Genomic DNA, 140,356 nt, shown 5'->3' on the forward strand with positions numbered 1-140,356 from the left:
CTCAAAAGTCCCCACCACTGTGAATTTGTCACTGGAGGTGTGTGCTCCCCAGGTCCAAATTTCCTACCATTCTGCTCCACCTTCCCCTCCCTGACTTCTCTCCTCGCCTATCCTCTTTACTCCCTTCCTCTAAGGCTGTGTCGAGGGAAATAATCCATAATCTATAAATCAAAATTGGGGTGAGTTTATTATGAGCCAGATTTAAGGACTATAGCCTGGGACTTTCCTCCCCCAAGGAAGGAAGGGCACCAAAGAAGTGGGGCATAGAGTGGTTATATACCGTCTTGGAACAAAGAGCATACATCACATATGACAGGAATGTCCCTTTTATAATTGTCACGAGATTGCTTTGCTGGCACAGCAGGTGAGCGGTCACAAGGTGAGCACAGAAGATTGGTAATTAATCCTTAGTTTTTAGGAAGAGATGCTTATCCTTAAAGAAATGCCAGGGGCCGGCACCATGGCTGAGTGGTTAAGTTCGCATGCTCCGCTGCGGCGGCCCAGGGTTCAGATCCTGGGCATGGACATGGCACCGCTCGTCAGGCCACGTTGAGGTGACATCCCACATCCCACAACTAGAAGGACCTGCAACTAAGTTATACAACTATGTACCGGGGTTGGGGGGGCGCGTTGGGAAATAAAGCAGAAAAAAAAATGCCAACATGGGGGAAGATACATCCTCACCTTTAAAGGCATCATTCTTTGGAGCATTGTAACATCATTCTTTGGAGCATTGTAAAAGCAGATGTACAATGCATGCTCAACAGGCCATGTCAGCCCTTTTGGAAAAACAAGGTCAGGCCAAATTAGTTTTAAACCAAATGGCTTCCTCAGATACCCCAGTATATCCTATTGTTTGTCATTTATTCAGCAGCTGTTACACGAAATTTATCTCACTTTCTTACCAAGAACCATTTGCTCAACTCTTCTCACAGACCATATCTTTATGCCCATATGAGCCGTGATTAGTTCAACTAGCACCACTACTCATGATAATAATGACCATTGATTGAGCGTCGACGTGCTGGACACTGTTCCTCCAATGTTTTCCCTGGATCGGTTTATTTATTTCTCTTCACAACCTTTGAGGAAGGTTCCGTTACTATCCCCATTTTGCAGATGAGGCTACTGAGGAACACAGGGGCGGAGCAACTTGCCCAGAGTGTAGGGCTAAACAAAGAGCCATCTTCCCCCTTAGGGGAATTTTCTCCCTCATTTTAAAAAATTGCATCCAATACACAGCCCAGAGTTTGAATGCAGATCAGCTGGCATCAGCTTTTGCCACCTCCGATCCCACCCTGGTACAGGTATTTTGGGGAGGAACAATTAATAGCATCCTGAGGGCTCTTTAACGAGCTAAAAGCTCATTAAAGAATTAGAAGCTCAGCCTTACTAAATTAAAGGGTAATTGACAGAGGTACAAGGGGGGAATTCTGGGCCCTGTGCGCTCAGCTCTGTGTATTTACTCAGCATCATTGCCAGCACCCAGGCGGCTGCTAGGAAAGCCCCCAGCTGATTTGCATATTCAACAGCCATAATTAATCACACTGCTTGTGCTTCCTGAGCAATTACACCCACTGTTCTGAGCTGGGCGAAGGGCGGGAGGCCAGTGTGGGGGCTGCCTGTGGCTTTATACGTGGTTGTAGGGGGTGAGTAGAACAGAAGATTGTACACATACTCACAACACCATTGGAGATACACACAATGACGTACACGGACTAAGGGCCCAGGAAATCAGACCCTCATCTTGTCACCTCCTTCCTCCCCGCCACAGCTGCGCATCCCCTCCCAGACCCACAGGCAGACTCAGAGAGGCGGACACACATTATACACGTGCCTACACCCTCAGCCAGATCCGGACACCCAGTTGTGCCTGCACACACACTCAGAGCCCCTCACACGCACACACAATGGTGTTCATTAACCTACACTCAGAGACGCAGTCACACCTGGAGAGAGGCCCCCATTGCCACACACAGGTCTACCGCAGGGTGGGAACCTGACACCTGCTAGGCACGTGGAGGGACACATGGCCCCACACAGAGAGCCACCAACACATAAGCTCCATACCCAGGCCCAGGTAAACTGCATCATGGATGTTTCAGAGATCCCTCCCTCTACACCACATGTTCGTTCCTTTGTTCATTCAAGCAGCAAATATTAAATGCCTATTGTGTGCCAGTCACTGTTCTAGTTCTGGGGATCCAGTAGTGAAGACCTCTGCGCTCGTGGAGTGGGGCTGACAGGCAGTAAGCAGATACATCTATGACACGGCAGGTGGTGCTATGGAGAAAAAGGCAGGAAGGAGGACAAGAAGGGTGTTCTTTGAGACATGGCGGTTAGAGAAGGCTTCCTGGAGGAGGCATCCTGGAAGCAGAGGCTCATAAAGAGAGAAGAGGGAACCATGTGACATCCCACACAACCAGGCCCAGAGGCACTGACGAAGAGGTACAGATTCACAAGCAGGCACGTGCCATGCAGACCCACACTGCCCCACACCTGGCCACACAAAGAGGCCCCATCCCCACAGGGATAGGTGTGTGGCCTCATGTCCCGAGTGCCCCAGACACCAGAGCTTCCTTTTGAGAGGGTGGCCCTGGACTCTGAAGGTGACAGTGGAGGTACTGGGCAGACAGGGGAAGCTGAGCAGAGGGAAGACCAGTGGGAGACAGAGGCTGTCCTGTCCTTCCTTGATGCTGATCTTATCTTTTTTTTTGGTGAGGAAGACTGTCACTGAGCTAACATCTGTTGCTGAGCTAACATCTGTTGCCAATCTTCCTCCTTCAATTTTTGCTTGAGGAAGACTGGCCCTGAGCTAACATCTGTGCCAATCTTCCTCTATTTTGTATGTGAGACACCTCCACAGCATGGCTTGATGAGCGGTGCGTAGGTCTGTGCCTGGGATCCCAACCCTTGAACCCTGGGCCACTGAAGCAGAGTGCGCAAACTTAACCACTATGCCACCGGGCCGGCCCCTGCTGATCTCATCTTTATACATGCTCCGCCCCTTGACATATTTCTTATTTTATTTTATTCCTTCATTTTGGGGGTAAAAAAAACACAACATAAAACACCATCTTAACCGTTTTTTAGTGTACAGGTCAGCAGTGTTAAGTGTATTCACATTGTTGTGCAACCGATCTCTAGAACTTTTTCATCTCGTAAAACTGAAACTCTGTCCTCATTAGACAACTCCCCATGCCCCTCCGCCAGCCCCCGGCCCCCTCCATTCTCCTTTCTGTCTCTATGGATTTGACTTCTCCAAGACCTTCACATCAACAGAATCGTCAGCATTTGTCATTTAGTGACTGGCTTCTGTCACTCAGCATAACGTCCTCCAGATTCATCCATGCTGTAGCCTGTGTCAGAATTCCCTTCCTTTTCAAGGCTGAATAATATTCCATTGTGAGGACGGACCACTTCTTGTTTATCCAATCGTCCATCAATGGACGCTTGAGTTGCTTCCGACTCTTGACCATTGTGGATAATGCCGCTGTGAACACGGGCGAGCAGACAGCTCTTCGAGACCCTGCTTTCAATTCTTTTGGATCTATACCCAGAAGGGGGTGGCTGGATTGGTATATTTCTTTTAAAAAATTCATTTTCATCGAGGCATACATTATATACAATAAAATGCACTGATCTTTTTTTTTTTTTTTTTGAGGAAGATTAGCCCTGAGTTAATATCTGCTGCCAATCCTCCTCATTTTGTTGCTGAGGAAGACTGGCGCTGAGCTGACATCCGTGCCCATCTTCCTCTACTTTATATGTGGGATGCCTGCCACAGCATGGCTTGCCAAGCGGTGCCATGTCCACACCTGGGATCCAAACCAGCAAACCCTGGGCCACCGAAGCTGAACGAAAATGGACTGATCTTAAGTGCTCCGTTTGATGAGTTTTGACAATTGTCTACACACCCCAAACAAGATGTTGACTGTTTCCAGGACCCTAGGAAGTTCCTCATGCCCCTCCCGTACCTCCTCCAAGACACGCCCTCTCCTTGGATGCAATCCTAGTGTTACAAGACCGAAGAATGAAATACAGAAGGTGGACGGAGACAGTGAACTGCCGGATCCGGGTTTCAGCTCCTCTGCTCTGACAGGTGGGGATTTCACCCATCTGAGCCTCAGTGTCCACAGCGGTAAAGTGGGGTGAACAATAGCGCCTGTATTGGGTGCAATTCTTTTTTGAGGAAGATTAGCCCTGAGCTAACATCTGCTGCCAATCCTCCTCTTTTTGCTGACGAAGACTGGCCCTGAGCTAACATCTGTGCCCATCTTCCTCTACTTTATATGTGGGAGCGGAATGTGCGCACTTAACCACTGCGCCACCGGGCCGGCCCCACCTAGCCATTTCTAAGAGTCCAGAACGGTGGCATTAAGTACATCCACACTGGGGTGCGGCCATCCCCACCATCCATCGCCAGAACTTCCTCATCTTCCCCAACGGAAATCCGTACCCATTAAACACCAACTATTTCTTCCCTTCCCTCGAATGAGGGCATTTTTGTCCTCAGCATCCTTCTCCGTGTTTATGGCCTTGGGGCCGTCTCCAGGGACGAGCCACGGCACGACTTGGAAATGACTAACCTCTGCCTGACTGGTACACTCTCGAACATGTTCTTTTGCAACTTGCTTTTTGGCTCCGCCAGAGGCTTCTGCAGCTTCTCCATGTGGACACGAGTCTTTCCAGGCCAGTCGTTTTCATCACTTTTCAAACACTGGCCTCAGCACAGTTCTGTTCTCTTACTCACGAACTTTTAGGTGTTTGCCATTTTGCTCTGTTTCAAACATCCCGGCATGTGTGTCCATGGAGAAGTGTCTCTAGGGCGTACTGGTATGTAAGAGTGGAAATTCTGGCTTATAGGGAACAGGCATCTTCAGCTGTCCTGCATATGATCTTTGACCAAACCTCACTATGTCCCTTTCCTCTCACCATTCTCCTGAGGAACCCTGGTGGCCCTGAGATAAAGTCCCCTACCTGGCAGCTGTGGTTTCACTTGTCTCTAGACTGCACCAGGAGACCTAATCTCTGGCACCTTGTGGCCCCAGGGCCTTTGCGTCTGCTCCGCGCACCACGCCTCGTCAGCTCTTTCTCATCCCTCAGGTGTCAGCTCCAGCGTCACTCCCTGGCCCTGACTGTCCCCCAGGCTAGATCAGAGCTCCCCAAACAGGCTCAGAAAACCCTGCCCATCTGCGCAGACACCACCCTCTTAATTCTCAATTACTTGAGGACGGAGGCTGAGTTGTTCATAACCACACCTCCAGTGCAGGCTGGGCCTGGAGCGAGCACCTGGTCTCTACCTGTGAATGAATGGAGGAGTGCCTGCATCTGGGGCTGGGGTGGGGGCTGCACAGAGACCTGGGCTCCCACACCAGCTCTGCCACTTCCTAGCTGTGTGACTTCAGGCAAGCGGCTTCACCTCTCTGAGCCCCTCACTCGCCTCTCCTGTGAAACCCTCCCCAGGGCTGTTGCAGGGGTTGAAATGAGCTCCAGCCGGGCCTGGCTCAGGCTGGATCACTCTTGGTAGGAGCTGCTGTGGTTCTGAGCCAAGTTCTGGCCCTGTAACCTTGGATTATGGTCTTGCTCCTTCCTGGCTTGGCAGGGCTGGGAAGCAGTGCTGGGTCTCCTTGTCCCGCCAGCTCTTCCCTCAATTCCCAGGCCGGTAATGGGAACCACATGCGCTGGCCGGCTGCCCGCCCGCCCCGCTTCCCTCCTCCTCTGCGAGAGAGGCTCCCTGAGTCACCCTGTCCACCTCCCCGCTTCTCACAGCTTCATTCCCACGCTGCCCTGCCTGGGGTTCGCATGTCAGAGGGCGTCTGTGTCGTGTCCTGGGTCCCTGCGGCTCTCTGCGTGTGTGAGAACTGTGCGCCTATGCTGTGTGTCTGTGTGCGTGACCGTGTCTGAACTGTGCGTCTGCGGATGTGTTTTGTACAAACGGTGTGCCTCTGTTGTGCGTCTGCGTATGAGCTGCCTGACTGTTTTGTGGGTCTGTCTTGTGGGTCCGTGCATGTGTTAAGCTGTTAAGGACGCGTCTGTTTTATGAATCTCTGTGTACAGGAATTGCACGCTTGTGTTGTGTGTCTTTGTGTGACTATATTGTGGTTTTATGGGTGTGTTGATGTATGAACTCCATGTCTATATGGGGGATCTGCCTGTATAGTGAGTGAATGGTGGGGTTTGTGTATTGTTGTGTTGCGGGTCTGCATGTGTGTTGGGTTGACTGTATTCCCAAGGGCCGGGTCGTGGGTACCTGTGGCTGGTTCTCCTCCGATGTTCCCACATCTGATGGTGGGTGCGTGTTTCTGTGGCCCTTGTACCTGGGTTGTGCATCTGGTTGTGTATTGCGTGTGGTTGTGGGTGCTGGTTCTGGGTGACACTGTTCTGTCTGGCGTGACGTCGTACTTGGACCACGTATCCGGGGATGGCGTCCTTGGATGATTGTGTGTTCATGTTGTGCATTTGTGTGTCCCTTCGCTCAAAGCCAGGGCTGGGCAGCTCAGAGACACACTCGGCGTGTGTGTATGTGTGATGCCTGGAGGGGAAGGAGTCCCTGTGGTGGCAGCAGTTCCACAGTTAGAAATACTCAAGAGAAGGAAAGAACGGGGCTGAAGGGTGGGGACAGTCTGTGGGGAGCCCCAAAGGCCGAGGGCTAGACTCAGGAGCCTCTTGCGGGACCTGGAAGGGGCTGTGCTCCACTCTGTGTGAGCACCGGGAGGGGCGGCACTGGGACCCTGGGTCTGAGGGGCACTGGGATGCTCAGCGTGGAGATGCGGGGCTGCAGAGGGTGATGCTTGGCCCACCTGGGTGGGGCCCGGCCTTCTCGATGCCATGGGAACACCAGAGGACCTGGCCCAGGTGTCCCCTGCACCCACAGCACCAAGAACCTCGTGTCTGCTCTACACCCTCTCTGTGGCCTTGGTCAAGTGTCTTGAGCTCTCTGAGCTTCAACGCCTCCATGTAAAAAAGGGGACGAAGGTGATGATGTTGGAGCAGCTCTCCCCCCGTGACATATAGGACCTGGAGCATGAACACCCACCTCCCTCACCCTCAGGTGGGAAAACTGGGAGGGGCAGCTTCTAGGCTCTCTCCCAGGGGTCCCCAGCAGGACTGACACTTAGTTGCCTACATGAATTTGATGGGAAAGGAAAGACGAACAACAAATAAGCCAATATAATGCTCCAGAGGTCGACAGGTTGGCTTTGAATCAGATAGAACCGGGTTTGAATCCCGGGTCTTACGTTTATAGCTAGGTGGCCTTGGTCAAGTTACTTAACCTCTCTGAGCCTCAGACTTTTTGTTCTTAAATTGAGGATGATATTTCCTACATCACAAGGTTGTTGTATAAGGGGTATAAGGGCTTCGTGAACAGATGAGGCTCTCTCCAGATGGGCAAAGGGAATGAATATGCCAAGCACACGGCAATCAGGGTTTAGCTATTGGGAATAAGGACCCAAACCAGGAAGCTTGGCACTTACAAAACTGTTAGGAGGCAGGAGGATGGCACTCTAGGCAATGCCTACAGGATGGCTTTCTATAGAACCTCACTTCTGAATTGGCCCACCCAGAAGCTTCTGCTTCTATTATTCACAGGAAGGTGGGGAATAACCCACTGGGAACCATTGACTTCAAGAACACATCACCATAATGGATATGCAAAATGTGGTCCATCCATACAATGGAATATTATTCAGCCATAAAAAGGAATGAAGTTCTGATACATGCTACACCATGAGTGAACCTCAAAAACTAAGTGAATTGGGGGCCAGCCCCATGGCCAAGTGGTTAAGTTTGTGTGCTCTGCTTCAGCAGCCCGGGGTTTCACCAGTTCAGATCCTGGGCGCGGACCTACTACCGCTCAGCAAGCCATGCTGAGGTGGCGTCCTACATAGAAGAACTAGAATGACCTACAACTAGAATATACAACTATGTGCTGGGGCTTTGGGGAGGAAAAAAAAAAGAGGAAGATTGGCAACAGATGTTAGCTCAGGGCCAATCTTCCTCACCAAAAAGCACTAAAAACCAAACCAAAACAAAACAGAACTAAGTGAAAGAAGCCAGATACAAAAGGACAAATGTTGTAACATTCCACGCATGTAAACTCTCTAGAATAGGCAAATTTACAGAGACAGAAAGCAGATTAGAGGTTCCAGGGGCTGGGGGTGGGCAGAATGGGGAATTATTGCTTAACAGTTACAGAGTTTCTGTTTGGGGAGATGAAAAAGCTCTGGGAACAGACCGTGTTGAAGGTTGCACAACACTGCAGAAGTAATCAATGCCACTGAATTGTACACTTGAAAACGGTTAAAACTGCAAATATTATGTTATATATATTTTACTACAACTTAAAAAGTTAATAATGTAATATACCAAAAACCATTGAATTGTACACTTTAAAGGGTGAATTGTATGGTATGTGAATTATACCTCAATAAAACCTTTTTCTTTTTTTTTTTTTAAGATTTTATTTTTTCCTTTTTCTCCCCAAAGCCCCCCCAGTACATAGTTGTATATTTCTCGTTGTGGGTTCTTCTAGTTGTGGTATGTGGGACGCTGCCTCAGCGTGGTCTGACGAGCAGTGCCATGTCCGCGCCCAGGACTCGAACCAACGAAACACTGGGCCGCCTGCAGCGGAGCGCACGAACTTAACCACTCGGCCACGGGGCTAGCCCCTCAATAAAACCTTTTTCTTCTTTAAAGAATATGTCACCATCATTGCAACTTAGAGATTTGGAAGACACCCTCATTGTCACTTGCAACTACATCTCAAAAAAGCCTGATGACACTGGTGACATTGCTGACTGAGATGGTAACATCACTGGAGGAAAGCCCAACGCCTCCACAACTGTGTTTGCCGGAAAGATGACTTCCTCCTACTTCTCCCACCCACGTCTCTTGCTTCCAATTGATAGAGCCTAACTGGATACACAAGTCTAGCTGCAAGGGAGTCTGGAAACCATAGTTTTTGGCTTTGCCGCCTCTGCACTGTAGGAATGCACAGGAGGAGGCTGGGAGGGTGCTGAGACTCAACCCACCATCTTTTGGTTTTGCTTGCACAGCATTCTTTCCCTCTTTAAATGGTGAGATTTCCATATCTGCCGCCTCTGCTTTGTTTTTTATCCAATGTAGGTTAGATGGGGCTAACTCCACTCTGACTCCAGGGGAGTGATCTATGAGTGAGTTCCAGCCATGCCACATAATCACTTCCTCTGAACCCATGGTTGGCTCAGGGATGGGCACATGACTTGGGATGGACCAATGAGAGTCATTATTTTTCAAGCTCTTTCTGCTGAAGTTGCTGAGCTTGGAAGGCAGAGCTTCAGGGAACTATTTTTGTCACCTCTTGGCTAAATGGGAATCCTTTGCAGAGAATAGTGAAGATGAGAAATGGAGAGAGACAGAATCCTCATGATGTAACAAAATCCCCTGGATCCAACCATGCCTGAATTCCATTACGCCTGGATTTTTTTTCTGTTATGTGAACTAATAGATATATTATTTTTTGCTTAAAACACTTCAAGTTGCCTTTCTGCCACCTGCTACCAAAGGAGCCCTGAATAATATAGAGAGGAATCAGCAAGAGCAAAGGCATGTGTAGACATGCATGGTGTAGATTTGTTCACTCATTACATTCTTCTTGATCATCTTTTTGGTGTTGGGCCCTGTGGAGAGTATGAGTATGGGAAAACAAAGGCCTGGACTGTTTCTTCCTCTCACTGGACACAAGCAGGGGTCACAAAAGAGTAAAGCCAATGGCTGCCCAAGCACCAGTTAGGAAAAGCCAATGGGAGTTGGGAGTGGGTGGGGATCCAGTGCCCCTCCTCCCTGCCTCTGCACATTGTGGAGAGCAGACTTCACTCAGTGGTAGACCCTGAGCCACCCGGCCCATCAGTTTGGCTGCACAAGGTCCTTGAGAAGCTAACTCTCTTCAATGATGGTCCACAATTCTGACCAGTACACTAGCCACAGAGGACAGCAGACGCTGTGCTCATCACTGACCATGCAGCTGTCAACAATATAACTAGGACACTGAGAATGACCCTACCTATGGTATGACCAGCTCATAATTTTGACCATAGTGTGGCCAGGTCACTGTCCAAAGCAAGGGCAGAACAATGGCCACAGCATGACCAGGACAGCAATTGTGACTCTGACCACCACACAACCAGGAATGACCAGTGGAGACCACAATACTGACCACAATGCTGACCCCAGTTCAACCAGGATGCTGATGACAGCACAGATCACAGTTCAGGAGGACACTGACCACAGCACGATCAGGACTGAGATTGCCACTGACCGCGGCTGTGGTCATGACCACAGCAGTGAATGCATTGGCCAGGGTCCAGCACAATAGGTTGCCAGAATTTAATATGGGGATTTAGTCACTGTTAAGCTTTAAGAGTAAATGGGGGGCCAGCCCAGTGGCATAGTGGTAAAGTTTGCACACTCTGCTTCAGTGGCCCCGGGTTCTCTGGTTTGGATCCTGGGTGCAGACCTACACACCGCTCATCAAGCCACGCTGTGGCAGCATCCCACAAGGACTTACAACTAGGATATACAACTAAGTACTGGGTTTTGGGGAGAAAAAAAAAAAGAGTAAGATTGGCAACAGATGTTAGCTCAGGGCCAATCTTCCTCACCAAAAAAAAAAAAAAAAAAAAAAAAAAGAGTAAATGGGAGAAGGCGAATTCACTCTAAAGTGGCAAGCCACCATCTCCCCAAAGGCTGAAGCAGCAAAAGAAGGAGGTGGTCACCAGAGTCCAAGGGCCGCAGCCACCTGGCTGGAGCTGAACCATGGCGGAGATTCCCAGTGGGTCTGAGACCACAGAGGAGACACAACAGCCACCCCCAGAGACACCCAAACTGGAGAGAGAGGGAGAAGTACTCTGGCTTCTTCTTTTCTGTCGCCTTCCAATCTCTCTCTAGGCCTCCCATTGGCCAAGCCTAGCCAGATGCAAGGGAGGCTGGGAAATGTAGTTTGTAGAGGGTCAAGGGAGGCTGGGAAATGTAGTTTTCAGGGGCCATCTCCCCTGACACAGAGCAGAGAAGGGGAGGGTGGGGAATGGACCTAAGAGCATGTTGGCCAATGCCAAGCACACATCACAGGCCATAGCTTGACCATGACAATGACCATCACACTGGACAGAGTGCAACGAGAACATTGTTCATGGTCCTGAACACTAGCACTAACAAGGGCACCACTCTGTAGGAAAGAGACAAGCAGTGGCCCCCCGCCCCCACTCCAGTGTTGGCCACTCTTGATCAAGAGCTTGCAGGTTCCACCAGCCCACATCCCTCTCATCCCCCGTGCCTGCTGCAGGCTTGGCCTGAGGAGTCTACAAAGGACTGTCTCCTATGTGGGACGAGGAGACAGAGGGATAGATGAGAGGGGCTTTCTCTGGCTCAGACTGTTTTGGGTCCCAAGTCCCATGGCCAGTGTCCTTGACCCCACGCTTCCTGGTGGTAACGCCCTCTGGGGACTGAGCGCTGGCTGGGTGCTCTATTTACTGGAGAGTCACAGAAGTCTCCCAACAGTTCTGTGAGGAAACAGGTCTCCTAAGAGAAGGAAAGTTCTTTGCCCAAAGTCACATGGCCTAGAAGTGACAGAACCAGGGTTGACCCCAGGTGTATTGGACACCAAGCTCTTCTTCATTGCTTTGACAAAAGCATCATGGGGTGTTCTCTGCCTGGCACACAGTAGGGTCAGAAAAATGCCAGGTCTCCCCACCTCCATATCTTATGGCCAATTCCTTTGTAATCTAACTTGCTTGCTGGGGGGGCGGGGGAGGGCGGGTAGACCACTGAGGTGGGGATATGGGGAGAGGACGAGGAGAGACAGAGAAAGGCTGGAGGCCAGACAAGGACGCCCTTCACATGCAAATGCATGCACGTGGAGGTGGCGTTAATATTTTGATTCTCTGGGATCTGGTCTCACCTTGGGCCCTTGCTAGCCTGTTCCAGGTGTGGCCGGGAGGGGAGACTTTGAGCCGGAGGGCCCCTGGGGAACTGGGTGGGGGGTGGGGGGGGTGGGGGGGACGTGAAAACAGGATGCTCCTTTGGGGGCCAGGCCCACCAAGTTGGCCATCCCCATCGGCCTCCTGTCTATGGGTCCCCTGCCCCCTGTTTTGGTCTCTCATCCCCCCCTCTCAATCTCTGCCCCATCCTCCTTGTCCCGGCAATGACCCCCTTCCCCCAACATCCAATTTCATAGGCTCTGCCTCAGTTTCCCTGTTGATTCTTGAGTTCTTTAAGGAGGGGGCCTCTCAATTTCTCTTCTTTGCTTCCAGGCCTTCCTCTTTCCTGCTCCCCACGCCCCTTGAGCTTCCTCCTGCTCCCATCTTCAACGAGGGTGCGATTCACAAACACGAGACGGAACCCCCTCCCCCATCTCGGTGACCCGCCCCCATCGCCGCCGTGGGGGGGTGGGGCTGCCAAGTCTTGTCCTCAGCTGCCCTCCTCCCCGGTGCCAGCTCCCCCATCCCCGCCCCCAGACCCCCGCTCCGGCGGCGCCCGAAGACCAGCTGGGGGCGGGGCGGGGGCGGAGCCCGCGACAAAGGCTGGGAGCGAGCGCGGGGGGCGGGGTGGGCGGAATCCCGGCCCCGGCGCGGCTGGGAGGCGGCGGCCGAGGGTCGCCCGGGCCGGGCGGGCGGGGTGGCGCATGGTGGCGGGCCCCGCGCCGAGGCGCCGCTAGGGCGGGCGGGGGGACGGGACGCCGGGCCGGGGGCGCGTCATGTGGCCGCTCACGGTCCCGCCGCCGCCGCCGCTGCTGCTGCTGCTGCTGTGCTCAGGCCTCGCCGGACAGGTAGGGGCCTGGCGGGCAGGTGCGGGCGCACAGGGCTCCCGGAGACACGGGGCTTGGGGCTCCACGAGCCATCCCCCCCGGGTTGCAAGGGGAGGGGGTCGCAGCGGGGGAGGGGCTGGGACGTCCACCCGGGCTTGTGGGAGAAGAGGAGGGGGCTTCAAATCCAGCCTCAAGCTGGGATGGTTTGGGGGCCCACCTGACCCCACCTTCGGGGTTCCCAGCCCCTCGATGACCCGGAGCCCACACCCGCCATCTCGCTGGAGCTGAGTGGGGTTGCGGGGGGGGCGGGGCTCGACTTCACGGGGCCTTGGGGTGTCGCTTACCTTTCACTCCCCCATTGTGGCAGGAGGTGCCCGGTTTCTGCATCCCCCCACTCCTCGCCTGCACCCCCAGTGTGGCGAAGGGGGCGGGACTCACGTGTGAGTGACTGATGGGGACGTGTACGGGGTGCTGGGTAAACGTGTGTGTCTTTGTGTCATGGCTGGGTGTGACTGAGAGTTTGTGAGTGTGTGTGTGGCTGTGCGGGTGTGTCCAACTGTGCATGAGTTGGGGTGTGATCGGCAGAGGGTGTCTCTATGTGAGGGAGAATCTGTGTGACAGTGGGAGGCTGTGCCTGAGGGTTGGTGTGACAGTGTGAGGCTTGTGAGCCCGTGGCCGAGAGTCGTGTGTCTGTGTGTGACTAGCGATGTGACAGCGAGTGAGGACTGTGTTAATCCTGGCAGTCTTTGGGCAGCCCTAGCTGTGTGTAAAGAACTGTGGGTGACAGTGTCCCTAGGACTCTGTCCATCTGCCTGGATGTTGTACAAAATGTGTGTGACCAGGTGTGTGGCTGTGTGAGCGCTTTGGGGCGACCATGTGCCATTGTGTGCCTTTGAGTAAATCACTCTCAAAAGGGGGTGTGAAGGGCGAGGGCTGGGTGCGCAAACGTGTACACCCATGCATCTGTGTGTGTGTGTGTTGGTGCCACACACACTCCATTCATGCTTTCACAGAAGGAGATCTCTTTCTCCGTGGTACCCTATCTCTTGGGCAGGCTTCGGGGGGCCTTGCAAAATGTGGGGGTCCAAGCTTTCTTCAGCGATTGGCAAACCTCTTTCCTCCTCCATCTTGGGGATGGGAGCGCCCACAAGTTCTCCGACCGCTACAAGCTCAGAGGGAAGCTGGAAGGGGCAAAAATAAAATATGAATGATAATAACAGCTAACGGTTAAGTGCTTCTTCTGCACTGAGCCCTGTTTCAAGCACACAGAATGAATGAAGCATTAGCATTTAGCCCTCGCGGCACCCTTCTAGTGGGTTCCATCGCTACTCTCATTCTACAGATGGAGAAACTGAGGCACAGAAAACTCACGTCACTCGCTCAAGCTCTGACAGCTCGGGGGTGGCAGAGCTAGGACTGAATCGAGGCAGTCCAGCTCCTGAGCCCACACGTTTACCCGCCTGTTAAATAATCCACTCCATGGGTGTGGACAGTGCCTGTGTAGACACTGGGAGGGGTTTTCAGGTAGAAGCTCAGAGGAAAAACAGTTCTGGCACCTTTTCTTTCCTGGTCAAGAGACGAAAGAATCAGACCCTTGTACCCAGCCGAGGGGGGCGTTGGGAGAGACGGAGGTCGGCTCTAGATGGAAGTATTTCCAGGTCACAAGGAGAGAGTGGGGGGTCCCTTCCTTTGCTCATGCGTCTCCCCATCCCAGAACCTCCGTCCTGGCTGGTTCATCAGGCTAGCATCAGGCTGCACAGAGCAGGTGCTCCATGGATCTGTGAGCCTGAGAGAAGTAGAGAGACACTGAGAGAGACAGAGACCAAAAGAGGCACACACTTGAGAGAGCGGAGTTGAATTTGGCTCCGAGAAGGATCCTTGGAACCCCGACCTGGGGATTTTCCCCGACCCCTGCCAGTCCCTGGGAACTCTAGATTTCCTGTCCTGTCGCCAAGACTGGCTGAGGGCGTGGGAGGGGGATGTGACAGGTGCTGCTGAGGCGCGGGTCCTACAGACTCCAGCGCGGGGAGGGAGTGGCCTGGGGGCGGGGCTAACAGGAGGTCTCAGGGGGCGGGGCTAAACAGCGGGGGCGGAGCTAAGTCTTTTGGGGCGGGGCTGGTGGGGTCCTGCCTCGGGCTGCAGCGCCTCCAGGCGGCCACCACGGGCACGACAGCGTCGTAAACCGGTCTCAGCCCCCGGGGTCTTGGGAAGGGAGAGGTCTGGAGAATGGATGCTCTGCCCCTTCTCCGCCCCCGCCATTGCCTCCCAGAGCTGCTTCCTCCGTCCCTGCTGAGTCCGGGGCTCCATCCGGGGTCCTTTCTAGAAATCATTCATTCGTGCAGTCAATCAACAGATACGGTTAAGCACTAGGGATCCAGCCAGGAACCGTTATCAAATCCCTCCTCTCCTGAAGCTGACGTTCTGGGAAGAGAAGCAGGCAAGGACCGAATAAATATTTAGTACAGTATCAACAACGAAATAAATGTATACTATAGTGCAAGTGGCATGAAGAATAATAAATAGGATAAAGGGGATTAAAGAGTGATGGTGGTGGGGTGGGGCCTCTTTTAGCAAGGGTGGTCAGGGATGGTGTCTCTGGGAGGTGGTGTTTGAGGTGACACGTGAAGGAGGTGAGAGACGGAGCCTTCTGGGTATCCAGGGGAAGAGCATTCAAATCGGGAATAGCAAGTGCAAAGGCCCTGAGGTAGGAGCGAGCTGGGTGTGTTTGAGGAGCAGCAGGGAGACTGGTGTGCTGGAGAGGAGTGAGCCAAGGGGAGGTTGGGGGGAGATGAGACCAGGGAAGCTAGGAGGGGCCAGACCACGTGGGAAATTGTGGGCTGTGGGTAGGAGTTTAGATGTGACCCTGAGAACAGGGGGGAGTAGCACCGGTCAGAGGAGTCATCCATCCATCCAGGGTCTGTCCCAGATGTTCCGAGTCTGGCCCCTGAATCTCCTGGAGCTACCGGAGAGCTTGCCTGGTCCAAGCCCCAGCATCTTCCCTGTGGGAAAGATGCCCCCTTCCTGACTACTGGGAAGTTCTTTCTAAGATCTAGTTATGTCTTTGGCACTATCTGAGTTTGAAGTCACCTCTTTCTTGGGGTCCGCTCAGGATGGGAGGGGACATGTAGTCCAGTGTGTATTGCCTGCCTCAGGGCCTTTGCACTTGCCATTCCCTCTGCCTGGGACACTGTTCCCCCAGGTCAATACTTGACTCCATCTCTTTCCTTCTTCTTAAATGTCACCTCCTCCATGAGGCCCACCCTAACCAGCCAAGTAAAATAACCTCCCCACTGCCACTCTCTGAGCTCTTATTTTTCTTCATAACCTGTTAACCCATAACAGCTAACCCTAACCCTAACCCTTTTTTTAGCTGTTATTTTTCTTCATAACCATCATCAGTGCATTTCCACGGTTTGTTTATTCATTTGTTGCTGTTCAGTAAATCTCTGTTGAATGAATGAACGAATCCCCCTCCTCTTCCCACAGAGTCTTTCTTTCTCAAACTGTGGGACTCTTACGCCAAAGGAGGCTCGAGGGGACAACCTCCCCTTGGACCATCCCACACCCTCTTCCAGTCAACCATGGCTCCCGGGTCTGAGACATCAGCAAAACCGTTCTTCTTCGTCTGTGGCTAAAATTCCACCATTATGGGGCACCGATGTTTGGGGTTAAGACGCTGTTCTCCCGGGCTCCTCTAGAAAATGTAAATGTCCCAGGAGGAGGGAAATAAGAGGAAATCTTGAGGCCTCCCAGATAATAGCGAATTGGACATTTTCTTCCCGAGAAGAGCGGGGCTGGGCCGGGCCCGAGAGGGAGGAGCTGGAGCGACACCTAGTGGTGGGATGGGGTTTGTGCAGAGACTGTGTGCGCGTCAGGGCCCCGCCCCGGGAGAGGCCACGAGGCGCTTGCTTGGGGTGCAAAACTGCAGGGCACGCCAGAAAACCTCAGCAACCAAGATCAATACTATTTTAATGCAACATTTTAAGAAAATCAAAATTAATGCGAAAAATGGATGATGAACAAAATATCAACATTTTAAATAAAGACTGGATCCAAATTTGCTCTTTTGCAACTCACATCCATGACGTCGCATCCCTCACATTAGGGACCGTGTACCTGGCCTTGGCCAAGCTGGGCACAGGGACATGTGTGTGCCATAGGCACATCTGTGCGTGTGTCCGCACAGTGTCTCTGCCCCTATGGGTCCCGCATGTGGGCATGAGCGGGTCTCCTGCGAGCCCAGCAGCTGGTGTGGGCAATGGCTTTGTGTCTCCAGAATTCAGTGTCGGTGCCTGGGAGGCAGTAACCCGCTGTTTTCTGTTACTCACGCGTTCGTGTACAGTCACGCGCCGCATAACAGCGTTTTAGTCAACGACGGACCGCATATATGATGGTGGTCCCAGGAGATTCGCACCATATAACCTCGGTGTGTAGTAGGCTGTACCATCTAAATTCGTGTCAGTACGCACTATGATGTTAGCACAATGATGATGTCGCCTAACGACGCATTTCTCAGATCGTGTCTCCGTCGTTAAGCGATGCGCAACTGTGTTGATTTAGAGAGCAGTCATTGTGGATCTTCGGTGCTTCGAGCCTTATACAAACACCGAAAGCTGGGGGACAGTTTGAGCTCTCCCGGGGTGGGATGGACGATTGAACTTCTCTCAAGTTGAGTCTCGCTGTGCCGGGGAGAAGGCGTTGGGACAACAACGGGAGACTTTGTTCCCATTTTTGGGGGACTCTTGTCCGAGAACATTGACGCGTCCTCACGCCCAGTGGAAGCCTGGTCTGTCCACAGCCGCATCCATCTAGAGTTCAGCTACAAACCAAGAGAAACCGCAAAGAGCGGAGCGGAGGCAGAATAGATCCCAGGAGGTCTGCCTGCAGAAGCCTATTTGTGTTGCTTCTGGACGCCTCAGCAGGCTCCTAGTGCCTGTTCCTTCTTAGGTTACACACAGTTCCAACAATCTGGGCAGCTGGCATCGCAGCCCCACCTGGCAGGTGAGAAGCCAGGGAGTCACAGCGTGACAAGAAAGAAACCCAAAGCACGGTCAGCTGAAGCCATGGAAAGAAGTGGCAAATAGCTCCTCACCTTTTAGGTCCTGAGGGAGTCTTGGTTCTTCCCAAGAAAAACACCTGGAGAGGTGAGACCCAGCCGTCAGGGAGACAGACATAGCAGGCACATAGCGGAATGTCAAGAGTCAGGCGGGCTTCCTGGAGGAGGGGGCATTTGAGTTGGGCCTTGAAGGAGGAGTGAGTGAAGATTAGAGGGTGGGCATTCCATGCAGAGGAAGGTCATTGGCCAAGCTGGCAAGACCTGACAGCACATGGTGGGTCCTGGAAACAAGAATCAGGTGGAATGGGGATGGTGCACACCGGGAGGTAAGAAAGGAGGTGAGGGGCCAGCCTGGTGGTGTAGTGGTTAAGGACGTGTGCTCCACTTTGGCGGCCCAGGGTTCTCAGGTTTGGATCCTGGGTGTAGACCTAGCACCACTCATCAAACCATGCCGTGGCAGCGTTCCATATAAAACAGAGGAAGATTGGGAGCCGGCCTGGTGGCGCAGCGGTTAAGTTCACGCACTCCGCTTCGGTGGCCCAGGGTTCGTGGCTCTGATCCTGGGCGCAGACCTATGCACTGCTTATCAAGCCATGCTGTGGCAGGCGTCCCACGTATAAGTAGAGAAAGATGGGCAACAGATGTTAGCTTGGGGTCAGTCTTCCTCACAAAAAGGAAAGAAAGAAAGAAAGCAGGTGAGCTTGGGGAGGTAGGTTGTGATCTGACTGTGAGGACCTTGAAAGGTGGGTTGAGGACATTATAATTTATTGAACTGGCAATAGGGAGCCACAGAAGGGTGTGTGTGTGTGTAAATGTGTTTGTGTTTAAATAGAAGGGTTTTAAAAATGTTTTATTTTTAATTGTGGCAAAATACACATAACAAAATTTACCATCTTAACTATTTTTAAGTGTCCCGTTCAGCAGCATTAATACATTCACATGGTTGTGCATCCCCACCATCCATCTCCAGAACTTTCTCATCTTCCCAAACTGAAGCTCTGTCCCCATTAAACACCAACTCCCCCCCACCTCCCCCAGCCCCTGGCCCCATCTTCTTCCTGTCTCTGTGGATGTGGCTCCACTGGGGACCTCACATAAGTGGAATCAGACAGCATTTGTCCCTTTGTATCTGGCTTCTTTCACTGAGCATAATGTCCTTAAGGTCCATCCATGTTGTAACATGTGTCAGAATTTCATTCCTTTTTAGGGCTGAATAGTATTCCATTTATAGATATACTATGTTTTGTTTAATCATTCCTCCATCAATAGACACTTGAGTTGCTTCCACCCTTTGACTATTGTGAATATGCTGCTGTGAACATAGGTATGCAAATATCTCTTCGAGACCCTGTTTTCAACTCTTTTGAATATACACCCAGAAGTGGTACTGCTGGATCATATGATAATAATGCGTTTAATTTTTTGAGGACCCGCCATACTGTTTTACCATTTTACATTCCTACCAGCAGGGCTCAAGGGTTCTAATTTCACCACATCCTTGCCAACACTTGTTATTATCTGACTTTTTGATTCCAGCCCATCCTAATGGGTGGGAGGTGATCTCTCTTTGTGGCTTTGATTTGCGTTTCGTTAAGGCTTAGTGATGTTGAGCATCTTTTCACGTGTTTATTGGCCATTTGTATATCTTCTTTGGAGAAATGTCTAGTCAGGTGGTTTGTCCATTTTTAAATTGGGTTGTTTGTTTTGTTGTTGTTTAAACAAGGTTTTCGAGGCAGGAAGGAGACATGGTTGGATGTGTGTGAGGGACAGATCCTCTGGCTGTGACATGGAAGATAGACTGGAGGGGAGAGGATAAAGGTGTGAAGACAGAATTATCTCAGAAGCTGACAAGGTCTGAGGCAACTTGGTGGCAGCCAGAGGCACAGCTGGACAAACATTTGGGGGCAGAGGGAGCGTCCCTCTCATTGCCCGCTGTCCAAGGTCCTCAACCAGACCTACCGTCTCCTTCCCAGCCTCCTCCTGGAATCCTGAATCAGGTGGGAAAGCAGAGATGATGGGAGAGAGGGCGCCGAGAGACTGCTAGGGAGAAAAGAGGGAGATATGTTTTAACACCGTTTCCAAAAACTTGCTGGAACCAAGCAAAAAACGAAAGGCAGGCCCAGGCTGGAAGGCTAGCACCATCTCTTCTGAGGGATGCAAAGCTGCGTATGGGTATGTATGGACACGAATTCGTGCCTTTCTCACGTGTGAATGAAATACCATGGGGGCTGAGGTGGCCCAACTGACAGAGGACGCCTAGGTTATTGCAAAAGACTCTTCGGGGCCGGCCCAGTGGTGTAGTAGTTAAGGGCGTGTGCTCTGCTTCAGCGGCCCAGGCTTTGCTGATTCAGATCCCGGGCATGGACCCACACACCGCTCATCAAGCCATGCTGTGGTGGCGTCCCACATAGAAGAACTAGAAGGACTTACAACTAGGATATCCAGCTATGTACTGGGGCTTTGGGGAGAAAAAAAAAGACTCTGTTTTGCTTGGTTTGTGTTTTCTAGCTTTTCTCTTGGAAAGTTTTATCATTTTTACTGGCTGCGCATCAGAGATGGACTTATGTTTTATCATGGATACCTTAATTTGTATTTTTAAGTAAACTTTCTTCTTGGTGTAAAACATGTCTGCAGAGAAGTGCACCAATCATAAAGGTCCAGCTTGGTAAACTGTCTGAAAGTGACGTGGTGTTACCAGCACCAGGTTGAGAAACAGGACTTTGCAAGAATCCAGAGGTCCCCTCCTGCTCCTTCCAGGTGCCACTCACCCCCAAGAGTAACTGCTAAGCTGATGTCTCTCATTAAGTAGGTTTTGCCTGCCTTTTTTTTTTCTTTTTGGTGAGGATGATTGACCCTGAGCTAACATCTGTGCCAAGGTTCCTCTATTTTGTATGTCGGATGCTGCCACAGCATGGCTTGATGAGCGGTATGTAAGTCTGCACCCAGGATCCGAACCCATGAAACCCAGGCCACTGAGTGGAGCATGCAAACTTAACCACTATGCCACCGGGCCGGTCCCAACCAATCTTCCTCTTTTTGCTTGAGGAAGATGGCCCCTGAGCTAACATCCGTGCTGATCTTTCTCTACTTTGTATATGGGATGCTGCCACAGCATGGCTTGATGAGCGGGGTATAGGTCTGTGCCTGGGATCTGGACCCGTGAACCCTGGGCTGCCGAAGCGGAGCACGTGAACTTAACCACTACGCCACCAGGCTGGCCCCTTGGCCTGCTTTCTAACTTAATGAAGTCATTAAGTGCGTAGATTTTGGTACCCGGCTTCTTTTGCTCGATGTAATGTTTGTAAGATTCCTTCATGTTATTGTTTTGTGGTGGCTTGCCTGTTTCCATTGCTTTATGGCATTCCATTGTGTGAATCTGCCATGATACACTCATTCTGCTGTTTCTGGGCATTTGAGTCGGTGAAGTTTGTGGCTGACGCCAACAGTGCTGATATAAACACTTAGACACGTGTCTTTCGTGAATGCTTGTTCATATTTCTGTTGGGTATATATGTACAGTTAGATTCTCTTTATTCGCGGTAGTTACGTTCTGTAAAGACCCTGCGAACAATGAATTAGCGAATACAGAATCGCTGCATTGAATTATTGCAGGGTCAAATTCCTGCAAACCTCTAGTCACAACATTTTTGTCAACTGAACAACATGCACCCTTGTTTTATGTGTGTTTCTCTTTAAAGAGACCTTATATATAGTCAATTCGTTAGTGTCAAACTCACAGCCAAAGGCGCTGTGACTCTCGCCTGAGTGAAGCTTATCGAGGAGCCGTATTTTCTCTGGAAGACACATCACAGCCTTCTTGCTCTTAGAAACGCTAGACAGCACTTCAGCACTATGCGTGGGGGCCACTTAAAGTCGTGAAATCACCAATAAAAAGCACAAAAATGTGAAAAATTTGGTACTAAAGAGACCGTTTAAGAGACACTTGTTTTAGCTACGAGAGCTGAAACAAGAAGGCAGAGCGTGGCCGTGTTGGACCTCACTGGGAACATGCACGTGGGTGGCTCAATTTTTGGCCACTCTGCGCTTGTCCGCCAATGACCACAAAAGCCCCCGAGGGTTGATTTGGGGGTTACAAATAAATTGTACCAAGGAGGCGAGTTTGCCAATATGGAACCTGCGAATGATGAGACTCAACTGTAAATTAATACCTAGGAGCAGAATGGCTGGGTCGTAGGGGAGAAATATATTGAGCTTTACTGCTGAACAGCCTTCCAAATGTTCCAAAGGTTCTTCAAAGGGCTTCTCGATTTACCCTCCCCCTGTAGTGTCTGAGCGTTCCAGTTGCTCCACGTCACCACCAGCACTGGGTGTTCTCTTTCTTTTTCATTTTAGACATTCTGATGGGTGTGCAGTGGTATCAGCTTATGGGTTTAATTTACATTCCCTGATGACTAATAATGTTAAATACCTTTTCACGTGTTTATCGACCACTCGGATATTCGCATTTGTGAAATGGCTGTTCCAGTCTTTTGCCCGTTTCTCTGTTAGGCTGTCTGCCTTTTTCTTATGGATTTGTAGAAATATGTGTGTATATACAGATTTTATATTTATCTGTTCATATGTGATACAAATATAAAATCAAGGTATGAGTTTTTTGTTGGATATAAGGATTGCAAATGTCTTCTCCTACTCTCTGGCTTGTCTTTTCATTCTCTTAATGGTATCTTTTCATCAATAGAGTTTCTTAATCTTTTTTTGTGTGTGTGAGGAAGATTGGCCCTGAGCTAACATCTGTGCCCATCTTCCTCTATTTTATATGTGGGACACTGCCACAGCATGGCTTGATGAGTGATGTATAGGTCTGTGTCCGGGATCTAAACCTTCGAAAGCTTGGCTGCCCAAGCAAAGCGTGTGAACCCAACCACTATGCCACTGGGCCTGCCCCAGAATTTCTTAATCTTAATGTAGTCCAAATAACAATTTTTTTCTTCAAGATTAGGGCTTATTAGTGTCCTGTTTTAGGAATCTTTGCTTACTCTAGAGTAGTGAAAATATCCTTCTATATTTTCTTCTAAAAGCTTTAGGTGTACAATCCATCTGGAATTGATTTTTGTGTGTGATGTGAGGTAGGGATCGACATTCATTCTTTCCCCTATGAACGGGTCCAATGGACGCAGCACCATGTAGACTCTGGTGCCCAAGTGTCCAGGATAGAATCTTGAGGGCCTTTGGGAAGGTTTCTTTGCATGTCTGTGCCTCTGATTCTTCACTTTTTTTTTTTTTTTTGGTGAGAAAGATTGGTCCTGAGCTAACATCTGTGGCAATATTCTTCTATTTTGTATGTGGGACGCTGCCACAGCATGGCTGATGAGTGGTGCTAGGTCCGCGCCTGGGATCCGAATCTGTGAACAGCAGGCCACTGAAGGGGAGCATGTGAACTTAACTACTATGCCACAGGGCAGGCCCCTGTTTCCTTATTTTTTAAATGGCAATTGTAATCCTATCTTCTTCACAATGGTATTCTGAGGGTTAAATGAGTTACGAAGTGTACATCACAGCAAATGGTGCCTAGCATGTGATACATACTCAATAAACCTTAGCAATTATTGTTATTGTTTCTGAAAGTTATGAATTTTTTTCCCAGGAATTTTCAGGGGAAAATACATTTCTCTCAGTGGCTCCCTGTCAGTGTATTCAGGTTGCTTTTACAGAATACCATAGCCCAGGTGGCTTATAAACAACAGAAATTTATTCCCCACAGTTCTGGAAGCTGAGAGGTCCAAGATCAAGAGGCCAGCAGATTTGGTGTCTGGTGAGGACCCACTTCCTGGTTCATAGATGGCTTCTTCTTGCTGTGTCCTCACATGGCGGAAGAGGCAAGGGAGCTCCCTGGGGTCTCTTATGAGGGCACTAATCCCACCCCCATGACCTCATCACCTCCGAAAGGCCTCGCCTCCTCGTACCATCACCCTAGGGGTTAGGTTTCAACACATGATTTTGGAAGGACATGAGCACTCAATCCACAACACTCCTCAACATGATGCTTAGTGTGGTGATGGTGGCGGAGAGGAGGCGACACTTTCTGGAAATATTTCTGCATCAGGATCAGCCGGCATTGGTGCTGGTTTGGATGGAAGAGTAGGGAAGAAGGAAGTAAGTAAAGGGGCACAATCTCTAGGTTCTAACTATGGGTACATCTGGCCAGGAGCAGGCCAAGGGAAGCAAGGGACCCAGGGTGCAAAATTGAAGGAAGAACTCATTTGCATGTCAGGGCAAGCATAGAGCACCTTAGGGGAGGGGCCTTGCAGGAAAGTTTAAGAATGCTCCCCCCAGGGGCTGGCCCAGTGGCACAGCAGTTAAGTTCACACCTTCTGCTTCGGTGGCCTGGGGTTCGCCGGTTCGAATCCTGGGTATGGACATGGCGCCGCTTGGCAAGCCATGCTGCGGTAGGCGTCCCACATATAAAGTAGAGGAAGATGGGCATGGATGTTAGCTCAGGGCCAGGCTTCCTTAGCAGTAAGAGGAGGATTGGCAGCAGAGGTTAGCTCAGAGCTGGTCTTCCTCAAAAAAAAAAGAAAGAATGCTGCCCCCTTTTTAACAGTTTTATTGAGGTATAATTTACATACTGTAATATCCACTGTTTAAATGTGCAATTCAACGGCTTTTAGTAAATTTACAGAGTTGTGCAAACATCACCCCAATCCGGTTTTACAATATTTCCATCAACCGGAAAGGTCCCTTGTGCCCATTTGCAATCCATCCCCGCTGCCACAGTCACTCCAGGAAATCACTAATCTACTTTCACTTTGCCTTTTCTGGACATTTTGTGTAAATGGAATCATACAAAATGTGGCCTTTTGTGTCTGGCTTCTTTCACTTAGCAAAACATTTTTGAGGTTCACCCATGTTGTAGTGTATACCAACAATTCATCCCTTTTCATGGCTGCATGACATTCTGTTGTATGGATGTACCACAATTTGCTTATCCATTCACCAGTTTATGGGCATTTGGATGGTGTCATTGATTATGAAAAATGCTGCTATAAATGTTCATATATAAGTCTTTCATGGGCATAAGCTTTCGTTTCTCTTGGGTAGAGGAAATTGTTGAGTCTTATGGTAAGTTTCTGTTTAACTTTTTAAGAAACTGCTCAATTATTTCTCCAAGTGGTTGGAACATTTTATAGTCTCAGTAGCCGTGGGTTCTGATTCCTCCACATCATCACCAATACTCGGCACTGCCTGTGTTCTGATTAAATTTGTGCTGGTGGCTGTCACGTGCTATTAGTCCCGTGAAACACACAGGTGGAGATGTCCAAGATGCAGATGGGCATGGGGGTCTGAGCTCCAGGTGGAATCTGGGCCGTAGAAATACCTCTGGAAGTCTCAGCTGTAGATTGATTTAGTCAGTCGATTAACAACAATTTCTTGAGCACCTACTGTGTGCCAAGCACTGTTGCAAGCCATGGGGATGCAGCTGTGAAAACACAGATATGTAGGTGCCCTCGTGAAGTTGGAAGTCTAGTGGAGGGGACAGACCATAAACAAATAAAAGTACAATACAATGTCACACCGTGACAAATACTGTTCAAAAAAGTAGAGCAGAGCAAGGGGCAGAGAGTGGTGGGGGCTGCCATCGTAGATGAGGTGGCCAGGGAGGGTCTTTCTGATATGATGGGGAACAAACCACTCCAGGTGTTTCAAAGAGAGGGAATCTAATGCAGGGAGCTGAGGAAGGGGCTCTTGTGTGGGAGCTGGGGCCATGGGGGGGATGTGGTCACTTTCAGAACACACCTCCACCCCAAGCGAAAATAGGAGAAATACCCTGGCCTCTCCCTTACTCTTCATCCTCCAATCTCCCTCCAGTGCCTCCCATTGGATGAGCCTAACAGGAAGCCCAGGTGCAAGGGAACCTGGGAAATGTAGTTTACTGGAGAAGGGCGGGGCATGGCTCTGACCCGCACAATGCTAGTGCAGAGATATAAATGAAGTAAAGGACCAAACTGTATGCATATCTGTGGTGATAGTGTTCTTGGTAGAGGGGACAGCAAGTGCAAAGGTCCTGAGGAGGTAGTGTGCCAGATGGAACCAAAACCCTGGGAGTAGGTGTGAGGGACCAGGCACAGTGTACAGAATGAGAGGAGTTGGGACTTAGGACAAAGCCCTGGGAGGTACAAGCATTTAGGGAGAAGGCAGGAGACAGTGATGGTGCAGAGAGGTGGGGGCAGAACTAGGAAATGATGAAAGGTCTCTGAAATCAAGGGACAAATGACTAACCTGTGAGAGTGAGTAAATAAGGGCTGGTGTGAGGCTGTGGGACTGGCCAATGGAAGACCACTGGCTCCTTGGGCAAGGGGAGTTTTGGAGCGAGGCGGGAGGTGAGGAAGTAGAGAGAGCAAGTGCAGGTGGAGGTGTAGACCACATCAGGGAGAAGCCTGGCCGGAAGCAGCTGGCGCAGTTTCTTACAGCATCAACCGTGAGGCAGCGAGAACGTATCACTGGGTTCCAAATTTTCTAAGCCAGGAAGCCTTGGAGCCCAGTGGTTTTGGGGTCCAAAGCCAGAGAGATCTAGGTTCGAATCCTGAGCCCCGTTTATGGGCTGGGTCACCTTGAGCTGGTCCCCTCTCCTCTCAGAGCCCAGTTTCTCCATTTGTAAATCGGGAAGTCGCCTACTTCTTATGGGAGGTTGCAGGCGGTACGCAGCAAGTTCATTTGTAAAGTGTTCAGCACTCATAAACACAAGCTGTAGTACAAGGAGGCAAGGACACATCTCATTTTTTAAAGCTCGTTATCAGTTGCAAATAATAACAGTGGCAGCTACTATTTATGAAACACCATGTCCCAGACACCCTGCAAAGTGCTTTACAGGCACCATCGCCCCTGACCCTCCCCCAGCTCACTCTGCTCCAACCGCATTAGCCTCCTTCCTGTTCCTTGAATGCTTCTGCTCCTGCCCCAGGACCTTTGCACTTGCTGTCCTGTTGCCTGGAACGCTTCCGTCAGTTATCCAAATGGCTCCTTCCCTCACCTTCTTCAGGACTCTGTTCAAATGTCATTTCCCCCAACCACCCCGTTTAAAGTTTACTCCACCCCTTAGTCTGCAGCCCCCTTCCTCCCAGTAATGTATTTTCCTTCCCCCCCCCCCCCCATTTCTTGTCTGTCTCCCCCCATTGAAGCTGCACAAAGGCAGGGGTTTTTGTCTGTTGTTCACAAGGCTTGGGATACCGTAGATGCTCAATAAATCTTTCCCTCGATTCTCAGGACACCCACGCCCTCTACACGTATTAGGTTCACGCACCCTCACAACCACCCTCTTTGCAGATGAGGAAACTGAGGCAGAGGGAAGTCATGGGGGGAGGTCACACAGGGGCAGAACCTGCCTCTGGGTGGCGTCGAGCTCAGGAAAAAGGACCGTCCAAGCCCCCCGAGGCGGCGAGCCCCCGGGCGAGCGGCCACGGCCGGGAAAGGCCTGAGTCATCGCCGCCTCCAGAAGGCAGCGGCCGCGGGCTCAGGGCGCCGGCGGCGGCGCGAGGTGACGCGGGGACGCCAGGAGGGGGCGTGAGTGCAGGGAAAACAAGGGAAATTAAAACCCGCCGGGCGCTCCTCGCCGCGCGCGCCGCCGGCTGGTGCGTGGGTGGGAGGTGGGAGGTGGGGGCGTTGCACTCCCCCCTCCCGGGAGGGGCTGCCCGCGAGCCCGGGGCCTGGAGGCAGGTGCGAAGCGTCCGCTCCCCGCCCCCACCCCGAGTTCGAGTTGCGAGCGCAGACCCGCCTGGGACTTGCCGGCCAGAGGCCGTGCCCTCCGTCTCCGCCGGTCATGCTGCCCCGCCCGGTGTCCTGGGGACCGCCCCCCACGCTGGAGCGACCCCCCGTTACCGCGCCTCCCTCCAACCGATCGCGTCTCCTCTGGGCTTCCCTCATCCCGACGCGAGCGAGGGGTCCCCAGAGTGGCCCTGCTACCTGGGAAGCCCCTTCCCCCAGGAAAAGGAGACCCCTGGCTACCCGACTCAGGGGAGCGCGCCAGACTCTCGCCCCCACGTCCCCACCCTGCGCCCCCGGGTTTAGAGCGCCGGGGCCGGTGTCCTAACCCGAGGTGGGTGGGGACTTGCCACTCCGGACCCCCGCGCGCTTTGGGTGGTCGGGGGGGGGGGGGCGGTTGCCCATTGTCCGCGCGGGGCCGGGCGCCCAGGGTGTTCACGGGGGCTATGCGCGGAGGGGGGCCCGGGAACACCCCGGGGCGGGGGTGGGAACCCCGCTGGGGGGCGGGGCTGGGGATGCCGCGGCGGTGGGGGTAGGGTGGGGGGGTCCCGCCTGCGGGGGCCCCCGGGGGCCGGTCCCGGGCACCGGGCAGTGAGGCTGGGGTGGGTTGGGGGGCAGCCGGGCGCCCCCCGCCCCCCGCGGGCTCCGGGCCGGAGCCGTGACGTCACGGCGGCTGGAAGTGCCCGGCGCGGAGGCGCGGGGGGGCGGGGGGGCCGAGCCGGCGCCTTATAAGCGGAGCCCGCCCGGCGCGCGAGCCGCAGCCCGCGTCCCCGACCCCCGGCCGGCCCCGGCCCCGGCCCCCAGCTCGCGCTCGCGCCCCGGGGCGGCGGGGCGGCGAGGGACGGCTCGCAGGCGGCCGGCCGAGCAGGGAGGCGCGGCGGGCGGCCGCGGGGCATGAGGCGGGGGCGCGATGTCGGTGCCGCTGCTCAAGATCGGGGCCGTGCTGAGCACCATGGCCATGGTCACCAACTGGATGTCGCAGACGCTGCCCTCGCTCGTGGGGCTCAACGGCACCGTGTCCCGCGCCGGCGCCTCCGAGAAAATCGTGAGTGGCCGCCGCGCGGGGGGCGCTCCCGGGAGGCGTGGTGCCCGCCGCCGCCGCAGCCCCCGGGGGCCCGGGCCTCGGCTTCCCCTCGCGCCCGGCCGGGGGCGCCCTCCCCGGGCTGGGGCTGGACGCGGAGGCGAGGAGCCCCGGGACCCCCAGGCCCCTGCGCGCCGTTCCTTCTGTTCCTGCTATTCTGCTGCTTTCTCACTATGAGCGAGCAGGGTCCGAGCGGCAACAATGTACTCGGCTCTGCGTCCCGGGCGGAGGCGGCAGGGGCTGCGGAATTGAGCCGGTCCGGGCAGAGTGGGGCGGAGGGGAGGGCAGATTCGGGGGCTGGGAGGGACCCCGCCTCTGCACGGGAGAGTCTCGAGGTCTCTGAGCGTCTCCACCTTCAGCATCTCTGCCTGTTTGCGTCTCGGTGTCTCTCCTTCTCTCTCTGTCTCGCTGTCTCTCTCTCTCTCTCTCTCTCTCTCTCTCGGGTCTTTTTTCTCTGGGTTGCTTCTCTCTTTCTGTCTCTCCCTGTTTCTGTCTGTATGTCTGTTGCACTGTCTCTGACTTTGTATCTCTTTTTGTCTCTCTTTTTCTCTCTCATGCACACACCTCCTCCCCCCCCCCCATCTCCCTCCTCAGTACCTGCCTCTCATGTGCTGCATATTTATTGCCCTAACTCGCCCCTCCGAGGAGGCAGGCGGGTCTCAGACAGGGGCAGGAGCTGACGCTGCCCCCAGAAGCTCCAGGATTACCGCCGGCCATCCTATCCTCCTCTATCACCTTCCTCTTTCAGTTTCCCTCACCACAGAGCTGAGGGCGGGGGCGGTGCCCGGGGACTCAATCGGGGTTAATAAAGGTAGTCCTGGTGTCCTGGGGAGAGGGGAGGAAACTTCACTCAGCCTCCTCCAGATATGCATTCCCCACCCCTTCTCTTCTTCAGTCTGTTGGCGGAACTCCTCCCAATATTTGGAACTGGGATGCGTGGGGCTCCCTCTCCTGCTCGATATTTCCCCAACTTCGCCAGCGCCCCTGTTTAGCCCCCAGTGGCCATCACAGCGCCTCTTCCCTCCCCTCACTGAAAGGAAAGAGGTCTTTGCTCCCAAGGGTTGCAGGCGAGGGGAGAGGCGGGTGCCATGCACTGTGCCCGGACTTCGTGCAGCCCCCCGGGAAGATGGCCTTGCACTTGGCACCGGTGAGGGCTGTCAGTCCAAATTCTCAGACTGGAAGCCAACATGCGAAGCAGTGTCTTTCTGTGTGTCTCTCACATCGAGTGATATTATTTGCCTGTGTCCTGGTGTGTCTGTCCCTGCGTGAGTTTTTGTGTGTGTATGGGGGGGCGGAGTGTGTGTGTGGGGGGAGTTTTTGTGCGTTGCCAGCATGAGAGTCCAAGTGTGTCTTCCTGTGTGTAAGGGTGGGTCCCAGAATGAGCGTGGGCGTGTCCCTGAGTGCATGTGTCTGGGCTGTGTCTAAGTGTGTATCTGCAGTTGTATGTCCCTGACTGTGGGTCTGTGTGTGTTATATGGTTGTGTGTGTGCATATGAGTTTGTATACAGGAATCTGAGGCAGCCTCGTAGCTGTTGCCTTCTGAGGGGGGAGAGAGATGATGGCTCAGTGGAATCGAAGCCAGATTCCTCTCTGCCACCATGTAAAGAGTGTGAATCTGTGTAAATGTGTGCGTGTATTATGTGCAGCATAGGGTGTGTAAATGTGAGCATATGGTGTGTCTGGGGAATGTGTACCTAAGTGTGTAAGCATGTCTCTGGGTTATGATTTTGTGTGTGCATGTGTCTGTGCAAATAAATACATATGTGTACAAGTGTGCTGTGTGTGTTTGTGTGAACATATATAAGTGTGTGTGTATATGTGCAAGTGGGTATCTATGAATGTGTGTATGTATGCATGTGGGTAGATTCCTGTGTGTACCATGTGTTTTCTGTGTGTGTTTGTGTAGGTGTGTGTTGCACCCAAACAGACCTGGTCTCCACTCTAGCCCATCTGTATAGCTAACAGCACCTTGACCCAATGCTTCCATGAAATCACTTGCTAAAAGCTAATGGTTCTCCCATCCCCCTGATCCCCACCCCATCCCTCAGTTTCACAAAGCCTTACCAGGAAGGGCTCTGTGGAGTGAGATGCCAGGGGACTCAGGGTAGGACCTGAGAGGGGACTGTGACATGAGGGTGCTCTAGAAAGTGTCTTGGGAGTCTGATAGACCTGGATCAGAATCCAGACTTTCCCCCAACTTCTCTATGACTCGCTCTTGACTCTGGACCAGTGACTTCATCACACTGACTTCACCTCATCTATAAAATGGGAATAATTCCTACCTTACAGAACTATTGTGGGTAAGAGAGCTCCCCATCCATCCATCCTTCCCTTTATCCCTCCATCTATCCATATCCATCTTTTCCCCCATCCTTTCATCCATCCATCCATCCACTCACCCATTTATCCACCCATCTCTTTATCCTTCCATTTGTCTCTCCATCCATCTCTCCATCCATCTATCTTTCCATCCATCCATTATCCATCATTTGTCTCTCCATCTCTTTCCATGCATCCTTCCTTCCATCTGTCCATCTCTCTATCCATGCATCCACCCATCCCTCCATGTGTCCATTATCCATCATCCAACTATCTCTTCATCTATCTTCTATATATCCATCCTTCTATCTATCCATCTCTCTATCCTTCCATCCTTCCCTCCATTTTGTTTGTTCAACTAAACTATTGGGTGCCTCCTCTATGTCAAGCATGTATATGTTTGAAGGCTTCAGCTCAGTACCTGACATGGTAGATGCTCAGTTAGTGACAGGACTCTGAGTTAATCATATCTGGGTTTGAATTCTGATCCTGCAACTTACTAGTGGCATGACCCTGGGAAAATTATTTCCTCTCTCTAAGCTCCAATATCCTCATTAGTCCAGGAGAGTTCAGAGTCCCCATGAGACCATAGGATCCATGAGGATGTCAGTGTTTTGCTCACTACTGAACCCTAAGGCCTGATGCATAGTAAGCCTTCAATAAATATTTGTCAAGTGTCTGAATCAGTATCTTCATAAGAATTCACGAATTTCACCTTCAAATGGAAACAAATGGCTGAGTGCATAGTAAGTGTTCAGTAAGGAGTTCCTTGTTCCCCATTGTAGCCAAGTACATAGTAGGCATGGAATAAATATTTGTCAAGTGTCTACATCATTAATCCACCTTCCCATGGATTGGGGAGAACAAATGGAAGTGACTGGGCACAGAGTAGGTGCTTAGTAAGGAGGAGTTGTAAGAAGGTATAGAGACCCAACATGGGTAAGCTGAGGGGTTCAGGAACCCAGGTAGGGAGAATTCCCAGTGATGAGGCAGAAGGTTGGATGCTGGTGTTTGACTTAATAAAAGACCTTAGTGGTGAGGAGGGGGTGGGCCCAGACCCTCTGGCTGTTCTTGTCTCTGGCTTCCCCTCCCCAAACAGATCAGAAGAAGCAGCTTAGCATTCTAGGGGATTCTAAGAGATGGTGTTACAGACCATCTCTGGAAAGGAGTGGGGAGGAAGCTGCCTCTGCTACTACCTTTGGCCAACTCCCAGTCATAAACCATCCTGTGGGTTGGGAGCCTTCCGCGGAACGGTTCCTCACCTGGGGGTCATAAATCAGAACCAGACTAAGAGCTGTCAGCCCCACTGCCAGCGACTGCCGTCATTATAGAGCCTGAAGTGAGTTACCTGCATCTTATATGCTATGCTCTTGCCTGTCCCCTCCTTCTTAAGGACTGGAGGGAAGGAAGGGGAGATGGCGGAGGGGTATTCTGTTTGGGGAGGACCCTTTTCCTCGAGGGAGGAGTGGGGAGGGTCTGAGCAGCACCAACAAAAGGCTCTTTGAAGACTTCCCTGTGAAGAACCAAAGCTCAGAATCCATGCCTCTTCTTGACAGTTTTCTGGGGGAAAAGGCCCCAGATACTCTGTATCAGTCGAGAGAGGCTGAGTTACGCTGTGGGAACAAGCAGCCTCACATCTCCACAGTTTGACATAGCGCGGGATTATTTCTGCCTTGTGTTGTGTATCCATTGGTGACTGGAGAGCTCTGTCCATGGTAGCCACCCAGGGACCTGGGATGATGGAGGCTCTCTGGTGACATGATCGTTGAGGCGGGAAAAGGAGCTCACAGCAAACCCCCCACTGTGTGTGTGGGGGGGGTCACATGTGACATTTCATTGGTCAATGCAAGTCATGTGACATGCCTAACCTCAAATAGCACCTACCGTCACCTGGACAGAGAGGAGTGGCCAAATATTTGTGCCTCACTCTGCTGATCCCTCCTCCTCTTATCCTAAGTGACAAGATTCTCTTAGAGAGTGTCTCCATTCATTCATTCACTCTTCTCTTCAACACATATTTATTGAGCACCTACTATGTGCCAGACACTATTCTAGGTGCCATGGATAAAAGAGTGAACAAAACAGGCAGATATCCTTGTCCTCATGGAACTGGCATTCTAGGCAGGGGTGGGGAGAAATAAATAAGTATAAAGATAAGTCTGTAATATTCCAGGTGGTGGTACAGGTGCCGTAAAGAAACATAGAGCAGAATAAGGGGGGTGGAGAGTGATGGGGGGACTAGTTTAGATTGAGTGGCCTCTCTGAAGAGGTGACATTTGAGTAGAGATCTGAAGGAAGTGAGAGAAGGCTCATATCAAAAGGAAGAGAGTTACAGGTAGAGGGAACAGCAAGTGCAAAGGCCCTGAGGTGGGAACATGCCTGAAATGTTGGAGAAACAGTGAGGAAACCATTGTGGCTGAAGGAGAGTGAGTGAGGAGGGAAAGAGAGGTGACAAGGGCAGGGAGGTGATAGGAGGTACATCATGCTGGGGGAGAGAGCATTGTAGGAATTTCAGATTTAACTCGTGACTCCTCGTGTGCTCCCTATCCTCCTTTCATACTTTTCTTTTCTTTTTGCATTTTTAACCTTGTAATATACTCTGTGTGACTTATTTATCTTGTTGCCTGATTCCCTCACTATCATGTCAGCTCCACAAGGGTGGGATTTTTTAAAAATCAATTTTTGTCAACTCTTGTAGCTTCAGGGCCCAGCGCAGGGCCTAGCACACAGTGGGTGTTCAGTAAATACTTGTTAAGTGAATAAATGGGATGCTGGGGAGGGTTCTGAGCAGAGGAGGGGTGGACTCTACTTAACTCTACTTAACTCGGGTGTTCACAGTTTCCTTTCGGCCCCTGTGGGGAGGGCAGACTGTGGGAGGTGAGGGTGGGAGCTGGGAGACCAGGGAGGAGGCCACTGCCCTGGTCCAGGTGAGTGACGATGGGGACTGGACCAGGGTAGGGGCCAAGGAGGTGGAGAAAAGAAGGCCCATTGTGGATTTGACCCGCATCTGCTGTATTCACCTGCTCCCAATTGTGGACTCCAGTTTTTGCTCAAAATGCAAGGAAATATTTAATGAGCATCTACTTTGTACTGGGAATGGTCCTGGGCTATGGACTATAAAGATGAATAACGCCCCCGACTTCCATCAGATCGCAGGCTCATCGACAGTACTTGTGTCACGACATGGTATATGTGGTGATGGGGATGTTTCGGGAGTGTTATGGGGGCACAGAGGAGGGATGCTGAAACCAGCAAAGATGCGATGGAGTTTTCCTGGAGGTGGTGATGCCCAGGGTGGTGTGTCCTAAAGTCAAGAAGAAATTGGCCAGGTGAAGACAGAGCAGGGGCATTCCAGACAGAAGGAACAGCCTCAACGAAGGCTCAGAGTAAGGAGCATGCTGGTAACCACAGAGAGTCTGAAAGCATCTCAGAGTCGCTGGAGACTTATGTGCCAGGTTTGGAGGAGTGTGGAAGTGGCCTGAGTGGTCAGGAGGGTCCATTATCACAAAGGGATTTGGCCTGAGGTGCCAGTACATCATTCTGAGTGTCAAAGGATGAGAAACTTGGAGGCATTTGGAGCAGGAAGGACATGTGAGGCTGCTGTTATAATTTTCAAGTGGCCTAATTGTTAGAAAATCCTTCTAGATTGTGCGTGTGAAATTTGCCTCCTTTTAACTTTTGCCCACCTCACTTGCACCAAATCTTAACTCCTTACCCTGGCCCAACTCATTGGGCCTCAGTTTCTTCATCTAAAATGGGGATCATAGTAGAATGTACCTTGATAGCATTGTGCTTAGCAGTGTGCCCGACACATGGAAGGTGCTTTAAAGGTTAACTATTGTATTATTACAAGACTCTACCTGCCTGAGTGTCGGATCTTGGACCAGTCTTCCGTCCCTGTCCACTCTTCTTTCTCCCGCCTCTGGAATTTTGCACTTGCTGTTCCATCCTCTGGGAACACCCTTTTTCTAGCCCTTCCCCTAGTCAGCTCCTTCTTACTGCTCTGGTCCCAGCTCAAATGTCACCTCCTCCAAGAGACCTCTCCTGACTACCCCAGCGAAAATGTCCCCATGCTATTATTTGAACCTGTTCTATTTTCTGCCTAGTACTCATGATTATATGAAATTATCTGGGTAATTGTTTGTTTACCGCCACTAGAATGGAAGTGCCATGCGAGCAAAAACGTTGTCCCTCTTGCTTATTACTGGGAGCTTCTCATTTGTGGCAGTAGATATTTCCTGAATGGTCTCAGTTCTGTCCCTTCTTTCCCCTAATGACACCTGTGAGCCTTGACAAGTATTTCTGTGACCCCCCAAATCTTCTCCCATGGCTTGGAAGCATCTGTTTCCTAAAGCTTTTTTTCTTGTGTCCTTGTTTCTCAACCCTTCTGTCTTTGAGTGGATGTCCAACAAACGTGCACATTGCTAATTTCACATCCGGTTATGGAGTGGTCTTGCCCCCAGAGAGCAGAGCAGAGTCATCCCCAACTAGCAATCATTGAGCCTGTCTATGTGCCAGTCCTGTGCTGGGGGCTGGGGATACAGCGTGAACAAGTGGGACTCTGTCCTTCCCTCACAAAGCTTCGTAGGGAGACATAGTGAACATAAAATTATGCAAATCGCTATATAATTACAGTTTGGTAAGGGCCACGAAGGAGAAGATGTGGAACCATAAAGCTGTGCAATGGGAGGGGGTGGCCAGGGAAGGCTTCCCTTGAGGAGGTGACATTTGCCCAGAGACATGAAGGTTGAGTGAGAGTTGAGCAAAGACAGAACTGGGAAGGTGGAGGGAGAGAAGCTGAGAAAAGGGGATGTGTGAAGGTGTTGGGGTGGGATGGCAGGTGGCATTTGAGGATCTGGTGATGTGGGCAGGGGCCTAAACCCATCACAGGTTGCTGACCACCGCCCTCGGCCAGCCCAGCCCAAGTTTGACACCAACATATAGAAATGGTGCGAGGTGCTGCCTGCGCCCATCCCGTCAGCACCATGGACAGCCACCAAGGGAGGGTGGTCTGGGCCTTGGGGCCGCTGGAGGGAAGCACTGATTTTTGCCTCTTCGTGTCTTTCGTACCCCCCAGCATCCTTCTCACCTCCGGCCCTGGGCAGCTGGTGCCTCTTTGTGAAGCTCCAGCGGGGAGCAGCCGCGAAGCTGGGCAAGGAAGAAAAGCAACTGTCTGGGGGAGGTCCAGGCTCTCTGAAAGAGTTTGATGTGGGGTTGGGTGTGTTTGTGTGTGGGAGTGAAGAGGCTGCCACTGGGAGACCTAGGGGGCCGGGCTGGTTCCCAGTCCTTGTCTCTCTCTGTCTCAGCCTTCATGCTTCTCTATTTTTAAACTCTTGTCTTTTGCGTCTCACTCTCTGTCTTTCTCTTTCCCTTTCTCCCTCTGGTATCTTTATTTCATGAACTATCTTTATTCTTCTCTCTCTGTCTTAACTGTGTCCACAACACATAGTGGACATTCAGTAAATGTTTGTTGAGTGAATACTGATGGTTATCTGTGTCTGCCTGTGTCTCCATGTCTGCCTTTCTCTCTGTCATACTCTCTGTCTTCTCTCTATCTGTGTCTCTGAGTCTGTTTCATCCTGTCTGTCTGTCTGTCTGTGTGTCTCCTTCTGGAATTCTGTTTCCATATCACCATAGTTGCTGTGTCACAGTCCAAGACCCTGACAAGGCGTAGGGGAAAGACTAGAATTCTCAGATCTGAGAGGCCTCTTGAGACAGGATGGAACAAGAACCTGTGTTGGGTATTGGTCAGGAATCTGTGAGTGGGACAGGATGAGCCAGACTAGCACAAACCCCCGGAGGCCCTGAAGGGGACCCGGGGTGTGTGGACCCCTGGGGATTCTGGGGGTGGGGGCTAAGCTTTGATTGGAGCCTGGGGGGGGGGGGCTGGTGCTCAAGCTCCCAGTGACCCCCTGTCCTCCACTCCCCATCCCCACTCCCCCTGCTGCCCAGGATGGCATCTCTCTAGGACCCAGCCACCAGCCCCAGTGCTGGCTCCAAGATGGAACAGCTGTCTGGGCTGCAGCTGCAGAAGCTCATTTTGAACAAGGGAGATGATTGCAGGAGTGACTGGGGGAGGGCGGGGGGAGGGGAGGGTAGCTAAGGGCCAAAGGAATCAGGCTCCATTGTTGCTGCTGCCGCAGCGGGTGCTTTGCCCAGGAGATGGGGAGACCGGGCGAGGCAGGAAAAGGCAGAGGGAAGTCTCTCGGCCCAGCCGCGGGTCCATCTGTCCCCACTTCTGGTCCTCCCTGCCGTGAAGTGTCTCCGCCTGTCTCTGGCTGTCTCTCCCTCTTCCTGTGTGTCAGCGCCTGCCTCTCCGACTGCCTGTGTCGCTCGGTCTCCTTCTAGGCTGTTGGCCCGTCTCCTGCCCTGAATTTCACTTTCCCCATCTCTCTCTGCGTGTATCTCTCTGTCTCTCTGCCTTTCCTCTGCCTGGGTCTCTGCATATCTCTGAGCCTCCCCGCCTGTCCCTCGGTGCTGCCGTCATTATCAGAAGCACAGCGCTTTGCGATGCCCTTTCCTTTCTTGTCATTTCTGTGATACTCAGGGACTGGAGACAAATAGAGACAGCAAATTCCCAGGAAGCGATGGGATCGTGTCCTTCAATAAAGGGATATTTACAAAGATATCTCAATTAGGACTAATTAATTAGGCGAACTGCTTCCCCTGCCCTCTCCCCCCGCTGTGGTCCCACAGCCTCCTGGGAGAGAACCAGCCAATGAGGGAATGGCAGAGTCTGGTGCTCAGACGGCGTCTCAATGTTTAATTTATAGCAGCCTTCTCCCCACTGCCTCATCAATCCATCCAGAAAGCCAAGGTGGCCACAGGCGTGTAGACTCGGGTGGAGGACAGAGACCTGCCGGGCCCCCAGAGTGTGCTGGGGTGTGTGCATGTGTGTTGGAGCCTGCCCTGCATGTCAGGGCGTGTTGTAGCCTGTGAACATGTCAGGCACGTCTTCATGGCAGGCCTGCCCGTTGTGTAAGGAGAATCTGGTGGCCAGAGGGCGTGTCTGAGCTCAGGGGACATGTTGGAGCAGGTCAGAGCATGTCTCTCATGTGGGGAATGAGTGTCAGGGAGCATCTCTCCTCAGGGGCGTGATGAGGTATGTCTTGCAAGCCCCTTGGCAGAGATAATGGACGCATGACAATATCTACGGCTTCCAGGAGGAACTGGTCAGGCCCCGCCGCAGCTTCACACTCTGAGTGTCCCCAGCCCTTTCAGCACTGCTGGCTCAGGAGGGTTGAATTCCAACTCCTGATGCACTATTTTCTCCTCTGTCCTCTGTAGCTTCCCTCCCCTAGTGCATAGCTGCAGGGCCCCCAGTTTCTCCATCGCTATGGGTCCCTTAGGATTACTTCTCAACCTCACCTCTGCCTGCGCCTTCCCGCCCCACACAGTCTGGTGATGCAGCCTTCAGTGTAGTGCCCGTCAGAGCGATGCAGCCTTCAGTATAGTGACAGGTCTGGTGATGCAGCCTTCAGTGTAGTGACTCTCAGAGTGATGCAGCCTTCAGTTTAATGACAAGTCTGGTGATGCAGCCCTCAGTGTAGCACCCATCAGAGTAATGCACCCTTCAGTGTAATGACAAATCTGGCAACACAGCCCTCCGTGTGATGCCAGGGTAGTGTTTGGGCCATAAACATACCTCAAAATGTGACTTTGGTTCTGCAGACAGGCGCTGGCTGGGACATTCGGTGCAGAGAGAAGGAACGGGAATTTGCTCATTCCAGTGAGTGCATTCTCTGGCTATTCCAGGAGGCCAGGATTCCCCAACCCTGCTGGCCGAGGCTGGCTCCATTAGCCCTTGTAAGTGCCATATGACCTCAGCAAGACACTAGGATTATTAGCAAAGCATAAATTCTGCAGGAATATTTCAGGACTGACTGAAAGGCTAATGAGTCAGTCGGGGAGACCTAAGAGGGCAGCTGACAGAATAGACACAGATGTCAGTTCCTACGGAGGAGTGTAGGGATGTTCGCAGATATAGGCAGGTGGCCACAAATGGACATGGAGAATTATGCATGGAAGGGCATGGAAATTCTTGAATGGACTCAGATATGTAACATGTTTGTGGCTTCTGGGTAGACGTATGTGTGTATGTGGCTGTCCAGAATAGCACACAGAGGGCCATGGGTATTTATAGGGAGGCATCCACCTGTGTGATGGGCACCCTGGAGCAGAGCTGTTTGTGGGTCTAGGCAATGTGCATTTTACACATGTGGCTATAGAGCAGCGTGTGGAGATGGATGCTCATGGAGAGAGGCAAATAGACACGAATATATCTGGTGTACACATACAGTCGTTCCTCAGATTGACTTGTGGGCTCATGCATTGTGCACAGAGCGTATGGGAATAGAATATTTGTGGATGGGTCTGAACGAGGAAAATGATCGTGGCTGTGGGCAACAGTGCAAGATGTACATAGTCTTGCACTTGCCCACTGATGCACGCCAGCATTCGCCTAGATTTACACGAATGTGCACCCGTGTACCTAGCTAGTCGCAGATATGTCCAGATGTTCCATGTGTGTCCGGAACATAGATGCTCACAGGTGCCTATGGATAAACATGGATGTCCACAGACAGTCGCAGGACTCCTGTGACACAAATACCCATATGCCACTATTTTGGGACGTGAATGACCAAATCCCCCCAAACTCCTTGGACTCTTGGTGAGGTGAGATCTCAAAGCCAACAAGAGTGGCCTCAGAACTGCCCCCGTGCCCTTTTTGGAGGACTAAGGAGGTCCAGAGTCACATGGGTGCCTGGGTGACTGGGCAATACCATCCAAGAATACAGAGCCCTGAGCTCTGCCTCGACCCCAGGCTGTCTTAGCTGAGATTCTCCCGTTTGACACCCCCCCCCCCCCCATCAGAGCTAATTATGGCAAGCAATGCTCAGGAATGGCTCAGAGCGGTGCCCTGCTCAAGAGCCAGTGCATGTTGGGAACAACCATTATCGCTGAGTGGATTGTTACTACCATTACGAATATTCTCCTTGAGATGCAGAGAGATCCTGGTTCTTGGTGTCTAGTTTTCCAGCCTTTTCCCTCATCCCCCTACCTGTCCTGGCATCTGCCCTAGCATCCCGCCAGCTTCCCAGCTTCCTCTGTTTCTCTCCCGCTCTCGCTCGAGTCATTCCTTTAAAGTGCTGGTTTGCTCTCTCACTGTTGGTCGCTTCCCTGACATCTCTCTTCATCCTCATTTGCCTCCAAGCATCACAGTCCTGGTCTGTCTCCCTGGGGGTGGGTGGGAATCAGAGAGTCTGTTTGGAATAGACTAACAGCCCCCTAAAATGAAAGAGGAGCTTTGGATAAAGAATGCGGGGAATCTCCCAAAACCAATAGCTGGAGTTCCAGGGACTCGAAAGGCCACCATTCATTCACTCAGTTATCAATTCAGTTAGCAAATATTTATTACACACCTACTGTGTGCCAGGTAGACAAGATAGACAAGGTGCTTGCTCTCGTGGAGCCAACATTTTAGTGGGAAGAGATCAGTAACAAACCAACCAACCAGAAATTATCATCTATTAAAAGCGTCAAGTTAAACCAGGGTGAGGGATGCTGGTGGAGGCGGGGCTACCTTGGATTCAGGAGCAAATCTCCACTTTCTTGTCCCCTCCTCCACTCTGGGGGCCCTTCGCTACTGCTCCCCCCACTCCAATCTGCCCATGGCTCTGGGTCTCTGTAGCCCTCGATTTCCCAAGCATCTTCAGCTCCACAGCCCCACACCTTTTAATTGCTTCAGCCTCCATGTCCCAATTCCATCTCCCTGGATGGAGAATTTACCTCTTTCAATTGTATCAGGAATATACTTGTCCAATTCTCCGAGACTGGACACCTTGGGCATGTGGGGACACATGGTTATGGAGGTCTCCCACTCAGTAAGGATTTGTGGGTAGGGGCATGCTCTTGGAAGGGGCACTGGGAGGGGAGGCAATGATAGACATCGTCACTCATTGATTGATTGATTCATTCATTCGACAAACAGTGATTGAGTGCCTGGAGTCTCAAGCACTGTTGTAGGTGCTGAGACAAAGGTGTGACTTCGATGGGTCTACCTCAGTCTCGTGGTGTGTTTATTACATTGGAGTGACAATAAACATGTAAGCAAATAAATAAACAAGTTAACTTTGGATAGATGAGTGCTGTAAAGAAACTAACAAGGAGATGTGAAAGAAAGTCACTGGGGAGCCCCATGTTGTTGGCATGTCAGGGTAGGCTGTCTGGGGAGGTGACTTTTTTTCCAGCTTTATTGAGATGTCATTGACATATCACATTGTGTAAGTTTAAGGTGAAATAATTTGACACATGTATATATTGTGAAATGGTGACCAGATTAGGGTTAGTTAACACCTCCATCACTCACATAGTTACCTTTTTGTGTATGTGTGGTGAGCACATTTAACATCTACTCTCTAAGCAACTTGCAAGGATTGTTGACTACAGTCGCCCTGCTGTACATCAGATCCTCAGAACTTATTCATCCTACAATTGAAAGTTTCAGGAGGTGGTATTTGAGCAGAGACCTGACAGATGAGAAGGCGTGGGCCATGGAAAGAACAGGAGAAGAACATTCTGGAAGAGGGAACTACAAGTGCCAATCCCCCTGACATGGGAATGAGCTTGTGGTGCCTTCTGGAAAGAGAGGGCTGGGGTGGCTTGAGAGGAGGAGGGGATGAGGTTGTACAGGTCAGCAGGAGACACTGCATGCATGACCTCACAGCCCGAAGTTAATTGCTGGTTTTTATTCTAAATGCAACAAGAAGCCGCTGGACAAGTTGCAGTGGGGAGGGGCCCCATGATCAGCTTTCCCTTGTTTAAAGATCCCTCTAACCTCTGTGTTGGGGATTCCAGGGAGAGAGGGTGGAAGCCGGGAGGCCGGGGAAGAGCTGACTGCAATAGTCCAAGCAAAAGCCAATGGTGACTGGGCCAGAATAGAAGCATCCAGAATGATGAGCAGTGGACAGATTTGACATGTGTCTTAGAATTAGAGCCCTCAGGACTTGCTGATAGATCAGATGTGAGAGATGAGTGAAAGAAAGGAACAGAGAAACAGGGTGATAGTTGGAGAGAGGCATGAGGCTGAGGGAGAATTTCTAAAAGATGGAGGGACCAGAGCAGATCAGATGGTAGCTGGGTCACCTGGCAGGAAGAGACAACGGCCTGAACCCCCTTCTACACTCTATGGAAGGCCAGTGTCTCCCCAAGATTTCTTCCTCCCTGGGGGGCTTATATTCTCTTGGCCATTCCTGCTTCCCACTTCCTGCTTCTGCTGAATTATTATTCTCCACTTGGCATCTTGTGCCCTTTCGTCTCTGCTCTGACCTTTCCCTGGACTGAGAGCTCAGTCCTCGAGGTGGTGGAGCAGCTCAAATGCCAGGGCAAGTCACTTGATCCTGATCCTGAAAGCAGTGGGGCCATTTGCCCATCCATGTATTTATTCAGCAAGTACTTCTGAGGACCTACTATGTGCCCGTCATGGAAGATAAGATGGTGAGCCAAGCAGACCTGGGTGCATAGAGCTTCCGTCAAAACTGAGAAGACAGGTAGTGATCAAATGTTCACAAATAAATATAAATGGCACCTGTGGTAACAGCTTTGAAGATAAGGTCCTTGGTGTTACTGGAACTTGTAATAAGGGGATTTGATCCAATTTGGAAGGTCAGAGAAAGCAAGAGCTGAGATCTGAAGCAGAGAGTAAAGGGTGCTCTGGGTAGAGGGGGCTGCTTATGCAAAGGCCCTGGGGTGAGAGAAAGTGTGGATAATATGACAGACTAAAGAAGGCCTTGGAGGGGAAGGAGAGTGTGGGATGAAAGCAGAGAGGTAAGGAAAGGATAGACCCACAGGGCCTTGTGGCAGGGTTAAGGAGCTTTATTTGTATCCTAAGAATTAAAGGAATCTACCAGTAGGGTTTGGCTGGGAGGATGATATGATCAGATGTGCATTCTGAAGGTTCCCTGAGGCTCTCATGTGTAAAGTGGGCTGGTAAGAGAAAGGGTAGATTGAGGTAGACCAGATAGACTTTCTGAATTGTGAGGGTGGCTTGGACCATTGAGTGGTGACAGACATGGAGAACCACGAATGACTTCTGGAAACATCTAGGAATTAAAGTCAACCAGTCTTGGTGAGGGAGTGGAAATGAGGGTGAGGATAATGCCTGGGTATCTGAAAGACTGACCTGGGAGGGTGGAGATGGTGACGTAGAAAGTATTGGATGAGAACTGGGTTTTGGAGAGAAGATCTTGCATTCCGTTTTCAGCGTGTTGAGATTGAGATGCTTTGTAGACATCCAAGGGTGGGGGGTCAAGGAGTCAGATGCATATATGGATTCGGAGTTCTGAGGACATGTATGCACGCAGGTGGTCATGGGAGATTTGGGAAGAATAAGAAGACTTAGAGAAAGATCAAGGTAAAGAGAGAGACTAAGGCTGAGTCTAGAGCAGTGGTTCTCAACTGGGGGGTGATTTTGCAGCCAGGGGACATTTTGCAATGTCTGGAGACTGTTGTCACAACTGGGAGGGGGTGTTAATGACGTCTAGTGGGTAGAAGCCAGGAATGCTGCTGAACCTCCTACAGCGCACAGAATTGTTATCCAGCCAAAATATCAATAGCGCTGAGGTTGAGGAACCCTGGCCTAGAGGAACATTTAATGGCCAGGTGGAGGAAGATGAATCTGAAAAGGAGATGCACTGAGGCTGGAGGGAACCACGCAGGCATGTGTCATGGCAGCCAAGGGAAGGAAATGTATCAAGAAAGAGAGGAGTCAACGGAGTTGAATCCTGCTGAGAGGTCAAGGAAGATGGTGGACTGAAAAGCGTCCATTGGATTTTGAAACATGGAGGCCATCGGTGGACTTTGCAGGAGCTGTGTCGGTGATACGATGGGGTCAGAAACTAGATAGGCATGGTGGAGGAGCGAGTTCAGGAAGTGAGGAAATGGAGGCGGTTAGTGTAGGCAGCTAAGAAGAGGAGGAGAGAAGCAGCAGACATATGGAGGGAGGAGTCAAGTAAGTTGTCTTATTTTTTAATAGGAGAGACTTGAGTTTATTTAAAAACCAATGAGAAAGCTCTGCTTGAGAGAGAGAGGTTGCGTATGCAAGATAAAAACAGAGCACTGATTGCATAAGATTCCCAAGAAGGCAGAAGAGGACCAAAGCAAGAATAGCCACATGAACCTTAAGATGAAGAGAAGCTCCTCCACTGCAAAAGGAGGGAGGGGTCTGGATGGGGCGTAAGTTCGTAAATTATGACGGGGAGAAGAGAGATTCTATTTTATGGTTCTTATCTTTTCTGGAGCATCAGGGAAGGTTACAAGAGAATGGAGAATGTTTCAAGTCTTCCTGTTTAGCTCAAATTGGCCAGTGACAATGTGCTGGCCTTCCCCGTGGTGCACGCTCATGAAGAAAGCCTTCTTCAAGGCCCCTTCCTGAACTCCTGGCCTGAGGTTTGGCATCTGAGGCTAGAGAGCACTTGGCTGAGGGGATGTCCAACTCCAGTATTTATGAGGTAAGACCCATGATGGGTTCTCATTAAATCTCCAGCTCTTGGAGATTAATGCCGTTTGTAATAGCCCATCAAGAAAGCCTTATAATAATCCTAGGAAAAAAACCATAAAACCTACTTTAATGAATTTTAGATGATGACTTTGGAAAAATAAAATCCCCCCTACCCTTATTAATCCTGGGACACACCAATCATTTGCAGTGGACATTCCTCCAGAGGCCTGAGCACCTGTGGGGAAGTGCTCCAAGCATGGGGAGATGCTCATGCATGAAGAGGAAACTTCAGCTATGGATTTCTCACCTGACTGTGAAAGTTGGGCAAGGGCAAGGTGGACTCAGATACTGAGATAGACCTGGGCAAAACTGGGTTCTGAGATACACCAGGCTCAGCTCAGGCCCCGAGACTGGGGATTATTCAAGTTCTGGGACAGAATAGGAATAAACTCCTGAGGTCTCAAGATGCTTAAGATGGTTGACTCTGGGACAGACGAAGGTCAAGCTCAAGCCCTGGATAGACAAAGGGTGAGCCTGGGTTTAGGGATAGACTGAAGATAAACCTGGTTCTAGGAGACCAGGAATGAAAACAAGTCCTGGGTGAATGAGGGCTACAATATGAGCTTGAGATAGACAAGGCCAAACCCAGGTTCTGAGATAGACCAGAGGTGAACCTGAGTCCTGAGATGGACCAGTGCTGAACCCACATCCTGAGATAGACCAGAGGAGAGCTCAGGAAGATAGAAACAAAAATGGGCTTATCTTGGAGAAGTTGGGGGAGAGCGATTTGCCCTGTGGGGATCTCCCTACTTGTTGAGCCACTTTGCTCAAACTGTTGAGTACCTCTGTGATTAATGTCTATTGCAAATGAGGTGGCATGTCATAGGACTAATGATGGGAAGTGAATTTTGTTTTCCAATGCCAGGTCACCCTAGAACCCAGCTTCGAGCCAGCTCAAGCCCATGGGCCTGGAAACATCTCAGCAGAGCTGACAGCTTGAGAATGCTCAGGGTCCCTCCATGTTGACCACAACCACTCTGATGCAGGCTAGAATGTTGCCCACACTCCACACAGGCTCATCACACACAGGGGCTCACACATTCATACTGCAGCAGATACACACACAGAGCACCCAAATTTGTGCCTCAAACACACAGCAACATGCTTTGCATAGACATGCACGCTGACACACAGCCACACACAAATCCTCAGACACACATGCATAGACCACATCATGGTCTCACAGGTACACTGCCAGCCAGCCAAGGCAGTGCATTCAGACTCCTACACTGTGACGCTTTTGTATTTACAACGGTGGCACAACCCTAGTGGACATGGTGTTCTCTGAGAACAGTGCCCCCTGCAGTTGTGCAGAGCAATGCCTCACTTTTCACATTCACATGTACAGTCTTGTACATGCTTACTCAGTCCCTATTTTATACACTCATATGTGTGGTTTCATGTACTTGCTGATGCTTGCCCACTTGGGCCTATAAATGGCTACACACCTGTGTGTTCTTGGCCACATGGACACAGGCGTGCCACACATCCATCTCATACACTCACAGGCTCTGTGCTGGTCAGCGTGGGTGAGGCTGAGCTGCGTAACACAGTCCCCACGTCTCAGTGGGTTAGTACAACCGAATGAGGTATTGCTCGTGCTACAAGAGGGTTGGCAGAGGTCTCCGCCTAGTGTGGCCACTTGGGGACCCCAGTTGATGGAGGTCTGCACTTCTACACGCACTTCTGCAATTGCTAGGGCAAGAACATGGCGAATCACACACTGACTCTTAAAGCCCTCGCCCGGAAGTCACTTCCGCTCACATGGCATTGGCTAAAGGAAGCTGCAGGGCCCCGCTGGGGAAGTGCAGTCCTATCACGGGCCCAAGAGAGAAGAGCTGGAAGATTTGTGAACAGTTCTCTTGACTGCCACAGTCTCTTACGCATTCAAAGAGTTACACACTTACATATGCAGGTCCACACACGCGCACTTTATGTCCTCCCGTATGGGCCAGTCTTTGTGACATGTGCCTCTTCGTGAGATGAAGCAGGAGGCCATACATGCCCTCCCCATGGCTTGCCTCCTGAGCTCTTTTGCCTTGTGGCACATCTGCGGGGTGTGCTCCTCCCTCCTGTGCTGGGGGTCCCAGAGTAATGGGTTTCCAAGCCAGAGCTGGAGTCGGAGCTGAGAAAACCATGCAAACGCCTTCTCTGCCCCTGGAGTGGGCAGTATTTTTCCATGGACACTGGGGAAGAATAATGATAGGCATTGGGAGATCTCCGTATTGGCCAAGAACCTTCCCCATCTTGCCAGCTGCAGCTTGGGAGGGGAGCCTGGAGGGGAGCCTGGAGGGGAGCCTGGAGGGGAAATGGCAAATCCAGAGAGACCCCAAACCTCCCCATGCCCACGACCTCCCACTGCCACTGGGGACCCTCTCCTTCCTCTCACACGGCCCACCCCACTCCTCCTTCCGACTACTTAAATATTCCAAGGCAGGAAACTCATGAATATTTATAGGGCCTGGCAGTGAGGGAGATAAAAAAAAAAAAAAACAACATTTGGAATTTATGAACCAGGATCCGTCTATAAATAACAGGCCTGTGGCTGATGGGGCTCTTCCCTCACCCACCACATTCCAACTTCAGCTCCAGCCCCAGAGCTACTCTTCCACACACACACGCACATACACATGCATCCACACAGCTTGGCTGTGGACACACAAATCCTCATCTTTCGGTGCCCTGTCACACATGCACACATCTGAACACAGCTGGGCCCACAGACAGGTGTTTGCACCTGCCTGGGGTCTGACCCACTGCCTCCCTTCCACACACTGACACTGACATGCAAAATCTGCCTGCACATGTCCAGGTGGCCTCCTGTGTCCACATTCAGGCAGATACAGACCCTCAGGCTCAGACCAGCACACACAACACACAGTTGCACACAATCACACACACATGGTCCCAGCTCACGACACCCCCCTCCCTGCCCCACGACCCCTCCTTGGGACCTCGGTTTCCTCATCTGCATAAGGGCGATGCTGAGAGCTGTTACCTCATAGCGTTGTGCGGATTTTTAAAAATAACAAATGGATACCAAACGCCTGTTGTGTGCAAGGTATTATTCTAGGTGCTGGCGACACAGCAGTAAACAAAAACAGGTAAAAAAAAAAAAAAATCCCTGCCTGACATTCTGCAGGAGAAGAAAGATAACACGCAAAATTAATGCATCAGTGATGTAGTGTAGGAAGCTGATAAAGTGGGGGAGAGGTGGGTAGAGCCAGTTGTAGTTCTGACTCTTGCGGGCAGGGGAGTGGTCCGGGAAGCCCTCTTGCAACAATGACATTTAAATAAAGGTTTGAAGGAGGTGGAAGGACTTCCAGGCAGAGAGAAGAGCCAGTACAGACACTCGATAGAGAAGAAGCATGCTGGGGTGTGGCAGGGACGGCAAGGAGGCCTGTGTGGCTGGAGCAGAGTGAGCGAGGAGGAGCGTGGAGGAGGGGAGGGCAGGGAGGACAGGGAGGGCAGGGGCAGATCCTGAGGCACCTTGTGGTCCAGGAGGACGACTTTGGTTATTACGCCTGCCCGAGTGAGGTGGGAGCCATGGAGGGTTCTGAGCAGGGGAGGGATGGGACCTGACTCAGGTGCTCACAGGTGCTGCTGTGGGGGGAACAGACTGCAGGCGGGTGAGGATGGGAGCCAGGCACCAGGGCGGAGGCGACTGCACTGGGGAGATGGCTATGGAGAGGGAGAGAAGTGAGTAGATGCTGATTGCAAAGCTGTGAGAGAAAGAGACAATTAAGTTTCTCTAAATGAATGCGTTTCAAGGATTCACTCTTTAATTCCAGAAATCTTTACTGAGCACCTACTGGGTGCCAGACGCTGTTCTGGTTTGAGGACACAGCCATAAACAAAGCAGGAAACATCCCTGCCCTTGGGCAGCTGACAGCCTCATGGAGGAGACAGACAAGAAACCAGATAAATTTTAATGTGGGGTCAAGGGGTAGTGCGTTTTACGCAGAGAAATACAGCAGAGTGAACGTTTGACAGTGATGGGGGATGCATGCGGAGATGGGAGGACTGGGCAGAATTGGGGATGCATTTTGAAACAAGAGCTTCTCTCGGGATTGGCTGACAGATTGCCATAGGTATGTGGAAATGGCAGAACTGGGTGGCTGGGTGTGAATATGAGCTTTGAAGGGACACCCACATAAATACCTTCTTACATTGAATGTTCATTGTTTCCGCCCAGCTTAGGTTGGGCTCCCCAGAAGCAGAGCCTGAGATGGGGGTTTGGAGCACATAGTTAATTGCAAATTAATTGCAAGTAAGAAAGAAGGATTGGGGAGAGAGATGGGTTGACCAGGGGTGACGTCTCAGGTGAATTCCAGACTTGGCCTGATCCAGTGGGTGGGGGCCCACTGGAATGTAAATTGCACTGCATTGTACATTGCACTCTGGGCTCTTGGGCCCCCGCATCAATCAATCATTGGGGTGGGGGACGCCTCCCCGGCATCTCCACAGTTTGCTGGCTCCCAAAAGCCAAGGGCAGGTCTCCAGAAGGTCACGGGTGCTAGCTATGAGCCTCGGCTCTCAGCAACTGTCGGGTGGGTACGCCCAGTCAGTGGAGAGATCTGGGCAGAGCCCCAAGAGTATTTCCTGTACCCCCAGGCCCCAACAAAGAGGGTCATAGGAGCACTGGGCATTTATGCCAATCATAGCATGGATGCCTGGCACCAGAACCTGTTCTCGGCTCTCTCGAGGTGAGAATCAGGCCAACCTGGCACCAGGGCTCCCCTGACACAGCTGAGATCCTTTCTGGATTCATTAACGGCCGGAGCCTCAGCCCTCTGCTTCCCAGGCTTGTCTGGGAATTGCAGGATGGAGCCAAGAGGAAGAGACGCTGCCCGAAGCAGGTCAGAATAGCTCATTTAATCCTCCCGTGGCCCTCTAGGAAGGCACTGATATCATCCCCATTTTGCGGATGTGGAAACGGAGGCACAGAGACGTTAAGTCACTTGCTTGAAGTCACACAGCTAGAAGGGGAAGGAGCCAGGATTTGAACTCAGGTTGTTAGGCTCTGGAGTCTGTGTACTTCAGAGCTACCGTCAACTGACTTAGACCCCACAACCCCTTCAAAACCCAGAGCCGCTGTATCCAGCCTGGGAGGGGAGGGGAAGAAGGGAGAGGAGCTGAGAGAACAGAACAGAGGATGTGTGGAGAGCGGGGGAGAAAGAGGTCGCCTGGAGGACTTGGAGTGTGCAGGAGGCATTCATTCATTCATTCACTCATTCATTCCCTGATGATGCCTGCCTACTCTGTCCAGCATGTGCTGGTGTTGAGGCCACGGTAGGAAAGAAGAAAGACCCAGCCCTGCCCCTTTGGAGCTCACAACCTAGCAGGGCATGCAACATTCACCCAGGCAAGGAAAAGAATGAACTAACTGTCAGAACTTTGTGAGAAGGAAGGGGTAGGGAAGTGTGGAGACACACACAGGAGGGGACCCTGAGCTGTCTGCAGGGATGGGGAAGGCTTCCTGGAGGTGGTGATGTTTCCTCTGAGGCCTGAAGGATGCACAGAGTTTGGAGAGTCCTGGGGTAGCTGGCAGGAGGACGGCAGAGTAGAAAACCAGCGTCTGTACAGCTCCACAGACCTGGGTTCATAATTCCAGCTCTACCACTTAATATACAGAGCAAGCAGCATTACCTTAAAGTTTGAAAAAATTGTACAAATATTTATTAAGCACCTACTGTGTGCCAAGCGCTGTTCTAGGCATTGGGAACATGATAGCGACCAAGACATGAGGAGTTTGCACTTGTACATTTCCCTCCTAATGGGAAGGAGCCACATCAGCCAATAAAGATGTAGGGTATGGTTTCTGTCATGACAAATGCCAGGCAGGGAGAAGGGAACTGAGAAGGGTTTCTTTAAGGGGGTAATCAGGGAAGGCTTCCCTGAGGAGGTGACTTTTAAACTTCGCTCTTCACTGTGGACAAGAAGGATCCAGCATTATCACCCTTCCTTCAAAAGCCTATGGCAGGGGGTGGGGGATGAAATGGGACAGTTGACTCCAGCAAATGCTCCCTAAATGTGTGGCTTGGTGGTTAAGACAATTTTAGAGAGAGGCAGCCTGGGCCCTGAGTCCCATGTGCTGGTCATTTACCTGGTGACCCTCAGATCCATTCCTTGCCTTTCTCTTGTTCTCTGTATCATGAGGAATTGACCCCTGAAAACTACGTTTCCCAGGTTCCCTTGCTCACTGGCTTCCTGTTAGGTTCAGCCAATGGGAGGCCATGGTGGGAGTTTGGAGGTGGGAGGAAGAGAGAAGCCAGGGGATTTCTCCCCCTGTTTCTTTGCTGCAGGCAGTGGCCTGGTCTCCTCCCTGGGCTCAGTTCCCAGCTGCCATCCGCTCAGGCAGCCATGATTCCTGCTTGGTGGCCCCAGCTCCTGGGCTCCCGTAACAGCCCTCCTGCCTTTCTCTGAAAATCTTGCAGCTTCTTTCGGTTGCTCTTCTTTTGATCATTTCCCTTCCCCCATTCCCTCTTTGAGCCCTTGTGGCTCCTCGACACCACACCCCCCATATCGAATTCCCTCCATGGAGCATGGCCTCTGTTCCCTTAACAGACTGATGGCAGGTCAGGCGCTGCCACTTGACTTTTCCTCCCTGACTTCCAGTTTATAAGCCCCCCAACATCACATAGCTGTTGAGAGGTGGATGGAAACAGTACCCTCAGTAGCTGACCTTACACGGTTTTTGCTACGTACAGTCTGAAGCTCTGTGCACACAGGCACTCATTTACCTCCACCACAATCCTAAGAAGTGGGTGCTGCTGTTAGCTCTGTTTTGCAGATGGGGAAACTGAGGCACAGTGAGGTTCAAGTCACTTGCCCAAGGTCACAAAGCTGGGAGGTGGCCCCAGGAGGCACTCCCTGGCCCATGGGCCGTGTTGGCAAGTTGGTGACAGTGCTAATCATTACATGTGGAGCTGGTCCCTGGCAAGTGTGAGGGTGGAGGTGATGCTGAAATTCCTTCTCAGATGGACATAGGTGCCGGCGACCACAATGCACGCTGATTGAAGGCCCTTCTGGGACCCAGTGCCTGGTGGAACAATCTTCAGGCTCCTGCTGGCTCCTGTCCCAGCCCTGGAGGAGAGGGGGCAAAGCGCTTCTCTCTGGCAGCTTTGCTTGGAGCAGCTGCTCAACGCTTAGCCGGGATCGATTTCCCGTCCATTCTCCCTAACAAAAGGGCTCTGGTGACCCAGGTGGCTGTCACTGCCCCCTCCCCTCCAAGCGGAGGATATGCCTCACGGCCGGAGCTGTTTTCTGCCTTTGAGATTCATTTCTTTGAAAGCTCTGGAAAACTCCAAAGGATGGGCTGAGTCAGCCCTCAGCGTGCTGGCCTGGAGCTCGCCGATGGATTTCTCTGCCTCTCTGTCTTGCCCTGGCCAGTCCACCCTCCATAAGCTTCCTGACCAGATCCTTCCACCCCCACACATGGTTATGGGCTGAACTGTGTCCCCAAAATCGTATGTGGAACTCCTCACCCCTAGGGCCTCAGAATGTGGCTGTATTTGGAGACAAGGTCTTTAAAGAGGTAATTAAGGTAAAAGAGGTTACTAGGGTGGGCTCTAATCCAATAGGGCTGGAGTCCATATGAGAGGCGGTTAGGACACAGACACACAGAGGGACGACCCCGTGAGGACACAGGGAGAAGACGGCTGCCCATAAGCCAAGGAGAGAGGCCTCAGGAGAAACCATCCCTGCCCACACCTTGATCTTGGACTTCCAGCCTCCAGAATGGTGAGGCAGTAAACTCCTGTTGTTTAAGCCCCCAGTCTGGGGTTCTTCGTTACGGCAGCCCCAGCAAATGCCTACACAAACCCTTCGTGGCTTCCCACCCCGTCAGGGTGAACTTGAGTCCATCACTGAAGACCCTTCCTGATGAGGGTCGTGGTCAGAGTCATGGTTCTCTCAAAAGAGATGAGTGGAGAGAACTCAACAAAATGATGATTTTCAGAGGGGTGGGCCTGTTCTCTGCTGAAGATCCCTGAGGTCAGCAACTGAGAGGAGCTGTTGCCACCCCCGGGCCTCAGAGAAGGGCCTGTAGCTGTAGGAGGGGGCACTGGTTTGCTGTGGCTGCCATAACAAAATTCCACAGACCAGGCAGCTTTAAACAACTGACGTTTAACTTCTCACCGTTCTGGAGGCTGGAAGTCCAAGATCAAGGTGTCAGCAGGGTTGGTTCCTTCTGAGGCCTCTCTCCTTGGCTCATGGGCAGCCATCTTCTCCCTGTGTCTTCACGTGGTCTTCCCTCTGTATGTGTCTGTGTCCTGATCTCTTTATAAGGGCACCAATCCTATTGGTTTAGTGCCTACCTGAATGACCTCATTTAATCACCTCTTCATTTCTTTCTTTATTTTTTTGGTGAGGAAGATTGGCCCTGAACTAACATCTGTTGCCAATCTTCCTCTTTTTTGCTTGAGGAAGATTGTCGCTGAGCTATTATCTGTGCCAGTCTTCCTCTACTTTGTATACAGGACGCTGCCACAGCATGGCTTGGTGAGCGGTGCTAGGCCCGGGATCTTAACTGGTGAACCCACGGGCCACTGAAGCAGAGTGTGTGAACCCAACCATTACCCCACCGGGCTGGCCCCCTAATTACCACTTTAAAGACTGTGTCTCCGAATACAGTTACGTTCTGAGGTCGGGTGGGGACACAACTTAGCCCATGACAGGGGAGATACCCAAAGGAGCCACCGGCTTCAGGAGAAGAACAGCCATAGTGGAACGAACGACTGCTTGGCAGGAAGGGAACGAGAGGAGTAAATACCCCCCACTCTCTCTCCTCTGCCCCCCAGTCTCCTGGGACGGCTCTCATTGGCCGGACTCCATTGGAAGCTGGAAGGCAGGGGATCCTGGGAGGTGTGGGCTGCGAGGATGGCCTCCCGGAGTGCAGAGTGGATGGAGAAGAGGAGAGAAGAGATCGGGAGAGGCAGACAGAATATTCCGGCTCACCTTCCAGCTCCCCGATTTGAGCTTCAACTCCTCATTGTAACATTTTTAGGGGCGCCGTACCTCTTTCTTCCAGAGTGGAGCCCGCATGAGGGCAGGGGTCTCTGCCCGACTCGTGTGCTGCTGTGTCCTCCAGCCCAGCACATAGTAGGTACTCAGTAAATATCTGTGGAGTGTACAGATGCTCTCTCCCCTTCAGGCCTTTGGAACCTTCTCCTCTTCACCCTACTGACTCCTGCGCATCCATCTCTCTGTTTAGCTATTGCTTCTTCCAGAAGGCTGTCCTTGCACCCTCAAAACCAGGTTCCGTAGCCGGCCTCTGCTCTCTGGCGCCCCGCGCTGCCCCTATCACACTTGTCACACCGTTTATAATCGTCTCCTCCTTTCTCTTTCAAAATCAGCTCACTTAACCCTCAAAACACCAGTATGGTCATCACCCTCCTCCCCTTTGAGAGACGAGGAGACTGAGGCACAGAGAGAACGAATAACTTGCCCAACGTAACGCAGAGCCAGGATTTAAATGCAGACCGTCTGGTCTCCAGATATCAGGCTGCCTTTTTGTGTTCGCTGTCGGCACTCACTAGCTTATTTTTATTCCATCGTCAATTTTATTGCTCTCACTTGTATATTACATTGCCTGTGTTAAGCCACTTGAATATATTAACAACAACCTCAGTGACATCAGTACTATTCTTAGCCCCAAACTACAACTGGGGAGACGGAGGCCCAGGGTGGTTAAGTCACCTGCCCAAGGTCACACAGCAGAGCTGGAATTTGAACTCAGGCGACCTGGTTCCAGAGTGGGTGCCCATCAACGATCATGTTGGGTTGCCTCGCCTCGGCTGGGGGAATTGAATGACTTAGAGACTCATTTCTTTGAAACCCTGGGATGTGTGGCAAAGATGCCGCCAGATGATAAAAGGTTTGGACTCCAGATTAACTTTCCACCCCCAAGGGCACACACGGAGCCCATAGAAGTGGGTTTTCAGGCAGTGCTGGCACCTGGCTGTCCCTGTGACTTATTACCTGGTGGGTTAGTCCCCTGTCACCGTCTGGCCACGCTGTCCAGCCTTCGAGGCCTCCCTCCCTCCCTCCAGCCCCCGCCTGGGACCCTCACAGCAAACACCCCCATTTTGTGCAGGGGCGTCCATGGCCATTGGCGTGAAATGCCTCAGCCAGCCATGGAAGATAAATTTCCCCCATGACGACCTTTTCCACACGCCGACGGATTGATTTCAGAAATCCATCTCCAGCCACTACGCCCAGCCCCGGCCCCCACCGCGGGCGCTGATGGCTGCAAATTTATGCCCAGGCCAGAAATTGAATTCCTGTAAGTTGAGGGGACTGTCGGAAAAGCTCACCCAAGCTCATTTTTACTTCTGACAAACTTCAGGCAAGAGATGAAACCTGGGCCAGTGTCTTCCAGCAACAGCGACCGTGGTGGCAGGGAAATGACCTCACTGTGGGCATTTTTCTTACATCCTCTGACTTCACCTCGGCCTTCCAGAGCCGAGAGATCAAAAGCAGTGAGACCCACAGGGCTGCGTGGTTAAAGGGGATTCCCATTTCTGACCAGCTGATGTCAGAAGAGGGGCATGCTCTGTGTACCCAAAGGCAAGCCTTTTGGTCCCCCCGACAAATATTGATCCATTCAGAGGGAAGGGAAGTAAAGCTTCTAATTCATCTCCATCACCAGCCAGGCCCCTGCACCAGCTCGGTCTCGGCAACTTTGCGAGGTTCTAATTAAGCTTCCTTGCATTGGGCATCAAAGTGTGGATAATTTCAGAACCCCTTGGCCCCACTCCACCCCCTGCCAGAGACCCGGAGGCCAGGGAGGGAGAAGCAGAGATATCAAGTGATAGCTCTGGGAAGGAAGAAACCCCATCTTGCTAGAAAGATCTCTCTTGCTTGCCTTGAAAAATGACACATCTGATGCAAATGTAGCTGCTTCTCTTTGGTTCAAAAGCTCCTAAATATTAAAGAAATGAATCCTTGATGTCTACAAAGGAAGGATCAAAAACGAACCTTTCTGAAAAGAGAAGAGCTTTTATTTCACTGTGAACTTTTCTAGATCTAGCCTCTGGCAGCGATGCCTCCAGAACACGGAGTGCGGGAGGGTGAAGAAATAAATGCCTGCCATTCATGTATTCACTCATTCAGGAAGTGTCTGTGAGGCAGCTCCCGCATACCAGGCATCGGGCTGTGAGCCAGGGAAGCTGCAGGGAGAAATCAGGACCTGGTTCCTGCCCGCACAAGGCGGTGCAGCACTAGTCCCTGGCCACTAGTCCTTAAAACTGGCAAGGTCATCAGAACCAAAGAAAGACTGAGAAGGTGTCACAGACCAGGAGAGATTAAGGAGACGTGACGACTAAATGCAATGTTGGGTCCTGGATGGGATTCTGGACCAGAAAAAGGACACGAGTGGAAAAATGAGGGAAATCCTGTAAAATCTGGAGTTTAATAATAGTGATGCCCCAATGTTGGTTTCTTAGTTGTGACAGAGGTACCAGGGGGAATGTAAGATGTTAACAACAGGAGAAATTGGGTTTGTGGCATATGGGAGCTCTTTATCCTGTTGTCAAAACTTCTCTGTAAATCTAAAATTATTCCAGAATAAAAAGCGTACTTTCAAAAAAGTCCACAGGGGACGTGGAACAATTCCCGAACAGTGCCGGTTCTGTGAGTTGATCTAAAAGCTCCCGGTGTCTGGGAACTCACTGTGTCATTGACTCTTGACATGTCTCATCATCCTGAACAACGACCTTGTGAAGCCTGGACATTATGATCCCAACTTTTAGATGAGGAAGCAGAGAGGTTAAGAAAGGCACAGAGGGGTTAAGCTACTTGCCCAATATCACACAGGGAGGAGAAGATCAGAATTTGGACCCAAGCAACCCAGGCTGTTAAAATCTACAACAATTGAGGCTGGCCCAATGGCGCAGCAGTTAAGTGCACACATTCCGCTTTGGTGGCCCGGAGTTGGCTGGTTCACATCCCAGGTGCTGACATGGCACCGCTTGGCAAGCCATGCTGTGGCAGGCGTCCCACATACAAAGTAGAGGAAGATGGGCATGGATGTTAGCTCAGGGCCAGTCTTCTTCAGCAAAAAGAGGAGGATTGGCAGCAGATGTTAGCTCAGGGCTAATCTTCCTCAAAAAAAAAAAAAAATCTACAACAACCTGTTCGTGCACAGGTATTTATTGAGAAGCTACTCTACCTCTTAGGGGCTGACTAGAGAAACCGAACTCTTCTAGGCCTTTCAGGGATTTTAATCCAGGGAAGCGGTTACAAAGATGATGGAAGAGACGAGAAACTAAACAGAGGATGGAGATGAACCTCAGAGATTAGCAACAGCAGAGAGCCTCTATCCCCTGAGGACCGGGGTCAGATAGGAGAGGTGGTATAAATGGGGCCCAGGAGCAGTGGGAGCTGAAGCCACAGAGGTGATGGAGCCGCTGCCAGAGCACAGGAGGCAGAGAAAGGGGGGAAATACCCCTGCTTCTCCCTTTCTGCCGCCCTCGGATCGTCCATGAACACTTCCCATTGGCTGAACCTTCCTGGAAGCCAGAGGGCAAAGGAGTGTGGGAAATGTAGTTCCCAACCTTAGAGAGCAGGGCATGGAGGGAAAGGGAATGGAAAATTCAGCAGGCAAGCAGCTTACACTTCAGTGTGTGTGTGTGCGCGCGTGGCAGGGGGTCGGGGCAGGGGATGGATTCAATCCCCATTTTACAAACAACAGAGGCAAAGTGATCTGCTTAGGAACTCAGAAAGAAGAAGCAGCAGGTCCAGGATGTGAACATTTATTGTGGTTCAATCTTGTCCGGTTCTTCTGAGGACCAGTGAGAAATGAGCTGCAAGCACTTAGAATAGGGCCTGGCTCACAGGATGTGCTCCCTGCGTGTTAGCTCTCATTGATGACGGTGATAGTAATTGTTGTCATTGCTGCGATGCTAAAGGACCTCCCTGGGCATAGAGCTGCCACATCGCACTGTCACAGGACTCTGTGTCTGTGGGGGTGGGGTATTAAAATGCCAGAGGGGCATTTAAGCGGGGCGCAGCGGGGGACAACCTGGAACCAGAGCACCCCACTCTGCTGAGGCCCGAGTAGGTTTTCCCCACGTGGACGGGGAGGGGGAGAGCAAAGAACACAGCATGGACAAAGGTCCAGAGGCAGGAAAAGGGGAACTGAAATAACCATGTGGGTCGAGATAGGAGAGCAGTGAGGCGAGCATTCAGCCAGACCCAACGGGGCGGGACTGGTCATTGTGTCCAGGTGACCTTGAGCTTTATACTGAGGGCCCTGGGAGCCACGAATGGTCTGCTGTGGGAGCGACACATCTGGCTTCTCTGGGGGGAGTGGATCAGAGGGCAAAAGGCTTGGGGCCAGGCTTCTCCGGAGGGAAGCACTCTTCTCCCCGACCCTGGGCACAGTGGCTAAGAGCGAGGACTTGAGAGCATGATGGCCCGGGGTCCAAATCCCGGCTCGGACACTTACCAGCTCTGTGAGTTTGGGCAACTGACGTTCCTCTCTGTGCCTCAGTTTTTCCATCTGTAAAACGGAGCTGGCATTGGTACCTGCCTCCCTGGGAGAGGGCAGACGACAAGGGCTTAGTGTTTGTAAAGCAGCTCAGAAGAGTGGCTTCGTCCTCTGTGGCTGCGGTAACAAAAATGCCACAGGCTGGATGGTTCAGGCAACAGACTGATTTCTCACAGTGCTGGAGGCTGGAAATCCAGGTCAAGGCAGACTCGGCGTCTGGGGAGAACCAGATTCCTGGGTCATAGACAACATCTTCTCGCTGCGTCCTCACAGGGCAGAAGGGTTCAGGCAGGCAGCTCTCTGGGGTCACTTATAAGGACACTAATCCCACTCTCAAAGGCCCCGCCTCCAAATACCACTGCATCGAGGGGTAGGTTTCAACATATGGATTTTGGTGGAGGCAGAAAGATTCAGCCTATAGCAAAGAGCGAGCTCTGTAAGTGTTAAATCCAATATGAAAACTCGGTGGGAGGTGCTGGGGCCTGGCGCTCTCCTCCATCGGTTCCCGTGACTTTTAAGCCCTTCTCTCTGCTGACAGCACCCAAATGCGTTTCTCTAGCCACGCCCTCTCTGCTCCTCTCCCCCGCCTCTGACGTAACATTTCCACCTGGATAGGGTCAGAAGCATCATGAAATGAATGTGCCTTCAGGCTGGACTCGATTTCCTTCTCCCCCCAGATCTGCTCCTCCCCCACTCCCCGTGGGCTCCTCCTCCAGCCTTCTTCATCTCAGTAAATGGAGTCATCCTTAAGTCCCTTCTTTCCCATCCCCCCCACACCTGGTCCCTCAAATCCTGTGGGCTCTGCCTGTAAAACATGGGACTCCACCCATTTGTTTGTCCCCATTACAGCTACCCTGGTACAAGCCCTCATCAGGACTCAGCTGGGTGACTATGGGGTTGGGCAGCACATTCAAAGGCCCTGGGGTGGCTCGGGGATGATTGAGGATCTGAAAGGAGACCCGTGAGACTCAGGAGGTTCAAGTGGGAGTTTGTTTCCTCCAAGAAGGCTCTCCTCAAAGGAGGTGTTCTTGAGCGTGGGGGCCTGGGGGACGTGCACTTTCTCAAAGCAAGCTTGTCTGATGACTGGCGCAGCCCTTGCATGAGAATTTGTAGCCTCGATGCGGATCCCTGTCCATGAACCCCACTCTTAGGGCTGTCTACACGGATCCCTGGTGGTTCCAGCACAGTCTGGCCACCCTCAGAGGGAATTAACTGTAAATTCTCGCATGAGGCAAGCCTTCAGCACACCTTCCCTGGACTCTGGGGAGGGAAGTCAGCCAAACTCGGAGACCTGTGTCTCTCCCCACCTTTCCCAAGAAAGTCTGTTTCACTGATTATTGGTCCACAATGGCCCTGGGACGGCAGAGTCTAAGATATCCTGGAACATAAGTACGGCCTGGACCGGGGCTCACGGGGTGCTGGGGGCCTTCTGTTGAGGCTTGAGGGCCTTCAGAGGGTGAGAGGATGGGGCCGGCCCAGTGGCGCAGCAGTTAAGTTCACATGTTCTGCTGTGGCAGCCCGGGGTTCACTGGTTTGGATCCCGAGTGCAGACATGGCACCACTTGGAACGCCATGCTGTTGTAGGTGTCCCACGTATAAAGTAGAGGAAGATGGGCACAGATGTTAGCTCAGGGCCAGTCTTCCTCAGCAAAAAGAGGAGGATTGGCAGCAGATGTTAGCTCAGGGCTAATTTTCCTCAAAAAACAAAAAGCAGAGGGTGAGAGGTTGTGCTGTGCTGGGGAGCCTTTCAAGGCAAGATGGGTTAACTGTGTTGGGAGGGGATGAATGAATGAATGAATGAATGGACTTGCATTGCCCCTCCGTTCCGGCCCCTCTCCTGGCCATGGGCTCTCACGGGCAAAGCCCCCGTGGCTCAGGCTGAGGGAGGCCCCGGTTCCCTGTCTTGGCGCGGGGAAGCTGACATCTTCTTTAAGGTCTGTCAAGCTTATCACTCAGGGATTTGCCTAGTGCCTTGAGGTCTGACAGGGCAGCCTGCTATTATCTCAAGCCCTCCAGAGGGACGCGGCCTCCGTCACGGCTCAGACGTGGCAGACAAGCATGTCCCTGATCATTCATCACAGCCCTTGTGCCTTCCCGGCACTCAGAGAGAAGCCACGGCCGCCTCGGAGCCTGCCGGGCGCCCATCTGCAGCCAATCTGAGAGTATTTCTCCCTGGGAGAGACGGAGGCCGGTCGGGTGGCAGAAGGGGAAACGTACAGTGGATCCGTGAAGATGTTTGCTCTCTCTCCCCCCGGCCGATGAGCGAACAGTCATTCAGCAAACATTCACGGGCCAGGCCTGGGGGATTCAGCGATGAGCAAACTCCCCACCCCCATACTGTCTCCTGTGCGGGGGGCGGAGGCAGGCTTTGAGCCAGTGGCCACACCTGTGAGGTCCTCTGGCCATTCTGATCAGGGCTCGAAAGAGGACACAGGAGATGTGGCATGGTGGTGTAGACTGTGGAGCCAGATGGCCCGTGTTCGAATCCTGGCTCCACCACTTACAGCTGGGATGTTCTGAGCAAAAGAAGTGATCCCTTCCCCCGCCGCCGAGTTTCTTCACCTATCAAAGGCGGATAGTGACTGAGCCTTCCTCCTAGCATTGTGGTGACAGGTAAATTGGTAAAAACATGAACAGTGCTTAGAACTAGGCTCAACATATAGCAAGAAATAGAAGTATTAGGGAAAAAAGCACAAGATGCCTTGCGAAGGTGGGGGGTCCCATAGGGCAGGAACAGGGGACTGCTTTTAGAAGAGACATTTAGAGACCTTTAGGCTTGAGCCCCGGGGATGAGGAAGCGTTAGCCCAGCCGTGAGACAGGGCGAGAGTGTTGACCGCAGAGGGTCCAGCTGGTGCGAAGGCGCGGAGGTGGGGAAAGCACGGTGTCCAGGAAGAGTGAGGCGGACTGTAGTATGCCAGAGAGAACATGGCAGCGGGAGCCTTGTTGATTGCCTGGCAAATGAAACGGGACTCCCCCTACCAAATTCTGTCAAGGACAGGAAGCCAGCTGAGCCACCCGGACATGGGGAGGGAGCAGGCATCTCTGTCCCTCTTCCGTGGGGCTCGGCTCCCTCATTCCCTTCTCTCCGATGTTGGACTTTCTGTGACGCTTCCTCATCCTGCAGCCTCAGCCCCAACTCCACAGGACTTCCATCGATCCTTCCAGATCGTCTCAATTCAGCGCCTGCACCGACCTCTGGCCATTTTGACTTCAGGAAGTTACTAAACTGACTTCCAACTGTTAGTAATAGTAACAGTAATAGCAAACGCTTATAAAGCGCTTGCTACACGCTGATGACTGTCCTAATTGCTCCTGCGTATATTATTAACTCATTCAAGCTTCTCAGCATCGCTGTGAGGTTGGTACAGCTTTTGTGTCCATTTTACAGATGAAGAAATGGAGGCACAGAGAGGTCAAACGACCTGCCCGGGTCACACAGCAAGTGGGTGGCTGAGCCAGGATATAAACTCAGGCAGCCTGACCCCAGGACACTGCCCTGAACCGTCTGGCTCTACTCTACCATCTGAGTCGGAATAAGAATCATCCAGAGGAAACGAGTCATTTCTATCGTAAGGACATTGTCTGGAAAGATTCGGTGACATCACACGGACTCCTTTTTGGGAGGACCGTGGGAGAGATCCTTGCCTGTTTTGGTACCAAAAATAGCGAGCTTTCTCCTGAGCATCTGGCGTGCTTTTGTTTCGGGACACCAAGAACCGCAGAAATGACCAGCTTTGCCTTTTTTGAGTTGGCTGCTCAGAAGCCTGGAGCCAAATATATGGCCCAACCATATGCTGGTCGTTTGAGTTTTTAAGAGATGAGTTTTTCTTAGCCTCATTTCTGGCTCTATGTCCTCCCTTTTCTCCCTTGCAAAAAACAAAAAAAAATTAAGGGATCGAAAAAAATCTTTACAAGACCACTATGTGTTCGTTGTGGAAAACTCAGAAAGTACGATAAGTGTGAAGACAGCGACAAAAATCCCGACTAAGCCCCAATTTTAATGGCTGCGTAGTATTCCCTCCTGTGGGCGCATCTTAGGTTTTGAAGTCAGTCTCCTGGGGTCAGATATCTGGAGGGAAAAAATTCCAGGCGTGCAGTTTTAAACAGCGCTTTAATAAGCATCGTTCTGGCCATCGGGTGCTGGGCCACACGACTTCCCAGGGCCGGATTCTGAGACTCGGATGGGCTGAGCTCGATGCAAATGCAGGAACCTTCAGGCTTCGGCTCTGGTTTGGCAGACTGCCCTCCAGGAACATGTAATTCCCACTCTTGTTTAAGTCGAGCTGTCTGTGGTCTTTTACATATCCTTGTAACACTCTTCAGCAAATCCTCGCTGCAACCAGGCAGGGCACAAATAAATATATAAGCCTCAAGCCACTTCTGCTTCCTGATTAAATTATCCAGCCTCAAACGCAATAATATCCTTGTCTTATTAAGAGGCAGCCGCGGGCGCTCTTTCTGTCGGCTAATCCCCATGGCCTGTGCTGGCTGGCTGGCTGGCTGGCTGCCCCCGGCTCCTGGATCCCTCGGCCCCACCGGGAATTGTTTCTGAACCAAGATGTGGGTGGCTGAGCTGGAGGCTGAGAAGGCTGCTGGGTGTGACAGCAAGAGCAACTTTGCCTGCGTCTCCCTGTCGGTCAATCCTGGACCTGTTGCGGAGTGGCAGCTTCATTGGGGCGACAGCCACAGCCCGAGGATCTGGAAAACCCCAGCCAGGAAAGACAATTGGAGGCCCAGCTCCCTGGGCACAGAGATTCCCCTCTTAGAGCCCGTTAGTGGGAGGATTCAACCCACCACTGGCGGCTCAGCCAAGTGTCCAGCTTCTCCATCGCGTCTGCCACGTCCCAGGGGAGACAGGCCACCCAGTTGGGGGTGTCTGTACCTGGAACGCTCACCTGGGCTCTCACACCTGCCATTTCCTTTTGTATAGACCCTTCTCTAGCCATCGGACTGTGACACCCCCGGCCCCCCAAGAGTGTATGACTTTGGTCCCATCTAAACTCCCTCTGGGAGAGCTGGCATTTGGATTCTCAAACAGTGAGCCTTCCAGAACATTCCACCGGTCCCCGGGGGCATGAACTCGCCTGCGTGTTTGAACTTGAACCCCGACAGGCAACACTCCGGGTCTCCACCATGCCCGAGATTTGGCAGCCAAACCCCAGGCATTTAATTACACGGCCGCAGAGAACACTCGAGCGAGGTGCGCGCGACGCAGACAATTATTTCAGGAAAGCCGCGGAGGCCTCCTCTCCTCGCCACTTAAATCTCGCTTCTCTTTTACAATTCAATATTTCAATTGTTGAGAAAATGGCTTGTTTGCTTCAAAGGACACGCTAGGCAGTGTCGGAAGGAGATGTTAATTATGTTGGACCTGCTTTGTCTCTGCGCCACTGAGGCTCCCCGGGGCTTCTGTCCAAATTGCCAGGGGAGCACCGCGAGGGGAGCACGGGTGGGCTGCTCCATCTTCCATGCGCTGTGTTTTGCTTTTGTTTTGAAAGAACTGGATGTGTTGTGAAAGGCGACAAAGCTGGTTCTGCATTGTCCCAGACCCAAGCGGGGAGGCTGTCTCGGGTCCCCCTTCCTGTCTTGGGTCGGGCTCCCTCAGAAGCAGAGCTGGGGGAGAGGAGTTGAGTGGAAATATCCACCGGGGAGGTGAGTCCCCGAGGAGCCAGTGGGGGAAGTAAGACAGGAAGCGAAGGAAACGCACGCAGGGCGAGCTAACGAGCAGGCGGCGCGGCGGGCACAGGGCCCAGTGGGCTCCCCGGGGAAATTGCAGGCAACGCGCAGCTCCGGGTTCTCCCACCCGAGAGGCAAGGGCCACCTGGACCCCCCCTGCGAGCGAGGAAGGCAGGGAAGGTGCGCGACTCCCTTCCTCCATGGGAGAGATGCAGACCCGTAAAGAGGGGGTTCCCCCAACCTCGGAAGGGTGTGCCTGCGACAGTTGCGGACGGCGTTTATGAATGGTTTGTTTTTCTTATAAATTAGCGGGGGCGTCGGGCTCTTCTGTGTAATGCTATCACTCGCCCCCGTTCCCACAAGCCTGGAAAGGAGGATGTACTGAGTGGGAGCGGAGAAGGCGGGCTGACGGCTGGCGTCTCCGGGGTGGCTCCTCTCTGCGCAGCTCGTGGGACCCGCCTCTGCTGGGCGATCGGGAGCGGCTGCACAAAGGATCCATTATCGGGGGGCTTTGTTTTGCTATAAAACGCTGGGGTTTTATCAGAATTTATTCCGGGCCCAAAGGAATGCATCCTGGAAAGGACCAGAATCTTCCACTTGCCCCCTCTATGGCCACCGCCCGTCAGTGCTCGCAGGGACTCTGCCCCCGTCTCCCGCCTCGGCCCCCCACCGTCTATTCCCCCCACAGCCGCCAGAGGGCGCCTGTGAACCCTTGAGTCAGGTCCTATCCCTTCTCTGTTCAGAACCCTCCATGGTTCCCATCTCACTCAGAGCAAAAACCAAAGTTCTCCCCACAGCCTACAGGCCCTGAACGCACTGCCCTGTCCCTGCCCTGTCCTCCTCTACCCCCGCACTTACCCCCTTGCTTACTCCGCTCCAGCCACACCAGCCTCCTCCATGTTTCCCAAACACACTAGGCACAGCCCAACCTCAGGGCCTTTGCACATACTGTTTTCTTTGCCTTGAACATCCTCAGATATCTGCATGGCTCCCCCCATCACCTCCTTCGGGTCTTGACTCAAATGAATCCTTCTCTTGGAGGCCTTCCCAGGCCACCCTAAAATGGCAACCGCTTACCACTCCCAACACCAGTGTACTCCATCATTTCTTCCTTGCATTAGTTCTCTCTGTGGCACTCATCACTCTTCAAATATTTGATATTTCCTTGTTTATTTTCATGTCTCTCTAACGTACGCTCCTGGAAGAGCTTTTGTTTGTTTCATCCACTGCAGTGTTTTCAACACCCAGAATAGAGCCTGACATGCAGTAGGCGCTTAATAAATATTTGTTGAACAAATGACACCATCAAGCCCTGATACAAACAGAAAGATTGGGACTGTGACTAACTCCAGTATGTTCTGGGGAAGCTGGAGGGCCCGTTCAGGGAGGAGTCAATGCTTCTCGAACAACGTTTCTCAAATCCCTCCAGATACTGATTCACATTTGTGGGGCCAAAAGGGTCCCCTCCTTTCTCCCCTTCTCCTGGCTCATTCAGCCCTCAAGTTGAGCTCACGTTGTGTGGCGCCTCCTCTGAGACCCCCAGATCCCCCTGCACTTTCTTGGAGGCCTTCACTGCAGCGTATCATTCTAGAAGTATCAGCAGGATTATGCGTTTGATATCTATCTCCTCCACATCCATGGGCAGCGACCGGATATGGTTTCCTCACCCCTCTCTTCCCAGCCCCTACCCCAGACTCCATGCCTGGCATAGAATAGGCGAGCACTAGATATTTTCAGATTTTCATATTTGGAAAACTATGGCCCTCTCGAGTTTCTTGATGCACACTAGCATTTCGAAGGCTCTGATAAGTCCTGCATTAAAGAAACTTGTTTCACCCAGCAATGCATAAACTCATTTGACCACAGCACCCGTTTTCCAGTGTGTCTGGTGACTTGCCACTGTTCCAAGGAGCATGACATGGGAAACACAGTCATAATTGATCCCTGAATTATCTGAGTGGCATAAACTGACTTGAAGTTTAATTTAGGAGGGATCTGAAAATGACACCTTCTGTTCAAGGGCCTGGAAGTCTCTTGAGGATTCTGTCACTCATTGGCCATGACCTTGCCTGGGTTCTCAGGACCAGCGGTTGAGGGGGGATGACAACAGTAAGATTGTACTTAGTGCCTCCTGAGGTATGTCCAGAGTCACCGTGGGCTGGGGAAGCAGAGAGGAAGGTCCAGGTTTAGGGGTCAGTATGAGTGGGTCTATTTCTTTCTTTTTTTTTTTCTTTTTTTTTGGTGAGGAAGATTGGCCCTGAGCTAACATCTGTGCCAATCTTCCTCTATTTTCTATGTGGGACACCACCACAGAGTAGCTTGATGAGCAGTATGTAGGTCCACACCAGGGATTTGAACCTGCGAACCCCAGGCTGCTGAAGCAGAGTGTGCACACTTAACTGCTGTGCCACTGGATGGGCCCCAAGTGGGTCTATTTCTTTTTTTTTTTTTTTGAAGAAGATGATTAGCCCTGAGCTAACATCTGCTGCCAATCCTCCTCTTTTTGCTGAGGAAGACTGGCCCTGAGCTAACATCCGTGCCCATCTTCCTCTACTTTATATGTGGGATGCCTACCACAGCATGGCTTGCCAAGTGGTGCCATGTCCGCACCCGGGATCCGAACCGGCGAACCCTGGGCCGCCAAAGCGGAACGTGCGCACTTAACCGCTGCACCACCGGGCCAGCCCCAAAGTGGGTTATTTCTAATGGTGCATAGGGAGGCAGCGTTGTGTGTGTCAGAACATGTGCAACAGAGTGAATTCCCGTCTCGTGGAAGGGCTCGAATCCCACCATTTCTTGCCATGTTTCTTAACCCCTTGTCCCCCAGTCTTGTCATCTGTAAGATGGGGCTCCCTGAGGAGGGACTGAGATCCGTGCATCGGGCACCCAGCACACAGTCCGGCACTTTCCAGGGGCCCGGTGAAAGGCATCTGTCCTTCCCTGGGCCTCCCATCTCCCCCAGCGGGGGCGGGGCAAATCCCCCACTGGGTTCCTGCCCTCTGACCCCTGACCTCCTGCAGACCCTCTTCCAAAGCCCAGAGGAAGGCTGGCAGCTGTACACTTCGGCCCAGGCACCCGACGGGAAATGCATCTGCACGGCCGTGATCCCTGCTCAGAGCACCTGCTCCCGCGATGGCCGGAGTCGCGAGCTGCGACAGCTGATGGAGAAGGTATGGACCTTCCGGGTTCCCCGGGGAGGCTGGGAAAATCTCCCCTCCCACCCTGCCCTCTGCCCCCGTCCAGGCCGGCTGGGGCCAGGTGGAGCTGTGCAGGTTATTCAGAGCTGGCAGACACCCCGGCTCCCCTCCAGGAGATACTTTAGTCAACATCTGTTTGGGCCTTCTTCCGAGGGGGAGCAGAGCGCTGTGTGGGGACCCAGAGGAAGGAGGACCCCAGGGGAGCATCTTGGTGTCCTGTGTGTGAGCTCTGTCCCCTGTCGTGCACGCCCCACTCAGCCCTTCAGTTCCCCAGAGTCACCTGCTAGATGTTGTGTGGCCCTGGGGGCGGGGTCTCACCCTCCATCCCATGAGACTTACAGAAAGCTTCTCCCCTTCTCATGTCGGTCAATATCAAACGCTCCCCATTCAGTACATCCCCAGTGATGTCTCAGTGCCCTTTATAGATGGACTGCTGTCCCCTGACACCGCCCGGCTGAAGTCCCCCTTAGTCAGCCCTGAGTCGATGTTGAGAGGGACCAGCAACCTCCCACCATTGTCCTATAGAGAGGGGAGCTGAGGCTCGGCAGAAGAGACCCCTGTCGGCGCTGGAGTCTCGCGCCCGTTAACTCTGCCCACGACCCCAGAACTGCTTCCGCCAACGGTTTGGGCCATCCACGCGGTGTCCTCTGACTGGGGACAAAGGCTGTAAAGATGTACTGTGGTGTCCAGGATGGGTATCAGGCCGTTGGTTTCTGAGACGGTCCAAGTGTCACGTGAACGGTGGTTCAGGCAGTTGTAGATCTCAGCAAGCGTTCCGTGCTGTCTCTGGGTTCACCTTGGCCAGGTGGAGCCCACCTCAGCCGGGTGGAGGTGGGAGCCAAGGGGGCCTCCGTCTGCGTTAGGAGAGGCCGGGGCGAGGGAATTCAGTTCGCTCAAGTAGCCAACACGCATTTATTGGGCACTGGGGATGGCGCTGTGGACAAGCCAGATGCCGGGTCTGCCTCCGAGGACCCCACCTGAAGGAGGGAGATGAATAAGAACATTCCACGTTGTAGTCACAGCTGGGAAGAAAATAACCACGTAAAGGGAGAGAGGGTGAGCCGCTGCTTGAGGCGGGTGGTCAGAGAAGGCCACTCTGAGGAGGTGACACTGGAGCTGAGACCTGAAGAATGAGAAGGGAAGACGAGAGGAACAGCACTCCAGGCAGAGGGACCAGCAACTGCAAAGTCCCTGAGGCGGCAAGGAGCTTAGAGTCTGAGAGACACAGGCGGCTGGTGGGTGGAGGGGGTGAACGTGGAGAGGTGGCAAGCGTGGGGGCAGGACCAGCCCGCGGGGTGTGCAGGAGACAGCGGTGATCCAGTCTTCCTTTTGAAAAGCTCCCTCTGGCTGCTGTGTGGAGAACGGAGTGCTGGGGACAAGGTGGGAGACGAGGTTAGGAGGTGAGAGGTGAGAGGTGACAGTGGCCAGACCAGGTGGGAGCCGATGGATAGATTGGGCATGCCATTGGCAGCTTGCTGGTGAGCCCAGGGGAGAAAGTTGGGGGTGTTTGTCTGGCCTCTGGCCCCGCCCCGGCTCGTCTGTGGCATCCCGGGGGCGAGCGGAGCCTGGCTGTCCCTCACCTTCCCGTTCCTAGGTCCAGAACGTCTCCCAGTCCATGGAGGTCCTCGAGTTGCGGACATACCGTGACCTCCAGTACGTGCGCGGCATGGAGACCCTCATGCGGAGCCTGGACGCACGGCTCCGGGCGGCCGATGGATCCCTCTCGGCCAAGAGCTTCCAGGTGGGTCCTTCTGGGTTGAGGTCAAAGGTCAAGAGAAGAATTGGGATGGGTGCCCATGAGTTCTGAGAGTGGGGTCACATCTGGGAAGGGCTGACGGTTGGCTGGAATCCAGGGTCCAGGATGGACCAACTGTCAAGGGCCAGGTGTGCATCAAAGATAATGGGTGAGGTCATGGGTCAAGGTTTGGGGTCAGGTCTGGGTCAAAGATCAGGGGTCGGGTTCAGCGAGCATTCCACCTTGGTGGCAGGAGCTGAAGGACAGGATGGCGGAGCTGCTGCCCCTGAGCTCGGTCCTGGAGCAGTACAAGGCGGACACGCGGACCATCGTGCGCCTGCGGGAGGAGGTGAGGAATCTCTCCGGCAGCCTGGCGGCCATCCAGGAGGAGATGGGCGCCTACGGGTACGAGGACCTGCAGCAGCGCGTGATGGCTCTGGAGGCCCGGCTCCATGCCTGCGCTCAGAAGCTGGGTATGCCTTGACCGTTGACCTTGACCCCTGACCTCCACACTCAGCCCTCATACCACCTTTGTGCCCAGAACTGGACACAGTTTTGACCTGTAACTTCTAAACTAGGACCCTTGACCTCCCTCCCCAAGGTGAAAAATAGACCCAGAAGCTGGAAATGGCCTTGACTCTTAACTTCGAGTCCCTCATCCCCAACGTAACTATCTTGGGACCAGATTTCTGGATCCTCCCTCACCCCTGGCCCCAGCTCTTCCCAGTTTGATCGCACCACCTCACCCTTGCCTGCCTCCCTCGGGCTCTTTCCATCCCCCACCCTCATCCCGCCCTCTTCCTGCCTCCCAGGCTGTGGGAAGCTGACAGGGGTCAGTAACCCCATCACTATTCGGGCCATGGGGTCCCGCTTCGGCTCCTGGATGACCGACACAATGGCCCCCAGTGCAGATAGCCGGGTAAGTAACTGCCTGCCCCAGTGATCAGAGCCTCAGGGAGACAGCTTGTGGCTGCCCATAGGCGCCCAGCGATGTCACATCAACGATTCTCCTGTAGGGTGAAGTGTCCTAGGATCTCCAGGGCCCTGGGATCTCCCCTTGACTATCTAGTGACAACCAAGTGACTAAGGACATTTCAGCCCTGTGATTCCCCAAGTCTATTGACCGCCAATGACTGTACAGAGACTAATGGTTCCTAGTGCTACTGACCAGCTCCCCGTGACCAATGACCTCTAAGTAATTACCAATGACCAGTACCTTCCCAAAGACTAGAACTTACTCGCACTGCTCAGTGACCTTTGGACCTCTAGTGGCCTCCAATGTTCATGGTGGCCCATCACTTTTGACCCACAGGAATCCTCCGCTAACTGCCCAGTGACTATCCTAGTGACTGACATGCGTTACCAGGTGGCCACTGAGTACCATAGATTAGAGATTCGTGACTAGCCACCTCCTCACCATGATCTGTGGCCTCCCAGGGATTATCGTGGTTCAACTAAGTGGTTAAGAGCTTGGGTTTGGCAATCAGCCTTGGGTTTGCATCCCGCCTCCCCCAATCCTTAGCCAGGGAACCTCGGGCAGGTTCCTTAACGGCCCTGAGGCTCAGTTTCCTTCTCTTCAAGGTGGTTGTGATAATGTTGGCATTAAAGCTTTTCAGATGCTTAGCCCAATAACCAGCACTAGTAAAGGCACTCACAAATGCTAGTTAACATGGAGACAGTGAGCAATGATGACAAAGAAGATGCTGATGACAGGCCTGGTCACCTTGTGGTTGCAGGGGTAACCCGTGGGCAATGAATTCAAGTGACTTCTTATCACTCAAGGGCTGCCCAATGACAACTAAGCATCCAAGATCCAGGGGCCAGTGAATTCTGAGGCCCAGTGAGTCACAGGCACGGTGGTGTCCCCTGATGCTTAGGCATCAAGCACTGTCCACTTAGTGTCTGCCTTAAGACCAATGGCACTCCTGGACCCAGTAGTCCCAGTGGCTGGGACTATGATTGGTCATGAATGGCCACTGGCTGCTCCATGACGGAGTAACGGCCACTTAGTGACTGTTGATCCTAATGACCGTGGGCGATTCCTGAGTGGTCACTGGGTTCTTTGGGTCACCGGCAGTGGTCCCGCAGTGACCAGCGCCTCTCCCGTAGGTCTGGTACATGGACGGCTATTACAAGGGCCGGCGAGTCCTGGAGTTCCGCACCCTGGGGGACTTCATCAAAGGCCAGAACTTTATCCAGCACCTGCTGCCGCAGCCGTGGGCAGGCACGGGCCACGTGGTGTACAACGGCTCCCTGTTCTACAACAAGTACCAGAGCAACGTGGTGGTCAAGTACCACTTCCGCTCGCGCTCTGTGCTGGTGCAAAGGAACCTCCCGGGGGCGGGCTACAACAACACCTTCCCCTACTCGTGGGGCGGCTTCTCCGACATGGACTTCATGGTGGATGAGAGTGGGCTCTGGGCCGTGTACACCACCAACCAGAACGCGGGCAACATCGTGGTCAGCCGGCTGGACCCGCACACCCTCGAGGTCGTGCGGTCCTGGGACACTGGCTACCCCAAGCGCAGCGCGGGCGAGGCCTTCATGATCTGTGGCGTGCTCTATGTGACCAACTCCCACCTGGCCGGGGCCAAGGTCTACTTTGCCTATTTCACCAACACGTCCAGTTACGAGTACACGGACGTGCCCTTCCACAATCAATACTCCCACATCTCCATGCTGGATTACAACCCCCGGGAGCGGGCGCTGTACACCTGGAACAACGGGCACCAGGTGCTCTATAATGTCACGCTCTTCCACGTCATCAGCACCGCTGGGGACCCCTAGGGCTGCCATGGCTCAGGCCGCCACCCCAGGGCGTCCTTTCTGAGCCTGTGCCCCTTCAAGCTTATCTTTGTCTGCGTCCTGCCCTCTCTCCCTTTCCGCCTTGCCCAGCTCTCATTCCCTGCCTATTTCTATGGGTGTGTTTTCTCAACGTTGTCTCTTCTCCTTTATCGACCTCTGATTTTAATACGCCACTTCTTTCTCGTTCTGCCTTTTTGTGGCTGGCCCTCTGTCTCTTTTTATTGATCTGACTCTCCAGCTCCCTTTCCCTGTCTCTGCCTGTCTGTCTGTCTCTCTCTTCCCACCCATTCCCCTCTCCCTCTGTCCGCACCCCCCTGCCCCGCTCCCCCTCCAAGGAGTTGAGTGCATGGATCTGCCCTTTTTTTTTTTAATTTACATCTTTTCTTTCCGGGTTGCTGGAATAAACGGGACCTCGGACATTTGATGCTTGGTGGCTGTGTGTGTCCCGAAGGGGCAGAGGCGGTGGTGGCAGAAGGCAATCACAGCCTGGGACCCATCTCAGCGGGGCCCCCCTGTCCCATGCCACAGGCTTTGTGAATGGGGGCGCAAGCCCAGCCTGGGGGGCGGGCGGGGGGCATGGCGGGGCGAGCCCTTTGGGAAGCCAGGCGAGGAGACCCAGTCCGAAGTCATTTCGGTTGAAAACAATTCGTTGAAAAGCAATTTGACCCAAACAACTGAGAATTCTATCACAACGATGAAAATTGGCCTCAAATGAATATTCTCCGTCACTGGTTTTTCTACTCATTGATCACTCTGGCGTGTCGCTGAGCCGTCTGGCAACTTTTTAAATAGGTTTTTAACAATTTGGCTGCTTTCAAAAATTTGGGTAGGAGAGGGTAGGACACAGTAGAATTTTTCCTTGTTCTTCTCTTTTTGCTTTGTAATTTCAAAATGACTTTAAATGAGGCACAGCTGTTCGGAGTTAATAACAGAAAGCTAGGAACAGCCTGAAGGTGGGCTGGGTGCCTGCTGTTGAACACACCCACACTCCGTGCCTGGGGCTCATTAGCTGCACGGGGCTGGGGCAGGGGTGGGCCCCCGAACCGGGGACCCTGGGGACTGGAGCTCCTGGAAGGAAAGGATGGCCGGGCTGGGAAGAATCAGAGGCAGGAAGAGGAGTGAGAGGGAGTCGGGAAGACACTGAACAAGTAAACAGAGGCCACATCCTGGGGTTCCTGGTGCTGCAACTAAGGGAGGGGGGTCTGGCAGTTACAGAAGGAGAAGAAAATGAGGACTTGACTTTAGCCGGGTCCCTGGTGGCCACAGTGGGAGGAGGCACCTGGTGGTTGGGAACAAACGTAGTGCTGACCAGCACCCCCATATTCACCCCAACTCACAGCCCCGTGAGAAGGAACATTGTGCCAAGAGCCCCACCGGCCTAGATGCCACCCGGCTGCGGCCACAGAGGAGGGAGACCTGCCCCTCTGGGAGGACATCCCCCCCTGCCCCGATCTCCCCATCTCTAATTAATGGCCTCTCTGATTAAATCATCTCTGCCCCGTGCTGGCATCTCCGGGAACTGGGGACACCGGGGCCATCTTGCAAACGAAATCAATGAATAATAAATGTGACTGGCTAATGCACTCATTTAAAACCAATTTTTAAAGAAATCTTCGAGAAAAGCAATGAATGTTGATTTAAATTAACGAGTTTGACATCGAAAAAATCGATTCCTGGATAAGCACGTTGACAGGTGTTTGCCTTAAAAAAAGGCACAGGGCTGGGACACCAGGACATCTGCGTCCCCCCACCCTGCCGTGTGTATTTATTTGGAGACAAATCTCCGAGGTGAGCATAGTGATGGGGAGGGGGTTGTTCATGGGTCCTTGATGTCGAAATCCCCTCAAAGCAAGGTCGGGACTTCCGGCTGCTGAATCTTTGTCCAAAAGACACACAGACCCGGAGACCCACATTCCCAAACGGAGAACAGGGCTGGGTGTGGGCGTGGCTGTCACATCTGCAGCCCATCCTCAAACAGATGCCACAGGCGCTTGGCATCATAACCACTCGCTCACTCGCTCTCTCACACACACACGCAGGCCCAGCGCTCCTCATGCTTTTGTTTGTGGCTTTTGTTCCAACTAAGGATGGGCAGGAGGAATAACTCCCCTGCCGCTCACCAGGCCAGGATCATGTCATCCTCATGTGTGTGCACACGCGTGTGTGTGTGTGTCTTAGGCTGCCTGCTGCTAACTCAGACTTCCCCTCTCATGGATGCGTCCCTGGCTACCCTGGGGAAGCTTTGTGGCCCATCCTGTGGCAGGACCTGCGTCCCCCCCCCGAGTTGAGGTGACCCACATTAGCCCTGCCCCGTGGCCACAGATGCCTGAGCTGGTGCCAGCGGCAGAAGAGTGGAAAGCAGCCCCCTGGGGTGGAGTTTCAGCTGGAAGGTGCCAGACCAAAGGGAGGGGAGGAAAACCACTGTCACCATCCTGAAGGCCTGGGATTTACAGACCCCTTTCCGGGCAGGAGGTGGCGACGGGGGGGTGGCAGGGGGTGGCGGTTGAGCAGGTGAGGGAAGCCGCAGCTACCTGCTCGTGAATTCACCCCAGTGCTGAGTGGCTTCCAGAGCACGTTTATCGAACAGCAACGTTCTCTCGTATTTGGGTTTCGGCTGCTACACAGCTGGACAAAGGGGGAGGTCCGCAGAGGTCACACCCAGAGGGGGGCACTCCCAGGGTCGCACAGAACGCACACCGAGGGACAACTAGAGTCACAGAGCCACACGCATGCTCAGGCAGACGCACACACACACAGACGCCCAAAGCGACAGGGAGTACCATGAAGCCCATTTCCCTGCCAGCAAAGGAAAATAGGACCCCTGCCTGGCAGCATCTCAGAGAACCTTCCCCGGGCCTTCGGTGCCGAGATGGGCATAGGCCCGTCCTCTGGTGGCCCCTCCGCCTTGGAGCAGAACTCCTCAAACCCTTCTGCCCCCAAAGCACTCATTTCTGATCCTTCCTGAGGCCCCATGGGGCCAGGAGGGAGGCAATTGCTTCCCCAATCCCACAGAACTGTGGGTGCCAACAGCTGGGCTGCTGCCTGCCCCATGGCCCCCACAGGCAGCGGGAGAAGGTTCTGCGTGGAGGTGCAGCCAGCCCCCGGCTCTCGCCAGCCCACTGGAGCTGAGAGGAGATTAATTTCACCTTCCTAATGACAGGCGCTCCGACAGGGAGATGGAGCGACTGCGCCAGGAACCGGCCAGATGGGAGTGGGCCCGGGTGACTGTGACTGGGGCCTTTATTAGACTTGGCCCTTGTGGGGACTCCCTTGGGGTCGATCGAGCTGGGCAGGGCTTTCTTTTGCCCAGGTCCCCAAGTCCTGCCAGCCTGCCACCCTCCTTGATCCGGGCTGGTCCCTGTGAGGGAGGCAGAGAGGGCGTAACCCCCTAAGAGACAAATGCCGGCACTGAACTGTGACCCGCCCCCGCCAGCCCAGGCCCAGGCCCTGGCACAGGAGCAGCTGTGGGAGGTGACGGAGAGCAGGTGGGCCACACCTGCCATCCCGGCAGGCGCCCCCACCCAGAAGAGGAGGGAGAGCCCACACCTTCCCCCCCTGCCACGGGGATCCCTGCTGCTCCATGACAGCCCCCTCCCCATGTTCGAGGACAGGCTCCCCCCACCCAGGGGTCTACGCAGGGTCCCTGCTCTCAGAGGTGCCTGGCAGTAGCCCCTCCCCCCCAGGCTGGCCCCCCGTTGCCATGGTGACAGCATGGCAGAGGGTGCCAGCTCTGGCAGCAGGACCCAGGCACGATCTGCCAGCAGTGCTGTGGTGACAGGGAAGCGGCTGTCTGGGTGCCATCAGGGCACTGGGCTTAATTCCTTCTAACTGGAGAGCAGCCTGTGTGTGGACAGGGTGGGTGGGGGGTGTGTAGCGAGCACCTCAGGCAGAGGGGCTTCAACCTGGCTCTCCCAGGACCCCATGCACACCCCCCAGCTCCACCCCGACCTTCTGAAGCCAGAGCTGTGGCGTGGAGCAAGGCCCCCGGATTCTAGAACATTCTTGAACACGCTGGCAGTGAATGGCGCCACACCTCCCTGGGCGTCTGGCTGCTGGGAGACGTCCTGCTGGCAATTCCCTCTTTCTCAGGGAAGAAACACAAGTTGGACGCTTGGACACTAGGAATGGCGGGAGGTAATGGCTTCCCCGGCAGCATCCCTCTGGCCCCAGCCGCGAGGAAATGAGACACAGGACAGCAGAGCAGTGGTTCCAGGTTTAATCAGGGTCGGGGTGCTGCACTGCCATGGAGAGGGCCCCCAGCCCCCTGGGCCCCACACACAGCATCTGCTTTTTGCAACTGAACAGAGGAACATGGCAAAAGTGGAAACAACTAAAGGCCCCCAGCCCCCGCCCTGGACCCAGGGGGACCCAGGGGACAGCTCAGCTGACTAGGCCTTCTCTTTGGGACAGGGCACCCCCAGCCCCTGGGTCTCCCCACCCCAGCTGCCCTTCTGAAGTCAATTCCTAAAGGGGAGGAGAGTCTAGCAGGGGCAGCCCCAAGTGGGGGCAGACGGGGAACTCCTAGTGGTGAGGAGCTTCCCCCCCAGCCATTCTGGGGACAATAAATACTGCGTGACGGTAGCAGGGAGGGGGCCCATCGGCCGGCGGGCCGCGGGCAGTGGAGTCTGCAGGCCCAGCCCCCTGCCCGCCCCCCAGGCCAGGCCCAGCCGCCCACCCTCACTCGGTGCGCAGGATGATGTGGATGCCGGAATCCGTGAACACGGGCCCGCTCATCTCCCCTGTCCGCAGCGCGAAGGAGGCATCTTCAAATGGCTTCTGCATCTGACCTGGGGACACAGGAGGGGCGGGGCATGGGGGTCAAGGCCCGGGCCACAGACCAGGCCGAGGCCGGCCAGGCAGATGTGACCCCCGCCTGCGCTGAGCCCTGCACGCCTTCCGCTCATCTGTCACGCATTTATGGCGCTGTCACGGTGCAGGCTGGGCCCAGCTGGGGGCGGCAGGGCCATTAAGGAGGCCCCGGGAAGCCTGGGGACAGCATGAGGGATGGCAGGCAGGGCTGCTGTCGCGCGTGCAGATGCATTTTGGTGATGAACTTGTCTTCCCGGGCCTGATTCCCAGCTCCTGCCACATCATTTGTCCCCCTGCCTTCTGGGGTGGGAGGCAGGCGGCCGACAGCCCCTTGCTGGCTCCTCACACCCCTCGCCCCATCCCGGGTCCCTCCTTGATGCTCTGTAGACCCCAGGGACGGAGGAGACGGGGGAGGAGGAGAAGGAGGTGGCTGGTCCCCTCGGCTCCTCTTTCTACCGCCCCCGCCAGACAGGCCTAAACTCAGGGCGGCTGACTGACCCCTCCTCCCCTCACCCCTGGTGGGTGACATGCCCTGGGGCTTTCGGGGCCCTGTGCCTTATGTTCCCAGCAGGAGGAGAGGCAAATGGCAGGAAGTACCCGCCCTGGTGGGCCCATGATGGGGACAACTGTGCAGACGGAGTCACACACCGACCCCGCACCCCAGGAGGGAAGGTCCCGGGGAGAAAGCTCTGCAGCGCCCACCTCACCCACATCCCAGCAGCCTCTGCAGCCTGAGGGACTGTGCTGCCACCTGGTGGACCCCGCAGGCCTATGCAGCTGGGACACCTCTCCCACTTTTCCCGGGCTGGGGGGCCCCCTGCTGGCCTGAGGGTCCCCCCAGGGCTTGGTGGTGCCCGCTCCTCACGCACCTCTGCTGAAGGCACCGAGGTCTCCCCTGGCCTTGGCCGAGCTGCAGTCGCTGAACTGCGAGGCCAGAGATTCGAAGTCCTCTTCCCCCGATTTGATCTTCTGGATGTAGCCTGCAGACATGACACAGGACACACAGGGAGACCTCCGCGTCAGAGCAGGGCCCGGGGCCCCAGGGGCAGAGCAGCGCCTCCCGCAGAAAGGAGTGTGCAAGCCCTCCCCTAGCTGTGGCACACACATGCACACACACGTCACACTTGTGCACATGCAAACACATCCTTGAATGTCTTCTCTCTGCACAAGCACGCGGTCACACCTGGAGTCACGTGTCCATGAGGGGTGCCCTCCTCCTGCACACTGTGACCCTAGGGTGACCTCGAGAGCCAGGCCGTCTCACACTCCATTCCCACACCCTCGTTGCCTGTGTCACTCTCTCTCTTCCACACATACACACACACGCGCGCATGAACATACACCCCTGACACACACTTCGAGAGAAAATCGACCTGCAGGCCCCATTGGGGAGGACAGCAGGAGACAGGCAGAGGTTGAAGAGGGACCCTGGGAGCCAGGGTCCCCCTAAACCCCCAGGGCAGTGGTGGGAATGCTTTCTAGAAGCTTCTAGGAGACAGGCAGGAGGCCAGGGCGCAAGCCCAGCTCTGCCTTGAGAGCCAGCTGAGTCCTCAGCCGTGGGCCTCAGTTGCCCCATCTGTGAAAGCAGGTGGAAGGCTGGGGCTGCTCCCTGGGGCGTTGTGGAGACCCCCTGAAGTGTGGGCCTGGGGAAGTCACTCCCTTGGACTATGGCCCCCAAGGCAGCTACGTGTTCTCCCAGCTGCCCCCCAGGGTATACCGGCAGTGCACCAACTGACCCTCTGTGTGACCTAGACTGTCCCCACCGGGTGCCGATTCTCCCTGGGGAGAGGGAGGCCGAGGCTGACGGGCGGGGAGGAAAGGATGACGGGGGAACGTGCTCCCCGCAGAGGGGCTCATGGTGGCAGCGCCAGCAGCTGCATGACTCACGTTTGGGGAGCGGGTAGCAGGAGGACACGTGCGGGTGGGGAGGAGTCGCCGGCAGCTCCCCTGAGTCCAGGCAGGAGCCCTTGGAGCCCAGCGTCCTTTCCTCCCACACGGCTCCGACCTGCCCTGACAGCTGCCCAGGCACACCAGAGGGTGTCCCTGCCAGCCTCCTCCCTGCGCCCAGGGGCACAGCCATGGGCAGGGTCCCAGGACATCTGGTCCCAGCCAGCGGGGACAGGCCCTCACCTCGAGCTGGGCCTGCCTGGCTTTCCTGACAGCCACTCTCTCGGGGGCGTTCTCCCTGAGGACCCTGGGGACACCGGGGGCCACGTACCGGCCTGGCTTAGCAATGGGGCACCAGCTCACGTTAGATGGGAGGGTCATCCTGTCACACCCGCTGGGTTTCTGAGCACCACCACGACACTTCCACCCGTTGCTCCTGTCACCTAAACGAGGCTGTGACACGCCTGTCTGGTCCCTGTCTGAGCAGCACAGGGACACTGCTGATTAATCGACCTGGTGCTCAGACACCCACCCAGCCTGGGACTGCAGTCAACATGGCACAGCCGTGACAGCAGCCGACCATCCTGACTCGCCACAGATCAAGGCAGCAACCACAGTGTCCTGTTATCAGATCTGCCCGGCCACCCCTGTGGCTGTCCCCATCCCCCGCCTGCCCCGTGTCCCTGTCCCTCTTCTTCTGTCCTGACCATCCTGTTGCCTCTGAGCCCGAACTGTTGGTCATTGGCCAGCAGGCCACAGTGACACGCAGCATAGTGCCCAGAACAGGGAGACCCTGACAAATGTCATTGCTGTCACCACTCTCCCTTCTGTGTGGGCTGCACGTCCCAGTGACGAAGCTGCCCCTGCTGTCTCTGATCTGCCCATCCCTAGTTTCCCTCGCCTGCCCGTCTCAGTCCAAGCTGGCTGTCACCAAGACATGCTGCCTGGTCAGAGTGGCTTGCCAACGGCACACACCCCAGCCTCTGTGGACTGCTCACTGCAGTGGCTTCTGCCTGTAATGCCCTGGCATGGCTGGAACAGCCCCATGGGGCTGCTAGGTAGTCCCCTGTGCCAGATGCATCCATTGGTGACTCCGACCTGAACCGGACATCACCGGGATACCCTGGATTTCTGGTTATCTCCTTGCCCTCACCTGCGCCACACCAGATTCCTCCTCCTCCTCGCTTCTTCTTTGTTTTTTTGGTGAGGAAGATTGGCCCTGAGCTAACATCTGTGCCAGCCTTCATATATTTTGTATGTGGGATGCCACCACAGTGTGGCTTGATGAGCGGCGTAGGTCCACACCCAGGATCCAAATCCACAAACCCTGGGCTGCCAAAGTGCAGCATGCGAACTTAACCACCACACCACTGGGCTGGCCCCCTCCTCTCTCTTCTGTCTGGACCTCAATACACCGGCCAGGGAATCCTGAGCACACGACGCCCCTGGTGTCCTGCCCGCCTCTAGCAAGCACGACTGTCCACGTGCCCCGCTCTTGCAGAGTCAGGCCCCGCCCTGAGCCAGCACAAGCCCCACCGTGCCGCATCCTCCAGCAGCTGGAACCCTGTAACTAGACGGCCTGGGCCAGGGGCAGCCCCAGGGTGGGCGCACCAAGCGCTATCAGCCTACAACTCAAACAGAGGTCCAGCTCCCCGCCCCCACATAGTTCACAGCACCCAAATCTTCCTCTGACCAGCCAGCTCCCTCAGCAAACATTCTGCTTGGCTACAAACCTGAAATTATTTTAAAAACTACGCTTCCTTCCTGCGTTCCCCTTCCAAGAGTCTGGTCACATGCCAAGAGGCACGGGAACACTCAGACCCCCAGGGTCCCCTCAGCTAAGTCTTACGGCCCCCATCCCAGGCCTGCCCTGCTCTCTGCTCCCCGCCGCCCCCGCCCCCTCCAGGCCTTTATTTAGGCGTCCCTTCCTAAGACACCTGAAGCTCGCCTGCGTCCCCTGGGCTCACCCGGGTGTCTTGCCTAAGCCCTCGCCGCACGCGGTGTCCCCTGGGCCCTGCATTTACCCGTCTTGTTTGTGCGTCTTGCCCCCTCATCCCGTGAGGACAAGGGTGGGTCGGCCTTGCTCACTGTGGTGTTCCCAGCAGCCCGTGCTGTGCAGAGAACAGGTGTTCCCGCAGGTGGAAGGAATTCATGAATAAATGAGACGGGAAAACGCTGTGGGGAAGGAGGGAGAGGGATCCGCCACCGGGCTCTTTAGGCAGACATTCTGAAATCTCTGGAAAATTGTGCAATTTTGGTGAACTTGGGAGGAGAGAAAGGAAGTGCATCCGAGACCCCCCGGCCTTTTTTGGGCAACGCCCAGCAGCGCCTGGCTGCACTGGCATCCCTCACCTAGACAGCGCCAGCCACCGGGGCTCCGTCTGGGGCTCCGGTTGCGAGCGAGGCAGCCCTGGGGCAGCCTCTCAGGGAGGGCCCAGTCTGGGCCTCCCAGCAGCTTCGGGGAGGCCAGGAGCCCCTGCAACTGGATGCACACCAGAACAGCGTTTGTCTCCGTTGACTGGTCACAGGCCGGCCTGCTGAGTGTAGCCCTGAGGCCAAGGAGGGTGGCCTCCGGACCCAACAGCTCGTTCAGATCCCAGCTCTACCATCCTGAGCTCTGCGACCCCGGGGGGAGTGTGCCTCTTGGAGCCTCACTCGCCTCGTCTGTAAAATGGGCTTGAAGAGCTGCTGCGAGGAGGAAGGGAAAAGAGCCTGGGCAGAGCGAGCCCCACAGTTACCACTCCATCTAATACGGACAGAATGTGTCCCCCCAAGTCCCTATGACGAAGCCCTAAGCCCCAATGGGACCGTATTTGGAGATGGGGTCTTCATGGAAGGAATGAGCTCTCAAGGGTGGGGACTTGACCCAATAGGATAAGTGTCCTTATAAGAAGAGACACCTGGGGCCAGCCCCGTGGCCAAGTGGTTAGGTTCGCACATTCCACTTCGGCAGCCCAGGGTTTGTGGATTCTGATCCTGGGCACGGACATGGCACCGCTCATCAAGCCATGCTGAGGTGGCATGCCACATGGCACAATCAGAAGAACCTACAACTAGAATATACAACTATGTACTGGGGGGGATTTGGGGAGAAGAAGCTTGGCAATAGATGTTAGCTCAGATGCCAATCTTTAAAAAAAAAAAAAAGAAAAAAAGAAGAGACACCTGAGGGATCACTTTCTCCCCACGCGCATGCACGGAGGAGCGCACAGCGTGAAGGCAGCCGCCTCCAAGCAAGGGAGCGAGCCCTCACCAGAGACCGAATTGGGCAGAACCCTGCCCTCGGACTTCTGGCCTCCAGAACTGCGAGAAACAACCGTTGTCCGAGCCGCCCTGTCTGTGGCATTCTCTTAGGGCTGCCTGAGCTAAGGCACCAGAATTTCAGAGACAAACCATGGAGGGGGCCTGGACAGGGAAAAAGGTGACAGGATGAGGTGTGCTGTCCCAGAAGACCCAAGCTCCAGCAGGAGAGGCCCAGAGAAACCAGAGACCCGGCCTGAAGCCAACAGGCTGGAAGGGAGTCACCAACCTTGGGTGGACACACTGGGCCAAAGGTGCTCACTGACCCTCCTACACTGGGCACGGGCATGAGGGGGGAGGGGCTGCTCACACCGGGGCCTCCCTGGGGCGGAGGGATGGGGAGAAGGCAGGGAGGGCTTCTCCATGGCCTGGCCTCCTTAGACAAGGACACCGGCAATGACAGCCCCTGGCCGCAGCCCAGCAGCCGCAGAGGAGCAGCCACCGGGAAACGGAGCCTCAGCAGAAAATGCGGACGCGCTGGTTTCTGCTGCAGGCAGCCCATCCCCTCGGGTCAACAGGGCAGGCCCGGGTCCAAATGGGTCCTGATGAGACTTGGGCCCAGGCTGCGGGCTGTGGCGTGTGCTGCCAAATCCTGACCACCTGGAACAATGACGAGGCAACATCCACTTTCACCGAAGAGACAATGAGGCCAAAAGCTCGCTGACATGGCACTCTGGCCTGCATCTCGCTGCAACCTCCTAATGACCCCCCAGGGGACCTGCGCCAGCTCCGTCTGTGTCTGCAGACACCGAGACCAAGACGGAGGTCATGGCTCAAGGTCATCACAGGGTCTGCACGTGGAGACCCCCAGACCCCCTGCACCTCGCCCAGAGCTTTCCACAGGCCGCGGGGAAGCTGCAGGGACTGCCGGTGAGCAGAGAACTTACCCTGACCTTGGCCTCCCACGACACACACCTGAACGACTGGGGACAAGGCTCCGCCGTGGAGACAGCAAGCACCAGACACGGAGCCCATCACTCTGTTGAGCATTCAGCTCCAGGCCGGGCCCTGGATCCCCACGGCCACCTCGTCCCCGTTCTGCAGAAGAGTCAACTGACAATAACCGGGAACTGTGGCAATGAAGCCACTTGCTCGAGGGCACACAGCTGGCACCAGGATCCATTTCTGTGCGACTGCAGGGCAGGCCACACTGGTTCTGACCTTACCCCACCCCCACCCATCTAACCCATCACCCAGTCCGCCTGATTGTGCGCCCTAAATGTCTCTAGAATCTGCTCCCCACTGCTACCCGCCCCCAAGTTCCAGTCACCCTGCCTCTGGCTACAGTGCCTCCCACAGCTTCCACGGGGCCCTCGGGCACAGGCAGGCGTGGCTGAGCCCTGCCAACACTCCCGAGTCTGCGTCCACTTAAGGTTAGGCCCGAGGGCCCCGACACCCCTCGCCAAGACCCGAGCAGCACCCCCAGGCCCCCACCACAGCGTCAGCCCCTGCAGACACACAGCTGTCCATCTCAGCGATGGGGGAGGCCCCCTCCCCACTCCCAGGCAGTCCCCACGGCCCGACAGCTTTCATCCAAGCCACGCTCAGACCGCACCGTGCCCACTGCCTCGGCCTCCCGCCGCCCCTTGCCAGGAAGAGCCCACGGGGCTCCGGCCCGGCTGCTCTGCTGAATTCAGCCCCTCCTAGTCACCTCCCCCGCATCTCCTCCTCGGGCCCCCCCAGAATTAGCGAGTCCCGCCCCAGACTGCACCCCTTCCTGAGTGCCCCCCACCAGCGACGGCACCTCCCAAGGCACATGACCCCTTGCTCACTCTCGGGTGGTCTGGAAGCCTCAGAACAGACCACTGGAGCCGGGAGGGCCCGAGGGGTCATCTGTGACTCTCTCGGGGATCTCCCCCACTTCCTCCTCTCCCCTGGGGCAGATGCTCACGGCTGGTGGCAGCCAGCCTGGGCTCGGGGCCTCTGCCTTCCCCGGCCTCACGCTCCAGCCATGCGACTTTTTCCTGAAGGCACAGCACCGAGGCCCCGCTCCCTGTCACCTGAGGCCACGTTTCCTGCTGCCTCCAGGAAAGGCCCCAAACTCGCCTCACTCTGGGCCCTCAACCTGGCTGGGACATTGACCTGGAAGGGTCTCATCCCTCCTGAGGGCCCTGCACGGCCTTCCCCTGAGTCCTAGGCCTCAATTTCTGCCAATTCCTCAACAGGAACTCTTCTCGCTTCCTGCTGGCTCATGAACCGATGCTGTGGCGCTAACGCGGGCCAGGCTTGGGGCCTGGCAGTGGGAAGACAGCGGAGAGAGAGAGAGCCAGTCCCTGTCCTCAGGGAGCTCAGAGGTGAGCTCTTTAATCCGCCTGCAAGATTGTGTGCAAGAACTCGGCTCCTGTCTCTGATGTGATGAAGTAGGAGGCTAACAGGTGCCATTTACACGCCTGACACCAAGTGGGCCATGTGGGTGTGTGTAACGTCCTACAGGCCGAGTACTGGACCAAGTGATATGACAGTAAAACAGCCAATACCAACCAAGCAGGCTTTTTTTTTGGTGAGGAAGATTGGCCCTGAGCTAACATCTGCTGCCAATCTTCCTCTTTTTAGCTTGAGGAAGATTAGCGGTGAGCTAACATTTGTGCCGATCTTCCTCTATTTTTTGTATGTGGGATGCCTCCAAAGCACAGCTGATGAGTAGAGCAGGTCCACGCCTGGGATCAGAACCCATGAACCTGGGCCACTGAAGCAGAGCGTGACCAACTTTAACCACTCAACCACGGGGCCGACTACGCTCCCTCCACCCCTCCTGAGTCTGCACTGTTTGCCTGGCCTGCGCTAATAAGCACAACAATCATAACGACTGCTGGCAACTACAGAACATTCCAGATGCCAGGGTTGTTATCCATGCTTTACTGCATCATGTTGGAGCCCCCAAAGCTACCCTACGAGGTGAGTCCTATTATCCTAATACTAATTTTACAAGTGAAAAGATTTGAGGCTCAGAGATGTTAAGTTACTGGCTCAAGGTCTCACAGCCAGGACCTGGCAGAGCCGGATGGGAACTCAGGCTGTCATGTGGGGAAGGAGAGCCTGAGTGGGGCCCGGGGTCTCTGCGGAGAGAGGCTGAGTGGATAATGAAGCCACACGTGAGAGCCAGAGCTGCAGTGTCCAAGAGAACTTTCTGGAAGGATGGATATGTTTTATCCCCGTGCTGCCCAAGACGGTAGCCACTAGCCACATGAACAAAGTGTGGCCAGCACAACTGAGAAACCAATCCATAGTATTACTTAATTTTGATCACCTTAAATAGAAACAGCCACATGGAGATGGTGGTGGCCATACTGGACAGCTCTGGACCAGGGCTCTGCAAACGATGGCCCGAGGGCCAAAACCTGCTGTTTCTGTAAATAAAGTTTTATCAGCACATGGCCACATCCATTTGCTTCTATGTTATCTACAGCTGCTATCGAGTTATAAGGCAGAGCTGACAGAGACGAATGGCCTGTCAAACCTAGAATAGTTACCCCTGGTCTTTTCAGAAAAAGTTTGGAGGCCGGCCCCGTGGCCCAGTGGTTAAGCTCATGCTCTCCGCTTTGGCAGCCCAGAGTTCCTGGGCTCAGATCCCAGGCGTGGACCTAGACACTGCTCATCAGCCATGCTGTGGCGGCGTCCCACACACAAAAGAGAAGAAGATGGGCACGGATGTTAGCTCAGCAACAATCTTCCTCAAGCAAAAAGAATCAGGGCCAATCTTCCTCAGCAAAAAAATAAAAAGAGAGAAGCTCACAGGGGCATAGCTACCGTCTGAATCCAGGTCTGCCAGCCGCCAAGGCTGGGTCCTCCCCACCTATCCCGGCTCACCCTCAAATAGCAGATGGAAAGGAAAAGGAAAGGTGGCCGCGTGGGCCAGGCTCATGTCAAGTTCAGGCACCAAGGCCACCCCTGATGGCTGAGCGAGCTGGGGCAGGTCTGATGTGGTTTCTACAAGGCTGGCTCTGGCTCCTGGGGAGAGGCCCCCTGCCCCGCTCACCGTTGATCAGCTCCAGGGCCTCCTCCTTGGTCCGGGTAATCTTCTCCTGCCGCCAGGACGAGGGCCGCCGGGACTGGCTGTGCTTGACCAGCAGGTGTGAGCAGCGGACCCTGGTGGGCTCCCCCTGTCCATTTTTGCCACCGCCGCTGCTGCTGTTGCCGCTTGGCCGCTCCCACTGGCTGGCGTTGGTGATGTGATTGAAATAGTACACCCGGCCTGGGGGGGGAGGCAGGAGGTCAGCTGGGACCTGCTGGGACACCCCCGAGGCCAGCAGAAGGGACTGGCTGCTGAGACGCCTTCAGTCAGCCAATCTGCTGTGTCCGCCCCATGCCACGGGCCCCGAGGAGGCCAACAATCTAGGGGGACACAGACAGGTACCCGACAGGCAAATAAGACAACGTGACAACTTCACTCGTAACTTCACTGAGGAAAATATCCCAGAGTGATGAAGAGAGGAAGCCTCGGGGACAGAGAGGAGTTCAAAGCAGCAGGCAGCCAGACCCCCGTCCACACCTGGCTCTGCCACTTCCTCACTACCTTCCCAGCCTCGGGCTTTCTCACCTGCAAGATGGAGATGACAACAGTATCTGCCTGCAAAGCCTGAACAAGTTCACATTTGGAACTGATGCTTAGGATAACTCATGCTCAGGATAGCACCTGGCACACATTAAGACTGTGACAGCTGTCATTTCCTTTTCCTTTTTTTTTGTGAAGAAGATTGGCCCTGAGCTAACATCTGTTGCCCGTCTTCCACTTTTTGCTTGAGGAAGATTGTTGCTGAGCTAACATCTGTGCCAACCCTCCTCTATTTTGTATGTGGGATGCCACCACAGCATAGCTTGATGAACAGTGTGTAGCTCCACGCCCAGGATCTGAACCTGCGAATCCTGGGCCGCCAAAGCAGAGCATGAGAACTTAACCACCACACTGCCGGGCTGGCCCCTATTTCCTCCATTTTAGAGACAACAAAACCGAGGCCTCACCTTCCGCATCATTGGTAAGGTTCCCTGAGCGTTTACTCTGCTCCAGGCACAAATTGTGGGAGGCAGGAACTGTACTGGGGTGGGTCAGACACAAAAGCTCTGCTCTTGTCCCCTACCCGGTGTGCAGTGCTGCAGAACTAGGGGCCAGCATTACTGAGAGCCAGATGTTACCCAGGGACTGAGGAGGATGAAGGAGTGAAGGCTGAGAATAAGAAGCTCGAAGTGGGGGCCAGCCCAGCGGCACAGTGGTTAAGTTTGTGTGCTCTGCTTTGGCAGCCCAGGGTTCACAGGTTTGGATCCCGAGTGCAGACCTACACACAACTCATCAAGCCATGCTCTGGTGGTCTCCCACATAAAACAGAGAAAGATTGGCACAGACGTTAGCTCAGGAACTATCTTCCTTAAGCAAAAAGAAGATTGGCGACAGAGGTTAGCTCAGGGCCAATCTTCCTTACCAAAAAAAAAAAAAGAAGAAGAACAAGAAGAAAAAACTCAAAGTAGGACCCAGTAGAGATGGGGTGTCATTCCAGGGGCCCAGAGTTGCCCTGGGTGCCTTGGAGGACTTGTGTCCAGCACCACGAAGGGCTGATGTCACCCCTAAGAAAGACTGTCAGGGGTGAGCCAGGCAGAAATGGCAGGAGTGGGGGCCCAGAATTGGGCAGAGCATCAAGTTTACACCGCAGGTCACAGGCACAGGCCAGGCCCCGGGGCAGGGTGGGCGGGAGCTGAGCCAGCATCTGCCTCTAAAACCTCCGCATTGGGCTCCATCCCTCTGAACCTCAGTTTTCTCATCTGAAAAGTGGGAGTGAGGTGAGAGAATAAGGACATCAGCCTTCACGGGGTTAACATGGAGTCAATGACGATGCATGCAAAGCGCTCACCGGAGCGCCTGGTGGTCAACAAACGGGAATTATTATGCTACTGTGGCGACGATGGGCTACGGAGCCAGGGCAGTGACATGCTGGGCGGGGGTTCTAGCTCAGCCCCCACCCCCTGAAATAACGACCCTGGGCGAGTTCCTTAAATTTTCTGGCCTCAGTTTCCAGACCTGCAAAATGGGAGCAATAACGACCTACCCCCCCCCCCCCCCCCAGAATGGTGGCGGTGCAGAGAGCGCACACGCTTAAAACGCTTGGCACAATGCTTGGCGCCGAGACCAACGGGCCCCGCGAGTGACATGCACACTAAGGATGAGCCTTAACCCGGGCCCCGCTCCCAGGGCCGTCCTCCGGGAGACCCGCACCCCCCGGGTGGATGTCGCAGACTCAGCATTAGGGGTGCGCGGAGGCGTGGGAGCAGAAGAGGGCTGCGGGTTCGGGGCCGGGCAACACCCTGGGGCCACGCCCTGCGCATGGGGGTGGGGTGTCCTCCCCCAGGGATGCCCGGGCCCCGGGGGGGCAGAGACGTTCCCCCGGGACGGCAGGGGCATTCGGCCGAAAGGGGTCGCCCGCATCAGCAGGGCCAGGGCCCGAGGGGATGGGTGGGTGCAGCGGCATCACCGGCCCCTCGCCCCCGGCTAGCGCGCTGGGCCGCTCCGGCCCCGCCCCTTGCCTCAGTTTCCCCGGCTTCCCCGCCACTCCGGCTCGCAGCCCTACAGGGCGGGCCGGGGCCGTTACCCGGGGCCGCCGCGGAGCAGCCGAGACCCCACGGCAGTCGGGTGGCGGAGCCGCACCCGAGGGGAGAGCTCGAGCCTTCCTCCCGCGGCCCGCGCGGCCCCGCCCCAGCCCCGACCCCCGCGGCACCTGAGCTTCGGCTCATGCGCTTCTCCCAGCCGGGCGGCAGCTTCTCCTCGTCCGCCATCTTCCCTCCTGCCGCAGCGCCCGCTCCGCCTCCGCCGCGCCGCCTCTACCGCCCGCGCCCGCCCGCCGCCGCTTCCGATTGGCTCGGTGCGCCGCGCTCCGGAGCCTGACCACGACGCTCATTGGACAACTTAACTGTCCGGACTCACTCCCTGGCTCTCTATTGGGCAGAAGCGAGAGTGGGCGGCTCCTCCCCCGGTTTCCCTGGGCCCCGCCCCCGACCGGCCTCACCCCGGCCCCGCCCCCTTCCTCTCCTCGGCCCCTAAGTGGCGGGGAAGGGACGCGAGCCCGCCTTCTCAACGCCCTTTGGCGAGCTTCGAAGAAGTCCCGGCCCCTCCTTTGCGTCCTTCTCCGCAGGGCTCACCCGATTGGCTGCTGCAGCCGCAATGCCCGCCTTCCTCAGCCGTTCCCCGAGGCCCGCAGGCCCCTGATGCGGAAGTGTCTGGCTGGTGCGGCGACAACGGCGGCCGACGAGGTCCTTGTAAGTGGCGGTGCTGCCTTTGCTGTTGCCACAGCAACGGGGTTGCCTTGGTGATGAGCAGCTAAGAACCTAGAAACCTAAATTTGGCTCCTCCAGCCTCCCTCTTCCCACCTGTTTTCTCCAGATGTCCAAAGCTAACCCACCCCCTCTCATTTTTTTTTGCAAGGCTAACGCTTTCCCTATGCCACTGACCCAAACACCTTCCACTTCCTTTGGAACCTTCTTCATTTCACTTATTCCCTCTCAATCTGGCTGCTGCCTCCGTCCTGGATGACTGGTGGGTGTTGGCATTGCCACTCAGATGGGGACACGGGAGGAGGCACGGGTGGGAAGATGATGAGCTCGGATGAATCAATTGAAAATTGAGTCTGCGGCTCCCGTGGGACACTGAAGGGGTGATTGGGGACCCGGAGCTGGAGCTAGCCACGGAAGTCAAAAACACCAACACACGGAAGAGTTCAATGACGGTTCATCTATAGCATAGACCCCTATGTGACCATTAAAAAGAATGAGGCGTAGTGACGTGAAACACAGGGAAACATGGCCACAACAACTTATAGAGGCAGGCTGCGGTGGGAGGTGAAGGGCACTCAGGAGCCAGCGTTCAGATTGCCTGGGTTCAAAACCTGGATCTACCATTTGCTATGACCTTGAACTAATTACTTAACCTCTGCACTTCAGCTTTCCCATCGGCAAAATGAGGACAAGAAAGAATACACATCGCATACATACCCTTGATGTAAAGATTCAATGAATATAAAGCATGTAGAACAGTGCCTGGTCCATAGCAAAGATAATGTGTTTGCTGGGTGAAAAAACAAGTCATAGTCCAGCGTAGCAATTATAGTATTCATGAAAGCATAACATAACCAAAAAATCAACAAATAAGATTAATTCCAAATAAGGCCATCACTTATAGAAAGATAGCATAAAAAAGCCATTAAAAAGCAGGCTGCTGTATGAGCAGTATGAACAGGATGAGTATTAACAGTATGTATAGTAATTATCTCAACTGTGTAAAAACTATAGGTTAATATTACAGAAAATTTCTGGATGCATTCAAATGTTAATGACTACCATTGGTGACGCAGGTGAAGATATGAGGATCTTAAATGCTAATATAATAGCTTTATTTTTTTACAAGCATGTATTAGCATAATAATAATCTCTTTATAAAGATAATTTTAGACTTAGAGCAGAGTTGCAAAAGTAGTAGAGAGTTTTCATATACCCTTCAGCCAGCCTTCCCTTCTATTAGCATCTTACATAATAGAACAGCGGTGATTTGGTTCCCCAGGGGATGTTTGGAAATGTCTTAAGACATTTGTGGTTGTCACAAATGGAGGGAGATGCTAATGGCACTTGGTGAGGAGAGGCCAAGGATGCTGCACTGTCTCCATGACAAAGAATTATCCGGCCCTAGATGTCAACAGTGCCAAGCTGAGAAACCCTGCCATAGAATAATTGTCAACACTAAGAAATCAGGGGCCGCCTGGTGGCTGAGTGGTTAAGTTCGTGTGTTCCGCTTCGGTGGCCCAGGGTTTTGCCAGTTAGGATCCTGGGCATGGCCATGGCACCGCTCATCACTGCGGGGCTTTGGGGAGAAGACGATGAAGAAGAAAGAAGATTGGCAACAGATGTTAGCTCAGATGCCACTCTTTAAAAAAAAAAACACTAAGAAATCAACATTGGTACACTACTATGTGTTAACTAGACTAGACTTAAAAAAAGTTTTCCATTAACATTCTTTTTATGTTCTGGAATCCACACTGTCATGTCTGCCTAGTCTCCTCCAACATGTGATAATTTCTAGGTCTTTCCCTGTCTTTCATGACCTTGATACTTTTAAAGAGTAGAATGTCCCTCATTGTGATGTTTTGTCACGATGGGGTTTGTCAGCTATTTTCTCATGATTAGGGTGAGGTTTTGCATTAGTGGGAAGAAGACCCCAGGGACCATGCGCCTTCTCAGTGCCCATCCCACCAGGTATTACTGTTGTATTGCTGGTTGTATTAGGGTATCTACTGCCACACAACAAATTACCCCACAACTTAGTGGACTACCATTTATGATCTCAGCTTCCGTGGGTCAGGAATCCAGGCACGGTTTAGCAGCAGGGGCGGCCGTGGTCTCATCTGAAGGTTCGACCGGGGCAGGATCTGCTTCCAGGCTCACTCACGTGGCTGCTGGCAGGATTCAGTTGCTAACGGGACGTTGGACTGAGGACCACAGTTCTTCATTGGCTGGGGGCCTCTCCAGCTTACATATGGCAGCCAGCTTTCATCAATGAGCAAGTGAGAAAGCAAGAGAGCAAGCAGGACAGACCCAGTTTCTTTGCAACCTAATCTCAGAACTGCCATCCTATCACTTTTGCCATGTTCTATTTGTTATAAGCAAGGTCCAGCCTATGCCAAAGGGGAAGGGATTACACAAGGGTGGGAATACTTGGAGGAGGGGATCTTTACCGGCCATCTTAGAGGCTACCTACCACGCTTGTGATATTAACTTTGATCACTTGGTTACGGCAGTATCTACACTTCCTATTTTCCCCTTTGTAATGAATGAATACATTTTTTTAAAGACTTTTTTTTTTAAAGATTTTATTTTTCCTTTTTCTCCCCAAAGCCCCCAGTACATAGTTGTGTATTTTTAGTTGTGTCTCCTTCTAGTTGTGGCATGTGGGACGCCGCCTCAGCATGGCTTGATGAGCGGTACCATGTCCGTGCCCAGGATTTGAACTGGTGAATCCCTGGGCCGCCACAGCAGAGTGTGCGAACCTAACCACTCAGCCACGGGGCTGGCCCCTGAATAAATACTTTTGATGAGATACTTTGAGACCGTGCAAATATCCTACTTCTGCTTAAACTTTCGCCCACCAATTTTAGCATCTATCAATGCATCTTGCCTACAGCAATTTACCACGATGGTGATACAATGGTGGGTGATTTATTTCCTTCTTCCCTTCTACATTTATTAATTGGAATCCTTTTGTAATGAACAGTTGCTCCTTTTCCCCCATTTATGTATTCAGTTATTGATATGAGCATGGGCTCAGGGATATTTATTTTATTCTTTGGGTTATAGTCCAATACTATCCCTATTTTGTTGCTCAAGTTGTCCCAAATTTGGCTACTGGGAACTCTTTCACAGGTTGGCTTCTATGCCCTTTCCACATGCTTCCATCCTCTTCCTTTGAGCACTTCTTACTTCCTGACACAAGATGCTCCAGGCTCAGCTTGCACTTTTCCTGCCCTAGCTCTGGAACCAATCCCTTCCCCAAGGAGCCCTAGTTTCTTTTTTTTTTTTTGGTTTGTTTGTTTGTTTTTGAGGAAGATTAGCCCTCAGCTAACTACTGCCAGTCCTACTCTTTTTGCTGAGGAAGCCTGGCTCTGAGCTAACATCCGTGCCCACCTTCCTCTACTTTTATATGTGGGACGCCTACCACAGCATGGCTGCCAGGCGGTGCCATGTCCGCACCCGAGATCCGAACCAGCGAACCCCGGGCCGCCAAGAATCGGAACGTGCAAACTTAACCGCTGTGCCACCGGGCCGGCCCCCCTTGTTTCTTTTCTTGGAGAATGTTATTTAGAAACCAAGATCTGGGTGCTGGGTATGCTCATTACTACTGGGGTGTCGCTGCTTCTGGTCCCTCTAAGCAGATAATGCATGGAAATATATGTACGTATACGGACATATTTGTATTTCTGTGTGTGTCTATGTACATATACATGAGTTCATACCAATGCTGCCAACTCTAATCCACTTCATTCTAACCACACCCTTCCACCCATCCCCACCTCCGATTTATTTGTAACTTCTTTCTCCAGCAGTGAGAAACCTGGCTCTCATTATCTACTATGTATTTATCCATTTGTTCAACCCTGTGTGTGTATACATGTACAAAACTAGTTTCAAGGGGCCAGCCTGGTGGCGTAGTGGTTAAGTTCACATGCTCTGCGTTGGTGACCCAGGGTTCGCAGGTTCAGATCCTGGGCACGGACCCACACACTGCTCATTAAGCCATGCGGTGGCAGTGTCTCACATACAAAATAGAGGAACATTGGCACGGATGTTAGCTCAGTGACAATCTTCCTCAAGCAGAAAAGAGGAAAATCGGCAACAGATGTTAGCTCAGGGCCAATCTTCCCCACCAAGAAAAAAACAAACTAGTTTCAGAATTTCTAAATCATACCACTGTGAGGAACATATATACACCAACCAGAGCAGTGTTTTTATATAATCCTTTTTGTTTTTAGCCTTTCAGTATCCAGCCAAAATACTTCCTAAGTTACTTTTTTCCAAAGCTCCTTTCTTCCCCACCCCCTTCAGTGTGGTCATGTGCTTCGTCTATAATATGGGCAGATTCATTCAACAGCCTGCATTCCATTTTCCTTCCCACATCCTCGTGGACAAATGCAGTCCTGCATCCACTACCACAGTTCCAGACAGGGCAGTTCCATCACCCCAAAATCCCTCCATTCCACCCTTTATTTTGTGTGAGGAAGACTAGCCCTGAGCTAACATCTGCCGCCAATCCTCTTTTTGCTGAAGACTGGCCCTGGGATAACATCCGTGCCCATCTTCCTCTGCTTTATATGTGGGACCCCTGCCACAGACACCAGGGCTTCATAAGCAGTGTGGAGGTTCACACCTCGATCTGAACTGGTGAACCCTGGGTCACCAAAGCGGAGCATGCGAACTTAACTGCGGCACCACCAGGCCAGCCCTGAGAAACTTAATTTTTAACAAAACATTTGGATTTTTTTACAAGCAGACATTAGCAGAGTCATCTTTTATTTATTTATTTATTTTTTGAGGAAGATTAGCCCTGAGCTAACATCTGCCACCAATCCTCCTCTTTTTGCTGAGGAAGACTGGCCCTGAGCCAACATCCCTGCCCATCCTCCTCCACTCTACATGTGGGACGCCTGCCACAGCACGGCCTGCTAAGCAGTGCCATGTCCACACCCGGGATCCGCACCTGGCCATCCAAACCGGCGAACCCCGGGCCGCCGAAGCAAACATGCGCACCCAACCGCTGCGCCATTGGGCCGGTCCCAGCAGAGTCATCTTTTAAAAATAAAATTGAAGTTTATGTAAACGCAGTGAAAAAAGCCTGACCTCGGGAGAGAAGGGGGTGAGAAGGGCTTTACTTTTGGTCTGTACTTTTCTGTAGTGATTTGAAATTAACAAGGAATCACCTTGCCAAGGCTGTCATGTAGTTAAAAAATTTTTGTTGGTTTTTTTTTTTTTAAAGATTTTATTTTTTCTCCCCAAAGCCCCCCGGCACATACATGCATACTCTTCGCTGTGGGTCCCTCTAGTTGTGGCACGTGGGACGCCACCCCAGTGCAGCTTAGATGAGCAGCGCCATGTCCGCGCCCAGGACCTGAACCAACGAAACACTGGACCGCCTGCAGCGGAGCGCGTGAACCCAACCACTCGGCCACGGGGCCAGCCCCTGTTGGGTTTGTTTTAAAACAGACGGGTAAAGGGGAGACTGAGCTCTAAGTGCAGGAGTAAGGGTACCAGGAAGCGGGCCTTTTTGGACATGTCAGGAGGAAGCAAAGCCTAGGGACAGGAAGGGAGCCAAGAGGCTGGGTAGGGAGATGACTAATGGAGACCAAGGAGAGACCATCCCCAGTGAACTACAGGCCAGCAGCATCCCAAGAAGCTTGGTGGCGGAAGGAAGGCAGAAGGCTGGGTAGAGCTTGGGGGGAGGGGCGGAGCAGTGGGCTAGCCTTGGATGTGGTTATGTACTGAAGAGGATGGCCAGGTCAATACAAAAGAGGATAGAAGGGATGGGGCAAGGTTCTAGGCGAAGTTTCCAAGGACTCCAGAGTGGAGGGCTCTGGGAAAGGACAGGGCCAAGGTCAACCTCAGGATGTGGGGCCAAGGGAACAGAGATGGGGTTTCTGGTGTCCTGTCTACCCACACCTGAGGGAAGAAGGCTGGAAACAGCTAATGGCACTATGTGCCAGGCATCCCGCCGCTTTCACGGCATCACCTCATCGAGATGCGGGGGCCATCAAGGTCGCCCTTTTTAGAGGAGGAAACTCAGGCTGACTCCCCCAAATTCCACTGCCAAAGATCAGTTAAGGGGCTGGCGTAGCAGTTAAGTGCACACGTTCCGCTTCGGCGGCCCTGGGTGCTAGTTCAGATCCCGGGTATGGACATGGCACCGCTTGGCAAGCCATGCTGTGGCAGGCGTCCCACATATAAAGTAGAGGAAGATGGGCATGGATGTTAGCTCAGGGCCAGTCTTCCTCAGCAAAAAGAGGAGGATTGGTGGCAGATGTTAGCTCAGGGCTGATCTTCCTCAAAAAAAAGAGGTGAGTTAAAATTCAGCCTATGGCATGCTGTCTCACTCTGTCCACTAGGATTTCCCAAGTGCCAGGGACTGTGGATGCTTACCCACGCTTTATCTCATCTACACTTGACAACACGACAGTGCAGTAAACACCTTCAGTCCCAGTCTGGATAAGGAAATGAAGGCGTAGGGTGGTTAAGTAACTGGGCCAGTGTCACCGCTGGTGGCAGAGCTGGGATTCCAGCCATAGTCTGTCTGAATCCAGAACCTGTATTCCAAACGACTACAGACTGTCCTTACTCACAGGCTCCTTCGTCTATTAGGATGACGATAATCCCAGGCTCTCTTGACCTTCGTGGCAAGCCCCAGCCCTCTGGGCTTCCAGTCAGGCTCCCAGTGTGCTGGCTTCCTCTTCCCTCACTGATCCAGTCGATCCTGACCTCTTATTGAGCAGCTGGGTACTGAGACAGTGACAACCAGATACCAACCCTCCCCTCATTAGATAGCCATCACTCAAAGATGACAACAACGAAGCAGCTTCTCAGTTTTTATTAACATCAGTCTTTAAAAACAAGCATCTATACCAGTGTGGGGGGTGAGGGTGGGAGGGGAGAAGAGAAGAGAACAGAAGAGAACAGAAGAGAAGCGGGCAGAGCAGGGGGAAGATATTCTGCTCTACTGGTAATAAAGCTCCAGGTTCATGCCATCGTGGATTTCATCTGAAGTAAAGGGTTAAGGAGTCCTCACTGGGGGCTCCATTCCCACCCCTCCCACCTCTCACACCTGGGTCTAGGGACCTGAGGACTCAGCCCAGGACCAAGGAAGCCATTATGGTCTGGGTGCTGCTGATTGGGAGATAATCCAAACAATAAAAAGAATCGTGCACGGGTCTCACTCCACCTTGACCAGTCTACACTCAGGTGGAGCTCAGTAATAAATATCTTGACCTTCAAGGGCCTTCTAAGCCGAGTCAAAATATCTCACCAACCTCCCCCAACAAAACGACACGGCTCTCATTTTCTAAATGCCTACCATGTGCCACATACTAACAAACACATTATGTACATAACCTCATACGGACTCCAGCACTGAACAAAGAAAACTTAGTCTGGGTATGTAGACCCTTCCTCAAGAAGTCACACAAAGGATACAGTCCCCCAGGGACACGTGGTCCTTAAAAATCGTGTACCTATGGGATGCAAAGCTTTCAGACAGACGCCCAAGGCGGCTCTTTATCCTGCATAAGCAAAGGGCTGCCGGCAGCGCTCCCCCAACCACAACCTTCTGGCCTAGTCCTGCCCAGCCCCCAGCTCTGCCACCGCACTCACCACTTCTTAAGGACGATCTTGTTCCAACGGGTGCCCGTTTGGGCTGCGATCAGCTTCTTAAGGTCCCCGATGGTGTCATCCGTGCTGGGCGCAGAGGAGTTAAGGAAAATGCAAGGCGGGGAGGTAGAATGCGGAAGCGGACCTTCCGGGACTGAATGCACCCTGCCAGGACCCCATCCGCCCCCCTCTCCCGGGTTTAACTAAAATCACCCTACAACGCAGACGGAGTTGCCTGCGTCATGCCCAGCACCCCCAGGGACCACTGCCTCTCGGCTGCCGGTGGATACTTGCACTTAACGCGGACCTTCTTGCCCAGACGGTCGTTGCAAACAACCTCGATCATCCTGTCTGGAGCTACACAGGGCGGGGGACGGGAGGCAGCAGAGTCAGGACTTCGGGGGTCTCCGAGGCCCCAAGATCCCCGGTTACAGAGCCTTACGTTCACCCTCCCAAGCCCCAGACCCGAGTCCTCCCGGGCCCCAGGTGCCGTATCCCGGGACCGCGGCCCCCAGGCAGCCGGGCCCCCACCCCTCGCCGCCATTCAGGCCGCCCCCAGGCCCGGCCTCGCCTCTCGCCGGCGCGCAGACCCGCGATCGCGGGGCCCCATCAGCTCTCCCCGACCCGGGACCGCTCTCCCTGGCCCCCGCACCTCCAATCGCCTGGAAGCAGCGGACGCCAGAACCTCGTCGCTCGAGGGCAGAGCCGGGGCCGCAGTCGACGCTGAGAACCGGAAGCGGAAGTGCGCCGCCGGAAGCGCCCGCTTCTGCTGCTCCCGGTGCCCGTCAACAGCCGGCCGGGTTCTTCCCGACCCGAGGCCCGGCTTTGGGGTCCTGAGCCTGGGCTGGGGGACATGTGCGGTCGGTATGCGGGGCCGAGTGGGGGTCCCGGCCCACGCAGGGGTGGGGAGGGTCGCGGAGGGAGAGTCGGGGGTCAGGGGCCGGCGCTTAGCCGGGTGGAAGCCGTTAATTGAGGCCCCTTCGCTATGGGGAGACACCGACTGTGTGGCATCTGGTGGGGACGCCAGGGAGGCCCGGGGGCCATCCCAGGAGGTGGGGTGACCTCTCTTTCCTGAGCCTGCCGACTCCTCTTCCTGCGGCTTCGGAGAGCCTGGGTCGAGTCCTGCCGTCGGCCCGGCCGGCCCCCGCCTTCATTCAAGTCTGGGCCTCGGAAGCATTGGCTCCTTGCTCCCCTCTGGCTGTGGCGCCCCCGCCCTGGGACACCGGGACACCGCGGGTGCAGACTACGGTCGATCAGCGAAGGAGCCGCCGCATCCTGGCCTGGAAACCAGCGCTTATTAGACTGGACGTTGCACACCAGCCTACAACACCCGGAGGCCCCTGCAAACAAAGCCTCCCAGGTCTGTTCTTGGAGGAAGGTCGCTCCCGCCCTGCAGGGGGCACTTTGTACCCAGATCTCAGCCTTACCTTTCAGCCCCCCTAGTCTGGTTCCCCAGGACTGGTGGGACAGGGGACACTTCTCTAAGTTCAACCAAAACAGCTGCTAATGGAACTGTTCGACTGTTCCTTCTCAGCCGACGGGATTCACTCTGAGAAGGGGCCACCACGTCCGATTCGCCCGATCCGCCTTCTCAAACTCGCATGGGAGATTAGGCGGAAGACATAAGAGGCCGTCCTGGGGAAAGGGCGGATGCTCTGGACCCTGTGGGGACTGGTCTGCCTTAGGGAGCTGGCTCAAGAGGCCGTCCCACAAGCTCGAGGCTCAAGGGCCTTCCTGCCACAGAACTTTGACCCGTCCTTCTCCAACGTCAGGGTCCCTCAGAGAGGGCTCGAGAGGGCAGGGAGTCTGAATGGAAAGCTTATTCAGATCGGAGGCACAGACCTTGGATCCAGACAGATGAGTCAAAACCCCAGCCTCATCCCTTCATGTTAAGCGGGATGGCCACAAGACGCTTCCCCTCTCTGATTCTCGTTTTTGTCATCTGTGGAAAGCAGGTAGCAAGTCCCACCCTAAGATTGTGGTAAGGATTGGTCTTGCACCAGCCCCTGACAATTCTCTAAGAGTTGGCAGAACAGATGGGGCAAGAGGGGAGATCAGAAGGTCCAGGGTGAGCTGAGGGGACGGATACTCCCAAGGAAGTTTGGAAGGAGCACATCTTTGCATTCACATAGAAATTCTGGGTCCCCTAAGGTGTTGATGCGGTTACCACTAGTCAGTAGAATTGCTGAGGCTCATTTTCCTCTTTGATGCTTTTTATTTCTCCAGATTGTCTACAATGAACGTGTGACTTTGGTAATCGGGGGAAAAAAGTAAATGTTAGTTTTTTTAAAAAAAGCTTTGGGGGGCCAGCCCAGTGGCACAGCAGTTAAGTTCGCACGTTCTGCTCTGGCCTCCCGGGGTTCTCCAGTTCGGATCCTGGGTGCGGACATAGCACCACTTGGCAAGCCATGCTGTGGTAGGCGCCCCATGTATAAAGTAGAGGAAGATGGGCACGGATGTTAGCTCAGGGCCAGTCTTCCTCAACAAGAACAACAAAAAGCTCTAATTTCATAAAGGCTGGGATTGTTGGGGGCTTGAGCTCCAAGGGGAGTGGGGGGGATCTCCTGGGAGGCTGGCAGCCCCAGCTGGGCTACGCCATCGTGAGGAGAGAGTAGGGGATGGGCAGCGGGAAGGCTCAGGACTATGCTGTACTCACTCTCTCTCCTGGACCCGGGAGGGCAGAGGAGGGGCCTCAGGAGACAGGGCACCTCACACCCTCCCGGCACCCTGGTAGTTATAATTCTGGGCTTCCCATGAAGGGACTCAGTGACTGCCCTTTGACGGGCCAGGGCAGCCGCATGCCTCTGTCTGGGCGGCAAACAGATCTGCTATCAGAGCTGCTCCTTTTAGGAGGAGGTAGGTGCTTCTTAGAAGGGAGGAGTTCTGGGCAAGACCCAGGGAGCCAGCTGGCAGGCCCCTTTGTCCTCTTGTTTCCTGGGGTTCTGACCCAGAGGCAGGAGCTGGTATGTGGAGGTCTCTTCCCTCCACCCTGTGTGCTGGTGGGGCAGGAGATGGTTCTTAGGAACCCCCTGTAACTGAGCCGGGGGCAGGAACACCTGGCTTCTGCTGAACGTAAAGGCAGCATCACCCAGGGTTCACCAGAGGGGAAATAGTCCTGCAGTACAGTGTGTCACGTGCTGTGAGGAGGGAGCCCAAGGCACTGGGAGCAGAGGAGACGTTGCCCCTGCACGATGACCGGGGCTTTCCAGAGGGAATCGTGACCATAGGGCACTGTGGGAGAGGCCCAGGCTCTGGCATTGGAAAGATCTGGGCTTGTGGCCCTGGCAAGTGACTTGACCTCCCCCATGTGATTCTTTTGGTCTTTCCTTCCACAGTCCCAAGATGGCTGCCAAAGCATGAAGCACTTTTTCTGTGCTTTTGGTGGAGGACAAATATCAAGGGGTTTAATTTATTAAGAAAACATTAGGAACTTTTTTTTTTTAAGGTACTGCTTGCACATGATAGAAATTCAAGCAGCACAAAAGTGTATACACAGCAGCATAAAGTCTCCCTAACCATGCAGACCCAGCCTCTCCCCAGGGGCAGCTGCCAGTAAGTTTCCATTTCTGAGCCAGCCCTGATGGCCTAGTGGTTAAGTGCTCTGCTTCAGCAGCCTGGGCCCTGTTCCCAGGTGTGGAACCATGCCACTTGTCTGTCAGTAGCCATGCTGTGCCTGTGGCTCATACCAGAAGAACTTACAACTATACACAACTATGTACTGGGGTTTTGGGGGGACAAAGGAGGAAAAAAGGAAGATTGGCAATGGATGTCAGCTTAGGGCGAATCTTCCCCTGCAAAAAAAAAAAAAGTTTCCATTTCTGAGAGTCTGCATCTTCAAACATGTGCTACGGAGCCTCCTAAGAAAATAATAAAACTTTTCAGATGTTAATAACATGTTCCAATAGAGACAGGGACTTTATATTTTCAAGTACATGCAATGTGTTAAGTTATGTCAATGGGCAGAAACAAAACAATTTAGTTTTCATACAGGCCTTTGTGTATAAAGCGGAACACATAAGAAATTGTGTATGTGTTTTATTGGAGATATATATGGATATGGATATATATGGATATGGATAGATATACACATATCTATCCAATGAGATCAAACTATATACACTGTTCTCTACACTTTTTGTTTTTTAAAGAAAACGACATCCTGGAGATTATTCCAAACAGCACAGAAAGATCTACCTCATTCTTTTTGACATCTTGAAATCCTAAAAGTGGGATTGTGGGGTACAATGGGGCTGCAATCTGATATTGCCAAGCAGCCTTCGAAGAGTCTGCATCAGTTCGGCCCCATCTGCAGTAGTGGAGAGGGGCTGTTTCCTCACACCAAGGCAGTGTGGGTACTTTCCAGCTTCTCATCTTTCTTAATCTGATAGGTGAGAAGCCAGAGCGTTTTTATTTATGAATAAGTGTGAGCATACAGATGTATATTTTTAGCTTTATTGAGGTATAATTGATATAACAAAAATTGCACACATTTAGTGTATACATCTTAATGACTTTTGCTTTTGTTTTAAAAATTGTTTTCAGCTTTAAAATAGTCTCCAATTCCTGCTTTTGTGTGTATTAAAAACATTTATTGCCATTATAGACTCTTGGAGCAGTGATTTAGTATAATTAAACTCACATGTCCCTTGACCCATCAAAATGACTCCTGATTATCCTGTAGAAATAAAAATATAGGATGCGCACCCATACGTATATATGGCCATACATGCATATATAATGAAGAGCCCTTAGCTGCATTAGTTTGTGGTAACAAGAAGTCTGGAAGCAACTTGAATGCTCATCACTACGGGAATGTTTAAACTACTGTTTTAAAAACGAGCGATCTACATTTGGTGGGAGTGTCGGCTCAAGACTGCCTCTGAACAGTTTGACAGTATCGGTCAAAACGACAGGCCCTTTAAAAAGCTATCTCACTTGTGCAAATTTATCCTGGCGTACATGCATCAAAAAGCATTATTAAGTAAACAGTGAAGACCACGCCCTGCACTCGAAGTCTAGTCTCGCCACCCCACCCTCCCCGCCCGTCACCGCCCCAGCCATGCCTTCCCGGCTTGATCCTCGTCCCGCCCTTAACCCCGCCCTTGATCGGCCTTACCTCCGTTAGCCACGCCCCCGTCTTCGTCACCGCCATGGCCACGCCCACGAGCCTCGTCCCCCACCTCCAGCCACGCCTTCCGGGACTGGTCCTCGCCCCAAGCCCCGCCCCCGGAGCCTCGTCCCCGCCCTAAGCCCCGCCTCCAGCCTTCGTCCCCGCCCAGCCACGCCTTCCGGGCTTAGTCCCCGCCCGCGGCCCCGTCCTCAGCGCAGTGTTCCAGTCCCGCGACACAGCCGTCTCTGCAGCCGGGGTACAGCAACGTCCCCGTGAGAGGAAAGCAAGACAGCCTCCGCCGGCTCCCGCGCTGCCGAGCCCCACTTCCCCACTTCCCGGGAGCCCCAGGTCGATCCCCGCGTCCCCTTCGCCGGAAGCGGAAATGCGTGTCGGCGGGATCATGGCGACGTTTGCCGACCTGCCGGACTCGGTCCTGCTGGAGATCTTCTCTTACCTCCCGGTCCGGGACCGGATCCGCGTCTCCAGGTGGGGAAGGGCCGGGCGGGGGGCGCAGCCGGAGCTGCGGACCTGGTCCCCGCGGGGCCGGGGTCGTTCTAACCGCGGTCCCCTCCCCCAGGGTCTGTCACCGCTGGAAGAGGCTGGTGGACGACCGGTGGCTGTGGCGACACGTCGACCTGACCCTGTACACGGTACGTGGGGCCGGCCTGGGCCGCGGCCGGGTGGCCCTAAATCGAGGACCACCCCTCTCACGCTGGACTTGGAGCCGGCAGTCCCGGGTGCGTCCCAGCCGCGTCGCTTACCTGCTCCTCCGCCACCTCCCGGCCTCAGTTTCCCCGTCTTCGAAATGGGGCAACCGAGATTCTGCAGGGAGTGGGCGTTGGTAGTGTCTGGCCTGTAGTCAGCATAGACGAATGCTGGTTTATGATTACATTACCACATATTATTATTATTGGTGAATTTTCGTGCAGAAATCATTTTCCATAGTCAATTTATTTCCAGAATGAATTTCCTGAGTAGTGCAACCGAGCCATTTCTCCTTTCTCCCGGTCGCATTTTATTGTTCTTGTTTTTATTCTTAAACTATTTCAAATATATAGAAATGTATAGAGGATAACGTGGTTTCAGATAACAACCGTGTCCTCACCACCTTGATTAACCTATTTTAACCTCTGCCCTTATTTGCTGCAGATCGTGTGAAATACACATGAAAATGTTATGTATACATATATGCGTATACAATTTGTAGAGATCTTTGTTGCACTTTTTGAAACCCTCCTCAGAGGCAACCACTATTAGAAAGTGGGTTTGTGTCCTTTCTTTTACATTTTTATTTCCTTCCTATGTGAGTGCCCTATATAAGCAATATACGGTATTGTTAACGTGTTTCTAAAGTTTAGATAATGCTTTTCTATTTATTTATTTAATTTTTTTTTAAAGATTTTATTTTTTCCTTTTTCTCCCTAAAGGCCCCTCCCCCCCCGTACATAGTTGTATATTCTTCGTTGTGGGTCCTTCTAGTTGTGGCATGTGGGACGCTGCCTCGACGTGGTTTGATGAGCCGTGCCATGTCTGCGCCCAGGATTCGAACCAGCGAAACACTGGGCCGCCTGCAGCAGAGCGCGCGAAGTTAACCACTCGGCCATGGGGCCAGCCCCGCTTTTCTACTATTTAGATAATTAAATGCTATTTTACTTACAGATCTATCTACAACCAGCTTCCTTCCCACAATGTCGCTTTTGAGGTTTATTCTAATTGGCGCTTGTAAATCTAGGTCTGTCTTTCTAACTGCTGTTAAATTAATGTGCCACCATGTGTTTCTCTGTTTTCCTGACAGACATTTAGGTTATTTCCAACTTTTTACGATTACAGTGTTATGAGGGAGTGTCTCAAACTTTACTGTGCATATGAATGTGTGGGGATCTTGTTAAAATGCACGTTCTGATTCAGCAGCCTGGAGTGGGGCCCCGGACTCTGGATTCTAACCTCCCAGGTGTCACGCACACTGCTGGTTCTTGTTCCATGAGAATATGCTGTGTGTGTCTTGTGTCCGAGTATGAGTTACTTGGAAGCCTAGAAGCTTGATTTCTTAGGGTAGAGTCATTTATACTTTATCATCTTCCATTCCTTTCTGCCATTCCAAAATCAAAAAGCCTGCAAAGTGAGTGTTTTTTTGGTAAGGTTGGCACAGATTCACTTGGTGGCAAAACCTGACCTGAGCTCATATGAGGCTGTCAATGTCCTTTTCCTTATCCCACTTAGAATAAATCGTCTTATGTTAGACTGAAAAATATTAGTCCAATAATGAGGTGCTGCCCTAGACCCCGATGATGGTATTATGTGTGGTGTCTGCACCATATGAATTCTGAATTCTGAACGCCCTCTGTCCCAAGGATTTTGGATAAGGAATTGCAGCCATGTATAGAAATGATTTTTATTGAGATTCACTTTTAAAGAATGATTTTTTTCCTGTATTAGTTGTTTTTTCCCACCATTTTATTATGAAAAATTCCAAACATACACAAAAGTTGAAAGGATAGAACAGAGAACACCAAGACACCCGCCATTAATATTTAACTACATTTGTCTTCTTCCTGTTGATGCATCCCGCCATCCCTCTTTCCATCCATCAATCCATCTAATTAAATTAGTTAAATTTTTTTTTTTAAGATTTTATTTTTTCCTTTTTCTCCCCAAAGCCCCCCGGTACTTCGTTGTGGGTTCTTCTAGTTGTGGCACGTGGGACGCCGCCTCAGCGTGGTCTGACGAGCAGTGCCATGTCCGCGCCCAGGACTCGAACCAACGAAACACTGGGCCGCCTGCTGCAGAGCGGCCACGGGGCCAGCCCCTAAATTAGTTAATTTTTTTTTTGCTGAGGAAGATTTGCCCTAAGCCAACATCTGTTGCCAGTCTTCTCCTTTTTTTAAATTTTTATGTGAGCTGCGACCACAGCATGGCCTCTGACAGAGGAGTGGTGTGGGTCCACCCCAGGAACTGAACCTGGGCCCAAGAAGCAGAACGCACTAAAATTAACCACCAGGCCACCAGGGCCAGCCCGATCCATTTTATTTTATTTTTATGTATTTGTTTTTTTCCTAAGCTTGGCACCTGAGCTAACATCTGTTGCCAATCTTTTCTTTCTTCTTCCTCTCTCCAAAGCCCCCCGGTACATAGTTGTGTATTTTTAGTTATGGGTCCTTCTAGTTGTGGCATGTGGGACGCCGCCTCAGTGTGGCCTGATGAGCAGTGCCAGGTCCGTGCCCAGGATCCAAGCTGGCGAAACTCTGGCCCACAGAAGCAAAGTGCATGAACTTAACCACTCGGCCCGGGGGCTGGCCCCTTCCATTTTATTTTTTAAGTGCACTTCCAAATAAGTTGCAGACATGAATCCACTTCATCCGTAAACCCTTTAGCAGACGTGATAGGGATTAACTGGAACATTTGTTTTACAGTTCTCTTTTTGAGATAAAATTTACATACTAGTGAAAGTTAATTTTAAAAAATCACACGAATCACGAATAATTCTCCTTGTAAAAACGTTGAAATAGTGCCACAGATGAAGCTAAGAGCCTTTGACAGCCGTCCTCTGGTGTCCGCATCCTTTCCCCTGAGGAGCCACTCTGAGTGGAATGTTTCCTTCCATCTGTCTTATCTGCGTTGACGCCCTTGCGTCTGTGTAGGGAAGAAACACCAGTGGTGACAGGGCAGGATTCGGCTTTGGAGTCAGGCTGTGTGGACACTTACCTCATCCTCTTGCAGCAAGATTCTGGCCAAGATGTGTTTCCTGGGGTGGCTGCCGCACGACCAGGCAGTTCCGTGCTCAGTGCCGAGCACTGTACCTACCAAACAGCGGATACTCAATGAGTGTTGACCATTATGTTGGGAATATTGTACCCACGTAAAATAAATGGTATTGGGGCCAGCCTGGTGGCATAGTGGTTAAGTTCGTGTGTTCCACTTCGACCGCCTGGGGTTCATGGGTTCAGATCCTGGACACAGACTTACGTACCGCTCATCAAGCCATGCCTTGGCGGCGTCCTACATACAAAGTAGAGGAAGACTGGCAACTGAGGCTAGCTCAGGGCCAATCTTCCTTACCAAAAAAAAAAATATATATATATAGTTTTTTTCTTTTATCTATAAAGCATCATTTTGCCACTCTTTCCCACAGGTCTTGAGGAATTACCCATGTTCGTATCTCTACATCTGCTTTGTTCTTAAATCCTACGTAGGTAGCTATTATGTTACCAATGGACGTTTTAGTTTTTTCCCTAGATTTTGCTGTTAAAACAGTGCTGTCAGAAACCAGTGTTTCTCTAGGGTGAATTCCAAAAAAGAGGTATTACTAGGTTGGGCAGTGTGTGCATTCAAACAAACTAAGGAATTAGTTTTTAAAAATAATAATAGATACACAGGATTCAAAATATGCAATATCGTAAAATGTGAAAAAAAAGGTCTCCCCCTAATTCTGTCACCCAAGTCACCCCATTCTTTCCCCCAGAGGCAGCAAATGCTCCCATTTTCCTTTGAGTCCTTCTGGAGATACTCTCTGCATGCAAAAACACAAACATCTCTATTCTTCAGAAACAAAGCAGGTGGTAGTGGTGTCCGCATTTTACGCTTCTGTAGAAATCACCAGATTGTGTCTGAGGTAGCCAGACCAATTCCCACCAGCAGGGCTGGAGATCTGCTTCTCCAAATCTTGGCCAACATTTGATATTACAAAACTTCAAGAGTTTTCTCATTTGTTGTTTGCAAGTAAAAGTTGGTTTACTCATTGGCTTTGTGCCCATTTAATTTTATTATTTTTTTTGGTGAGGAAGATTGGCCCTGAGCTAACATCTATCCAGTCTTCCTCCGGTTTTTGTATGTGGGACACCACCACAGCGTGGCCTGATGAGTGGTGTGTAGGTCTGCCCTCGGTATCCAAACCCATGAACCCCAGGCCGCCAAAGCAGAGTGCATGAACTCAACCACTGTGCCACCGGGCCAGCCCCTGTGTCCATTTTAAATTTAGCCTCCATGGCTTCTAGCCTTGTGAATTACCTTTTAGTGGCCAATATTTCTAGTAAGTTCCTTTCCCTGGCCCCAAACTTGCAGATCTAAATTTGGGCAGGAAGATTTGATTATTCTGTCAAAAGCAGTCCACAAATTTCATGCTATGCAGTTCCTTTTTAATTTCTTTTTCCTTCCTTCTTTTCTTTTTTGCTTAAGGAAGATCAGCTCTGAGCTAACACCTGTGCCAGTTTCCCTCTGTTATGTATGTGGGTCACTGCCACAGTGTGGCTTGACGTGTGTAGGTCCACACCCGGGCTCCAAACCCATGAACCCGGGCTCCCAAAGCACAGTGTGCTGGACTTAACCACTATGCCACATGGCTGGCCCCATTCTTTCTTTTTTCTTAAAGGTAAAATAGACATATAGTGAAACATACAGTGCTATCAGCTAGTTATATTTTGTTTGTTTGTTTTCCAGCAAGTCAAACTTCCAGGGTTTTTTTCAGCTTTTTGCTATTACCAGGCTGTGATTTTTTCTTTTGTTTTCAACCTGGATCTGATTTGCCCTGGACCAACGGCAGCTTTAGCCTTTGTCATTTTCCTTTTGTGTTACTGCCGCCACTGGTGGTGATTAAGAAAGTGATACAAATACCAGTGGGTCGCTTTGCTTTCTTCTTATTCCAGAAGATAATGAGAATCCACTCTGTGGCTAAGACAGCTCTGTTATGATCTTCTCTTTCCCCCATTGTTTTTGTTCAAAGCTAGAAATCAAAGTGACGGGGTTAAAACGTCTTGTCGCTCCTGGCCAGGTGTCTGGCCTGGCGAGGCTGGCAGTGGACAGAAAGGCAGAATTTCAAGGCAGTGCCAGACCCCCAGCTGGAGTTTATCGTGTCCAGGCAGGCAGGGACCCTGAAAGATGGCTCTGTATCTGCACCTCACACCCCGTCACCCATCTCTGCCTCTTACAGATGCGGCCTAAAGTCATGTGGCACCTCCTTCGCCGGTACATGGCGTCCCGGCTCCATTCACTGCGGATGGGCGGCTACCTGTTCTCCGGCTCCCAGGCCCCGCAGCTGTCCCCCGCCCTGATGAGGGCCCTGGGCCAGAAGTGCCCCAACCTCAGGCGCCTCTGCCTGCACGTGGCCAACCTGAGCATGGTGCCCATCACCAGCCTGCCCTGCACCCTGAGGACCCTGGAGCTGCACAGCTGTGAGATCTCCATGGCCTGGCTCCTCAAGGAGCAGGACCCCACGGTGCTGCCCCTGCTTGAGTGCATCGTGCTGGACCGCGTACCCGCCTTCCGCGACGAGCACCTGCAGGGCCTCACGCGCTTCCGTGCCCTGCGCTCGCTTGTGCTGGGCGGCACCTACCGGGTGACCGAGACAGGGCTGGATGCCGGCCTGCAGGAGCTGAGCTACCTGCAGAGGCTGGAGGTGCTGGGTTGCACGCTCTCGGCGGACAGCACCCTCCTGGCCATCAGCCGCCACCTCCGCGACGTGCGCAAGATCCGGCTGACGGTCAGGGGCCTCTCTGCCCCCGGCCTGTCCGTCCTGGAGGGCATGCCGGCCCTGGAGAGTTTGTGCCTGCTGGGCCCTCTCGTCACCCCAGAAATGCCCTCCCCGGCCGAAATCCTCTCCTCCTGCCTCGCCATGCCCAAGCTCAGGGTGCTCGAGCTGCAGGGCCTCGGCTGGGAGGGTCAGGAGGCCGAGAGGATCCTGTGTAAGGGGCTGCCCCACTGTATGGTCATTGTCAGGGCATGCCCCAAAGAGTCCATGGACTGGTGGATGTGATCTCACCTCTCGTCCCTGGGACCATCAGCTTTCATGAATGAGCCCCAACCCCTCTGCGCAGGCCTTGTGGAGGGCGCGTAACCAAGCTGGGGAGGCCTGAAGGCCACTGGGAGGGAGAACCGAGGCCCTGGGGCCTCCAGACCAGTGGTATTATTGTTTGCAGGCTGTGTGACCTCTGTGACATCAGCCAGCCCCTTGGAAGCCCGGGCCCCGCATCTAGAAGTGGGAAAGACCATAGCTACCTCATGGTTATGCTGCAAAGCCTTACTCTCTTCCAGCCCCGGGCCCCAAAAATCCTCAATGAAGGGTCGTTCTCAGGGTCATTCACAGGGGCAGGATGGATGCAGAAAGGTGGAGTAAGGAGTTCGAGGGACCTGAGGTGCCAGGCCCCTCGGGAATCCTGGAAGGAGTGTCTATGCCTATGCACCCACACAGCCACACACCCCTGACATACCTATGTGCACCTGGGAGACACGAAGAGAAAGGACAGATGTGACTCACGCTTTGATGATCAAAACTTTAATAAAGGTTCTAAATTATATGTTCTGTATTTTGTATTCTGTATTTTCCAAGTTTTCTACCATATATATTATTTTGCTATTAAATGATTTCTTTTCAACAAAGTGCTTTCATTTATTCATTCAACAAAACTTTCTTTCTGTTTCTTTTCTTCTCAAAGTCCGCCAGTATATAGTTGTATATTCTAGTTGTAGGTCCGTCCGTTTGTGCTATGTGGGATGCCACCTCAGCGTGGCTTGAGCAATGCTATGTCCACGCCCAGGATCCAAACCAGTGAAACCCTGGGTCACCAAAGTGGAGCGTGTGAACTTAACCACTTGGCCACCAGGCTGGCCCCCTTGACAAACATTTCTTAAGCGCCCGCTATTTTGCAGGCACTCTTCTGGGCACTGGGCCAGAACAGTGAAAAAACAGAAAAGATCTGAGAAGGCAGGTGAGGACACCCATGGATAGCTGTGGGGACTCAGGCAATGAACCAGGGTCACGTGATGGAGGTGTGGACATCTGGAAGGGTGGGCAGGGCAGGCTCTCTGACCCGAGACCTGAGAGGTGATGAGGAACCAGCCCTGGGAAGTGCTGGGGAAAATAGAAAAAGCAAAGACTGAGATGGGAATAAGCTTGGCATTTTCCAGGAATGGGAAGAATAGTCCATGTGGCTGAGGAAACAAAGGATGAGCAATAGAAAGTAAAGTTAGAGAGACGATGGGGCAAGGTTGGATGGGGCCTCACGGGTGGCTCAGGTTTTAGGGGTTCAGTAGGAAGCAACTCCTCTTCCTGTCTTTTGAGTCTGAACCACTTAAAAGATGCAGGTGGCAGACCAATAGTGATCATGGGCGCCCACCCGTGAGATGAGCGTGACTTCTGAGCTGAGCTGGGTAGGAGGGTGGGTGTGGCTCACCACCCGCCCGCCAGTCCAGGGCGCCTGATCTGTGGTGGGCAGAGTGGGGGGAGAGAAAAGGGGCTGAGAACAGCATCCTTGGCTCCTTATTCCAAGCTCACCCATCAGAGAGGACCGGATGTTTCTCCCATGTTTTTCCCGCTGCACAGTGGAGTGGAAATTCCTTCCCCACCTGGGTACATGAGGACTGGGGTATGAGTCCCTGCTCCCACCCCCTGATGTGGCTGTGGTTAGGGTCTACTTGCCCCACGCTGTGACCAAAACTGGCAGCTCCAGCCCTGGACACCTGGGGAACTGGGTCGATCCAGGCTGGAGCGTGGGGACTGGAGTAGTCTCAGGAAGGGACATGAGATCTGTTTTGCTGGTGGAGGGTGTCTGGAGATGTGTGGTCTGTTGTAGGGAGTATGATGGAGGGGTCAACAGCAGCCCTGTGCTGGGCCCTGCAGGTGGGCTGCTGATGCCCCACCTGGAGCAGTTCCCCAGGGGACAAATCTTCCTTCCTTTCTCCTCTCTGCCTTTCCAGGAGGAACGGAGTAGCAGACATGAAGTTAGGGGCAGTGGTAAATGTGGTTAACGTAACTGTTAACAGCCGGCGCCAGCAGGTGGAGGGGAAGACCTAATTCGTATTGTTCGCAGCATTTGCCAATTTCTGTGGTTTAAATTCTCTCACCGTGGCTGGTTTCAAGCTACCGACCGTTTAACAACTCTTTCACAAAATTCCCAAAAGTTTTGTGATCGGCTCTCCCGAGCTGGCACGAGCTGGCTGCAGCACACCACTGGTGGGAGGTGCCTTTCTCCCAGGTGCACCCAGTGGAGGGCTCACTCTGACTTAGTGATTCCTTCCCTGGGTTTAGCTCTGAGGGGTGTTGGGGTTATAGGACCCCAGACGCAGCTGCCATCAGACACAGGGGCATCTTGGGATCTCCCCGCCCCTGACCATTGCCTTCTCCCAGATAAGGGGCTGGAGGCTTAAGGCTGCCCTCTGTTTTAAAATGTACCCGGGATTTGTTTTTAATCAGGTATGGAAAGGCGACAGACATGGAGACAACTGTCTTTGAAAGAAGAGTTTACTGCTTAAAATTCCCAAGAAGAGGGGGCATGCCATACCACGCAGGGCCACACGGGGGAGCATCAGGACTGATCAGAAGGAGTGAGGGGAAATCATGGGCTAGAGTCTTTATTAGGATTTTTGGGAAGGAATGGACCAGACAGGGTAGACAAGCTGAGGAAGCTTAGGATTGCATAGTTTGAATAATTTTAGTGGGCTCTAGGCTATAGTGGTGGTCCCTAGCTGTCTGTTACCTGGTCCTGGTGATTTAGGGCAGAGGGAATATTGGTTTAGTGTGGGAGAGTAAGATAAGGGAGGGGGTTGAATTGGTTGGTTTGCATTTGAAAGTCATGCTTAAAGCAAGTGTTTCCTATCTCTAGGAATTACCTAACCCTCAGAGGGGCGGTCCTTCCCCAGGTTTGCAAGGCCCTAAGATGTCAGAGCATCATAAAATACAGAAAATAAAAAACATGATCCATACACCCTCCAATGAAGGTGAAATCACAATAGGTGACATCTATTGAGTATTTATTACATGTCAGGTGCTTTGCTCAGACCTTCAAGCATGAACTCCTACCAGCAGCCCAATGAGGAAGGTACAGAGGAGGAAACTGAGGCACAGAGAAGTGAAATTGCCCAAAGTCATGCAACCAGAAAAGCAGCAGAAACTGAGTAATCTTATTCCACAACCTTCACCATCATGGGAAGCTGCCTTGCTGACATGTGACAATAGCTGAAAGGATGGCCTGATAATTGTGTTCCATCAGGGGACAAAGACCAAATATATAAAATTTTTATAGCTTTATTGAGGTATTACTGACATAAATAAATAGCACATATTTAAGTGCAGGATTTGATGAGTTTTGACATATGGGTACACTTGTAAGACTGTTATCAAACCTCTTAATTCTCAAGTTCGTGTGCCTGATGATCAGTAAGCCAAACACTGAGACATCAGTTCTTGGAGATGAATGAAGCTTTATTCAAATTGGCCAAAATGAGAAGGTGGGAGCATAGGTTCTTTCAAATCCGCCTTAACAAGAGAAGAAGCCAGGGGTTTTATAGAGCTAACAGGTGTGGCAGGAGGAGTTTCAGAGAAACAAAGGGGTAATGGTATTTCTTTCACTCCCAATAAGCCCCTGGGCAATCTGACTTCTGGGCATCGACAGCAGCTGGGGGCTGGTTATCTGGTGATCCCTGAAGGCGTTCTCTTTATTCTGTCAAACAAGCTCATCAATCCTGTGACCCTTGAGTCACCCCTCAGGTTAAACAGGAAAATGGAAAATTGACAGGATTAACTTCTTTACGTAACAAGGTCAAAGGTAATCATATTGAATATTTACAGTAACCTTTAGGTACTAGACTTCAAAACCATCACCACAATCAAGATAACAAACCTTTCCATCACCCCCAAACGTTTCCTCATGGCCCCTTGTAGCCCTCCCTGCCTCCTCCCATCCCTGGGCAACCACTGATCTGCTTTCTGTCACTATAGATTATTTTTCTTTCCCCAGAATTTTAGGTAAACGGAATCAGATAGTATGTACTTTGTGTTTCGAGGGGAGAGGGGTCTTGTTTCTCTCACTGAGCATAATGATTTTAAGATTCATCCAGGTCACTTTAGGAATTAACAGTTTGTCCTCGAGTAGTATTCCATCATATGGCTATAGCACAACTTGTTATCCATATATCAGTTGATGGATATTTGTGTTTAAACATGTCTGTTAAAAATAATTTTTCCTGGGGCTGGCCCCGTGGCCGAGTGGTTAAGTTCGCGCGCTCTGCTGCAGGCGGCCCAGTGTTTCGTTGGTTCGAATCCTGGGCGTGGACATGGCACTGCTCATCAGACCACGCTGAGGCAGCGTCCCACATGCCACAACTAGAAGGACCCACAACAAAGAATATACAACTATGTACCGGGGGGCTTTGGGGAGAAAAAGGGAAAAAATAAAATCTTTAAAAAAAAAAAAAATTTTTCCTGATGTCGAAAATAATACACACTTGTAAAGAATTTTAACATTACAGAAAGTGAATCTCTTTCTCATCTCAGGCCCCAGAGGGAATCATTGTGAAAAGTTCGGTGTATAATCTTCTAGAACTTTCCTTGTCTACTACTGGGGCTTCAGAGAAATATCAATTGATGACATCTCTTAATTTCCTTCCTGAGTTTGAGACCAGTCACAGGAATCAGAGATGAGAACATCAGCTTCATGATTGATGAAAGCAGGGTTGGAGCCTATGTCTTCACTCTGCAGCCCTGGTGGGCTTTCTGATATTTCACCCCCGAGTCTGCCAAACCTACTCAGGCGTGGCACAGCTAGTCAACCACAAGTTTCCCGTGGATGCATGGCCCCAGCCTGATCCAAATACCCGTTCTCTGGGGTCCAGCCAACTCCCAAAAGGAGAGAGAAGGGTGTGAGCTGAAGAAGCCCTGTTTCTTCTTCTAAACCCACTAGTCAGATAAAGTGTGTGGGTGTGTATGTGCAGAGAGAGGTCAGGACTGTCACTTCAGCTGAAATTCCCCCTACTTGGACACAGGGAGCTGGAGGAATGGAGTTCCTTCCCTAACCCAGACTAAAATAGATGCATACCTGTTTTGTGTCAGTCTCAGCCCACAGATAGCGATGCTATTGGCTAGGAATGCCTGAGGCACTCACCTGGGCCCCTACTATTCATGGCGAGTCCTCACAGACATTTCCCCAACCAGAGCCAATGTTGTGGCTGGACCGGTTCTTGTGATTCTTATTATGACTGCAAGACGCACCTCAGCAACAACCATGAGGGAACTTTGAAGAGACAAGGTTTATTACTCACAAGTCCTGGAGGGTACAGAGCATGCCCAAGAGCCACACAGCAAGGTCGCACACAGGTAGAGACAGAGAGAGAGAGAGAGCATGGACCTGGGGCTCTGCCTTTACTGGGGTCAAGGGTGAGGTGCTTAGGGTTTTGTGGGTTCACTCTGTATTGGTGAATTTAAAACACGAGCAGGAATTAGGGTGCAAGAAGAAAAAAGCAGGCTGACTCAAGCAGTCAGTTATCTAGGTTTCTGTGGGAATTAATAAAACAAACCTTCATTAAGTTGGAGTTGGGAAGGCCTCGTGCTGTATCAAACATCATCAATGACACCAGACAAGAAGTAAAAGTCCTTTACTACCGAAGGAAGATTTCTCTCCCCACCCAGCAACAGCCCAGCCAATGAGAAACGCCACAGCTCAGCCAATGAGAAGCCCCACAGTTCAGCCAATGAGAAACACCGCCGCCCAGCCAATGAGAAACACTGCAGCCCAGCCAATAAAAAGCCCCACAGCTCAGCCAATGAGAAATGCCACAGCTCAGCCAATGAGAAGCCATTTCCGCCCTGAGCTGTTACTCTCCTCCAATGGACTTTCCTTTAGAATAGCCCCTCCCTACTCCTCCTTTTTCTCTGTAAAAACAGCTTCCCTCCTTTGTTTTCTAGATTTGCCTATGGTTTCCCATAGCATGCACATTTTGAATTGCAATTCTTTTGGCTCTTCCTGAATAAACTCATTTTGAGGATAAAATAACAGACGAATTTGCTTTTTAACTTGACAAGTGTTAAGGGTAAAGCTCAAGCAATACATTTGGGGGATCTTTTGTTTATGGAAATCCCATTTAAAAAGAAAATACAAAAGGAAAAGATTTGACTACATCGAAATTAAATAAAAAGTTGGAAGATAGGAAAAAACCCAGGAGAAAGTATATGTGATATAAAAAAGATAAAGGAATAAATCCAAGATATATACGTACATAACTTGCTCCTATGTATCAATGACAAAAAAGCAAGCAATTCAATAGAAAATCAGCATGGAAGTAGGCAATTTATAGGAAATATAGGAACTGGGAAAATTAATAAAAGGAAACCTCATTGCAAATAGATTCAGGAGGCCAGAAGGGGGAGCTCCCATGTAGTACTACTCAAGGTCAATTACTGGAAAGATGGTCAATCACAGACCCCAACAGAAAGAAGGCATCAACAGGAAGATATTCAATCACAGACCCCAACAGAAAGTCCCCAACAGTAAAGAATCATCAATTACAGGAAGAAATGTACAGCATCCCAAACAGAAATCGACTACTCTAGCAACTCAGCCAATGAGAAGCCATCACCACCCTGAACTCTTGCTTTTCTCCAATGGACTTTTGCTCAAAACAACTCCTCCCAATCTCCCCCTTTTTCTCTGTAAAATAAAATTCCTCTCTCTTATTTGCCTACAGTCCGCCACAGCATGCACGTCCCAGATTGCAATTCTTTGGCTATTCCTAAACAAACCCGTTTTGCTGGTAAAATAACTGGCTGTTTTATTTTTAAGGTTGACAAACATAACATTAAAGATTGACCAGTTGAACTACACTAAAGAACTCTATCAAAAAGACGCCATTAAGAAAGGGAAAGTAAATTATAGTAAGGGGTAAGACATTTGACTACTGTCTAGAATAAAATAACTTCAGCAAATCATAAGAAAAAGACAAAATATCCAGAAGAAAAATGAGCAAGAACCTTGAGTAGACAGTTCACGTGAGATTTCCAATAATCAATAAAGATATGAAAAGATACCCAGTTGTGGTGATCAGTGAAATGGCAATAAAACCACCCTGAGATGCTAGTACACACTCAAGAGAGTGTTGGAAATTAAAGGCTAACGATACCAAGAATGGGTAGGGATGCAGAAGAACAGGAAAGCTCGTGCACCGTGTGGGAGTGTAAAGTTGTACAATCATATTCCTTCTGACCAATAAAGTATGGCAGAGGTCATGGGATGCAGCTCCTGTAATTATGTTGCATTACCTAAAACTGCTAGCCAACTTTTTCTAGAGTCTTCCTGTCTTTGTTGCTGGTGTTTAGGAAGCAAGCTCTCCTGAATAGTACAGCCAAAAGGAAACTAATTCTGCCCACGATCTGACGGAGTTTGGAAGTAGACCCTTCCCCATCTGGGTCTGATGAGACCCAGCCCTGGTGACACCTGAGTTCCAGCCTTGTAAAACCATAAAGCAGAGAACCTAGCTAAACCACAGAAATTGAGATAACGTGTGTTGTTGTGAGCCACCAAGTTTACGGTAATTTGTTACACACCATAGAAAACTAATACAATCCACTTGGAAAACAGACTTTTTATGATGGGAGATAAGGATACCCAAGGACCCAGTAATTCTATTCTTTGGACTGTATAGAACAGGGATGCTTACACATGGGCTCCAAGAGATATGTACAAGTACAGGAATTTTTTATTTTATTTTATTTTAAGGAAGATCAGCCCTGAGCTAACATCTGCTGCCAATCCTCCTCTTTTTTTTTTTTTTTTTTTTTTTTTGCTGAGGAAGACTGGCCCTGAGCTAACATCCGTGCCCATCTTCCTCTACTAGAACAGGAATGTTTATACAAGTGTTATTTGAAATTGCCCCAAACTGGAAACAATTTAAAGTCCATCATCATTAAAATGGGTAAATAAATTGTGGTGTAGTCATACAATGGAATACAATACATAATTATCATGAATGAACTCAAGTATACACAATATGCATGAATCTCATAAACAATGTTAAGTGCAGAAACCCCTAAATTAAAAAAAGACCCTGTATGATTCCATTTCTCTAAAACTCAAAGACAGGCAAAATTAAACTGTAGTATTAGGAATAAATACTTATGTGGTAAAAAAAAATAAAGAAACGCAAGGAAGTGATTACCATAAAGGCCAATATATTGCTCCCTTTTAGGTGGGAAGGCAGGGGTTTGTGAATGAGAAGGGACACACGAGATTTTGAAGGTTGTGGGGGTTTTCCTTTTAAAAGTATTCACCACCGTATAAATTTGTTTTGTCCTTTTTGTGTGTTGTATTTATTTTTAAAAGTTAAAAAAAATGAATTTCCACCAAATGCAATTTGGAAATGTACTAGAAATATTCCGACGTGGCACTGAGATGACAGGTTTTCTTGTGTATTTGTTCCACCATCGTAGTGTCCAACTGAAATAAAAGTTCTGTGAAGGCACGGCTCAGTATTCATTAAATGAATAAATGAAAGGAAAAGCATTATTAAGGGAAATGACGGTAACCACATAAAAGTAAAAGCAAAAAATAATGGATATAGAAAAGATCTAAACATGTATGTACCTATAGAAAGTCTAAAAGTCCTTTACAAATTAATCGTATAAAAACGGAAAGATTTAAATAAAATCAACAGTCCCAAGATTAACACACAAGTTTAAGACAAGTTCAAAGATAATACTGAAAGACTTCTGAAAACGGCCAAGAAAGGTTCGCAGTGAAGACTGGTGAAGAGGGATGTGCCCGTTGTCCACCGCAGCGAGGAAGGCCACGTCCTTGCACACGGCTGCGACAGCCCGGAGAGAAGCATCTTCCAGCCTCCGGCGGCCGGGCAGTCCGGAGCCGGCGCGAGGCCCCGCCCACGGGCCCCGCCCCGTCCTGGCCCCGCCCCCCGGTCCTCCCACCCCCCAGTTCTCCCGCCCGGAGCCGCCCCCGAGGTCCCTGGCGGAGCCGGCGGGCGGGGGCCCCAGCGCGTCCCCGTAGGAGGCCACGAAGACTTCGCCCGAGACTGGAGGACGCGGCCGCGCCCGAGCCGTCCGCGCGTCCACGCCTCGGGCCACGGGGGAGCGCGCGTTCCCAGGCGGCGGCCCCCGCCCCTGTAACGGCGCCCGGCTTTTCTCGGCGTCGGCCTCGGCCACCGCCCAGCGGCTCCAGGTGCGGCCCCGCCACTCGGGAGGCGGGAGACGGGCCGTGGGAGGAGGGCGGGTGCCAGCGGGGGCGAGGGGACAGGCCGTGGGGGGCGCATCCCGGCGGGAGCTGGAGATGGGGCCGTGAGGGCGCGTCCCGGCGGGAGCGGGAGACGGGGCCGTGGGGGCGGGTCCCGGCGGAAGCGGGAGATGGGGCGGTGAGGGGCGGGTCTCGGCAGGGGTGGGGAGACGGGCCGTGGGGGGGCGGGAAACGGGCCGTTGGGGGCGCAGCCCGGCGGGGGCGTGGGGGGGGCGGGTCCCCGCGGGGGCGGGAGATGGGGCGGTGGGGGTCGGGTCCCGGCGGGGGCGGGAGACGGGCGTTGGGGGCGGTGTCAGCGCGGGGCTGGAGGCGCGCTGGCGTTGCGCGGCGCTCGGTCCTCCAGTCCTCGTGAGCTGGGGATGTGGTCGGCGTTTGGGGTGAGACGCGCCGGCGAAGTTTCTATCAAGGGGGTCCCTTTCTGCCCTCTTTATGCAACAGAACTTCACCCGTGACTTTGGCTTCTGTGAACATCCTTGAGGTGAGGATATCATAAAACTTTTAAAAAGTTTTTATTTTTGATAAATTCATTTGGGAAAATTCTTAAGATTCCAGGGTGACGGTAAATAAGTGTAATAAAGAAAATAAAAGGAAATAGACTAAGTGCGAATGTAAGTAACAAGCCTTACAATTGAAGTGAGATTGTTCGCCTCTGTACTTCCCAGGTCAGCTCCCCTCTCCAGAGGCTGTGATCGCCGCAGGGATCGCCTAATGATATCATTCAAACGGCGTTTGGAGGCGTATACTTGTAGCTAAAGCATAAATTGTGAGTGAAATACATGAAACTGTATGTATTAAAAACATACGGATCTCCAGGAGGTAAAGGAGGAAGCAGCGCCTTCCTGATGTTAGTAGCAGAAAGTCGAATTTACTAATGTTCAAAGAGCTGTGTTTTGATCAAGTGGGGTTTTTTTTCAGTGAGGTTAAAAACTCAGGAATGAGAAATTGGAGGAAAAGTAATTCTGGAGGAAATTCAGCAACGCTGCCTCCTTGTTTCAAAAATAATATTTCGCACACCTTGCGTTTTTCATAAGAATTTTTCTTAAAAGTTTCGGGAATAATACTGGTGGTTTATATTGTGGACAGTGTCAACTAACAAAAATAGAAGCCGGTTTAAGGGCTGGCTGGTGGTGCAGCGGTTAAGTTTGCATGTCCTGCCTGGGCAGCCCGGGTTTGCCGATTTGGATCCTGGTGTGGACCTACCCATGGCTCATCAAGCCATGCTGTGGCAGGCGTCCCACCTAGGAAGTGGAGGAGCATGGGCACAGATGTTAGCTCAGGGCCAGTCTTCCTCAGCAAAAAGAGGAGGATTGGTGGTAGATGTTAGCTCAGGGCTAATCTTCCTCAAGAAATAAATAAATAAATGAAAAATTTAAAAAGCAGCAGCCAGTTTAAGAGGCAATGAGTTTCTCTGGGATCAAAGAATTGCAATTTGGGGAGCACAGATTGAGGCAGAAACCTAAATAGTGTCGTGATTACAGGAGAGGGGCTCAGGGTTTTTTATGGGAAAAGGGAAGATGAGGTGAATTGTCTTGAAGAAGAGTTCACTGGTGCTAGATGAGGTAAGACTGGGTTTGTAGTTCATACATTGGCTTGAGATTGGATCCTCAGGCCAGAGGCTAGACTTGTACCTCATTGATTGGTTAGTGATCTGGTCATTAACAAAGTCCAGTTCCATCAGTCCTTACAGACTACTGGATTGAGAATGGATTCTGGTTCCTGGATCGAGAATGGACTTCAGGAAGCATAGAGAAGGCATAGCATCTGGAGAATAAGTCTAGGAACAGCGTAACTTAGCCTAGATTTAGGATGTGGAATGGGAAAGAAGTGTATGCAGTCCAAGTGATAAATACATAAATAAAATATACAGTACTGTTCTCATAGTTACGAAAATGACAAGGTCTCCTCAGTTCAAGGGAGATGAGAAAAATGAGTGGGGTTATTAGAGGGACTGGCTATAAGCGGGTGGGGAGTGTTCTGAGGGAGTGACATTTGAATCTGTGACCGTGAGGGGGAAGCTGAGGGAACAGAGTAGGTGGGGATGTGCTCAGGGGTCCTGACCTTCAGTGTCCTCGGCAGAATTCTTTGATGAGATCTGTGAGGAGTAGGCTGTGTCAAGGGCGGGTTTCCATCCCAAGCCGCCGTTTATTGAGATGGGGCCAAATGGTGTTGGAGGAATGAAGCATTCACAGGAAAAGGAATTGATATTCATGAATTGATGTAGACAAAGTCAAAATGGGCAAGGAGGGGGGCGATGAAAGTTTATGACTGTTGTAATTGCATTGTATAGAAAACTAGTGGAGGAATTAAAGAGATTTGATGGCCAAGCTGTGAAAAGTAAGTTCCCCATGAAAATTCCTCCGCGGAAATTTATCAGTGTTGTCTCCAGTGTATGTCTGTAAACAAAGGATCCGAAGCTCTATGCGTCATCTTGCAGCCGCCCCAGGGTCTCTCCTGAGCACCCAGCCGGTGCCTCCACCCCAACCCAGTGCATCAGAGGAGGTCCTGTCCAAATGGACCGGTGCTGAGAGATTCTCCTGGGACTGCCAGAGTCCCTGCTCACTTGCCTCTGGGCTCCAGCCTTCCTCCACCTCTCCCCAGGGGCTGGGCTGTACCTAGTGATGCAAATTGGGTTTCCCCCAGAGAGAAAAGAGAAAATCTGGGGATAGAGAAGGTCAGGCAGCTCAGAGACAGTTGTGTAACCTGGGAGGGCCCAGGACACCTGGGCATGGAGGGGAGGGGAATGGAGGGGGAGGGGAAGGTGCCACCTCCATTTCTTGCTGGGAAAGCCTAGGACAAGTTCTGCCTAAAAGGCAGATAGTTTTGGGTGGTCTCCTAGGGTGGGGAAGACGGGGGAGGGCCTGGGAGCCAGAAACCAGACGCTCGCCTCCCTGCTTAGTACTAGCTCCTTCCGCTGAATCCTTCTTCCCTTGGGGAATCAAGAACCAGGAATTAGGGATGGTTTAGGGCCTGAGGGTCTGGAAGGGCCCCCCACCCCCACCCCTAGTCCCTCAGGCAACGTCCGTGTTAATTACTGCTGTTAGGCTGTTGGGTTGCTCAGCCTGGCTGCCTCCACCTCTGCTTCTACATTAACCAGCCTCTGGCTGCGAGGAGGGCGTGGCCTTGAGTAGCTGGCCCCCGGGTGAGTGCATATGAGGTGGCCGAAGCCAGGGAGCCAGGATGTCCAGAGATCAAGGAGAGGATGCCGTTGCAGTCAGGCTGCTTGGGCTCGGCTGCCTGGTTGGGTCCCATTTTGCCCACTGAGGAGGAAAGGGAAAGGAGCCAGCTATGCTCTCTCCGCACTGGGTTGTTACCGAACCAGGTTCGGTTTTGCCCGTTGCCTGGAAAGCCAAACACTGAGATGACATTGCAGCAGAGAGCGGGTTTAATCATAAGGCAGCCACGTGAGGAAGCGAGAGCATGAGCCTCAAATCCGCTTCCCCGAAAACAGGGACTCAGGGATGGGGGCAAGGTGGTCTGAAATGTGGGGAGAGGTGATGGGAGGGGAGGAGAGGTGAGGGAATTGATCTGCGCATGCGTAGTCAGACTCGGTGCCTCTTCGTAGGATGCATGCTCCCATAATGGCCGTGTGAGCATGACCTGAGGGTGGAGTTTTTGGCCTCGACTTCAAAAGGTCACTTATCAGACATCTGTGCGGGCCCAGTTGATGAGTTGGTGGTCTCAACTGGCCTCGAGTGGACAAGTGCTTCTAATTCCTGAAAAACAGCTCACACACCCGTTACCATGGTGACCCATGCTCCAGGGAGATGTTATCTATGGGAGCCTAGTGGAGTCAGATAGCCTATTGCCTAAGCAGCACAGTTAACAATGGGTGGGTTAAACAGCTAAAAGCTATAACCAGTAATTGCCAAAAAAGAAAAAAAACCCTTTAGTTCCTAGCTGCCTAATCTCAATGGGAACTACCGGTTTCACTATGTTCATGCCAGAAGCTTCGGATGGTGCAGGTTTGACTTCAGCCCCTCCTGAGCCGATCCTAATGAGGATCCTGGGCCAGCGGCTGGGCCTCCTGCCCCTCGCAGCAGTTCATGGGAACCCTGAAGCCTGAGCCCATCTCTTAGCTGGGGAGGCTGGTCAGAGTCCCAGGGGAGAGAATCTGAGTGTGGTCTCAGCGACCTGGGTTGGGGAGGCCACTCTGTTTTCCCTGCCCCGCCCTGCTACCTATGATGGGGACCCCGAGTCTTCACACTGTGGGGAACGTGGACCCCAGATCCAGCCGTTTGTTCTTCTCGCCAAGCATGGCACTGACCTGCTCTGAAATCCCTCCCACTCCCCCCTCCCCCAGTCCCACGACCCCCACATTCTCCTCCTGCCATCACAATGTCGCAAGTCTGATATTGGGAGCAGCCGCTTCTCCCGATGCCACGTTTGAACGAGGAGTTGCATCATCATCATCGTTATTGTTGTACGAAGCAACTAGTGGTTTAAAACATATTTATAGCTTGCCTCTGTGTGTTACATGTGTATAATAGATCTAGGTAGAGTTTGTGTGTTTGTGTCTGTGAGAGTTTTGAGTGTTCATCGTATAGAAATTGAACGGAGAGTATTAATTACCACCCGTACCACACAAGTTCCCCTTCACTGTCCCCATGGGGTGAGGGTCTAATGAATTGGGAGCATGGGGCCCATCCCCTCCCTGTGAGTGGAGATGGCTGGGCTGGGCTGGGGGACTTCAGAGGTAGCTGCTTGTCCCTGTGGCTAGGACACGCCCACAGACCTGCTGACTCTGTCTAGTTCCACTGGGGGCACGTGGGCTTCCTTTGCTGGCACCACTTTATTCACTGGAACAACAAACCTATGTCACTTGCTTACTCTGAACTTGGCACAGGGCCTGCTTCAGGGACAAGAAAGACATGACACCATGGGAATGGCACTGAAATATTTATATGTGTGTCACGTAGAACATTAAAGTTGGCTTTTCTGTATATTTTGTATCCTGTAAAAAATTTTTAAATTAAAATTGCTATTTGAGGGGCTGGCCCTTTGGCCAAGTGGTTGAGTTCGCATGCTCTGCTTCAGTGGCCCAGGATTTCACCAGTTCCAATCCTGGGCACAGACGCGGCACTGCTCATCAGGCCATGCTGAGGCAGTGTCCCACACACAAAAAATGGAGGAAGATTTGCACAGATGGCTCAGTGGCATTCTTCCTCAAGCAGAAACAGGAAGACTGGCAACAGCTGTTAGCTCAGGGCCACTCTTCACCAAAACAAAAAAAAGGAGGGAGCATAGGGGGGAGGGACAGGCTGTTCTAAGCAAAAATCCATTGGGGAAAGATAACAGTTCAGAGCTACAAGGGCTTTTCATTGCCTGGGCTGTGGCCTTTCTCATTGGCTGGGCACTTGCTGGGTGGGGAGAGAAATCTTCCATCAGTAGCGAAGTAGTTTTCTCCTGTCTCAGATGCAAGCTTCCCTCTCTTCCCGTTGGGTGTAATTGATGACGTGTGATAGGATGTGAGAACTTCCCTTACAGGCCTTCCCACTCCAACTTAGTTAAGTTTTCCTTTTTAACTTCCACAATCATGATTTTTCTCCTTCAGTTTGTTAATGTTGTACATTCCATTAATTGGAATTATTAGTTGGTTTTTCAAAAAGTGCTAAACCTGACTTGGATCCCTGTATGGTTGTGATAGATTATCTTTTCCCTTCATTAGTACGTTCCCTGTGCTCATACCTTCTTTCTGCTGTTTGCATTTATGTTGATGAATGAACGGGCTCCCTTTTATTATCTAGTGCCTCCTTGACTTACGTTGCTTTTCTACGTCAGCTGTGGGTTCCTGGGAACCCATGGGTGGGAATCTTCTGTGGCCTGGTGGGAGCTGAGTTTTTGCAGAGGTGATGTGCGTGTGCTCATGTCAGCTCCCTGCATGAGGTGGTGTGAATTTGGACCATGGGAGGGTGGACTTGTGTTTGCAAATTCTCGGGAGGGAATTTTGCCCCACAACCCAGCACTGAGACCAGAAGGACCTTGGTCTGCCTCCTGGAATCCTTCAGCAAGCATTCCTGCCAGGGGAGGGTGGAGGTGTGGGAAAGGCTACCTGGAGCCAGACGTTGGAGGGTACCCCCTGTTGAGTTTGGAATTTGGACTTTGTGCTGTTTCCAGTAGGACGCATTCTAGAAGTTCCTAAGCAGGGAAGAGGCATAATCAGATCTGAACGCTTTTTTCCTCCTTGAGAGAATTCTGTTAACCTCATAGAGCCTTATTAACCAGAAGGCATAGAGATACAAGGGGTCAAAGGAACCAGCCTGGAAAACATTGGAATCTTCTCGGTGGGGGGTGGTGAGAGCCACATCTTCGGCATATTATATGCAACTTATAATAACATTGCTTTCGTAATGCACAACAATTTTTGCTTCACGCTATTCCTAAAGATAACGTATATGGATGCATTCATAAGACTGTAGATGTTTGATTTAAAGAAGCTCTTTCTCGGGCCAGCCCTGTAGCTGAGTGATTAAGTTCATGTTCTCTGCTTTGGCGGCCCAGGGTTCACGGGTTCAGATCCTGGGCGCGGACCTACACATCGCTCATCAAGCCATGCTGTGGCGGCATTCTACATACAAGGCAGAGGAAGATTGGCACAGATGTTGGCTGAGCGACAGTCTTCCTCACCAAAACGAAAACAATAATAATAATTAAAAAAGCTCTTGCTTTGGTTGGAAAGAAAGATGGGAAGTAGATGAAATGTGAGTCAGCGGTTAGTAACGAGTGGATGTAGAGGATGTTGTTGCCAGGGCTCCTGGTGGTGGGCGCTTGGTGTGTGTGGGTGGGTGAGATGGCGGAAGTCACTTTGAGCAGTGAGATTAGCTGTGTGCAGGGGTGAGGCTTCTGCCACAGACATTATTTTTGTTTGTACTTGACTGTGTAATTTTTCTCAGTGGCACAAGGAATACATGGATGTGTTGTTTTTGATGTTTAACATTCAGAAAACTATAGGGTCAAAAGGTCAACATTTCCCTTCACATTCCCCCTGCCAAGTGCACATAAAACAGTGTCACCCTCTTCTCCAGAGACCCCCACCCAGTATTACCAATAGCACTGTGGCCTTGCAGACTTTTTTTGTTGTAGTAAAATATACTTTATGTAAAACTTACCTTTTAACCTTTTTTGAGGGTACTTTTCTGCTGGTATTAAGCACATTCACAGTGTTGTGCAACCATCCCCACCATCCGTCTCCAGAACTTTCTCATCTTCCCAAACTGAAACTCTGTCCCCATGAAACACTAACTCTCCATCCACCGCCCCCAGCCCCTGCCCCCACCATTCTACTTTCTGTCTCTGTGGATGTGACTCCTCTAGGGACCTCCTATGAGTGGAATCAGGCAGCATTTATCCTTTTGTGTCTAGGTTATTTCACCGAGCATAACGTTTTCAAAGTTTCTCCTTGTCGTAGCATGTGTCAGAATTTCCTTCCTTTTTAAGGCTGAGTAATACTCCACTGTAACTATATGCATTGTGTTTATCCGCTCATCTGTTGATGGACATTTGGGCTGTTTCTACCTTTTGTCTGGTGTGAATAATGCTGCTGTGAATATTAGTGTACAAATATCTGTTCGAGCCTTTGCTTTCAATTCTTTTGGGTATATACCCAGAAAGAGAACTGCTGGATCATACAGTACCTCTATGTTAAGCTTTTTGACAAACTGCCATATTGTTTTTTTTTTTTTTTAAAGATTTTATTTTTTCCTTTTTCTCCCCAAAGCCCCCCGGTACATAGTTGTATATTCTTTGTTGTGGGTCCTTCCAGTTGTGCCATGTGGGACGCCGCCTCAGCATGGTTTGATGAGCAGTGCCATGTCCGCGCCCAGGATTCGAAACAATGAAACACTGGGCCGCCTGCGTGCCAACCCAACCACTCGGCCACGGGGCCAGCCCCTGCCATATTGTTTTTTGCAGTGGCTGCATCATTTCACATTCCCACCAGCAATGCATGAGGGTTCCAGTCTCTCCATATCCTCGCCAGCACTTGTTATTTCTTCTTTTTTCTTTGGGTAATAGTCATCCTAATGGGTATGAAGTAGCATCTCATTATGGTTCTGATTTGCATTTTCTTAATGATTAGTGATGTTGAGCATCTTTTCTGTGTTTATTGGCCATTGGTGTGTCTTCTTTGGAGAAATGTCTGTTCAAGTTCTTTGCCTCCCCATCAATTTTTCCCCCCTTTCTCCCCAAAGCCCCAGTACATAGTTGTATGTCCTAGTCGCAGGTCATTCTAGTTCTGTGTGGTACACCGCCACAGCACAGCTTGATGAGCAGTGTGTAGGTCCACACCCAGGATCCAAACTGGCGAACCCCAGGCCACTGAAGTAGAGTGTGTGAACTTACCCACTCGGCCACGGGGCCGGCCCGCTCCCAGTCATTTTGAATGCATGTACATACCTCTCTGCACATAGATATTTTATAAATTATGTAAGTATGTTTATACTTTACCTATAGAGCTATGTCAGCTTTTTATTTTAAATACCATAATTGTCCCTTGTAGGTAATTCTTTAACTTCTTGGTGCGCTGTAGGGTTAGTTTAGTTGGTTCCAGTTTTTACCCATTGTGAACACTTTATAGTGGACAAACTTAAAAACACACACACACAGACACACACCTGTCTATTTATCTCTGTATCTGCACAGGTGCCAGGGTTTCTCTTAGTTAAAATACTAAGAGTTGCTGGTTGAAGGCACAGGAATATTTAAATTTTTATAGACATAAATTCCAATTTTTTTGCCCCAGCACAGTCCCAGCTGTCACTGGCCTTTGGTCATCCTTTGTCATCTGTGGCTAAGATGGTTTGCCTACCAGGACTGAGGGACAGGTGGCTGCCTGAACCTGGAGCCCAGATGAGACGTCCGTAGAAGCCTTCCCTCGGCCTGCTGGCCTACCACATTTTGAAATTATTCCCCCAAATCCTGTCATTTCCATGAGCCCAAAAAGAGCCCTTGCTATGCCTCTCACGAAAAAACCCTCTGCCCTATCATACCCCTTTTAACTTGATGGGAAAATATGCTATATGTAAAATATGCTATATATATATGTGAAGGATATTGATTATGATACATACATATTAATTATCACATATTATAGTATATGTATATATGTATTTTTTTGTCCCCGCACAACCTCACCGTGAAGGAATTTGCCCCTCCATAATCTTCCCCTCTCAAGGGAGGACACCACCAGCTACTGGTTATTAGTGTTGTAAGAAGACTATTGCTGTAGGCAGAGCAGTCCCACCGTAGGGTCAGGCCCTGAAGAGCTTTTCTTTGATAGGAAAGAGTCAGCAAGGCTGGGAAGTGGGACATGGGTGGGTGGGGTGATAGTCATTAGGGAGTCAGCTGATTGGCAGTGAGGGGCTGGTAAAGGGTGTTCTGTGTCCCAACACCGAAGGAGGGGCCAAAGTTCAGGGGCCCTGGAGGAGAGAAGCCACACTGAAGTTTGGTGAAGGCATTTGCTCCAGGCTGTTCAGAGGGGTGAGCAGTTCAGCTACTCATCCATGAGACAAAGACTGGGAGTTTGGACAGTCTGTGCCTGGCCTTGTCATGGAGGGGTCATCCTGAGACTTATCTAAGTCATGGGGGAAGGGTGTTTCATTGTGATACTGAATGTCTTAATCTCAAGTTTATGAGCCTGACTGCAGTAAGCCAATCACTGAGACATTGGTGGTTGAAGATGGAGAAAGGTTTATTCAAATTGGCTAAAATGAGAAGGTGGGAGGATAGGTTCTCTCAAATCTGCCTTCAGAAAAGAAGAAAGCAGGGGCTTTATAGAGCTAAGGGGCTTGGCAGGAGGAGTTTTGGAGAAACAAAGAGGTAATTGTGTTTCTTTCACGCCTGATAAGCCCCTGGGCAACCTGACTTCTGGAGTCGTGGCAGAGGGGAGGGGGCTGGTTATCTGGTGATCACAAAGTCCCTGAAGGCATTCTTTTGTCAAACAAGCTCATAAATCCTTGAGTCACCCCTCAGGTCAAACAAGAAAACAGCGAACTGACAAGAACTTCTTTTCGTCTATGTCTGTGTTGGGAACAATGTCAAAGCTCTTGTTGAATATTTACAGTAACCCTCAGGTACCCGGCTTCAATGGCAGACAGCCGTTTCCTGGAGCACAAAAGGGTTGGGGGGATTTCTTACCATCTTGGTTTTCTAGGAGCACAGGGCTCCTTTGCCGGCTGTGAAGTTCAACATCGTCAGTATAAAAACCAGATCCCTCCTTGATTTCTCTAACTTCTCTCACTGGCTGCGTGTCTTTCCCTCTCCCCTCTCCCATCCCAGTCTAAGTCCCTAGCAAATCCTTTGATGTTTCCTCCAAACTGTGTGCCATATTGACAGGAGATTTTCACGTATTGAGGTATATGAGATAGCTACTTGGATTCTGAACTGATTCAGCTTGAACTAAAGAAGGCTCACTTATGGCCTATCAAACATACATTAAACATCTGCTTTAACCATTAAAGTAAAGAGTGCATTCTTGGGGCCAGCCTGGTGACATTGTGGTTAAGTTCACGCTCTCTGCTTTGGTGGCCCAGGATTTGCAGGTTTCGATCCTGGTGGTGGACCTAGCACCACTTGTCAAGCCATGCTGTGCTGGCATCCCACGTAAAAAGATGGGCACAGATATTAGCTCAGTGACAATCTTCCTCACACACACACACAAGAATGTATTCTTTTAAGGTAAGAGCCCGTACTTCCCCATCTATGCCCCATTTTTTTTCCCTTCTTCTCCCCAAAGTCCCCTGGTACACAGTGAGTGTACCAGAGAGCTGTACCAGTGAGCTGTGAGTGCCTCTGGTTGTGCCTATGCCCCATCTTAATGCCCTCAGTAATGCCCGTATTAATCCCTTTCCTGGCATCATGGTCATGTTGACCTGCTAATTTACACCTGAATCCCTCTCTGAAACTTTGATGAATGTGTATCCTGGGCATGTTTAATGTATGTTCTTTGTTCTAAAAAGACGTAATACTGTACTGAAAATCATGCTTCTCTGGAAAACTTTCTTCCTTTGTGGAAACTGCCTTCTCGGGTTGTAACCCTCACCCTGGCTCCAGTAAAACTCGCCTCTCTCTTATCCATAGAATGGTTATTGGTTATTTTGCATTGACAATGTTAACCATTTGCAATTGTCTCTGCTGCTCCTCCCATCTCCCAAGGCTTCCCCATCCCCATTCTCACCTGGACCCTGGAGCCACCCCTCACCTGCCCCCCTGCTTCTCTTCTTACCCTCCCCAGTTCTGGCCTGTGAACAGCTGCCAGTGTGATCTTAAAAAATATAAACAGGAACAGAAAGCTTTTCTTACAAAGCGATCCCACTAAGCTGCCAGTCACAAGGTGTGAATCCAGATAGGATCCAGGCTGGCTGCCCTGGTCTTGACCCAGTTCCTGGTCCCTCTGCCACCCTCTCTCAGCACTTTCCTACCCAGACGCCCCAGTTGCCAAGCTCCAGCCGCACCCACAAGGGTTTCTTGGAGCTAGATCGTAGCCTGGCCATTTTCATTTCCCCAAGACTCTCTTCTTCCAGGGCTCCCGAAGGCCAAGACTAGGTGGGAGTGGAGCCCAGGAGCCCCCGGGTCTGCGCATGTCAGTGTTGGTGCCTTTTAGAGTTTGATGTGTTTGGGGGCTAGTACTGCGGTATTCCTTGTACTTGTTTTATACTCTGGGTCATTGACTTGCTGGACCTCTCTGAACGTGAGTGCCCTCAGCAGTCACAGGAGTTTCTAGGCTTCCTCGTGGGCAGCAAGCCCCAGGCCTCTCGTGGGAGAGACAGGACTGACGTGGCCTTTTAGGAGACCTGTGTGCAGGCAGACGTGTGCTTTGCTTGTGTGCGGGCTAGCTGTGTGAGTGTGCAGGCTAGAATCTAGGGCATGACCTGTCTCATGACCCCTCTCGTGTCCTCTAGCTGTGCCTGCTCATGACTCTGTCTGCTGGAGGGGAATGTGAAGGAGGAAGCAATGGCTCCAGGGTTGCTGACCTGGTCACAGGTAATCAGAAATCCTCCTCTTTCCAACATGGCGTCTCCCTTCCCTGCGGGTGGGTCTGTCTCCTTCCAGTGGCCTGGAGCCTCAGACCCATCCAGGACTTCTCCCCACAGTTCCTCAGGACTCTTAGTCTCTAATGGTGGCCAAGGGACTTCCCAGAGAATGCTCTCATTGCCTCAGTATTTATGAATTTTTTTCAGTGCCTTGTCCTTATTAGCTCAGTACTTACTTCAGGGCTGTGACAGAAAACCAAGAAAGGCAATGAGATGACTTTGTCTCAGGAATTCCTGGGGACATCCCTCGTTCATTTACTAAGTATTCCTCTCAGGCTGCCATGAGCTCAGGGCGGTGTGGTGCCTGACTGAGGGCACCCAGGCTGTATGTGTTCATGGACTGGTTGTGGAGAGAAAAGTTCAATCGTGTTGAAGAGTTAATGAATCGACGAGGCTGGTCGAGATTGCTGAGGGCGTGCAAGTGGAGAGAGCTGAGGGCAGGGTCCCTCACTTGAACTTACTGCTCCTTGATCCTCTGATGCCTTCGGCCTCATCCCCCACCCTCCTGGGACACTGATGGAGATGGGTCTTGGCTAAGCCCTCGTGTGTATGCTGCTTTAGAACTTGGTGACCTTTGAGGAAGTGGCGGTGGACTTCTCCCAGGAGGAGTGGGCACTGCTGGCCCCTGCTCAGAAAATCCCGTACAGAGACTTGATGCTGGAGAACTTTGGGAAGCTGGTCTCAGTCAGTGAGGCCGACCTCACCTCTTCATCATAGGATTCTGCTGCAGATACTTCTTAGCACTTGTTCAATTCTGGGAGCTGTTGTTGGTCTTGGGAAGAGCGATGAAAGAGATGTGGTCCACCCTTAAGAAGCAAAAATGCAGAGTGGGAGTGGGCACACTTTTCCTTAAAGGGCCAGAGAGGAAATATTTTCAGCTTAGTGGGCCACAGAGTCTGTGTTACAACTACTCAGTGCTTCCAACGTAGTGCCAAAGCAGCCACGGATGGTACAGAAATGAACAGGCAGGGCTGTGAGCCAATAAAACTTTATTTACAAAAGCAAGTGGCTAACCCCTGGGCTGTAGTCACCAGCCCCTAGTCTAGAGTCTTCCCCTTGAGAATGAAGATTCATCCATTATGGTGACTTTATTTTCTTCATGAGTATAAGCTTTGGTGCTCCTGAAGTGTGTCTCTGAGCTTGGCTCTGAGGACCCCCGGTCCCTGCAGGGCCTGATGTGAGGGAGTTTGAGTTTTGGGTCCTGGGTACCAGTGTGTCACTGTTAGTGTGGTCACACGTGCCCATCCTCTGAAAGTGTTAGCCACATCTAGACAGGAAGTTTCCTTTCTGTCCCTGCACATCCTGCCACCTTGTGCGTCTCTCTGTGTTCAGAGTATCACCTCCGTCAGCCCAACCTGCTCACCCAGGTGGAGCAGGAGGTGCTGAGGACCATGGAGAGGAGAATTCTGCAAGACACTTGTGCAGGTGAGCCCTGGGCAAGAAGATCCCCTTCAGGGAATTTCTAAAATACCATTTTGTCTGAGAAATCATCTCAGGCCACTTGCGGTGAGTTTACTATCAAAGCTTCAGCTTTCGGGCCAGCCCAGTGGTGCAGTGGTTAAGTGTGCATGTTCTGCTTCTCGGCAGCCCAGGGTTCGCTGGTTCGGATCCTGGGTGTGGACATGGCACCACTTGGCAAGCCATGCTGTGGCAGGCGTCCCACATATAAAGTAGAGGAAGATGGGCACGGATGTGAGCTCAGGGCCAGTCTTCCTCAGCAAAAAGAGGAGGATCGGCAGTAGTTAACTCGGGGTTAATCTTCCTCAAAACAAAACAAAAAAAGCTTCAGCTTCCCTTCCTCTCCTCTCTTTTCTTTCCTGCTTTCTTTTGCTCCCAGAGAAAGCTCTGTCCTGCTTCCTCTTTCCAGAACATTTCCTCTTTTGTAAATAAAGTTTTATTGGAATGTGGCCCTGCTATTCATCTGTCCACTTTCCCATTGTTCCCAAACTGTGCTTTCCTGATAGTTCCCTCTTTCAGATTATTAGCAGCCATCTCATTTTTTTCATGGTTTATTGTATATTGTACTCTATAAAATTCTACCACTAAATACTCAAGTACATGCTGGCCTTATGACCAGATTTTTGAAATGTGAAGATAAGAATGTGCTATATTATACATTGTAGAATACATTAAACAATTATAGAATCTAAGGGTGGTAAAACTGTCTGTACATTTACATTTAGTGGCACAAGTAAATGCTGTAGGGACAGTAAGACATGTAAAACTTGGGGTTATAGTTGGAGGAAAAATCTATTCAGGACTGAACTGAGGTCCTTGGTTGCTCATCAGTCTCCCCTAGATTGGACAAAATCCTGGTGAGTCAGGAGAAACAGGAGCACCAGGATAGATTAAGAGATGGGCTCATCGTCAGTTCAGATGGTGGGGCCTAGCTGAAGGCTTGAAGTCCAGTTGGATGTTGCCACTGAAGTCCGGGATCTATAGATTTAAAAAATTGGGAACAGTGGAGGCAGAATGTTAGTGTACTTCTCAAAAATCCTACTTTTCCAAACAAGCTCCTAGGATGCTTTCCTTAAAGGGGAGCCATCTCATTTTTGATGAAATCATTTCTTAGCAAGTCATCTGTCATTTCCACCCCGTTCCCATCATTGTCCAATTCTTCACATTGCTGAAATCCTTGAAGTCTGTCTTTAACTGCTGGCGCATTCTTCCCTGTCACATTGACTTCTTATGTTTTGGCTTAGTATATGAAAAAAATTGACATGGGCCTGGATTTTAAAAAAATCATCTTTGTTTCATCATTTATTTCTCTAAGAGCTTAAATATTTGTTTTCTCTCCCTCCAGTCATTTCAGACCGGAATTCTTGTCTTGAAACCAAAGAGACTACTGCAAAGCAGAATAAAGTTCGGGAATAACCATCTACTGGTAGGAAAAGGGTAAGGCTCATGAGGGCTTATTGCTGGTTCTCTGCAGTAGAAGTCTGGGATTTCCCTGAGAAAGAAAAAAGCCCCACAACCACTAGGGGGCACACTTGAGGCAGTGGCCGTCACCCAAAAGTTGTGTCTCAGGAGATAGTATCTTAGTATCATGAATTTGGGGAACATCCTAAACCAATTTCAAAATTTCTTCACAGAGTTCTCACAAATAAGCATATTCATAAATATGACTCACATGGTGATTATTGACACACAATTCAGTTTTTGTTTAAAAAATTATCAGGAAAAAAATCCATACATAAGAAGCCTCATGAATGTCGTGGCTATGATGGAAGCTTGGAGTGGAGCACTTTCCTCACTCAGCTGGAAGAGCTCAGACAGGGCAGAGACAGTACCCAGGCCAGAAAATGGTAGCAACTTCTAATGTAGGAATTTGCTTTTGCTTTTTTTTTTGCAGTGCAGACGTTCTGAGAGGGAGTATCCCCAGAGTGCAATGAAAGTGAGAAAGCCTTTAGTTACCACTTATCCTTTAATCAACAGGCACCAGCTCAACCCAGAGAGAAACCCCATGAATATAATCTGTGTGGGAAAGCCATGAAAAGGAATTCTAATATTATTTTGCTGAAGAGAAATTACACAGGAGAGAAATGCAATGAATGTAAAGAACATGGGGAAGTGTTTAGTTATCCTTTATCCCTTAGGATCCACACGTGATCTCATGCTCATGTGAAAACCTAAGAATGTTTTTAGTGTGAGAAACCTGTCGGTCATCATCACTTGTCCCTTAGGATGCACATGGAAACTCACACTGGAGAGAAACCATGAGTGTAACCGATGTGGGAGATTCTTCAGATCCAGCTTGAACCTCACTGTACGCAAGAGGATACAGACTTGGAAGAAACCGTGTGAATGCAATCACTGTGGAACGGCCTTCATCAGGAGCAGGGCCTGCATAAGAGAATGCACACCAAGGAGAGACTTTATCTCTGCGATGACTATGGCCAAACCTTCATCAGGACCTTCCATCTGATGGTGCACGTGAGAGTTCATACTGGGAAGAAGCTCCTCCAATGCAGTGACTGTGGAAGAGCCTCCAACAGGAGCTGTGGCCTGGTTGCCCACAATGGGGCACACACAGGGGAGAAGATGTGCTATGGCAATGACTGTGAGAGATTTTCCAGTAGTCACTCATCCCACAGGAAACATGTGAGAACTCATAGTGAAGAGAAGCCCAGGAATGGAAGTGCATAGGAAAGCCTCATCCATCTCACGTGAGCAACTCTGTGGATATCTTCAGTGTGGGGAAGCCTTCCACTAGCACTTGACTTCTGAACAGGGAACCTCAGAGTGAGAGAGAAGCTTATAAGTGTTATAAAGGTGGGATTGCTTCTATTGGTGTCTTATCCTTACGTTGGAAATGTAACTCATTACTTTTCAGTCTGTGTTCTTGAATATAAGCATTTAAGGCCATAGATATCCCTCTAAATAGCCCTTCAGCTACATTACGTGGGGTTTGATCTGAGGTTTTTAAAATTTTGACTTAGTTCCAAATACTGTCTCATAGCTATTAGATATATTTTAACTCACAGCATCACTTTACCTTGAGCCTGTCAAAATACTGAGGTTGTACACTGCATCACGATGGTTCAATCAACAACTGACTGCATATACAATGGTGATCCCATAAGGTTAGTACCATCTTGGCTAGGTGTGTAGTAGGCTATACCATCTAGGTTCATGTAACTACTGTGATGTTCACACAATGACAGAATCACCTAAGGACACGTTTCTCAGAACATATCCCTGTCATTAAGCAACTCAGACCGTACTTCATTTAAATTTCACCTAAATTCTCTTCCCCAAATCATATAATAATCCATATGTCTTCATTTGTTTGGTGGGATGCCCCATGGTTCCTCAGGTGTCTGGTCTCCTTCATTGCAATGAGTGGGTAAACCTGACTTAGTCAGACTATACATTTTGTCCCTAGTGGTCTTTGGCTAATTGTATTTGGACAATAACATGCAGTCATAAATATTGTCAACTTAAAAAGCATATTCTCTTGTTATTTTACCCTCAAAATGAATTCACTTGGGAATAGCCCAAAGAATTGCAATTTCGGAAGTGCATGCCACGGCAAACCATAGGCAAATCTGGAAAATGAAGGAGGGGAGGAGGGTGGGGCTGTCCTGAACAAAAGTTCATTGGAAGAAAGTAACAGTTCAGGGCAGCAAAGGCTTCTCTTTGGCTGGGCTGTTGCATTTCATTGGCTGGGCTGTTGCTGAGTGGGAAGAGAAATCTTTGGAATTAAAGTAGTTGGACTTCAGGGCCAGCCTGGTGGCATAGTGGTTAAGTTCGCACGTTCTGCTTTGGCAGCCCGGGGTTCGCCAGTTCAGATCCCGGGTGCGGACATGGCACCGCTTGGCAAGCCATGCTGTGGTAGGCATCCATGTATAAAGTAGAGGAAGGTGGGCATGGATGTTAGCTCAGGGCTAGTCTTCCTCAGCAAAAAGAGGAGGAATGGCATCAGATGTTAGCTCAGGGCTGATCTTCCTCAAAAATAAAAATAAAATAAAATAAAATAAAGTAGTTGTACTTCCTGTCAGGGATGCAAGCATGACTAATGATAGCACAGGAGAGCTCCCCGACAGGCCTCCCTGACTCCAATTTAGTTAAGGTCCTTTTTTTTTTTTTTTTTTTTTTTTTTTTTAAATTTCCACCTTATGTTCTACTCTCTTCTCTTCTAAAATGTTTATAAAATATTCGTCTAAAGTGTCTTCTAAAATAGTTTTCTATCCATTACTGATTTTTATATGTAGTGTCAGGTGGGGTCCAATTTAATTTCTCCCTTGGTAGTTAACCAATTTTCTTAGAACTCGAATCAGGAGGTCAGCTCCCGTAAGTTGGTTCTGTGTGCATGGTTTTATGTTTCTGGGCTTGCCATTCTGTTCTAGGCAGTTTGTTAATCCTGGACTAATATGGCACCATCTTGAATAATTTTGTACTATTTTTAATATCTGAGAGGCAGGTTCCTGCAACTTCTTCTACAAGAGTGGTTTATTACTTCTGGGCCTTTTATTTCTCCATATAAATTTAACAATAAGCTTTCAAAAAGTTCCACAAAAAATCATATTGAGATCATGTCCGGAATTGTATTGAATCAGTACTAGTAAAATCAACGTCTTTATATCATTAAATCTTTCAGGCATGGGGCCAGCCCGGTGGCGCAGCGGTTAAGTTCACATGCTCCACTTCTCAGCAGCCCAGGGTTCGGATCCTGGGTGTGGACATGGCACTGCTCATCAAGCCATGCTGTGGTAGGCATCCCACATATAAAGTAGAGGAAGATGGGCACGGATGTTAGCTCAGGGCCAGTCTTCCTCAGCAAAAGGAGGAGGATTGGCAGTAGTTAGCTCAGGGCTAATCTTCCTCAAAAAAAAAAAAATCTTTCAGGCCATGAATTATCTATAATTATTTAGCTCTTCTTTAATGTCTTTCAGTACAATTTTATATATTTTCTATGAAGGTCTGACACATTTGTTGTCAGATATCTTCCATCACTTCATCTTTAAAATTTTTCTTGCTATACTGTTGTATTTTAAAATTATCTTTTCTAAGTGCTAATATGTTAAAAATGTGATTTTTCTTTGTAAAGATATATTGTTTCTTAATGTTTTTTGGTGCCAGAGATAAATGTTTATTAAAAATTCTACTTAGGTGATATCAGCATCATGGTGGAGTGGGTTGTTCCCTCAGTCTCTCTCCTTTAAGTTACAACCAATGGACGTTCACTTACCAGCAGAGGATCCCCTGCACAGCACAGCAGGACCTCTGAGAGATCCATGCAGCTATACATCTGAAGGTGGGTGGACTGGATCCCTGGGAGGCAGTGGAACTAAGTAAGCACACCCTCCCCTTCCCTGGTGGCAGTGAGCCAGTTTGTGGATACTCACACAGCAGCCATGCCCCAGCTGTAATAGGCAGGGACAGCCTGACCTGTGCAAATGCTTTCAGAGTTGCAGCTTGTCCTGCTGGAGTGCCCAACGTGCCACGGCATCCCCACCCATGGGAATGCTCTATACCAAGTGGCAGTGACTCAGCCTCCACATGGGCGGCTCCCCTGCTAGTGCAGCACAGGTGAAGGGCATCCCACATGCTCAGAAGGCACCCCTGCTCGCAAAGCACAGCAGCCCAAGGGATCCACTGAGTGGTGGCTCAGCCCCTGTGTTGGTTCCCCTTCTGCCTAGTGTGCAGCAGCTCACCTGATGCCTTGCTGAGCAGAGAGGCCCTGAATATGGTGCCTGACCCAGCCACCTAGTGCAGAGGCCCTGCCCATGTGAGCGCAACATACAGAGTGGCTGTGACCAGCCCAAGTGAATGCAGAGCAGCCCGACTTGCACAACTTCCAGCAGATGGGGTGGGATCAGAAAACACACCTTCTGCCTGCCCCCCAGTGGTGGCAAGTGGAATCTGTGACCTGATACTCCCACAGATGTGCTGGCAAAGGATCACTTGATCAAACACCATGAAGCACTACATTAACACTGCAGAGCAAAAAGAAAATGACAAGTCAGAAAGATAGTTCAATGAGCTCAGGAATAAAATTAATGAGCAGAAGGAATACTTCACCAAAGAGATTGATACCCTAAAAAAAAAAAAAACCTAACAGAAATTCTGGATATGAAGAACACAATGAGGTTTAAGAAAAGTCTAATGCCAGCCCTGATGGCCTGGTGGTTAAAGTTCAGCAAGCTCTGCTTTAGTGCCCTGGCTTGGTTCCCGGGCAAAGAACCACACCACTTGTCTGTCAGCCATGTTGTGGTGGCAGCTCACATAGAAGAGCTAGAAGGACTTACAACTAGAAAATACAACTATGTACTGGGGCTTTGAGGAGAAAAAAATAGAGGAAGATTGGCCACAGATGTTAGCTGAGAGTGAATCTTTCCCAGCAAAAAAAAAATCTAGAATCCACGAAAAATACAGGTGATGTTATGGAGGACAGAATTAGTGATTTGGAGGATAGAAATATAGATATACTTCAGGTGGAGGAGGAAAGAGAACTAAAATTGACAAAAATGAAGAAATTCTTTGAGAAATATCTAACACAAAGAGGAAAATCAACATAAGGATTATATGTATTCTAGAGGGAGAGGTAAGGGAGAAAGAAACAGAGAGCTTGTTCAAAGAAATAGCTGAGAACATCCCAAACCTGGGGAAGTAACTAGACTTAAAGGTACTTTGAGCCAATAGAACTCCTAATTACATCAATGTGGAAAGACCTACTCTGAGGCATTTATTATTAAAACTGGCAAAAGTCAATGACAAAGAAGAAATATTAAGGGCAGCAAGTCAGAAGAAAATAACCCACAAAGGAACAGCTATCAGGCATTCAGTGGATTTCTCAGCAGAAATATTACAGGCTAGGAGAGAATAGAATGATATATTCAAAATACTGAAAGACAAAAACTTTCAGCCAAGAATACTCTATCCAGTGAAACTGTCCTTCAGATACAATGGAGAAATAAACGCTTTCCTAGATAAACAAAAGCTGAGGGAGTTCATTACCATAAGACCTCCCTTACAAGAAATGATGAAGGAAGCCCTCCTACCTATAACAAAAAAGCAAACGTCTACACAACCTTGAGCAAGGAGATAAAGGAATCAGGAAATTGCAGCTATCAGAATAGGTCAGTAAAAAATTATAAAAAACAAAGGGAAGGAAAGCATCAAAAATAACTATAAACACTTCAATTTAGTCACAAACTCACAACACACAAAAGAATAATTTATGACAACAACAGAAGAGGAAGAGGAAAGGGGTAGACCTTGCTTAGGCTAATGGAGATAAAAGGCTATCAGAAAATGGGCTATCATCTATGAGATCTTTTATACAAACATGATAATCAGTAAATAAAAAATCAGAGCAGAGCCGTAAGTCAAAAATAAAGAGAAAATTGTCACAGAAAACCACCAAACTGAAACGGCAGTCAGAAATACAAGGGAAAAGAAATGATGGAAATATAGAATAACCAGAAAACAAGAGATAAAATGACAGTACTAAGACGTCATATATCAATAATGAGTCTAAATGTAAAAGGATTGAATTCTCCAATGAAAAGACACAGAGCAGCAGGATGTATTAAAAAACAAGACCCAACAATATGCTGCCTCCAGAAAACACATCTCAGCTGTAAGGACAAACATAGCCTCAGAGTGAAGGGATTAAAGACAATACTCCAAGCAAATGGCAGGCGAAAGAAAGCAGGTATGGCCATACTTATATCAGACAAAACAAACTTCAAGATAAAAAAGACAATTAGAGACAAAGAGAAGCAGTCTATAATGATAAAAAGGGCATTCCGCCAAGAGGACTTGACACTTATGAATATTTATGCACCTAACACAAGAGGACCAAAGTATATAAAGCAACTATTAATAGACCTAAAGGGAGAAATTGACATCAGCACAATAATAGTAGGAGAACTCAATGCCCAACTTTATCAGATAGACTTAATAAATATATATATAGGACAGTCCATTCAAAAACAGCAGAATACACATTCTTGTCAAGTGCTCATGGAACATTCTCAAGGGTAGACCATATGTTGGGAAACAAGGCAAGCCACAATAAATTTAAGAAGATTGAAATCATATCAAGCATCTTTTCTGACCACAATGCTATGAAACTAGAAATCAACTACAAGAAAAAGGCTATGAAAGTCACCAATATGTGATGACTAAACAACATGCTGCTGAAGAACCATTGGTCAATGAAGAAATCAAAGGAAAAATCAGAAAATACCTGGAGACAAATGAAAGTGAAAACACAACATACCAACTATTAAGGGATGCAGCAAAAGTGGTAATAACAGGGCAATTTATAGCAATACAGGCCTACCTCAACAAAGAAGAAAAATCTCGAGTAATCGAAAACTACACCTAACAGAACTAGAAAAAGAAGAACAAAACAAAGCCCAAAGTGAGCATGAGGAAAATAATAAAAATTAGAGCAGAAATAAATGAAATAGAGATTAAAAAAAACAAACAATAGTGTTGCTAATGAAATGAATACACGAACACCAGTTGCTGTGTAGTAGTCTTCTGCTCCTGACTTTCTCGAGCTCTTTATTATTATAGCCTCTAAACAAAGCTGGCCTTTTGCCAAAGCAGTGAGTCAGCGACCTAAGCCTGCGCAAGCATCCCACAATAATGACCTTTCCCCTACACATCTGTTCATAACAGGTTCCTTCATAATGTTTCAAACTCCCAAGGTCCCAGGCTTGCTCCTTTTGAGGAGCTGATAAAACATTCTTGTTTGCAAGCAATGTTTTCCCTGGGGCCTTGTGAGTTCACCAGGCAGAACATTCTGTTTGCAGAAAAGTCCAGCCAGTCTTGTGGATGCCTCGCGTGCAAGAACAACCACATTTCATGCCAGGTCTCCTTCACAATAGAGAGGATCAATGAAACTAAGAGCTGGTTCTTTGAGAAGATAAACAAAATTAACAAATCCTTAGCCAAACTCATGAATAAAAGAGAAGTCTCAAATAAACAAGATTAGAAATGAAAGAGGGGAAATTACAATGGATACCACAGAAATACAAAGGATTATGAGAGAGAACTATGAAAAACTATATACCAACAAATTGGATAACCTAGAAGAAATGGATAAATTCTTAGACTCATACAACCTCCCAAAACTGAATCAAGAACAAATAGATAATCTGAATAGACCAATCAGAAGTAAAGAGATTGAAACAGTAATCTAAAACCTCCCAAATTCAAAAGTCCAGGGCCAGATGACTTCTCTGGAGAATTCTACCAAACATTCAGAGAAGATTTAATACCTGTCCTTCTGAAACTATTCCAAAAAATTGAAGATGATGGAACATTTCCTAACTTATTCTACAAGGCCAACAGCACCCTGATCCCAAAGCCAGACAAGGACAACACAAAGAAGGAAAATTACGGCCAATATCACTATGAACATAGATGCAAAAATCCTCACCAAAATATTGGCAAACTGAATACAGCAATAC

At 51.5% G+C, this 140,356-nt stretch overlaps 4 protein-coding genes and 1 non-coding gene across 12 annotated transcripts; 3 read left to right on the top strand and 2 right to left on the bottom strand.

Annotated features, from left to right (window-relative positions):
* Positions 1 to 12,632: 12,632 nt before the first annotated feature.
* On the top strand, positions 12,633 to 71,843 carry OLFM2 (olfactomedin 2). 3 transcript variants are annotated; one of them, XM_023645460.2, is made up of 6 exons: positions 12,633 to 12,805; positions 66,705 to 66,854; positions 68,476 to 68,622; positions 68,870 to 69,089; positions 69,429 to 69,535; positions 70,726 to 71,843. In XM_023645460.2, the coding sequence occupies exons 1-6, from the start codon at positions 12,734 to 12,736 to the stop codon at positions 71,401 to 71,403; spliced, it is 1,374 nt and encodes a 457-aa protein (XP_023501228.1). In that variant the 5' UTR covers positions 12,633 to 12,733; the 3' UTR covers positions 71,404 to 71,843. The 3 variants fall into 3 exon arrangements, with proteins under 3 accessions (XP_023501228.1, XP_023501227.1, XP_070129231.1); XM_023645459.2 differs by lacking the exon at positions 12,633 to 12,805 and adding an exon at positions 28,333 to 28,602; XM_070273130.1 differs by lacking the exon at positions 12,633 to 12,805 and adding an exon at positions 44,101 to 44,465.
* A 3,780-nt stretch (positions 71,844 to 75,623) lies between these two features.
* PIN1 (peptidylprolyl cis/trans isomerase, NIMA-interacting 1) lies at positions 75,624 to 88,415 on the bottom strand. The gene is made up of 4 exons (XM_023645461.2): positions 88,119 to 88,415; positions 85,394 to 85,609; positions 77,100 to 77,210; positions 75,624 to 76,208 (listed from the first exon to the last, which is right to left on the bottom strand). Exons 1-4 carry the CDS (start codon positions 88,174 to 88,176, stop codon positions 76,099 to 76,101), a joined length of 495 nt encoding a protein of 164 aa, XP_023501229.1. The 5' UTR covers positions 88,177 to 88,415; the 3' UTR covers positions 75,624 to 76,098.
* Positions 88,416 to 95,499: 7,084 nt separating this feature from the next.
* On the bottom strand, positions 95,500 to 97,102 carry UBL5 (ubiquitin like 5). 3 transcript variants are annotated; one of them, XM_001493676.6, is made up of 5 exons: positions 96,944 to 97,102; positions 96,582 to 96,648; positions 96,295 to 96,378; positions 96,118 to 96,155; positions 95,500 to 95,685 (listed from the first exon to the last, which is right to left on the bottom strand). In XM_001493676.6, the coding sequence occupies exons 2-5, from the start codon at positions 96,635 to 96,637 to the stop codon at positions 95,642 to 95,644; spliced, it is 222 nt and encodes a 73-aa protein (XP_001493726.1). In that variant the 5' UTR covers positions 96,638 to 96,648; positions 96,944 to 97,102; the 3' UTR covers positions 95,500 to 95,641. The 3 variants fall into 3 exon arrangements, with proteins under 3 accessions (XP_001493726.1, XP_070130218.1, XP_070130217.1); XM_070274117.1 differs by having other exon boundaries at positions 96,863 to 97,031; XM_070274116.1 differs by having other exon boundaries at positions 96,830 to 97,000.
* Positions 97,103 to 98,393: 1,291 nt separating this feature from the next.
* FBXL12 (F-box and leucine rich repeat protein 12) lies at positions 98,394 to 108,769 on the top strand. Of its 3 annotated transcripts, none has more exons than XM_023645462.2 (3): positions 98,394 to 101,887; positions 101,979 to 102,138; positions 107,325 to 108,769. In XM_023645462.2, the coding sequence occupies exons 1-3, from the start codon at positions 101,784 to 101,786 to the stop codon at positions 108,144 to 108,146; spliced, it is 1,086 nt and encodes a 361-aa protein (XP_023501230.1). In that variant the 5' UTR covers positions 98,394 to 101,783; the 3' UTR covers positions 108,147 to 108,769. The 3 variants fall into 3 exon arrangements, with proteins under 3 accessions (XP_023501230.1, XP_001493742.2, XP_014597389.1); XM_001493692.5 differs by having other exon boundaries at positions 101,433 to 101,887; positions 101,979 to 102,051; XM_014741903.3 differs by lacking the exon at positions 101,979 to 102,138 and having other exon boundaries at positions 101,559 to 101,887.
* Positions 108,770 to 117,098: 8,329 nt separating this feature from the next.
* Positions 117,099 to 132,911, top strand: LOC102148281 (uncharacterized). Of its 2 annotated transcripts, none has more exons than XR_011440625.1 (5): positions 117,099 to 117,327; positions 118,062 to 118,162; positions 129,294 to 129,375; positions 132,229 to 132,320; positions 132,778 to 132,911. It is a non-coding gene; the product is annotated as an uncharacterized protein (transcript). The 2 variants fall into 2 exon arrangements; XR_011440626.1 differs by lacking the exon at positions 117,099 to 117,327 and adding an exon at positions 117,740 to 117,877.
* The last annotated feature ends 7,445 nt before the right edge of the window (positions 132,912 to 140,356 follow it).

This window comes from Equus caballus, chromosome 7 (assembly GCF_041296265.1).
Source record: "Equus caballus isolate H_3958 breed thoroughbred chromosome 7, TB-T2T, whole genome shotgun sequence".
In the NCBI taxonomy this organism is placed as follows: Eukaryota; Metazoa; Chordata; class Mammalia; order Perissodactyla; family Equidae; genus Equus; species Equus caballus.

Coding starts and splice junctions, on each gene's coding strand:
- UBL5 (XM_001493676.6), bottom strand. CDS start 96,637: ATGATCGAGGTTGTTTGCAACGACCGTCTGGGCAAGAAGGTCCGCGTT. Junction 96,156..96,294: donor AAGATCGTCCTTAAGAAGTG/GTGAGTGCGGTG, acceptor TGCATCCCATAG/GTACACGATTTTTAAGGACC. Junction 95,686..96,117: donor CCACGTGTCCCTGGGGGACT/GTATCCTTTGTG, acceptor CCTTTACTTCAG/ATGAAATCCACGATGGCATG.
- PIN1 (XM_023645461.2), bottom strand. CDS start 88,176: ATGGCGGACGAGGAGAAGCTGCCGCCCGGCTGGGAGAAGCGCATGAGC. Junction 77,211..85,393: donor GGCCCTGGAGCTGATCAACG/GTGAGCGGGGCA, acceptor TCATGTCTGCAG/GCTACATCCAGAAGATCAAA. Junction 76,209..77,099: donor CCTCGGTGCCTTCAGCAGAG/GTGCGTGAGGAG, acceptor CTGTGTCCCCAG/GTCAGATGCAGAAGCCATTT.
- FBXL12 (XM_023645462.2), top strand. CDS start 101,784: ATGCGTGTCGGCGGGATCATGGCGACGTTTGCCGACCTGCCGGACTCG. Junction 101,888..101,978: donor GACCGGATCCGCGTCTCCAG/GTGGGGAAGGGC, acceptor CCCCTCCCCCAG/GGTCTGTCACCGCTGGAAGA. Junction 102,139..107,324: donor CTTGGAGCCGGCAGTCCCGG/GTGCGTCCCAGC, acceptor TGCCTCTTACAG/ATGCGGCCTAAAGTCATGTG.
- OLFM2 (XM_023645459.2), top strand. CDS start 28,468: ATGTCGGTGCCGCTGCTCAAGATCGGGGCCGTGCTGAGCACCATGGCC. Junction 66,855..68,475: donor TGCGACAGCTGATGGAGAAG/GTATGGACCTTC, acceptor TCCCGTTCCTAG/GTCCAGAACGTCTCCCAGTC. Junction 68,623..68,869: donor TCTCGGCCAAGAGCTTCCAG/GTGGGTCCTTCT, acceptor CCTTGGTGGCAG/GAGCTGAAGGACAGGATGGC.